This window comes from Anabas testudineus, chromosome 18, assembly GCF_900324465.2.
Source record: "Anabas testudineus chromosome 18, fAnaTes1.2, whole genome shotgun sequence".
NCBI lineage: Eukaryota > Metazoa > Chordata > Actinopteri > Anabantiformes > Anabantidae > Anabas > Anabas testudineus.
The window spans coordinates 13,307,523-13,449,308 of NC_046627.1; the positions used below are offsets into that span (position 1 = coordinate 13,307,523).

At 38.5% G+C, this 141,786-nt stretch overlaps 11 protein-coding genes and 2 pseudogenes across 14 annotated transcripts in view; 9 read left to right on the plus strand and 4 right to left on the minus strand.

The window, feature by feature from the left end:
- Positions 1-10,091: 10,091 nt before the first annotated feature.
- On the minus strand, positions 10,092-20,359 carry LOC113151541. 2 transcript variants are annotated; one of them, XM_026344464.1, is made up of 12 exons: positions 20,057-20,359; positions 17,844-17,926; positions 17,330-17,430; positions 17,120-17,242; positions 16,919-17,030; positions 14,258-14,315; positions 13,624-13,670; positions 12,144-12,328; positions 11,817-11,900; positions 11,365-11,615; positions 10,737-10,841; positions 10,092-10,658 (listed from the first exon to the last, which is right to left on the minus strand). In XM_026344464.1, the coding sequence occupies exons 2-12, from the start codon at positions 17,920-17,922 to the stop codon at positions 10,628-10,630; spliced, it is 1,176 nt and encodes a 391-aa protein (XP_026200249.1). In that variant the 5' UTR covers positions 17,923-17,926; positions 20,057-20,359; the 3' UTR covers positions 10,092-10,627. The 2 variants fall into 2 exon arrangements, with proteins under 2 accessions (XP_026200249.1, XP_026200248.1); XM_026344463.1 differs by lacking the exon at positions 20,057-20,359 and adding an exon at positions 19,292-19,419.
- A 9,137-nt stretch (positions 20,360-29,496) lies between these two features.
- On the minus strand, positions 29,497-38,832 carry slc10a7 (solute carrier family 10 member 7). The gene is made up of 12 exons (XM_026344462.1): positions 38,553-38,832; positions 36,451-36,533; positions 36,200-36,336; positions 35,292-35,367; positions 35,127-35,165; positions 34,936-34,971; positions 34,738-34,821; positions 34,487-34,652; positions 33,753-33,804; positions 33,387-33,460; positions 32,580-32,725; positions 29,497-31,889 (listed from the first exon to the last, which is right to left on the minus strand). Exons 1-12 carry the CDS (start codon positions 38,650-38,652, stop codon positions 31,857-31,859), a joined length of 1,026 nt encoding a protein of 341 aa, XP_026200247.1. The 5' UTR covers positions 38,653-38,832; the 3' UTR covers positions 29,497-31,856.
- A 267-nt stretch (positions 38,833-39,099) lies between these two features.
- On the minus strand, positions 39,100-47,112 carry ttc29 (tetratricopeptide repeat domain 29). Of its 2 annotated transcripts, XM_026344492.1 has the most exons (14): positions 47,078-47,112; positions 45,371-45,521; positions 44,634-44,693; positions 44,422-44,513; positions 44,130-44,204; positions 43,425-43,484; positions 42,820-42,983; positions 42,402-42,578; positions 41,993-42,205; positions 41,681-41,766; positions 41,321-41,412; positions 40,982-41,105; positions 40,711-40,800; positions 39,100-40,150 (listed from the first exon to the last, which is right to left on the minus strand). In XM_026344492.1, the coding sequence occupies exons 4-14, from the start codon at positions 44,511-44,513 to the stop codon at positions 39,947-39,949; spliced, it is 1,377 nt and encodes a 458-aa protein (XP_026200277.1). In that variant the 5' UTR covers positions 44,634-44,693; positions 45,371-45,521; positions 47,078-47,112; the 3' UTR covers positions 39,100-39,946. The 2 variants fall into 2 exon arrangements, with proteins under 2 accessions (XP_026200277.1, XP_033182686.1); XM_033326795.1 differs by lacking the exons at positions 45,371-45,521; positions 47,078-47,112 and adding an exon at positions 44,925-45,012.
- Positions 47,113-49,159: 2,047 nt separating this feature from the next.
- Positions 49,160-54,982, plus strand: LOC113151581 (endothelin receptor type B-like). 2 transcript variants are annotated; one of them, XM_026344493.1, is made up of 8 exons: positions 49,160-49,334; positions 49,944-50,634; positions 50,948-51,075; positions 51,231-51,429; positions 51,854-52,006; positions 52,121-52,254; positions 52,349-52,457; positions 54,245-54,982. In XM_026344493.1, exons 2-8 carry the CDS (start codon positions 50,197-50,199, stop codon positions 54,341-54,343), a joined length of 1,260 nt encoding a protein of 419 aa, XP_026200278.1. In that variant the 5' UTR covers positions 49,160-49,334; positions 49,944-50,196; the 3' UTR covers positions 54,344-54,982. The 2 variants fall into 2 exon arrangements, with proteins under 2 accessions (XP_026200278.1, XP_026200279.1); XM_026344494.1 differs by having other exon boundaries at positions 54,289-54,982.
- Positions 54,983-57,942: 2,960 nt separating this feature from the next.
- LOC113151474 (transmembrane protein 184C-like) lies at positions 57,943-63,093 on the plus strand. Its single transcript, XM_026344381.1, has 12 exons — positions 57,943-58,204; positions 59,285-59,467; positions 59,649-59,779; positions 59,861-59,897; positions 60,211-60,416; positions 60,515-60,589; positions 60,798-60,891; positions 61,057-61,169; positions 61,246-61,345; positions 61,882-61,959; positions 62,244-62,337; positions 62,493-63,093. Exons 2-12 carry the CDS (start codon positions 59,351-59,353, stop codon positions 62,765-62,767), a joined length of 1,320 nt encoding a protein of 439 aa, XP_026200166.1. The 5' UTR covers positions 57,943-58,204; positions 59,285-59,350; the 3' UTR covers positions 62,768-63,093.
- A 4,046-nt stretch (positions 63,094-67,139) lies between these two features.
- LOC113151579 lies at positions 67,140-71,567 on the minus strand. Its single transcript, XM_026344491.1, has 4 exons — positions 70,004-71,567; positions 69,185-69,239; positions 69,053-69,081; positions 67,140-68,944 (listed from the first exon to the last, which is right to left on the minus strand). Exons 1-4 carry the CDS (start codon positions 70,020-70,022, stop codon positions 67,491-67,493), a joined length of 1,557 nt encoding a protein of 518 aa, XP_026200276.1. The 5' UTR covers positions 70,023-71,567; the 3' UTR covers positions 67,140-67,490.
- Positions 71,568-73,068: 1,501 nt separating this feature from the next.
- LOC113151518 (protein NLRC3-like) lies at positions 73,069-80,226 on the plus strand. Its single transcript, XM_026344443.1, has 9 exons — positions 73,069-73,167; positions 74,094-74,204; positions 74,490-74,589; positions 75,397-75,599; positions 75,848-77,636; positions 77,738-77,911; positions 78,013-78,186; positions 79,042-79,088; positions 79,367-80,226. The coding sequence occupies exons 3-9, from the start codon at positions 74,549-74,551 to the stop codon at positions 79,897-79,899; spliced, it is 2,961 nt and encodes a 986-aa protein (XP_026200228.1). The 5' UTR covers positions 73,069-73,167; positions 74,094-74,204; positions 74,490-74,548; the 3' UTR covers positions 79,900-80,226.
- A 3,656-nt stretch (positions 80,227-83,882) lies between these two features.
- LOC113151494 lies at positions 83,883-91,732 on the plus strand (annotated as a pseudogene).
- Positions 91,733-97,060: 5,328 nt separating this feature from the next.
- LOC113151605 (protein NLRC3-like) lies at positions 97,061-105,182 on the plus strand. Its single transcript, XM_026344517.1, has 7 exons — positions 97,061-97,141; positions 98,137-98,192; positions 98,289-98,648; positions 98,737-98,848; positions 102,633-102,710; positions 103,024-103,128; positions 103,265-105,182. The coding sequence occupies exons 2-7, from the start codon at positions 98,144-98,146 to the stop codon at positions 104,976-104,978; spliced, it is 2,418 nt and encodes an 805-aa protein (XP_026200302.1). The 5' UTR covers positions 97,061-97,141; positions 98,137-98,143; the 3' UTR covers positions 104,979-105,182.
- Positions 105,183-108,132: 2,950 nt separating this feature from the next.
- LOC113151606 (E3 ubiquitin-protein ligase PRT1-like) lies at positions 108,133-111,531 on the plus strand. Its single transcript, XM_026344518.1, has 5 exons — positions 108,133-108,253; positions 110,119-110,194; positions 110,535-110,639; positions 111,191-111,378; positions 111,518-111,531. Exons 2-5 carry the CDS (start codon positions 110,127-110,129, stop codon positions 111,529-111,531), a joined length of 375 nt encoding a protein of 124 aa, XP_026200303.1. The 5' UTR covers positions 108,133-108,253; positions 110,119-110,126.
- Positions 111,532-111,802: 271 nt separating this feature from the next.
- Positions 111,803-113,916, plus strand: LOC113151607 (annotated as a pseudogene).
- Positions 113,917-118,103: 4,187 nt separating this feature from the next.
- LOC113151519 (NACHT, LRR and PYD domains-containing protein 3-like) lies at positions 118,104-128,440 on the plus strand. Its single transcript, XM_026344444.1, has 8 exons — positions 118,104-118,667; positions 118,957-119,052; positions 119,369-119,556; positions 120,018-121,806; positions 122,251-122,424; positions 122,556-122,729; positions 122,902-122,948; positions 123,151-128,440. Exons 1-8 carry the CDS (start codon positions 118,597-118,599, stop codon positions 123,675-123,677), a joined length of 3,066 nt encoding a protein of 1,021 aa, XP_026200229.1. The 5' UTR covers positions 118,104-118,596; the 3' UTR covers positions 123,678-128,440.
- Positions 128,441-132,139: 3,699 nt separating this feature from the next.
- The window catches only part of LOC113151495 (serine/threonine-protein kinase DCLK2-like), an 18,014-nt gene continuing 8,367 nt past the window's right edge, over positions 132,140-141,786 (plus strand). The window contains exons 1-8 of the mRNA XM_026344406.1: positions 132,140-132,411; positions 132,963-134,142; positions 136,593-136,981; positions 140,015-140,141; positions 140,353-140,484; positions 140,905-140,993; positions 141,276-141,348; positions 141,628-141,733. Coding sequence (XP_026200191.1) covers positions 133,710-134,142; positions 136,593-136,981; positions 140,015-140,141; positions 140,353-140,484; positions 140,905-140,993; positions 141,276-141,348; positions 141,628-141,733 — 1,349 coding nt within the window. The 5' untranslated portion in view covers positions 132,140-132,411; positions 132,963-133,709. The remainder of the gene's footprint in view (positions 132,412-132,962; positions 134,143-136,592; positions 136,982-140,014; positions 140,142-140,352; positions 140,485-140,904; positions 140,994-141,275; positions 141,349-141,627; positions 141,734-141,786) is intronic.

Below are 141,786 nucleotides of genomic sequence, written 5' to 3' on the forward strand. Positions count from 1 at the left end.
AGTTTGACATCTTAAAAGAATAAGGCTGAATGTGTTTAAATGTGGTTTCTGAAGGTTACATTTTTTTAATGCCACACACAATACTTTTTAACTTCTGTTTGACCATTGCACCAGCAAAAGTAAGAAACAATTATTTACAGTTAGATCACATTTTCCCAAACATTACTAATGATGTAATTCATTAAAAGTAATACCTAAGTAAGTGCCAGAAGAAAACAGTGAAGAAAACAGAAAAGAACAAATGAGAAGAGATCAAGAGGCCCCGGGGATGAACCATGAATCTCCTCAGAACTTGAAACATGATCCAACGAAATACAAGAAAAAGCAATAATCAAAAAAACACACAAGACACAAGGACAATGACCATAATCTAGGCACAAAACAGAAAAGAAGATAAAAAGAATAGAAAAGGAACATCAACAGCTTCTTTTTTTATTTGGTTAAGCTTAGTGAACTTAGTGTTAGTTAAGTTATTTTGGTTTTCCACATCTGCCTACCATGACACATGAGGAAAACTGGCAGCATTTGGTTTTAACAAAAGGAAAGTGATGATGATGGTGACATTTATTCTTTTAAGATCCTAAAGCTTAATATAAGCCTCAGACTAAGACTGCTAATCATGATTTCTTTTTAAATAAATCAGGCTATTTAGAAATTGCTTAAAAATTTGTTGGTTAGCATACTTGTAGCTGGATCAGCAGTGTGAGAAAGTGTTTGTGTGTGTTACCTGAGAGCTGGTGCAACAATGTGGAGGCCAGGTTCACTGACATGTCCTGCCACAGCACGGCTCTGAGGCACTGGTCAGCCATCTTGGCTCCAGAAGCGAACTGGTCTTCCATCTTGGCTCCAAAGACGAGCTGCTCCTCTGTCTTTGCTCTGGAAAAACCTTGATCCACAATCTTGGTACCAGGAAGAGGCCATTCTTCTGTCTTGGCTCCAGAGAGAAACTTGTTGCCCACTTTTGCTCTAGAGAAAGGCCGCTCTGCAATTTTTGCTTTAAAGAGAAGCTGGTCTTCCATTTTGGCTCCAGAGTGAAGCTGGTCTGCCACGTTGGCCTCAGAGACGCCACGATCTTCCATTTTCACTCTAATCTGAAACTTGTTGGCTCCACAAATCACACTATCACCTGACTTAAAGCCTGCCTGACAGCCTCCAGTAAAAAAATTGTCTTCTATTTTAAAGCCAAGGAGACGCTGATCTGCCATTTTGGCTCCAGGGTGCAGCTGCTCGGCCATCTTGTTGCCTCTGAAAGTCTGGTCTTCAGTCTTCACAGGGAAAATGTGGTAGCTGGAGATCTTTGGAGTAGATGTGATCATTTCCTTTGTGATTGGTCGGTCGTGGATTCGGTCGGAGACGACAACTGTGTCAACTTCCACTGGCTCTTCTTCTTCTTTGACCCTCACCCCATGACAGTTCACCCCCTGACGCTCTGTGATGGGTGGAAAACCTGTCAGTGTGTCGGCAGTAATCCGTAAATGAAACGTGCTGAAATTATGAGTCAGTGATACTGATTTATGTAATACAGCTTAGAGGAACACTGTATTAAATAAACTTAACATTAACTTAACAGGTGACTATATTATTAGTATTTTTTATTCCAACTTAAACAACCAGGTGTGGTCAGAGCTATATTAACACACAAGCACACACAGCTGTACCTGCCAGTTTTCTCAGCAGATCTGAAGCCAGTGTGTCTGCAGCGGCGTTACCATCAGGTGTGTGCGTGAGGGACGGCGGCTCAGGACTTGCCCCAGGACCGTCCGGCGAGAGAGCGAGGCCGGGCTCATCCTGTTGCCCCCCACGCACCTCCAGCAATGCCTCGCGCCGCTGAGGCTCTGCTTCCGCTTGGCTCCCAGGATGCACCTGGGCCTTCTGGGTGGCCTCTGAAGACAAAGAGAAACAAACGGAGCTGGGCGAGTGTGATGTGATTCAACTGTAAGTAGATTACAGCAGAGTTCATGTTACAGCCTCATAACTGAGTACTACAGTACTACAGTATAGGTCTTTATGCTACGTAGCCACCTAAATGTTACTCCCATGTCATGAGCGTCTCATAGTAAAACCAGCGGCAATAACTGCTGCTTTAACAGCAAGGCAACAACATTGAGCAAACTGTGCTGAGTTGGGAGATGTTTATAACATTTTAACGTTATAAACACAGGATTCTCTACCATCTCTACCATCCTTATCCAGTTCAACCTAAGGTTGTTGGGTGGGGTAGAAAGGCTTTGTGCTTCCCAGTCAAGATCATCAAAACAGGGAGAAGCATTTCTTTCTGGTGCTCCATTAGTGTCCACATACTTTTAGCTATTTACAATAATATGTAGAAGTGTACATATACTAGTAAATTAGTGTTCAACAGCCACATATAGTGTACAGATGATAATGATAGAGTATATTGATTCATTAGAATAAACACTAAGAGCAGAGTGACAAATTGAGTTATTTGAATTAACATTTTCTTGATTATTAACCTAATTATCAACCCATCAATTGTTTGATATCTAACAGAAAAAGCCTCATAGGTTTCCTATAGCCAAAATAATGCATGAAATGTCTTGTTTTGTGGAACATGCTAGCTAGTATTGAATTTACAGTAACCTGAAATCATCAAATTTTTTGGCATTTTAACTTAAGAATTACCCTAAAAGATAAATCAATAGTTAAATCTTATCTTTCAATCGACCTATCAGATGCGTGTTGAAGCTCTAAATCATAGAGAACCCAAAAAAAGTAGCAAGTCATCACATTAGAGATGTTGGATCTTGAGAAATGCTTCTCATCATTACAGCACTAATAAGGTTCTATACAGATTGTTTGTTGTATACTAATACAGCATGTGTATATGTCAGGAGCAACTGTGTGCACGTATACATACAGTATCATCAAGTGATGCCTGTTTTTCCTTCTTTTAATAAATATTTGTGACTTTCCATCCAACAAAAGAAGACAGTTGAAGCTGTGTGTGTTTTACCTGACAGCCTGATGAGGAGGTCAGACGCCATCTTGGTACTGACATCAGGGCTGAACAGAGAGGTGGCTGCGGGGAAGGGACTCGAACCTGCGGCGTGCGTGTCGGACACACTCAGCGAGAGAGCATCGTCAGTGGTGTGTGTCTTAGTGTGTGTGTTTGCGGGGTGTGTGTGTCGTTTGGCTGCATCAGACGGAGGCTGCAACACACTCGACCCACGCTTCATTTTCCAGTGTGTGTGTGTTTGTAAAAAAAAAAAAACAAAAAAAAAAGGAGGGAGTCAAAACTCAGAAGAGAAGAGTGCAAGAGAGAAGGAAGAGGAGGAAGAAGAGGAGGAGGAAGGCAGAGTTGCTAAAATAAGACGACTGTGTTTTTTAACATATGGAAGTGAGGAGAGCATGATAGAGAAAAAAACAAGGGGAGACCGAGGTAAAGAAGGGAAAACGAGGGAGGATTTACTGTTCAGGCTGAGCTGCTGCTGCTGGCTCTCATTGACCTGGAAGAGGGAGAGAGAGAGAGAGATGGGTCGAGGGAGAGGAGGTGAAAGAGGAGAAAGGAAGACGGATTGAGAAGAGGAGGAGAGAGAAAAAGACGAGCAGCGAGGACGAAAGGCGAGACAGGGCAGAAGAGGATGGAGATGGAAAGAGCGAGGAAGGGAGGGATAAAGGGATAGAGACAAGAAGAAAAGGAATATGAACAAAGTGAATCTGTGAATAAATAAATTATTGAATGGATAAGACCCAATAATAAGGGGATAAATCACTCCCATTATCGCCATGGTAACGGACCCTGCTGTGTCGTCTCCTGCCCTGACCTTCCCACGACAAACAATCAGCAATTATGATCAATAATCATCAATAACCACTTCCACCTGCCCTCAGCTATTAGTCCTGATCACTTCTTGCCCTTGCAGTGGAAAAAAAAGGAACCTTAACACATTAGCCTTGATTTGTACTATAAAGAATAAAAAAAAAAAAAATCCTGTTACATAATAAATAATAGCCCCAAGCTAGGTAAAAAATAAAGCAAAAAAAAAAAAAAAATGTAATTAATGGTATTTAATATTCTATTTGAGAATAAATACACCCCACTGCTGCATTTACATCAAGCATGCATGAAATAATAAATACAAATGTGATTGTAAACATTTTTGCAGGTTGGGGCTATAGAATATAAAAACCTTTTCACATTTTTGTCTCATATTGTTACTTTAGAACAACAAAATTTAATAAAATTATTAATTACACAAAGGGACGACTATAAGAGGTGCAAACATGAGTCACTTAATCAATAGGTTGGTGACTTTTAAGCAAAGATAGCTCTTCAAATGTTAGAATCGGATGTTTTTTTGGTCATAGCTACATGTCGTGCAGTAGTATGTTTGAATTGACATGTGAAGACCTCACCTTGGTGTGTTAGAAACTAGAACAGGTACTGGTTGAACCAAATGATAAGGTGAGAAAATAATATAATAAAAAAATAGAATAATCATATGGAAAACATTGTAATAATTTAAAAAAATCATTAAAAACTACATGTGAAAGAAAACCAATAAATTATAAACAGACCACCCTCATAAAAAATAATTATTCAAATGAACAAATATAATTAAAATGTAAAATATAAATACATGTAAATATAAAACAATATTTTGTGCGACTGGACTGAAATAAAATAAAATAAATAAAACCAACAACCTATCCATCCTCGGTTCACTGGTCGACCCCGTTTCCTTCAGCCTCCCGTCTCGGTCTCTAGGCGACGCAGTCCGGGATTCTGCTGCCGCCGCATCCCGGGAGGAGAACCGAGAATCACCCCCAGCCCCGTCACCCCTCTCCCCGGTGTCGGTCGGTGGGTGTCAAAGCCCCCGGAGCCCCGCCGTTAGCCAGTCATCCCCCCCCCCCCCCCCCCCACCTCCCGCAACATGGCTGAACAGGCAGACCCCGCCACACCGAGTCACAAAGTCAGTCCCCGGTGCGGGATGGCGGTGGGGATGTGGCCCCGCTGAAGCACCGACGTTCAACCGGAGTATTTTCTTTGTTACCAGTAACCGGGGCAGGTGTCAGGAGCCCGGCCATCACCACCCCCCCACCACCGCCGCCTCCCCGCCTCCCCGCAACATGGCTGAACGGTTCCCCGACCTCGCAGGACCTCAAAAGTCCTTTTCACGGGTCAGTTAGCGTCGATAACGGGACACCGCTAGCGCTAAATCCGCTAAGGAGCGGACGAACGACTCTCATCTCCCCGCGGTGACTTACCGGTACTAGGGGGCGCAGGTGGCGGCGGCGGCGGTGGTGGTGGTGGTGGTGGTGGTGCAGTCCGGGGCACAGCCTATATATAGACTATAGATTTCCTCCATGGTTCAGTCCCTCCTTCATGACACCGTCCCCGCAGTTTCTCCTCGGTGACGGTGTGAAAGTAAAAAACTAAAATGAAGACGGTGAGGAGATGAACCGTGTCTCCTCCGATGACGGGTCGGTCACCGAGCAGGGCAGATGGAGGTTTCCGCCTCCCCCTCTCTCTCCTCTCTCTCTCCCCTCTCTCTCTCCTCTCTGAGGGAGAAACAGACTGAAAACCTGTAACACTGGAGGAAATCTGCTCCTGCTGCTGTTTTAATCAGATAGAAAGTTTCAGACCTCGGTGGGACCAGCATCAGGACCCTCTTTGGGGCCCACAGAACATTTGGGATGATGGGACCTAATGTGACTGACTGTATGTTCTGAGCTCGTCCCTTCAGGTTCTGTCTCTGGGCACGAAAAGCAAAGGTTGTGTTGTGTATTCGGTGCTGGTGGACACACATGTGGGTAATCATACAGATGAATGGGCCCCATGACCTGGAAGAATACTACTACTACTACTACTACTACTACTAGTACTACTACTACTACTGTGATTGGATTTTAGATGACGAACTATTAGAGTAACACGTTTTACAACACTCATGTATCAGCAATAAAAGCATTTGTACAAGTAGTAGTACAGGTACTACTGAAAAAGAAATGGTACTGGTACAAGTTCCACTACTACAGAAGAACACAACCATAGTAGATGCAGTATTATTGGTATAGTTGTATAGTAATGGTATAGCTGCAGAAGTACTGACAGTGTTGAAGGAGTAGCAGGAAGTATGAACTGTATGAACTCTATGTGCAGCTGAGGATCCTATAGGAATGAAATAGTTAAACATAATAATTTGTAGAATTTGCAGTACATGTACTACATGAATGAATTCAGCTGTAGCGAAAGTAGTCGGAGCACTGCAGTAGTAGTAGTAGTAGTAGTAGTAGCAGTCATGGTAGTATTAGAAAAAGGAGCTGTATGCTCAGTAGTGGTAATATAATTGTAGTAGTAGAAGAAGTATTGGTGGTAGTTTATTCGACAAGTAGTAATAATAATAGTAATAGCAGTAAGTGTAACAGTATTAGTATTTATAGAAACAGTACTAGTACTGTATATATATATATATATATATATATATATATATATATATATATTTCAGCTTTAGTACCCTGTGGAAGCTTTGTAATAGTCGTTATAGTATTTATACGTACTATAAATATTGGTTAAATACTGCATTTCAAGTCAAATCTAATCTAGTACTAGTCATAGACACAGTTCTAGTAGTAGCAGTAATGATAATAGTAGGGTTTGGTAGGATTACAGTTGTAGTAAAGGTCATGGAAGCCTTACAGTACTTACAGTAGTACTATAATGTTAGTAGCAGTTGGTGTAAAAGTTAAAAAGCAGTGTTAATAGAAGTAGTAATAGTGCAGTATTAGTGAGTATTTTGGTCAGAGCTGACAAGCTGTTACAGCCAGTACAAATACACATATAAATAATAGTAATTATATTAATAGTCTAATAGCAGTCAGCAGTGGAAAACTCTTTTACTGAAGTAAAAAAATACAGCATGTTCCAAATTCAAGGTGTTACTACAAAGTACAAAAGTAATAGTTGGCAAAATATATAAAAAGTACCAAAGGTACCAATGACTACCAAAAGTACTCATTCTTTCCAGAAAACGTTTTTATAATGATCTTGTCCGATGAATCCAGTGGAGTAAAAACATCATAAAATGGAAATACACAAGTAAAGTACCTCAGAACTGTACTCACTTAAGTACAGTGCTTGACTAAAAGTTACTGGTCGCAGTACAGGATTGCAGTAGTACTAAAAGTCGTGGTAATAGTCGTAAAGTAGCAGCAGTAGAAGTAAGTGAGGGTGCAGTGTCCAGTTTCCGCCTGCAGGGGGAGACAGATGTTGCTGATGTTTGTTTGTATCTCTGTCATCGTCAAAACTGTGTGTGTGTGACGTTGACCTGAGATATCAACAAAAACACACATAAACAAAACATTTCACTCACTCTTTTATTGTTCAAGTTAAAAAAATAAACTTGACAGGATGATTCATTTATACTCCACTTTGACAGTAACAAAGTCTTGTATTATAGGTAATAACACAGTAAGAGATTGGTAATTGTAGGAAGCGCCAAGTTTAGTGCTGCACGAAAGAAGATTTCAACTGTCACACATACAACGCCTTACAGGAGCTTCAGCTAGTATTAACACCCCTTCACTATGTGTACAGTACTGACTGCTTTGTAAATTTAGCAGTAAAAAACACTGCACAAAACGTTTTTTAGGGTAAAATGTCAGTAAAGTGCTGTAAAATCATGACATGATAAAAATGTAAATAGAAAAACAAAGAAGCATTATTTACAGTAATATTTCTTACACTACTGTTAATTCTAAAGTAGGAATATGTTAAATTATATATTTTCATTTATTTCTATGTGTAATCTATAGATTACTGTGTTTTTTAACCGGCAGCATGGTGGTGTAGTTATTTGTACTCACAGCAAAAAAAAAGACCCTGGTTCGAATTCACAGGACGACAGAGTGACTTTCTGTGGGAAATTTGCATGTTCTCTCCAGGTACTCTGTCTTTTTTTTAACTTCTTCATTCCTTCAAAAACATGCATGTTATGTTAATTGATGACTCTAACCTGCCCTTTGGCTGTGACTGTCAAATGTTGTCTGTCTTAATTGGCGCAGCAGCCTGTCCTCTCGCACGATATCAGCTGAGATAGGCCCCTGAACTCCTGTGACCCTGCATGGATAGATGTTTTTTTTTAATTCAGAAAAACTGTAATACAAAAAGCAGCTTAGCTTAGCTTAACTTAGGTTTAAATTACATAAAATATTCTTTACATACACTAATCTTGGTACAGTGATGTGTTGAGAGCAGGAAAAATTTGTATATCTTAGGTATATTCTGACAGAAAAAGTAGTTAAAGGAAAGTAAATTAAATGGTTTTAACATTGTGGCTGATCAGTCTATGTGTGTGTATTTTTATATTCTCCCTGATAAAAGAACTCATGCATGAGTGTTGCTAATAGCCAGAGAAATTTAAAACATCTGAGAATCGTCTTCATTGTAGAGAACATAGAACATGACAAAAACATTGTCAGATTGACAGATTAAGTGTTAGGTGTTCAAGCTTCAATTTAATTTGAGGCTATTTACACATAAGTTGAAATCGTATCGCATGGCTAGTAGACAGTAGTAGTCTTTTGCTCATTTGTTATATAGCTGGCTGAGCTGCTTTTCAGGTTGTGTTGCGTTATGTGGGTTGGCACAGTGAGGGGAAAGGTGTGGCAGCGGGGAATTTGTTCAGTGTGTTAGTTACAGATGAGAACACTCTAAAAAAGAGCAAAACTTTTGTCTTTGCCTGCTATGTTTCCCATCTAAACAATTAGGGGAAGAATGTAGTGAAGACAGGGTTATAACAAGTCTTTTACAGTTTTATGTACAATAGGTAATGATAAAAATTACGTAAAATATTCTTTACATACACTACTCTTGGTACAGTGATGTGTTGGAAGCAGGAAAACTAGGTATATATTAAAAATATTCTCACAGAAAAAGTGGTTAAACGAAAGACAATTAGATGATTTTGAATATTGTGGCTGATCAATGTATGTGTGTGTGTATTTTTACACTGAATGGACAGATTAATTTATAGTTAGAGCCAAAAATATAGGACATTGATAAAAGGTTATTTTTTCTGCGTGTCAAAACACATTGACACACACTGAAAGAAAATGATGATTTACTAATATGTAAGTTTTGTGTTCAAGTTTTAATTTTATTTGAGGCTATTTACGCATAAGTTGACATTGTATTTACATGTCTGCCTAATGGACAGTTGAGTGCATTTCAGGTCATGTTATTGTGTTGCGTTGGCACAGTGAGGGGAAAGGTGTGGCAGCATGGATGGATTTTTTAATGTTGGAATGTTTTCAATGTGTTGGTTATAGAAAGATCACTCTAAAAAAGAGGAAACTCTTGTCTTTGCCTGCTATACAGTTGCTGGTCACATAATTAGAATATCATCAAAAAGTTGATTAATTCACTAATTCTGTTCAAAAAGTGAAACTTGTATATTATATTCATGTATTACACACAAACTCATATATTTCAAGGGTTTATTTCTTTTAATTTTGATGATTAGAACTGACAACTAATGAAAAACCTAAATTCGGTATCTCAGAAAATTAGAATATTACTTAAGATCAATACAAAGAGACTTGGCACCTGCACACAGTGCCAAATGTACCAGTACTTAGTTTAAGGACCATGGTTTTCCTGTTCTGAAATGATCTTTAAAAGATTTCTAAAGATCCTTTCTTTGTATTGGTCTTAAGTAATATTCTAATTTTAATCTAACTTTTTGATGATATTCTAATTATATGAGCATCTAAATACACTTAGGCACGAGTTGCCTATGGCTTGGTGCTATGTTAAAATGAGGGGAAGAATGTACTGAAGACAGGACTATAACAAGGCTTTTACAGTTAAATAGTGTTCTTTGGTATCTTTTATTGATTTTGAATGACATTCAACGTACAATAAGCAACAACTGCATGTAAATCTTACAGAAAAAAATGTTTAATAGCAGCATAGTCATGCCAGTTCAACAGAAAAGAAAAGTGAGATTTACCAGTTTAAAATGTTTTTTTTTTGGGAAATTTACTACAGATTTAAAATGTTTTTTACAGACAACCACAGCTGACATTTTTTTCTGTAAAAACTACAGATTTTTTTTACAGTGTAGTAATACTACCTTCAAAGGTAGTAACATTTACATCTTGTGTTATAATGTATTAATTGTTGTTTATATTTTATTTAATTTACAAAAATCTATTTCCAACAACCTTTCCTAAAATGTAATGTAAACTTAAATCTGTGATTTGTTAATTCACTTGACTCTTTATTTTCTTTATTCTTTAAGTGCATTTAGCTGATACTTATGCACATCTGTTTACCTCAGTAACATTTGTAATGAAAGGCTTTAACTTGGAACAAAGCTCTACAAATAAGCTGATCATTTCTTGCAAATGGTCGGCATAATTTCGCCTCATGGGTCACAGTATTCACAAAATAGGAATGTCCAAAGAAGTCTAATCTAATTCACTACACATGTAAAAGAGAGGCACTGTAACAATGATCAAATATTTTTGTTCTGTTGGACAGTCCAGTGTTCATATTTGTTGCTCATGAAACTAGACTTAAGGTCTGACTTCTTAAAATAAGTTAAACTGAACGAATTGTGGGTTGTACCCCTTCAGTTACCCCGGCTGTGCTTCCTCCTTTTCACAGTCTTTCATCCTCAGCGTCACAGGTTCTGCAGCAGAAAGACACATTTTAAAAGATGCTCATTGACCAGAGACAGACAAAAATAAAGAGACTGGTGTGTTCTTACATGGCCTTGTAAAAAGTCTTCTGACTGATCATGTGTGCTCTGAAGATGTTGATGGCTTTAAACACATCCATCTCATTCTGGTGTTCAACAATCACTTTTTTGTACCTGTCAAAAACACACAATTTAATAAAGCAAAAACAGGAAACTTCACCTAATGTTTCTAAACTACTTCCTGACAAGAAATGCATTTTGATTATGATGAGTTTCAGTAATGCACATGAATGCATCAGCAATAATAATCTGAAAAGCACTAATAATCAGGACAATATACTTTAACTACCAACAATAGCTGTTTATTTACTACTAGTTTAAACACAAACATGCTGTATTTATATGTACTTAATTTTAATGTATTAATCTGTGTAACTTAAATAACTGTATTTATCTATTTATTTTTTATTTTATTTTATTTATTAATTAAGTTATCCTTTGGTGTAATGTCTGTTAAACAGTCTATTATTAATTATTATTAATTTACTGTAATTTGAGACACAGATAAGCTGCAATATCCTCATCTGAGAAGCTGCCGACAATAATTGATTAATTAATTTACATTTTTACGAATATTTTAGCAGTAACTTTTTTTGCAGTGCAGTTCTGTATACGTCTATGTAAAATCTTAATGTACCTGTGTGTCCAGACCATCTCCTTCATACTGTCTTCATTCCACATCTGGTAGAGGGTTTTGACTACAAACCCTGACACAAGCTGGGTTCTAGGTCTGAGCTTGTGGGGGAGCAGATTCCTAGCAAGGAAGTTACGGAGGGAGGCTCGAGCTGACAGAGCCACCACCCAGTAGACCGGTTCCTCCAAAACCACATCATGAAATGCCTGGAGGGAGAAATGGAGCCACTCTGGCAGAGGCGAAGTGAGAAGGCTCTGGACAAGGAGATAATGATTTCTTTTACAGCCATATTCATTACACACAGATGTTTATCACACATGAGAAACTGATCAGGTTCTGAGTTTGTGTAGCTTGTTTTTACATGACTCACGATTAGCGTGTACTGACAACTGATTATTATAGGTATGAACAGTGATCAGAAATACCCCGTCAACATGGGAGCCTGTGTGTCTCACCTGGTTTCTGCTGCTGTAGTGTTTAAGTGTGTCCAGCAGCAGTGATCTCATGTCATCTGCTTTGTACAGATGGCTAATCAGTACCTGAGGGAGGAAAACAATGTCTGTTCATCACAAACCAGTCACACCAGTTCACCGTTCATCACGCAACAAAATCACATTTACAGCACACACACACACACGCAGATGTACTGATACTGACAACTCAAGTTGATACATGTAGGTCTGCACAAAAACTGCACTTTTAAATAACGATTTCTGATTTGCATAGCCTTAACACTCGTCAGTGTGCAAGTCTGCAACTGTGCAAAAGTGATGACATCTTACCTGCAGCGTACTGCTGACTCTGTGCAGATAGAGTGCCTCGTGCTGAATGAAGCTGGTGTAGCACTTCTCAGTCAGACGGCTGGTCCCCAGCTCTCGGAGGAAGGGGGACGAGTGGAGAATCTCCTCAGCTAACATATCACTGTTACTCCACACAACGTCAAACAAACTCACATTGGCAAAGATGCCTGCAGAAGGAAAGACAAACAAATTATAACAACAAATGTGTGATGGTGATATGAAACATTTTAGGTTGACATTTGTAATTTTGAGTGAAACATCTGAACATCGATAGAATGATTGGAAAATATGGTACTATAAGGTCTTTAAGATAAGATGGAGCCTGATTATTAAGTGCTTTATAAGTGAGGAGAAGAACTTTAAATTCAATTCTGGATTATACAGGGAGCCAATGGAGAGAAGCTAATGTAGGAGAAATATGATCTCTCTTGCTAATTCCAGTCAGAACTCTGGCTGCAGCATTTTGGATTAACTGGAGGCTTTTTAAGGAGTTATTGGGACATCCCATTAATAATGAATTACAATAGTCCAGTCTGGAAGTAACAAATGTATGGACTAGTTTTTTAGCATCCTGATCAAAGATCAGGATTTTTCGGACCAAACAAAATAACCCCTGTCTTGTCTGGATTTAGGAGAAAGAAATTGGAGGACATCCAGGCCTTTATATCTTTTAAGCATGCGTGAAGTTTGATTAATTGATTAGTTGCTTCTGGTTTCATAGATAAATATAGATAAATCTAGCTGGGTACATATAAAAAGTGTATAGGAGGACATATTTAGAGTAAAAAAGAATTGGTTGGAACCCTGTAACTCTGTAGCTAATTTTTGTGTGCATGGAAGACTCATCGTTAGTACGTACAAACTGGAATCTATCTGACAGATACAAACCAAAACCAGCCCAGTGCTGTTCCTTTAACCCCAATGACATGTTTCAGTCTGTGTAATAAAATGATCTAACCAGTCCATTGTCTGATGGCAATAAAAGATTGTCAGTGAACTTTACCAGTGCTATTTCTGTACTATGATGTACTCCAAGTGCTAACTGGAAATCTTTATACAGGTTAATACTGCGCAGTTTTTAGGCTGTATAATGAAAGTCTACCTCAGCCAAGTTCAAGAACTGAAGAGAGATACAGGCTGCCTGCCCTTAAAACATTTATCAGTCAGTGCCCACATGACAGACAATTTTGCTTTCTATAAGCTTCTGATTAACTGAGGAATAACTTTTAATATCTAATTATCCCCAGTTCAGTTATTGGAGGGCCTAAAATGACTGTACTCCAGTGACTAAAGTGACTGTAATATCGCCTTTAGGGAAGTTGATGCTTTTTGAATGGGAGTCATTTGAAATCTGAACTTTGGGGAACCAACATCTAGCGGCAGTTGGCAGCAACTGAAATTAAGATACTTCCAAGTTTAAAATTTATAAAATGGTTATCAACCATACTGTAACAACTCTCACCTGGCTGAAATGCTTTCATGCTGCTGGGGACAACAGTGATACTGGGGCTGGAGATAGGAGATGAGACAAAAGACAGATTACAAACGAACACTTGTTAAATGGTGGTTGTTTGAGAATGTTTTGGGAAGCAGATAAGGTCACATCAGGACATTACATTTAATTTGCATACATTTGCATTTGTAGTCTAGAGACAAGCGGCTCCTTTAGGTTAGTAATGACCTGCTAACCAAAGTGAGAGAAGTATCTTGACTTGTTGAGAATGAAATGGACTACGTGATCATCAAGGTGGAGTGTCGAAGCTGTCCTGGTTTACTGAACAGGAAAGCAAAGCTTCCCCATTTTACCAGCCAACATTATGCTCATGAGCTTTGGCAGTGAAAAAAAAGAATTGGGTAACATAACGAAAATGTCACATTGTAAGATTTTAGATTTAAGACTCTTTGTTTCACTGAAAGGTACAACGGCTCATAGGTGCAAAAAACAAACACAAAAAACACTGTGGTGGAAAGGGACGCCAGGGCTAACTTTCTAACCCTGTTGCAACTGTGACCTGCCTGCAGAAAATGGATAGATGGATAGATTTGCATTTTAACACGTTCATTAGATAATACTTGTTTTTGTACTTTTAGCTTACCTGGCGGAGCAGATGTAGAACCTGAGCTCCTCACAGGAGGTGCTGTGCAGTTCTCCACCTAAACACAAACACACACAGCAGTCTGTTTACACCTTATTTTATGATTCTATCCATCCATTAGCAACCAAAAGTTACTAAACATCTATATATATATATATATATATATATATATATATATATATATATATATATATATATATATATATACTCTGTATATATAATGCAGATTTGTTTAGAACAATGTGTCAGTCTCAAAGTATGATTGAGGTTAGTGTGATGGGACTGAATTATGCCTCAGTTCATGGTCTAATTATTTTTCAGTTTGGTGAGTTTTGACAGGGGTGTGTCTGCTATAATTAATGTGCTGGTAGTGCCCAATCTCCTCCCATACAGTATGTTACAAAACAGAAAGTTATTTTTAAGTTTGAGTGGTTGATGTTGTAAAAAGCACCCAATTAAACTGTCAGTTCCTTGCGGCTGAGTCTGTATAGGGGAAATTGGAAGTTAATGGTCAAGAAAGTATAGCAGTTCTTAAGCAGCCTTATGTGTGAGAGGTTTAGGTATTATAATGTACATTTCTGATTTGTATGTTTGTATATATGTAAAAAGCACCCAGATAAGCTGTCAGTTGCTTGCAGATCAGTCTGTGTAGGCCAAATTGGAAGTAATGAGTCCAAATCAGGATGGAAAAAATACCTTCAGCAGATAGCTTGGCTGACATGTCATGATTACAAATTTCATCTATTTCTTGTTGATATAAATGCACATACCACATCAGCAAGTCTTATTCCTTTCGAAGTTGCTGAAGATAAGTCTGTTCAGTTGAACAACCTGTGATATTTTTGTTCACATCTATGTCTAAACAACTGCACAACAGTATTTCACCTGTGCTGGGTAGCTCAGCTCTGCAGGTTAAAGTCATGTAGTTTATTGTCCGGAAAGCAAATATTTGCCAGCATGACGGTGGGGATGCCAGGTCTTGTGGAGATAGCATCTACCTTAGTGTTGCTGCTTCCTTTCTCTTTCTAGGTTGTAGGCTGGTTTTTGTATTGCTGACAACATGCAGTAACACATTATAACACAGAGAAATGTAGGTTCTAAACTAGCATGTATGCAGCATTACACAGTCATAAGGTTGCTGCATCCTAACATGCTGCCGCCCTGGGAAATATGCAGGTAATTGTCTTTCATAACTGCTATTAATATGTTACTCATGACTGGAAATGTCATCTCAATTATGACTTTTCATCTGTGGGTCTGGTGGCTCAATGAGTAGATCATTGGCCTGAGATACAGAAGATTCGGGGTTCAAACCCTGTCACAGACACCAGGTGTGTCCTAGAGCAAGACACTCCACACTAGCTCCCTGGGCGCTGTATGTAGCTGCCCACTGCTCCCCCCATATGACATATGATAAATAAAGGTGTCTTCTTCTTCTTTTTGTGTTTTGAAGAGACAATCCATTCTTCAAGGCATCTTAGAGGTGGATTGTGGTAACAATAGACACTCACAGCTTTACATTCCTCCTGTCAAATGGATGAGTGACCTTAGCAGAAGTCCTTTGAAAAACAGGTTGCTAGTCTTTACGGGATCTACCAGTAAAGACTAGTATATAATAAATACAAATACAAAGGACTAGTTTGTCTGTAAAGAACGTGTGTACATGCAGAACAATGCTCTGATTAATAGTTAGTGATGAATATTTTAGGTCATCATCAGTTCTTAATTATGAACTGATGAAGAACTACTTGTTTTTTTAATTTACATTCAGTTAACTCAGTGGCTCAAAGTACAGTGACTGCCGTAGGTGGGATGATTTCTTTTCTTTCTGGATTGTATTGAATCTTATGATAATGACAGCACTTTTGAACTGTACCTTGCTTTTTCTCATCAATTGAAGCCAGTCAAACTGGAACCTCTTTGATCTGTTCTTGGCTTTGTAAACCCTTCAAAAGATTTTCAAATTTGTATTGCACTAATACAGTAGTGTTTTATATATATAGTATTATTATATGTCTATAAACAGACAAGTGTATTGTTGCTTTGAAATAAAGAGAGACGTTCACACTGTGGGCCAAAGTTCTTCCATGTTCTGGTCTGATCCACTGCTGCAGGATAAACTTGCTTGACATTATTGTTGCCCAAAGTGCAAGTTCAATAAAAAAGTAATTCACTTAATTTTTCCACTATCACTCTGCATGTTTTCAGCTTAGAAATATTGTATTCAGTGACAGTTGAACAGTTGACCCACAGTTTTGAAGGTACGTTTCTAATTTACTACAGGGTTTCAGACTGCCAAAAAAGAACTCTGAAAGCAAGAGAGGCGGGGGGGAATATAGAATACTATTTTCTATTCTATTTTCTCTATTTATAAATAAAATATAAATTTGTATGTATTAAAATGTGTGATATTTTTAGTATTTAAGATTGTTTTTCTAATAAGGGTAACTTATTCCATTCTATTTGTTATTAGAAGTTTTTGTTTGTGTAAAAGATAATAAAAGATAAGTTAATTATTATTATAAAATTATAAATTATAAATAACTTTTTTGCATATATTTCACATTATTAGTATTGTTTTTTTCATTGAAAACTAAATATCAAATCAAATAATTACTACTGTATATTAACTGTAATTATTCCTGATTTGTTTCCTCTTACTTTTTGGTTCCATTTCCATGCAGACCCTGGCTTCCCTGGTCTTTCCCAGCCTGTTATGGGTCCAGTCACTGATGCTGAGGGGGGACTCATCGCTCCAAAACCAAGAGCCATCCTGCAAAGAGAAAAACAGAAAGATAGAGACATGAGTGTGTTCAAAGTTTGTCCTCCATTACACGAGCACACTATAAAAACCCCACTCACCTTTCGTTCCTGATAGCCTCCCAGCCACACAGAAGTGTTTGTGTTTGTGAGCCGACGCAGGAACTGAACCTCCTCCAGCGTGTGAAGCGACACAAGGTTACTACCAGTCTGAGAGCACAAAGACTAAAACACACACATACATGTTAACCATAATAATAAACCTGTGTCATATTCTTATCATGCATTAAAATGTGTTTATTGTGAATTTACTTTTGCATCGCTCCAGGAGCTCCAAACAGGGTAGAAAGCGAAGCATCTCTGACCAAACAGAAGCCACCCTGGAGAGCATGATGAGGGTGTTTCTACTCCCACTGACACATTCAGACATAAATAATAAAACACATAGAGTCACTGAGGTGTATTTGTTATGACTTATTCCTTCACTGTAAAGAAGAAGAAGAATATAGTCATCATTATTACAATATCGACTATTGATGGTTGACCGACATAAACTAAGCTGAAGTGATGAGTCTCCTGCACAATAATTAATAAAATAATCATAGTTTTTTATTTATAATTATAATAATTGATTTAATCTTTAAATTTGGCCAATTCTGATTTTGGCACTGTGGCCTTTTCCATCCATGAGCCTATTCTGGCTCTGCCCATAGTACTACATGTTAGTACAAGACTTACATTTTTTCTCGAGACCAATTAAAAAATTCTTTTTTTACATGTGGGTTGTGCCCAAGAACAACCCAGCAATCTCTCTCCTTACTCTTACCTGAAGAGTACGGTAAGGCGAAAGTCTCAGGAGTCAGGAGGACGGTTACGAGAAGAGGAACCAGTGCACACGCCATCATCAACCTGTAACACATTACGCTTTTATAGTGTGTTTTGAAGGTGTGGACGCAGAAAGACTAGCAACCAAAAATTAATCAGCAACTGCTTAAATATAAAAACACCAACACGACACAAACTGCACCAAAAATACATCAGTGGAAGGAATAAAGTTAGAAAATGTATGAAATGGAAATAACAAACCACAGGATTTTGAATGTAGTTGACATTTTAAATTAAGATGGAAGAAATCTCATGTGAGAAGGTTTTTGATCACTAAGTCTTATTATTATCATTTCCTTATCATTTAATTTGTTTCCTGTAAAGGTTGGGACGGGTACGGTTGATATTTTATATTATGTTATAAATGTAATTGACTTCTATGTTTGACACTGTTATGTGTAATAAAATCCAAGTCCTTGAGTGTATGCAGTATATTACAGGAGGATAAAGAAACAGCAGAGAGATATGTATTTCCTTTTCTATACCTCTTTCATAATCAGCGTCACAGTGAGTCAATCAAAACTTTCCGAATGATTTCACAATCAAAACCGAGAAATTGGAGTTTACAGATTTCTGACAGGTGTCTCGGTTCCGGGAACTGAGACGCCACCCAGAAAATCCAGAAAATCCACTTTTAGATGGTAGTAACTTTTCATAAAAAAGGGATATTACAAAATGTAAAAATATATCACTGGAAACTGCATAAATCAGAGAAAGAGATGTAAAAGAAAAGGATGTCAGGTTTGTCCGGGTTAATTAACACCACAGAATATTTCTTCCTGTTTTAAAATCTATTGTTACGACTCTTGAATTAAATGTCTAAGGTGTATTTCATTTCAAAAATTATAATATTTTTGGTCTTTTGTGTGAATTATAAACTTGACAAATGAAAACATTTTTGTAATATTTAGCCAAGTTTGCTCCTAAAAAAACTGTAATAGCACACACAGGGAAAAGCAGAAGAGCAACAATCAATGATTTTTCAAATATCATATTTATGTTTTTACTTTATTCAATTATTAAATTCAATCATTTTGAATCAGTTTCAGATATAATAGTGTATAAAGCATATTAAATGTATTTACTATTGTCGACACGAGTTACACAAATACACACAGTATAATACTACTATCAGCGGTACACAGTACAATAATAATACATGTTCATTACACAGTAGCCTAATCTATGTTAAGCTCATTTCTATCTTCTATCTTATAATTCTATCACCTCATAGTGTCCAGCTCTGTTATTTTAGCCTTAAGTCGATAAGCTACCTCTTTTATAAAATAGCAGCTGTTTAATAAATGATCTATTTCTCTATAAAAAGTTTACAACCTGAAACATCACCAGCATGAATCCATTAAAATCAGGAGCAAAGGGAAAACCTACCTGTTCTCCATTTCTGCTACTCATCAACTGAACTTTGCTCTGTGCATGTATTACAAAATCCTTTTCTCGTAAAACTGGAGATAAGTTGTAACTGTCAACACCAAGCAGAGGCGGAGGAAAAGGATCTGGTAATACTTGTTATACAGAATTACAAGCACAATCAGGTTGTGGAAATACTGGTCTGCCCAAGTGGAAGCTAATTACTATGCCCTTACTTCACAGTACTTGATTTACTTGAAATTTTGGGTGAACATTTTACATAATTCATAAAATTTAGTAAAAGAGCCTGCATTGTCTGCTTACAAGACATCATATAAGTTACTCGTCTCTTATGCTGACTTCTATGAAAAAATATGGGTAGAAACACTGTTAAATAAAAACAACAAGCAATCATCCACTTAAACTAACCCTGAGCAAATATCAAAAAAACTAGTAAGCACTATATATATACTGTATACATACTGCAAGAGATTCATTCTATCTACAAGGATTTAAATAAGGTTACATAAAAATAATTTAACTCTCTCTGTCTGATAGAAGCAGTGTTAGGAGTGTGGGAAATGACCTCAATTGGTTCAGACAAGTTGGCTGGAAGCTGCTCTGACAAACAAACATCAGACATTCAAGCACTTTCTTTGTGACACTGGGATTTGGAGGGGTGATATCAGTGAGATACACGTTAAAATAAAAAAAGATAAGCTCTGCAGTGTCTCAGCTGCAGACACGCTGATAGATGCTGTTAAATACACAAAAGATGAGTCTTACTGTGGTTCCACAAGGTGCTGGATAACAAGAGGCCAAGTCAGAACCCGCAGAAGTCGATATCAGTCAGAGACATCTACCTGAGGTTGGTCTAAAGAAACAAAAAAACAAACAAAAAAAACACACACACACACAAAAAAAAAACAAAAAAACAAAAAAAACAAACAAAAAAAAAACACACAAACAAACAAACAAACAAAAAAACAAAACCCACGACAAGTGAATTCAAAGCGGTGACAACGGGGATGGAGAAAAGTTGGTGCAGCTCGAAACCGACTCCCAAACAATGTGGCAGCTGCAGCAACTAAAGTAAAAACTGGTTTGACAGTGCCAGTAAATGACTCGTGGAGACGCAGCAGCCGGTAGAAAAATATAAAGAAACGCCGTGGATCAGGTGTCCGAGCTGTCACATTGTGCACCCGAGTGCGCAGGCGCGAGTCGCGAGTCGCGCAGCAGCCTCTTGCAGTTATTGTGACGTCTTTTCTTGAGTTTATTTTCTTATTTATATATGTTTTCCGTGTAGATAAGTAACTAGTTTGGGAAATTAAGTTATACCCTATCGTGCTGTCCGAGATTTTGTGTTGCGTTTGGATTCATACTTTTAGCAGCTGCTCCATCACCACAGAGCCAGCTCCTCTGTTTACATCTGGAATTACAGCTGGTCGTACTGAGGACGTGAAGGATCTAAGTTAGTCCGGAGAAGATTTAAGCCGCATCTCCCCTCTCCGATTAAGGGCAGTGTGAGATCACTGGACGATAAGATGAACGAAGGGACAGCTCTGGTGAGGAAGGAGAACAGTCTGATGTGTTTTACAGAGACATGGCTGTATGATGGTATTGTAGACTCGATGGGAGGGAGTCCTAACTCCTTTCAATCCTGGACAATCCCTCCCACCCACTGCACAGTGTGTTGGCTGGACAGAGGAGCACGTTCAGCCAAAGACTGATTAACATTAAGTTCTCCACAGAACAACACAGGAGGTCCTTTCTACCTGTAGCCATAAAACTGTACATCTCCTCCCCCTATGTAAAGTGTGGGGGAACTGACACTCATGCCACCCTGGACTATAATTATTGACCCATGTTCATTCATCCCATATTCTGTACATATACTGAGTTTGCTGTATTGATGTTATTATGTATTTATGTTGGTGTTGGATCTTTCCTGGTTGTGGTTCCCTTTCTTTTTGTCTGTGTTGAGAACAACTGTAATGAGGCAAAACAATTTCCCTCTGGAATTAATAAAGTTTTTGAATCTTGAATTTTAATTTAATTTAATTTGTTTTATTAGCAAATCTAAACAATTTACGATGTTAAGATAAAATGGAGTTAACACTGATTGGCTTTAACTGGATTTGCCCACATAAATACAACTATGACAAAAATTGTTCAAACAGTTCATAGTGTAGTTCTACTGTATAAACAGGTGCTGGTCATATAATTAGAATATCATCAAAAAGTTGATTTATTTCGCTAATTCTGTTCAAAAAGTGAAACTTGTATAATATATTCATGCTTTACACACAGACTCATATAGTTCAAGTGTTTTTTATTTTATTTTGATGATTAGAACTGACAACTAATGAAAAACCCAAATTCAGTATCTCAGAAAATTAGAATATTACTTAAGACCAATACAAAGAAAGGATCTTTAGAAATCTTGGCCAACTGAAAAGTATGTACGTGAAAAGTATGAGCATGTACAGCACTCAATATTTAGTTGGGGCTCCTTTTGCCTGAATTACCCCAGCAATGTGGCGTGGCACTGCTCAGGTGTTATGGGAGCCCAGGTTGTTCTGATAGTGGCCTTCAGCTCTTCTGCATTGTTGGGTCTGGCATATCACATCTTCCTCTTCACAATAACCGACAGATTTTCTAAGGGGTTAAGGTCAGGCGAGTTGTAAACCCTTGAAATATATGAGTCTATGTGTAATGCATGAATATAATATACAAGTTTCACTTTTTGAACAGAATTAGTGAAATAAATCAACTTTTTGTTGTAATTATATGACCAGCACCTGTATATATATATATATTTTTAATATAGTAATTTCTGCTAAATGTCATTAATGTTCATACTTTAACATGAGTTAATATCAAGTGTTGGTTACACTCATTAGTTAATGGGAAAAATGACACCAACCCTCACTTACAACTACATTTACTACATATCTTGTCATGATTTAATCACAGGTGCAGGTGATTTTTAAGTAGACCCAGTCAGACCGCAGCTTTCAACAGTATTTATTGAAACTAACTGCTTGCTGCACTGTGACTGACATTCAGGGAGTGAGATGGGAATGAGGGCGGAGAAGAAAAGAGATAAAAAGAAATGGGAGATCCTGGAGGGAGGTGGCTACAGCTGGTGTACATCCTGTTAGTGTGTATGTGTGGTGGTGTCCTAATCCTATAGAGAAGAAAAGAGTGTCACCTCTCTTTCTGCAGTTTAACATGCAAAACTGGACACCACCATGCCAGCAGATTATTAGCTTTAATTATCTTGCCCTGTTAGTATTGTAATGTTGTATTGCGCTGTTTTAAGTGTTTTATGTTAAATAATGTGCAGCATATAACTGTTCTAATAGTTGTAGTAGTAGTTGTGCTGTTTGTGCCCCCTACAGATAATAAACATTATACACTTTTACACTGCTGTTGACTCGTCTTCTGAACAGCGGTACATGCTCTTTGTTCCCCATTGAGATGTGTTTCCCCTTACATTAACACACCAGTTTGCTGGATTATCCATTAAACAGCCACTCACTTATTTTTGTTATTGTCTGTAAAATATTTAACTATATATATAAACTTGTGTCTCAGATTTATACAAATTAGTAGCTGACTTGATGTTTGTTTTACTAATGCTAATGCTGAGTGTGATGTCAACATATTTGTAGCAGACAAATATGATGTGTACATAATGCCTAATTTATATGTACACACATGTTGGCTTCCATATTAACGCAGACTGTACACATAAGGGAGTAATGTTATTTTTTTTTTTACTCTTTTAATATAAAAAAATGTGTTCTAAGTATAAAGTACTCAGGGACACAACCAGGAGCTTTACATATCCTGCTTATGTGCCCCCTCCTTCTCCCATATCCTGGACCCTCAACCCCCCCAAACAAACTCACACACGCTGCTCTCTGCTGGGATTCAAACACACTCAAGAACTAAATTGCGAGACCATGAGGCAGTTCTTCACAAACTGAAGACGAAATACAAGCATTAGGGTGCTGACATTTTCAAGACTTCCTAAAGCGTACTGCTGCACAAGGTAAGGATGCTCATACAGAAAATTAATTCATCCAACCTCCTGACTCTTCCTGCCACTGCACTGAAGTTGTTCATTAATTAATAATAATTGTTTATTTAGCATTTAATTCATATTAAGGTTGTTAAAATTACAAAGAAAACACCAACATAGTGACAGAAAATGTGAAGATAAGAAATTCAATGACTCAGGGTAAGGATGTCTCTTTTACTGTTTGTATTTGGTGTTGAACCAGCATTTTCCTGTCTCTAATGCTTTATATGGCATCTTACATTTGTATGAATTAACACCATCATGTACTGTATGAATAACTATTATTATTTCAATGTTTTCATGATGCATTTTCACTACGAGAAACATGAATGTAAACAGTTGGGCTGACGTTGGGTCAAACAGGCCAAGATTGTTATAGGAAGTCTGGTAATACTTTATTATTGTTACTAAATCCCATGAAAAGAGCAAAAGCAACAATTTATAAATCATAAAATCTAGCGCACCCTGTTATATTTATATAGAGTTCCATTGTTATTAAAAACTATTAGGTGCTGCACAAAGACTTGGATTTCAGTTCATTGCAGTTAAGGGATCCAGGAGTTTTGTTTCATGTGAAGTTCAGCACTGGTAAACACTAATGATGACTGGTGAACTTTGCGTAAACAAACATAAGAGAGTGCAGGATGAAGGCTCAACCTAAGTAAACCATTTAGTCTTGCTTGACAACTGTTTGCTTAAACTACAGTAGTTAGCAGCTTAAGGAAGCCATTGTGTCTTTTTCAAGGCGTGTCTGTTTGATATATACCTAACTACAAAAAAAACAAATACACCTAGAGATGAGTTCAATGGACAGGATTAGAGAGTACTGAGAGACACTGAAACACGTTGCTGTTTTATGTCTATCCATGAGATTTATTGTCAAAATGGATGTGATATAAATGCAGTGTGTGTTGGTCAAATTGAGACCTTTTTCACGTAACTACTGAATTATGGCACAAACCTTTATCCCAGTCAGCACACAGCCTTGAAAAAAGAAAAAAAAAAATCAACCAACCTATGTCCTTCATCCTCAGGCTTTTTAAAATCAGCCCTTCATGTATTCAGACTAGTTTTGCTAGTTAATAGAAACTTGCAGAAATTGCTTTCGCTGCCTCCCACTGGTTTTATTGAATTGCAATATAAAATGTGTTTTCTTCTCTTCACATATGTAGAGATGCAGTCTACCTTTCTTCGTTTCGGGATATGGTTGATCATATTCTCGCTGATTCCGTCCACCACGTCGTTTTCCCTCGGTGCGAATGATGCCTCCTGTCAGGAAATGATTCCCGGCCACATTCGTGCTCAACCTCAATATCCACAGCACAGCCACATCACCCTGCGGACATCGGCTTCTTCTTACTTGCCCGGACAGTTGATCACAGGTAGTAATTAAAAATTATTTAATTCACTGACTAGTGAACTCACCAAATAACTTTATTAACTGATTTGAACAATGTTGCAGTTCATGGTCAAACCCCTAAAGACTCAGGGTTTCCCATTAAACCTTACTGTGAATTATGATGATAAACTAAATTAATGTATCTTCATTTATCCTCAGTCACTGTTCGAAGCTCTCGGGACTTCATGGGTTTCTTGCTTCAGGCACGTAGTGCAGGCGGTGCCTGGGACAGGGCTAGACCTAGGCTCACTGTCAAAGCCAGAACTGGTATTGGAGCTGTGGCTAGACCTACAAGAATGGGCCAGATGCTGGTAGGTGGTTCCTGGAACCTAACTCCACCCGGCACCCACACACTGCGCTGCCTCTCGGAGGGGGACACCCTCACACACTCTGATAAACAGCTGAAGAGAAACCTCTCATTTGTATGGAGGGCTCCCGATACACCCGTGGGAGACATACAGTTCTAGTAAGTATGATGTGTGAGGAAAGATTAGATTAGAAGTTTCTGTCTTCAAGTTTTACTTTAAAACCATCTTCAGGAGGAAGCATGGGTGACAAAGACATGGCAGCTAATAAATACTAGTTGTAGAGCTGAATACTGTTGACTATGCTGTCTCCTGAAAATGGTTTAAAGTAAAACTAAAAACTAGTACCTGCCACCATACCACTGTCCTTTTTACAATATCCTTACTCTCAAATGTTATAACAGTTGAACTCCTAGTGAGTATGATTCTTGCCAAAGAAGACATTTAGTGTTTATTGCTTCCATGGGTTTTAACAAAATTGTGTCATTTTCATTAAATAATGTATAAACTTCTTTGTCATTACAGCATCACAGTGGTGCAGTCCTACTTCGTGTACTGGGCAGGCATTGAGTCTGCTGTGGTGCGTGATGCAAGTCGTAGTCTTTGGAGTGAGAGTAACAACACGGAAGCAGATAGTGGGAAGACAAATTTTGCAGTACAGGAAGATGAAGTCACAGTCCTTCCAGGTAAATAAGCACAGACTGAGGAAAAAATACAAACCAACCACAAATCCTCACATTAGAACTAACATCTCTTCTCTCACATTGTTACCTCACAGCTTTTAGAGTCCATAGACCATCAAACAACCAGACAGATGGCCCTGCTACTACCCGAGGACCTCCTAAAAAAATAAGCAGTGCAACACAAATCTACGAATCTTTGGTAACACCAACAGAAGTTACTCATCCAGTGATGGACATGAACAGATCCACGACTCTGGCATCCCTTGGAGTCGAACACCTTTCAAACCAGGTGGTCAGTGAACATAGCAGTTCCAAGACTTTAGGACCTCTTCAAGATATTACCAAAGGCAGTGAGACTGACATCAGTGGAACGTCAGAACACCTCTCAGCTATGATGGAAGAACCAGACATGTACAGAGCGACCCCTGTTACTCACACCAAGGACCACAACAGCTCTCTATTCTCATCAAACCATCCACCTTCCTCCTTAACTGATGATACAGAGATGGAAGCCACTACCACTTTATTGCCAAACATCACAGTGCAAAATATGTCCACTCCACATTCCCTGCTATACGTCATTAATTCATTCTTCCCTTTGAAATATGGTAATGTGGAAAGAAAAGATCCAAACATAAACTTCCAGAATTCAAAACTGCACACTACATCAAATTCCCACACCAACACAGCTCTACCTTCAACCATCCACAGCTTAGCCAATACAAACCCTTCAAGATCAACATCTCACAATCCAAGACACCTGGACCAAACTAGTTCAGTAAAATTTGAGACACAGTCCACTAGTAGCCTAACCAAGTCTCAAAGTAGTATAATAAAAAAGACTCTGCCACATATTCCTCACCACAACCATTTGCTTCAGTCTCAAACCTCTTCACCTAGGCCTTTCTTTAATATTCAAACTGCTCCATCCAAGCCCTTTCTGCAGACGTATGCAAGTCATACCATTCACTTCTCCCAGGCATCTACACCCAAAGCATTTTCCCTGACCTCTTTACTAAACACCATTCTCTCATCCAAATCTCCTACCCCTCAGTCCTTCCACAATTCCCGCACCACTACAGTCCGTAGACTTTCCCTTGAGCAGACTCCCTCCCACTATGAGTTTGAAAGAGATTTACCTAAACCTCAGCCTGAGAGCAGCCAATTTGAAACCCAAACTAGGCCAAAGCAAACCAGTCCAATTTATCCTCAGCTTCAAACAACTGCACCCCTGAGCAGCCCATATCAATCAGAACCTCTCAGCAGCTTTCCTGAAGCACTGCCTCTGACTAAACCTTCAGTAACCCCTGGATTGTCCAGCCCTGTACTCTTCACATTAACAAAAGCAGAGGGCTTCAGACCAGATGAGGGTAAAGTGGTAAAAGGTCTTGAGCCTCCAGAAAAGATTAAAGCTATAAACTCAATCTCTGCCTTTGTTTCCTTAACTACTCCTTACCCTTATTTTTCTGGATCCACCCAGCAATCAGCTCTTCAGTCCTCATCCTCTACTACCCCTAATAGTTTGCTAGCTTCATCTCTTGCTCGCCGTAGGTCTACAGTACCTCATACCTCTCCAGGTTCAACTGTGCATCCATTGCTAAGGTCGATGTTTTTCACCAGTTCCATTTCTTCCTCCACAAAGAATCAGCTCAAAACAGCTCCAGCCTTTTCGTTTCCTCCTTCTCCTTCTCCAATATCCATTCCTCCTCATTTTCCCTCAGTTCAACCGTCCTCCTCTTCCCCTGTGCCATCCTTGTTAGCCCTCTTTGAACAATCCCTTTTCAAATTCCTCTAACTATACGTCACCAACTGCCTTGTTTTCCTCAGTCCCTTCATCTGCTTCTACCTCATCTCCCTTTACCTCCTCCAAGTCCATCACAGGTTCAATATTCTCCTTGCCCTCTTCCTCCTCCATTGCCTCAAGTTCTTCCATTTCTTCTGCTACTTCTCCCCCTTCACCTCCTCCTTCATCCCCTTCCACCTCTAACTCTACCCCTACACCTTTCTTCTTACTTGATTCGTCATCTTCCTCTTCCTCTTCTTCTTCTATGTTAGTCCATTCTACCACCCCTCACCCAGGACCCTCACCAGCTCCTCGTCGCTCTTTCTACAACCCCCTTGTGTCCTCTTTGTCACCTAGACCTTTGCAGATACTCACTGGAGGTCAAAAGTTGATAATCCAGAACCACATGGTCTCATCTAATCCTAGGCCAGAGCCCAACCCCATCACACCAACACCAGTTCACCCAAACCCCCAACCCCATCCAAACCTGAACCCAGACTTTAAACAAAATTTTGGAAACGAATTGAAACCAAACACTAATACTAAACCCAAACATCCCTCCAATCCCCCTGGAACTCCAGACAAGAAAGGGAAGTATCCAGACATTGTCCCCAGACACAGTGACTGGGAACTGGGCATGCTGCTGGGCTGCTCAGCTGGTCTAGGTATGGTGCTGGTGGTTGGGGTTAGATACATGTACCGTCAGGCCTGTGGCAAACAGACAGAGATGACACTGAATGACAGAGAAAGAGAGTATGGGAGAGGTGAGAGAGGGCTGATACATGTCCAGGAGTGTGGAGATTTGGTCAGAGTCCGTAGAATCAGAGAGAACAGTTTTGTGCTTCTGGCAGAATATGACATATTGGCATCACCTGGAGACTGAAATACAGGAAACACACAAAGGTAAGGGTGGAAAGCTAGATAGCCAAAGTTCTACATAGCAATATCTTTCTAGAAATCAGAGCTGCTGTAAGGGCAGAAGTATTAATACAACCAAAATGAAATTGCTATTACAACCCATAACAGACAAATATATCTGCTTGTAAAGATTTCTGCCTCCAACATGTTTAGAGAATTAAATCTGTTTTATTATATATTATAGTAGAAAATTATAGACAGGTTGACACTTGTTTTGTTTTTAAAGATGCTGCATGAGACTAGTGGCAGGAGAGCAGCAAGCTTTGTTCTATGACTGTGGGATTTTTTAAGTAAGATTTTGTGCCACTGAGGTTGTGCATGTGTATGAAATTCAATCGCAAACTGCTAATCAGTAATATTAAGAATTAATACTTATCCCCATGTAAAAATAAAGTATATTTTAAGTATAATACACTGTCTATTTCTATTTTGTTGCTCGTTATGGTAGTTGCTTATAATTTCAAATCCCTTGGGTTCGCTTTTGTGTTAGTAGTGGTACCAGGCTCTTAAGGTAAGTTGACAGAAACAAACAAATGAAACAAAACAAAACAACCCAACAGGTAATACTCAACTTAATTAAGCAAGCTGAACCTAAACTTTATCCAACCTAATAGTTAGATCAACTTAAAATATTAAATAATAAAAGATGATTTAACTAACTATTAATAGAGTTAGGTTTAACTTATTTTATAACTTGTTTTTTTTTAGTCTACATCAGTGTATTTTAATATCACCTAATCAAAATGATGTGCCTGATGTGTAAAATAATAATAATACATCTAAAGAAATACCTATTTGACACCTATTCAACACATATCACTGCATCAACTATATGCACATTATCATAAATTATAGACACAGCTGACTCTTTTGACTTATGGTTCACAGCTAAATTCAGCTAAAAACAAAACAACCAAACAAAATAACAAACATGATACTCATTATTAAATACTTAAAACTATTTTCCAAATGCTTACGCTTTTTGGGATACCTTAAAAGAAAACTTACCTTTACCTTCAGGAGTAAAAAATGATTTTAACCAAATGTATTTCCTTAGAATTGTTTTTATTAACAAGTAAGAACAGAGCCATACACACCCCACTCACTATCTTTCATCCTAATATGTGGTAGAGGCAGAACAATCCCACGGTAAACAAACAGATACTGACTGTAAACTCATCTGTTACTGGATGACCAAGAAAATGTGTGCTGTGAAGGTTTCAACATTCTCCAAGGTAACTGTACCTGACTTCGTATTGGAGACAAGTTGTTAGAGAAGCTGCTAATTCTGTCTATAAGTCAACTCAAAATTCATTAGTTAGTTTTTTTCTCAAGCAAGCTCTTTTCGTAAAGAAATAGGCTTTTGCTTCTTTTGTGCACTAAGCAGGTCGGCAGTATCCTTTCGGCAGAAAGGACAATAACATAAGAAGGTTCTTGGAAATTCTGATTACATTCAGTTACAGGATTGTTTCTTCTAAGGCCAAAGTTCTTAAATTAATTTCTTTCTCCAGTAGCGACACCTTGCCACGGCAGTATGGTTAAGTCCAGACTTTTTGATCAAAAATACAATGAATATTGGACTTACATTCATGAAGCGGATATAAAAACAACTCCAAATTAATGATTATGTTGCGCATAACGTCTGGGTGTCAACATTTGTAAACAAAGTGACCATAAAATTCATTTTGTAGTGAAATCTGACATTTCCTTACAAAAAGTGTCATTGAAAGTAAACGTAAACAACGCGGCCATAGATACTGGGCTAAAACTGTCGCACAAAGTAGACAAGAGACAAATTACTGCCCCAGTTATGTGTCCCAACAAACTAAACTTGACGTATATGTGATAGGAAGCCAGAGAGGGATCATGTGCTTCAAACTACACTAGCTCCCACTGGTTAGTTAAACTGCTACTGGCTAGTAGACTGAGTAAGGAAACGGTGATAATGTTAAAATGACAGCTTAAATTAGAACCAGAAACATATTGGCTGGGGGTTTGGTAAGGTGTACCATATTCTAACATGAAAGCCCTTGAAGATTTTACTAAGAAGGAACTAGGGAAACACAAGTTCATGTACACGTACAAGATGGATTTTGCCTTCATAGAATGATTAATGAATAACTTATATAACCACTGCATAAGTGCCCATGTCAGTTTGGTCCACAGACTTAACGCCACAAAGCCGCTAGAGTTGTCTATAAATACTATACTTCTCAGTCTATTCTTACCAAGATCAAAGTCTTTCATAAATGTCAAGTGTTGCAGGTTGGTTGTGATGATGGTACATTCCCTATTGCTCCGTTTAATATGCGGTTCTAACAAGTGCTGTGGTTCCAGACCTCCAAAATGTTGCCTATATTTCTTATCTTTTGAATAAAACTAGGTTAGAGTACCAGCCCATAAACATCTCTTAAGACATTTTCAAGAGATTAAATTCTTTTAAGTTGATCTAAAGATTTCAGTTGGTGGAATTTAGGAAAGACCAAATTATATGGACTAGATCACTTACTTAAATATAGAATAGGGTATCGTCTACATAGACCTTCCTTTTTCAAAATATTTTAACCAGTTGTAGCCATTTCAAACATTTTCTGCTCTTTACCGTGTTGGAAAGCAACTGCTTGAAAGGGGCACTGACCACAAATGTTTGAAACGTGCCTCCTTACTGTTCCAAGTTAAAAATCTTAGCTACATAGTTGATCAGAATCTGAGGTTTACAGAAAATGACGGCAACAGAAATGTGTGAATATTGCAATAAAACTGAATATAAATAGATTCAGGAAAGATGAAAATGCTTTGCTTGTTAAAATAGACTTTCTATCTCAGGTTCAATATTTGAATCAATCATTAATGAAAGCACAATGCCCTCAGAAGTGTCACCACACGACTGCTTTTGGTCAGATTTCAAAGCACTGTGATTATTATACAGTATATTAAATGTTCTAATGCAGCATTAGTTGGTTTCAATCAAGGACGTAAATGTAACAAATGTCCACATTTTCTGGCAGTGACAGGTAGCAGAAAAATAAGAATAGAAAAATGTAGAAAATAACAAAACAAACAAACAAAAAAAACAGTGGTCCCAGTAACTTCACCCTTCATGTTCCTTCCAGCAGGTGCTGTTTCATACAAACACTGTCACAGAAAAAAGTCCTTCTGGTGCAAGAATATATTTGGGTATTCCATATAAAAATAAAACTTACTTTTCCTCCTTTTTAAATATAAAAGAATGTCTGGAATAAGAAACAGGAGTTTTTCATTGTCGAAGATCTGGAGGCAATTGAGGCAACCACGCTGAGGTCTCTGTTGATTGGTTGTAATAAGGCACATACGACTGCGGTCGCAGTCTTCATCCGCTTGAGTTTGCTTTGCATCACAGTACAAACATCATCACTTAGTTTATTATCATCAGATGGGCTGAAGAGCTGAAAGCTTCACTGCCTGAACAGAGAGAAGAAACATAAAGGTGTCAAGAGAGAGATTTAAGAGGATGAGTTGTGAAATGTAAGAATTTTCAAAGCAAGTTTGGTCTGGGAATCCACCACCTCCACCAGCAGTGTAGTGAAACTTAAAATGTCCCACAACACCTATTCACTCACTTAAACCCGGTGATATCTATTCACTGAAAACATTATCACACCCACCACCACCAACCCAGTACCAAAACCTAAACCCAACTGGTGCTAGATCCAAGTGTAACTGCTATATTTGCAGCAGTGAGTCCAGCAGGAGAGTTTTGCAGGTTGTTTTTTTGACAGCAGATGGAGCTGTAGCTTTCAGAGCAAAAATGAGCAGGAAGAGGTAAAATAGGAGTTTAATAATACAAAACACAGAGGATCCTGCTGAAGACACTGTCACAGGTCAGCAGTTCTGACTGTGAGAGAAAAACATCTAGAGTAGGCGTATTTATAGTTAAAATAATGAAGCTGTTTTGGCATCAGTTCTCTACTCACTCAGGGCAGAACTGTTGGAACGCTGCCCTATTTCAACAACAGACTAGGCTGTAGGAGAGGAGACGAGGTGAAGAGGTTAACTCTACTTCAGGGGTTTAACGTTTTAATTCAGCCTCGTACTCAGGCTGTGTGCTTTGACTCGTTGCCCCAAAGTGAGCGTGAACGAGAGTTTGTGTACCTTCTGCCGACTGGTCATCCAGCTGCGGATGGTGGGCACGAGGACGGAGCCGAGCAGGATCTGAGCTGGATGGTAGATCAACAGAGGGACCGAGATGAGGGAGAGATGCTCGTAGCCCTCGAACACAATCTTCAACATGGGAATACCTGAAAAGAGACATGAGATACAGACAGAATTAAGGAAGATGTTCAGTGTGTTTTTCTATTTCCTTTGCTTACTGCTTCTCCCTCCATCCACCTTCAACTGTAGCCAGAGTAGAAACAAAAGAAAACTACTGGCTCATTAGTCTGAATTCACCCATCAAAACAGTGCCACCCAATATGACCGTAATTATTATTATTACTGTAGAAAAGGTCCCACTGAGCCTATTTCTACTATCATTCACATAATTATATCTAATTCCTATTAGTTTAACAGGTTTCTGTAACTTTTGTGTTAATTTTAATGGAAACAAGGCTGCTGAAAAACACTGGAGGAGTTACCCTTTATTACACTTTATTATTTGTTTTTTTTGTGTTAAAAATGTCCAATTGAACAATATTTAAACTGGAAAATGTTAAGTTTAACTTTATAACAGAACTGACACGGTTTCTGTGTGTTTAAGTGTTTTGATTGTTAAAACTAGATTTACTTGTAATGTAATGACACTTTTTTTTTTTTAACAATACTTAAATATGCTATTTTAATTTAATATCCAAAACGGGAGCTTACGTGCTTCTATTTATGTGCAGGCAAAAATAAGGAATTTCATGTATGAATTGTAAAAATTTTGTCACAATTAAAAATCCCAACTTTGTGTGCGTATACCCAGAGTCAGTGATTTGTGTGTAGAGCAGAACATGATGGCGACAGTGTCTGCAGGGCTGAATCCTGAGCCCGACCTGCAGAGGTAAGAAGAACAGAAATGAATAAATTATTAAATTAAATATGTATTTGTATGAATGTACGTCTCTATGACAGACAGACATATTTTTACTACTTAATTTGATAATGAGACACTATCTTGTGTTTCTTCTTTCTTCTGCACAACAGCTGCTTTTCTAATCATTTGACTTTTGCTGGTTAAAAAACTAAATGATCTCATCAATAATGGACATATAAATAAATTCTGGTGTAGTAACTGACATAATGCATGATTTCTAAAGAGGAGTAGAGGAGGAAGAGGATTCTCACCTGGTAGAAAAGGCAAACGTCAGCAGCATGAAGCTGAGCTGGATGGAGAAAACTGCAGAGAGAGAAAGATTCACTTTAATATTTAGCTATAATCAAGAGTATAAAACTAAAACTTAAGATGATGATAAAGTGTTTTAATTTAGTTTTACCTACAGTAGCAGAGACAACAAACATATCAATTAATAACACTTTTACATTTTTCTTTTTCTTTAAAGCTGATTTTGGAATTTTATAGTCTTTACTTTTGCTGTACTGTTGTTTTTGTTGTTTTAATACTGTATTTCTTTCCCCTTGTGTGGTCAGTGATTTACTATATTAATTGTAACACTACATTTTGCATATCTGTCAAAATCTGTGAAACCAGGACCTGGTTTAGCTTGTTCGTCTGCACCATAGACACATCAGGGAGACACACAGTTGTACTGGGTGATATGGTCTTTGTAAAAAATATGGGCATAATAGTTCATCTGTTTGTCTTAGTGCACATGCTTTATCTTAAGAAAGTAACATGGTGTATAGAAGGAGATGTATTAGCCAGTCTGATGAGCTGCATTCAGGGACAGCACAGAGTGTAGGTCATTTGTGTTTTGTTAGCTCCAAACAAACTAAATGATGCTCGGACTTCAAGAGACTGTTAAAGTCAGACAGCAGCACTCTACTATAAAGAGGAATGAGCCATGTCAGGTTCCACACACACACACACACACACACACACACACACACACTATACTGACTAATGAGGACGACCAGCAGCAGACTGGTGGGGTCCAGCTCGATGTTGGGGTTACTGAAGGTGTCACAGAAGGTGGTGTAGATGATCATGAGGAGGACGGCGCTGCTGATGGTGCCAAACGGAGGCTTTCTCCGCTCCAGACACTCCCTGAGGAAACCACGACACACCTGCACAGACGCCAGGAATTTAAAACTCTGCAAAAGCAATTGACAGGATGCGTGTAGACACACAAACACACACAGACAATCGTACCTGACCCACGATCAGAGGCACCACAACTGTCATGAAGAGCTGAGAGAAGATGGAGGAGAAGGGAACAGAGGATGAAGAGCCCAGCTGGAGGAGGAGAAGAAGAAGCACGACACAAATTAACACACACTGTAAAGACACTTAAGTCACATTGTTTACACAGCATGTGTGTGTGTGTGTGGAGGACGAACATGCACTTACAAACAGCAGCAGCAGGAGTGGAGTCACTACGATTCCCTGTTGAACAGAAAGACACCATTACAGCTCCGACTCCCCACAGAACTCACGCCGATGTTTAATTACTGTCGTGCTCATTTAAAGGAACATTCCAGCTTAATTAATTTCTTAACACACAAGTCTGACTTCAACTTCAAATCAAACCAACGTCTTACCAGGAAGCTTCCAAACGCTGAGTTGAAGATGGCGGCAGCCTAGAAGCACGAACATACAGAGTCAGTCACCATGACAACAACAGGCCGCTCATTAGTTTTCAATATAACCCCGTGTGTCAAACACTGGAGGACAATGACTTGCTGACGTGTGTGTGTGAGTGTCACCTCGTTGCCTCCGACAGCCTTGGTGAGAATAACAGCAGAGGAGACTGGAGGAGGCATGCAGCTCACCGTCTGTAACCTAGGCAACCAACCACAGGACGAAGGACAACAATAAGCATCATTTTACTTCCACTGCTTCCTTCACAATAAAAGCCTTCTGGATTTTTTTTTCCTAACAGCCCTCAGCTGCTGTAGATGAGTTTACATCCAAACTTGCCAAATGCAAGTGTGAGAAATTAGATCATTACGAATGTACATCAGGCAGTATATGAATAATTGCATTAGCAAAGTTTATACAGAAAGAAGGAGATAGTTATTGATAATAATAATAATTTATTTGAGGAATTGGAAAAGTAATTTCAATTTTTGTACCTAAACAGTAAAAAGTAAACGACAGGAACAAAAAAGTGCTTTAGTGGCTTCAAGAGTTAAATATCAGATATGTGTCACAGTGATGATGTTACGACCAATCAAAAAATAAATTGACCCTTCCTGCGGACAACTGGCGGCGATGCAGCTTCAAAGATTGTTATAAAATATACAGTATGATTCCCCCAACACCCCAATGCCCAATCGTACCACTAGCATTGTAGCTTATTACAGCTAATTAAATCTAATTGATTAATAGATTTTCAGTTAATTCATGAACAGTTTTGATTTGAGGAGGAAACTGAACCAGCACAAGAAGGCTGTTCAACACACACACACACACACACACACACACACACACACACACGCACGCACGCACGCACACACGCACTGCATGGGGCCTGCAGTAGCAGTGAATGTGGGTCTTTGTGTCCACACACAGTTCATCCTTCAGGTACAGTGAGGCAGGGACTCCATCAATGAAGGACGGCATTCACACACACAAACCTGTACACACACACACACACACACACACACCCTACCCTTTGAGCAGCCATTGGTCGAGGGCGGTCAGCGAGAGCACTTGGAGCAGCAGCCAAATGGCCAGAGGGAAGAATATCAGCGTGAACGACTGCACGAACAGGTGGAGCCGAACGTGAAGCAGCGCACTGGTCAACTCCTACAGACAGAGAATAAAACATGTAGAACTCTCACTTTAAAATGTCACCTGAATGCATCATTGGAGAATTCTACTGCTGATTACATGACAGAGAGGATACCATCGTTTCTTTACCTCTGTTTTCAGCGACAGGCCACTGTTGAAGAAAATGAGTGAGACGGCAACGTACGTTATGGTGATCTCTGGCTTCAATGGGCCTGAGAGAGAGGAGACGTAACAATTAGACAGGCACGTAGAAGCCTTAGGTTAACTAATTAATAATCGCCCTCTCAACCTTAATAATCCCAGCAGAGTCTTAGCCGTGTGTTTCTTATTACTGATCCCTCAGTTCCACAAGGTACAAGGAAGTAATAGATTTCAGCACAACATGGGTTATTTCAGTACTTGTATATGTACTTAAGGGAAGAGTCAGAGGACACACCTTCTCCATCAACAGTTTTCCTTTATTTTTATTATTTTTAACATTTTAAATTAATGAAGGTTTCCAAACTATGGCAGAACAAATATGCAATGATATAGTAAACCAAAAAGTGTTCCTCAGAGTTGCCACATTTTGCTGCGATCACAGCTTTTCACAATCTTTTTATTCTCGATCACAATTTTCCCACAACCTTGAAGGAGTTTCCAGAGGTGTGGAGTTCTTGTTGACTGATCTTCCTTCAGTCTTGAGTCCAACTCATCCTAAAAACATATAGCTGGATTATGGACATTTAGCTCTCACGTAACCTAGAGGTGTGTTTGGGGACATTGTCCTGATGGAAAACTAATGATGGCATGTTGCTGGCATGCTGGTTAAACGTGCCCTCAGCTTCGACCAAGTCAGCAGTAAAGCTCCCCCGACGCCGTCACAGCTCCTCCTCCATGCTTCACAGTGTGAACCTCACATTGAGCTCAACCTCTTTACATCTAACAAAGACAGAGGTGGACAGTGGTTGTAACCAAAAATCTCCAGTTTGGACTCATCAGACCAAAGACCAGCTCTCCACTGATCTAATGTCCAAGTAATGGTTTCTTTGCCACCTTTCGGTGAAGACCAGACTCCCGTACTCTCCTCTGAACAGTGGATGTTGAAATATGTCGGCTACTTGAATTCTGCGGGCTCTAATCTGAGGTGATGAAAATCGTTGGTTTCTGAGATGGGCATTTCTAATAAACGTATCCTCTGCAGCTGAGGAGACACAGTTTTATCATAGTGTTTGATAGTTTTGGCGACTGGACTTGGGGATCTATTCAAAGTCCTTCAGATTTTCCAGCTTGTCGCTCATTTCCTGAAGTGATGAAGGAACATTTCCTCCTTCCTCTTTAAATAGTTTCATGGATCAGTAAAGTAGTTATCGTAGCACTAATTGACTCTGTAGCCACACTTAACAAGACAACTGATGTTCTAAAGCACATGTACAATGTTGAATACAAGTTTTAGGTAAATGAAGCTCTTGCTCTGTGACTGTAGTCTTGGTTTTGTGTATTTGGATGAGAGCCAGACCGTGTGGTGTGTGTTGACATTACTGCTGCTGAATGCAACGTGTCACTACAGCACCAGGTAGGGAGGACAGACACACACACACACACACACACACACACACACACACACACACACACACACACACACACACACACACACACACACACACACAGGAACCCTTGTGAGGAGGAAGCTACGAGCTAGTCCCATATGACCACTAGCGAAATTCTATTTAGAAAACCTTGAAATTTAGAGCTGGCTTTCTTTAAAACCAAAAAACCCACAAGTTCTGTAATTAATTTAGATGGTACCATAGTCAATACTATTTAAAATTTAATTCCGCACACATATCGTACACAAGATAACATACATCTATGTAGAAATGTACATTTTTATATAGATTGCATAGACTGTATCCGTCTTGGCGCAACTGAGTTAACCAAAGTCTAAAAGTTATATTTTGTAAATATTAATAAAATGTCTACAGACCAACAGTGATGCCGATTTTTTCAGGGTCTTCTTATAGTTCATTTAAAGTCTAAAATCTTCCCCTGTTGCATTGTGTATGACCGTGAGCGAATAGTTAAATAAAAAATGTAGGAAACTCTTTCCAAGTCTGGCTCTTACATGAAAACATAAGTACGTGACAGTGCATTTAACACGGGTTCTGGTTCCTGTTGACACTCGTTTTCACATTCGGATGTTTCTTGGGACTGTAGTGAACTTCAGATTAACAAGTGATCGACCCCCTCACCTCCTTTGACACCGACGCTGGGCTGCAGTTTGGCCGATAAGATGACCAGTACTATCCCGATGATGAACCACTCCTTCCGGATCCTCGCCAGGAGGCCCATGTTTCAGCCCTGGGGTTCTCCGGATCACCCCGCCGGACCGGTACCCCCGTCACACCACCCGGAGCCGACTTTGACAACTCTTCAGCTTCTTGTGAGGAGGTTTTTTTCTGGGAAAACACAAGAACAACCGGAGCTTGTTCCGGACACGTGTGCCTCATCACGGCCGTAAAGACTGAAGGAGAGGCGCAGCGGATTTTCTTTTTACCGTAATACAGATAAAACCAGGTACAATACATGAATATGTTACTGTTTAGTAAACATAATAGTAATATTAGAATATAAAATGTTTTCTTCCTCAAAAACCAACCAGACCAACAAGGAGATCATAAATTCTATTTTATATATATTATTTTATTTAAATATATGCTGTAGAATAGCACATAGCAATATAATATAATATCATGTTAGGATGGTGAATTAAAATCATTATATCATGAGAACATTACCCTTACATTTTAGTGGACATCACTGACTTTTCATCTTTTCTTTTTTTCACCACTCAGTTTAGGTTGCTATAAATATTTCCTAAAATGTTCTATCTACACCTTTAACATGACTCTTAACCGATTTGATAAAGTTTTCGTAAGAGGACCTTCATCTTCCTCTTCCTCATTTTCTTTTTTCTGCTACACAAACATATGAAGCACTGATGTACAGCTGGAGGCCCTGTTTTCTTTTGTTTGTCCACATGGATTGTAACATGTTGTCATCTACTGTGATGACTGTATCTGTTTATTAGAAAACTGGAGCTGTCATCTGGTGGACAGAGCGCTTAATGCTCATTTTTCCCATTTGTAGCTATCATACTGCATCTATTTACAAGTTGTTGCATTTACAGTATGTCTACATAACAGATCATGTGATCACACTAATTTCAGCTAATAAAAGTCAGAGAATCCCCACCATCTACAAGTTTTTTTTTCTCTGAGTACCATGAATGTACAATTTTTAATGGTAAACTATCAAATAGTTGTTGAAAACATTGTGCAGTGGCATTTCTTTTGTGTCTGCTCAGTTTTAGTCTGCAGATTAGAGGAGATTAGCTCTGGCTGCATTTGGGATTAGGTAAAGCTCCTCTTAGAAGTTTCATATGTCTTTTATGTGCTTATTTGCCAATTTAGAGATTATATCAAACAAATATACAGTATGCGATATGTGTATGAAACATCTTTTTTAATGTTTGCATACTGTAAAATGCTACTCCATGCTAGTGAGAACAGTGTTTGGTGGAGTTTCTCCACATGTCCTGCACCAAACAGTCCATTTTTAGGAATGAATGAGGATCTAATGGTCTTTAATAGTTTCCTCCAGTATCATTATCCAGTAGGGAGTAACTCCCAGCTGCAGCAGCATCATCTGTAGAGTCTGTACTGAGGTCTTGATGTTTTCTGGTCTCCTTCCAGGCCGCGAGTCGTCCCAGGGAAGTGGGCGTGGCTGCCTCCACGTCAGCGCTGTACTTTCTGATCATGGAGTGAGCACGAGCACTGGCCACCAGCACCTGACAGAGAACAGATGTTCACAGACTGTTTATATGAGGAGACGGTGATGTTTGTTGTGGTTTAGATGCCTGATAAACTCTGGCTTTGGAAGAGGAGTGTGGATTTTTCTGTCACCACCTTGATTTTAATGTTGCTTATAAATCTCATCACAAAGTCCATTAGCAGTTGTTCTGGAGCTTTCAGTCATTTCACATGATGTTCTTAAATGTAAGTAAGTTTATAAGTTTGCTCAAAGTGTTAAATCAACTTCATGCTTCCAGCTTGCACTTAAACTAGATATCAGTGTTTTGAGAACTCAGATTTTTCTGTTTTATCCAGGGATGAGCTGCAAATTGGGTCCAGCTTGATGCTCTCTACGTGTTACATCAGCTAGACTGGGTATATTTATGCTACAGTGTTCATCTGAGTCTTTGCTCAATGACAGTTTTATAAACATTCAGATACATAATGCGATAACTATGAGTTGGAAATTTGAATGTTGTAGTTGATCTCTAACAACTATGAACTGTAGGATGATGTGAAGAGACACATACTGATGTGACATTTAAAAATAATGCACCTGTGCTTTCTGCAGCAGAGCTACGTCTCCCATGCGACAGGCAACGTCATAACCCTGCAGGAAGCACTCACAGGCTCTTTTAAAGTGATGCTACACACAGAGACAGAGGGAGATTATTTATACAATAAAGGAACAGAAACAGAACTGTTCCCTGAGAAAACAGGATGTTCCCTCATGTTCATCTCTCAACACTAAAATGCTGATAAATGTTCATCAAGGTGAATAAAACTTTCTTTGTGTGTGTGTGTGTGTGTCTTTGTGTGCACCATACCAAGTTGAAGTAAATATTGCCCAAACACAAACAGGCGTCAACCAGGTTGTACTGCAGTCCGTTGCTGCGGGAAATATCGGCTAACTCCTCCAGACAATGTAGTGTCCCATCTATATTTCCCTCACTGCAAAACAAACACACTGTGAAGAGCCTCACAGAACCACGAAACCATTACTGAACCCTTAAATCTAGACCTAACTCTAAAATAAACCTTACATCTAAAAGGTATCACCTTCTAAAGGTACTAAGGCAGAATTGTTTTCACTATTTAGCACATGTTTAAATAAAACAAAGATCACAAAAAATACTGAACAATAGCTTCAGTGTGTGGGTGTGTACCACTCAAGAGACTTTGCCATAGCCTTGTAGGCCTTCCCCAGTCCGTCTGCATCCTGCAGGGTCCCACAAATTTGCATGGAAGTGTTGAAGAACTGGACAAACAAGGATGCACAAACTCAGGCAATTTTGATGTGTGGTCACAATATATTTTTAAATCTTACATTGGTAGATTCATTTTCTTAATCCACTAATGTGAATGTGTGCCAGAAGTGTCTGAAAGCAGTCCACAACAAATTGGCAGCCCTATTTCAGCTGCTTTAGGAAATAACTGAATTAATTAAAAAATGAATCTGCATATTTCTGAATAGATAACAAAATAAATTCTAATAAAAAACCTTCATCACACACACAGTCAGGTACCTTTTTGGCCGTGTCATGGTCTCCTGTGCACTGATAGGCCAGTCCAAGTCGATAGGCAGCCTCCCCTTCTATCTGTTTGTCTTCAGCTGAAACAGACACAAGTAGCTACACAGTTTTCCAGGTGGCCACTATACTTTACATTCACTCTGCTACAATGGGCAAATAAAAGCAGAAAGAGCCATATAATATTTGTATTACGCTATAATTAATGTTACACTGATCCATTCTGTAATTTTGTTTTATACTATCCTTTGAGAACATCCTCTTCAGCATATATTCATAAACAAACACATACAGACTGCTTCCACTCACACTCTGCAGCCATGATGTGGCCCTTGTGGAGCAGTGTCAGGGCCATGTTGTAGTTGGAGGCAGCCAGTGGAGCGTCAGCAAGCCGGCTGTAGATCCTCCACAGCGCCTGCCGGGCACGGAGCCTCAGTGGCCGACCAGCTGAATCAAGCCAGCCTCCATCCTCTGCGTGTATGAGACAGGCGTCGGCCTGCTGCCTCGCCTGCTCCAGATCTCCTGCAGGGTCGAGGGACCACAGCAGATACTGTTGTTACCGTTGTTTTACCACTGTCATGCCTGTATTCATACTTCTAGTAGAGTTACAGACACTTCCACCATTACCTGCTGCATCAGGTAATGGTGGAAAAACAACTTCATCTGTGTTTGTAATTTATACTTAATTACTTTATGCATGTGTTTGTGTGCTGTTTACCTCGCTGCAGGTAGAGCTCAGCCAAGCAGACCTGGGCCTCGGTGGCCGGTCTCGAGGAGCCTCCTTGCTCTCTGTCTGCACAGCTGTGGTAGAAGTGCAAACGCAGCAACAGGTCCTCTGGAGCCGAAAAGTACAGGCCCAAAAGCAGACGCTGCTCACACACCAGTGACCAGGAACCTGCACATACACAACACACAAACAGAAGAACAACAACTGTGAGGGCAAACCTGCTGGGATCCAGTGTGTGTCATCTTTTATTAGTGTACACACTTCTTTGTGTTACCAATTACCAATTACCACCAGAAATTAGCTTCCATTCAAAATACTATGTGTTTCCAGATTTACTGTTTACAGTATGTATTTAAATGCAGCACTAGACAAAGACAGAAATTAAATTTAATTGTGTGCGTGTCTGTACCAGTCCTTTCGGCTTGTTCAGCCTTGCACAGGTGCAGCCTGATGGCCTCCAGTTTTTCCTGTTGTTCTTCCAGAGGAGTCTGAAGCCTGAGAACTGAACCTGGTTCGGCTGATGCTCTTCGATCCTGATCAGAACGCAGCAGAGAGAAGAGCTCTGAGAACGACCTGAGAGAGAAGAGATAAAGACATAGGAAGAGAAACAAAGTGTTTAGGAAGCTAATAAACTATTAGCTTAGTTATTGTGTGTTGTAGATTTAGATTTAAATTGATTTAATCACATTCTTGCCCATCAAGTTGAAATTAATAATATTAATTATACTTTGATACCCACTGTGCCAAACTGAATTGACTGGACACGGTTTAGAAAGACATAGACCTCTGTATAAGACAATTAGGTAAAACAGCCTCACTAGTTTATGCAGCAACTGTGTGTGGTGACTCTTGTATGAAAGTAGAGAAAGTTATGATGAAAGAATGAAGCGCAGCCATGCATATAAACTTCTGTATCTCCTCATTTATCAACCTGTAAAAATCTGTATTATATAGAGTATACTTTACTACTAATTCAACAACACTACTATTCAGTGACAGAACAGGTGCAGATACCTGTGGTAACCTTCTCGTAGCATCTCCACACAGATGTTCTGCTTCAGACTGTTTCTGATCCTGGAGAGACAAAGAGAGAGATGTGAGAGGGGAAGAGTGTGTGAGCAGCAATATGTTGAAAAAGAGAGCCTGAAGGGAGAATGAAGTCAAGCAGGAACTATTGCAGCAGGTAAAAGTTAAAATAACGATCTCTGTCCTCAGCATGTTATTAATGTGTTTAGCAGCAGAGGGTGCAGTAATCCTCCATGTTAACATTTCCTTCAGCTGCAGTGTGTTCGCTTCTTTTTCAATAGGTCTTTATCATGTCTGTTCACTTTCAGGGACACTGACACCGACGCTGTTGAATGACACTGCTAAACTCCCAGGCTGTTTAAATAGTAGGGGAAGAGTACATTTTTAGGTTTCCACAAGCATGTGAAAAACATCATTAATAATCCACAGGAGGTTGCAGGAAGGGACGTGTTCTAAGTGGAAAAAAAAATAATGAAATGTGTTAATTCATTGTAGACTACAGCCTTAAAGCTGCAGTATGTGATATTTTTTAAAAATATTCTCTTACTAGAAGTAACTTCTTTATTGACGTGGGGTCCTGTCAAAGCAAAACTAAGAGCTAAGATTAAAAAGAACATGAGACTGTTCCTTGAAGAAATCAATCTGAATTTTCCGTGCTAACGTCTACCTGGTTGCCATGGAAATTAAACTCACTGTGCAATTTCTTCTTTGGAGAGGATCTGACCTGGTTTGTCTGGTACCAGTCCAGTTTGGAGAGACTCCTTCAGTCTACAAACCACACGTACACATAGATAAATGCTGTAACATCAACATACAGTTCATCACAGCTTTTTAAGCACTTTTACTGTGGTTGAGATTATGTTATTATTGCATGTTTTACTCATGATTGCAGTTACTGCATATTTAAATTACACCTTAGCAAAATGCTGATCTTACGAACAAAACCCTTCATTCACATCCTTTGAGTACGCCAACTGTACTCTACCTGTACTGAGGAGTTTTCCTCCATTTCTTGTTGTGACTGGTTATTTCTGGTAGAAAGGTCGCCGTGCGCCGCCTTGTTACGGATGCATTCATCTGTAAATTTATATAGAAGAAGTAAAACTATTAACAAACTATACCCATTATACTGATAAATATGCACAACACAGTCTGTCATTTGATGACAGATTGATTTGATTTATTGATGTGTCTTACTGTTTGCTGTAGAAACAAGCCTTCTGCTCCAGTAGGATGATCTAAGTTCCTTAAAAACACCTGTAAGGCAACAGGTAAACAGTAAAAGTGGCAACACAGGTTCCTGCTAAAGCAATACAACTATCTAACATGTTTTTTTATACTACTACTACTACTAATACCATTATTTAGTGTTCTGATGTATGTAGGTCTATGTTGTGCTGACTGTCACAGACCTCAGCATCAGTTTCCCTTAAATAATAGCTAAGCTGCGATGTTTATAAAACCCAGGGGGTCGTGTAAAACACGTACACTTTGTCTTAAAGTATTTCCAGATTCCTTCGAGGCGCCTGTAACGATCTGGATGATGAACAATTCAGTTCACAGCTTTTTACACGAGTTTTAACTTGATTCTGTTCCGCATCACAACAAAGATGGCGCCCCCCATAGTAATAAACAAACAACAAAAAAAAAAAACAGTCGCAACTTAGAGAACAGGTGAATAAAAGCGTTATTGTGTTGTGGATGAAATACTCAGCTCATCCAGATGGTTAGAAGAATTATTAAATAATCACCAGAGCAACTTTAATTGTGTTTTTGACCGGTTTTTATGACTAACAGTCGAGTTGCAGCGACTTTCTACGTCACCCGAAAGTAACATATATTATTTAAATACATAATTCAACTATAGAAACAACACTTTGCTCTCTTTAAAGACGGAAACACACACAGATTAACAGAAATATTAACGAACATACCTAAAGATGAAAACACAACTTTCTCTTCGCCGCCGTCGAGTTGGCGTCACCATGGTAACGCCGGACGGGCCGCATTCCAACACTGCCGCTGAACTCCTCATCGTCTGGGGCCTGGTTCCATTCAGAAATCACTAAACCTTGTTGTTATCGCCTCCTCACCAAAAAATAAAATAAAAAATAAAAAGGATGTGCCCTGAGCTTATTCAAGTACAGTACAAGTACCACAGAGTTGTAATTTAGTACATTGTACTTGATGTAAATGTAGTTGGTTACAATTTCTTTGATTATTTGCTTTAATGTTACAGTGACAACACTGCCAATGAGTTCAGCTAATTAAAAAAGTTTTTTGTGTTAGTAAAAAGCAGTTCGCATGTTGAATGTTATTGGATAGAGACTTTTCCATTTGACCTCACCACAGCCTGGATGGAAAAGCCTGTGTGCGATTGGCTTGACTTTGTAGTGGTAGATACGCTTCTTCTCTTCAAAGGGGTTCTAATAAAGTTCACGTTCAGGGTGGAAATCAGCAGCAGCTGAGACACAGAGGCTGTTTCCTGTCTGTCTGTGTTACATGTTCACTAAGTATCTGGGTTTGATTTGCTGTGAAATGACACTCTTTGACTTTGGGCCATTTGTTGTAGTTCTAATTAGCTTCAAGCATAATTTGTTCATTAACCAGGATTACGTTTGAAGAAAAGTGAGAATGAAATAGTGTTTTTCCACGATACTTCCACTGCAAAGGGACTAATAAAACAACACGGTTGGTGGTCTGATGACAACTACTTTATAGTAAATTAGTTTCTGCTTCAAATGAACAGAAAGCCAATGCATATTTTTTCATGTTGACAGTAAAATCAGGGAATGGTGAAATAAAATTTGTGTCTTCTTATTTTTCACTATCGCTTCCTTTGTTCCATTATGTTCTAATGCAGTTTGGCCACAAGCAACAGTATAATACTATGTACCAGTAATAAACTGATGTAAACAATACAAATGGCTTAAAGATTAAAAACAAAGACTTTGCAAAAGTTTTGTTTTCCCAAGGGCTCCAAGCCATGTGTGTGTCAGGATGTTGTATGTCTTTGTGTGAGTGTCCTTCCATGGCTGCGTGGACAAATTTTCAGCTCCGAACCATAGTTGGCCATTTCTGCATTTGTGAAGTTTTATTGGTCGGTCCAGTGATTCAAGGGTTAAGATTTAGTTTAAAGATTAGGGTTTGGGTTGGGTTTCAGTGCTTACTGTTGTGGTTAAAGTAAGGGGCAACATTAAAAAGACCAACATGTGTGTCCGTATGAGTGCACATATCAGTGATGCCATTATCTGCCTGCATGGTTGAAGTCACGTAGTGCCTTCATCTGTTTATCTCTGTGTTTACTGAAGTAAACACACACATCAACAACACACACACTGACGGAAAGCACATTTCCACGACACTCACTCACTAAGATAACAGAGAGTTCAATGTAAAACCAAATTTAGCTCTGACATTCGGTTAATGCCGACTTTTTGTGGCCAAAGGTCAGACATATTTCAACTGAGCCGAAGTCAGTCTGGGAGAAAGTCAGAGGTGCCAGAGACATATCTTTGTCCAAATGCATCAATAGATAAAGCAGATAGACAGATGTCTAGCTGGTTTTGGCCAAATTATATAGGAATTTAGGCATCAGCCCCCAATTTTACAAGCTCGCTAAAGCAATAAGATAAACTTACATCATGGTAAATTAAATTGTCAGTTTTGACACCTGATCTTCCAGTGGTGCTCAGTTGGATGTAGGTCAAGTGACTGACTTGGAATTGGAGAAAGTTCCTCTTCTTTGCCTTTAAAAAAGTCGCAGGTCGCTTCATGTCAGTGTTCATCAGCTCTGTGAAGCACCGTCTAGTGAGTCTTGAAGCAGTTGATCTTCGACACTTCAGATTTTGTCATTTATGTTTTTGTTTCGTTTTTTTTTTAACACTCTAGCAACTTTTGACATCTTACATCTTGTTATAAATGTTCTCCGGGGAAGTGTTCTCTCGATTGTTGACCTTGTCTCAGATTGTTGACTCTTTGAGGGTGTTCTTGATCGGGTCAACTGTCGTGAAATGAGTTCTTCTTCTGCACCAGGGAAACAATTCATCTATTATTCCTGATTGGGCAACACTTGTTTTTAATGTCTTTGATCTGTGCTTCATTTCACTTCATTGAGGTGGTCTACAGAGACAACATTACGAAACTGTATCACTGTCTAAATACGTATAGACCTGAACCTGGATAGAAAGATAAATGAACATCTGTAGGTTTGGTTCCCACTAACACACGTGTGTTACAGATGTGTAAACAACGTGTACCACATGTGCTGTTGCTACGAACATGTTCCATTCAGGAATAACACAGACTGCGTGTCAGGGACACATGTTTAAACCTCTGCAGGGTCTGGGCAGATTGTGGACAGTGATCACAAAAGAAAACAATCGTGAATCTTAGAGAAAATCTCTGGCATCAGTTTGAAGTTTAACACCCAGGGATTTTCCATATAGCTTCGAATAATGTCCTTATTTTTCCTATTAGTAGAAAATGGCAAATAACATTGACTCAGAACAAAAGATCATAGAGTTTTCCATGTGGGGTCATTAAAGACCCCAAATTCAAACCTGCTGTACCCGTATTTTGAAAGGACTAATGTAAAAAATGACATGAAATAATCAACTCTCAGCATCAAAGCACTTTAGCATCACTCAGCTCATTGTTGCAACTTTACTGTTTTGATGTACTCAACATACTTTTCACATGGTACACTGTACCACTGCACCAAACAGCCGACAGGCAAAGTCAGCAATTCGGCAAAAAACGATGGACTCAATAGAACATCTTTTGTTTGAACCGATTTTACCCTCAGAAGTTGTTTAAGACCAAATCAGAATTAAAACTAGAGTGAATCATTGGACTTACATCGACACTAACACTAACTTCAAATGAATGATAATGTTAGTCCATAACAGCTGGATCTTAGTTACACTGTAGTTTACATCTACATCTAAATCTAGCTACATTTGCAAACCCTGGTCATACCAGACCAAGTAAGGCTGTAGTAGCCAAATGCCTGAGGCTACTGAGCTGAACAGTGGTGTCCTTTATTGTTTATGATTTTTTTTAAAAATATCCTTGGGAATTCATTTTAGACCTTAATTCACAAGTTACATGGCCTCAGTATACGTTCTGCAAGAATTAAACATTTAAATAATAATCATATGGGAAAGATTTTAATGACATAATGATTTTCAGACTGTCTGTTTTCTGCACCCTAGTGTAGCCAAAATAGGCAACTATTGGGCTCATATTGAAAATAATCTTCCTTATATGTGCAGTACTGTGTTACTTTGGTGGCTGGGATGAAAGATGCAACTGCATTAAACTGAATGAAAGAAATTCCCTGTTAAAGTCTTAAAGTAAGGAAAACTCTTTCAGAGATTAACAATAAACTCTGTAATAAACTGACTGGAGTTTGGCTTCTCTTGGGTTTAAAAACCCAATAAAGTAACATTTGTTGTTCAAAGTTAACAGTAATAAAGTTTACTGCCTTCATTTCCACAATGTTGTTTTATCAACTAAAACTGATTTGGTTTCAATTACAGTAAGTGTATGTGCATAATAAAAGTTGAGAGCCGCTTGATGTTGGAGTGTTAACGAGATGTTTTTCACTGTATCTGAAAGACGAGAAGGAGAGGGGGACAAGAGAGGAGAGGGAGTGACGAGGGGCAACGAAAGCAGCGGAGGAAAGAGGAGAAAGATAAAGAACTGGACAGAGGAGGGAACAAGAGGAGAAAGGGGAGGACAGGAAAGTGAGGAGAGAGAGAGAAAGAGTAAAAACTGAGCTCCATCCTCAAGTGACTTCAGTAGTATGTCTTGACTTAGCAGCTCAAACTGCTAAACTCCTTTTTTTTAATGGATGTAATTTAACCTACCAAAAGAGACAGAAAACACAAACAGGTGAGTCTTTTAAATTTTTTTCTCTAGATGAAGAGTTTGTTACAGCTCTCTTCATAATGTTCCGGTCATGTTTAATATTTTCAACACTGAAACACATACACTTTAAGATCTGGCAATGAGGTTCTGTTTCTCTCACTGAAATGAGTCAATTTATATTTGAATTTTTCCATAACACAGTATAGTTCTTAAATGTTTGGTTTTACAACACAATTAAATGTGGAGGAGCTATAAAGACTTCATGTTTCAGTGACCTGCTGTAAATAAAACTATAAAAAGTCTATCTGAGGAATCATGTTTTTGTAGTAGATGTTAGGGATTGCACGTTTACCATAAAAAGATTAATGTTGTTCTTTCTAATTCATTTAAAAAATAAATATAAATGGTTTATAATTACATTGACAATAAAACACTTTAAGTTAAATTCCAGTTCTCAAAATTAACATTGAGAAAATTGCAGTGGTTTATTTAAAGCTGCTATAATTCATATTTTTCACCAGACTCTGCAGTTCTTACCTGTACAGAACATTTTATCATCTTTCAGCTGATTGTTTTGATTTTCCGAGTTTTATGATGATCCTTAGTTTCTTTTGTTTTCTTTCTGTTCTCTAGATTCATCAGAGATCTGCCTTGAGAACCCTTTAGCACCCGTAGAACTCGCTCCAACACTGATTCTAGAATCACAGCAGTTGTCCTGGACGTGCACTCTGGAACACGTTCTGTAATAAGAACTAGAATAACAGTTTGTTCTAGACTCAAAAGCAGGTTCTAGAATCCGTCCGGAAGCAGCAGTTCTGTGAACACTGTACGCTCCAAAGTCTCAAGACCTTCAGTGGTTGAGAAATTGAATTCAGCAGGCTCCAGGATGGTCTTCGGGGTCAGATCGGAGCATTTAGCAAATGGTTCCCGACTGGGTTCCAGGGTTCCCCACATGTCCTGGATGTTTATGGTGTTGCTGGTTGTTGGATGTCTGGGGTTTTCCACTCCTGTTGGCTGTCACCGAAACTTCACATCTGAATCTTTTCCACACTCGTCTTCCTCCAACTCCTCTCAGGAGGTTCACATGCGGCAGGTGCCGCTCCCCACCTGTGAGAAGGACACATCAATAAAAACAGCCTTCAAGTACATCAACACAGTGATGTCCTGTGTGATCTTTGCTGTGGGCATCATTGGAAATGCCACTCTGCTGAGGATCATCTACTTAAATAAAAGCATGAGAAATGGCCCCAATGCTCTGATAGCCAGTCTGGCCCTTGGAGACCTGATATACATTGCCATTGACATACCTATCAATCTCTACAAGGTACAGAACTTTAGTGTGTTCATTCCTCACTAATATTTATTTCATAATTGATGAACTTGCTGTAGTTTTACCTCACAGCACGAGTAGGGTTTACAAAAGCAGGAGAACACATAGGATACAAAACACCTCGTTATGTGTGTGCGATACATCTCAGTCAGGGGCTTGAGTGTCACAGTGATAACAGCACTAAAATATCCTCACAGACAGAGATAACACACCACGGACCCCCACTCACACCCCGACACTGACAGAAATACACGGACACCGTGATATTATGTTCCTGTTCATGTGGGTGGTTTTTCTGTGTGTGTAGCTTCTGGCGGGGCAGTGGCCATTTGCTGACACGATGTTCGGTCTGTTCCTCTGTAAGCTGTTCCCCTTCCTGCAGAAAGCTTCAGTTGGCATCACCGTGCTCAACTTGTGTGTTCTGAGTGTGGACAGGTATCACACACGCACCTGTATTTACCTCTGAGAGGTCTTACTACATTCAAACTAACTTTCACCTTTAAAACTATAGTACACGTCTAAACCCATCGTTTTATTTGTCCGTACCAATCAACTGCATTACATTTAAAACTGTAACATCTTGTGCTCAGGTATCGTGCCGTGGCATCCTGGTCACGAGTGCAGGGTACAGGTGTTCCCACTATAACGGCGGTGGAGATCGTGGTGATCTGGGTGCTGTCAGCGGTGCTGGCTGTGCCAGAGGCCATCGGCTTCAACATGGTCACCTTTGAGTACAAGAACATGACCATGTCAACTTGCATGCTGCAGCCCAAGACGCCCTTCATGACTGTAAGTATATGTACTGTATCAGTGCAGTGCATCAACTTAAATTCAGTTTTATTTATTAATAGATTCTAATAATTTAATATTTAAGTGGGATCTTATCTTGACCCAAGTTCAAGATAAATGGTCTCTGTGAGAAAAATAAATGGATGATGAGTTCCTGGTTATGTTTCCTGACTGGATTGAACAAACGCCAGCCCTGGCACTTAAACCAAATCAGTCTTTGACATAGTCTTTTAAAACCTGCAATCAGTTATCTGTATATAATGCTATATTCCAGTTTCCTGAAATTAGTATCAGAATCTGAGTGTATTTGAATTTTTGTGAAGTAGCTAATGCTCTAAAATAATATTATGGTTCTTTAATGGTAGAAAAATCTATGGTATGTTAAGGTTCAAATTTTAGGCAGATTTGTGTTTTTGTGTTCCAGTTCTACCGGGATGCAAAGGACTGGTGGTTATTTGGTTTCTACTTCTGCGTTCCTCTGGCCTGTTCTGCTTTTTTCTACGGCCTGATGACCTGCGAGATGCTCAGGCATCAGAAAGGAAGTCTGAGGATTTCCCTGAGTGAGCATCTTAAACAGGTATGTCGTATAACACATACACACATATACTATATATGGACGACAACTGTCATTTTTGATGATAATCAAAGACGAGGTGAAAGGAAACTGAAAGAAAAATATTTTCCTTCACAGCGTAGAGAAGTAGCTAAAGCTGTGTTCTGCCTGGTGTTGATCTTTGCTCTGTGCTGGTTTCCGCTGCATTTGAGTCGTCTGCTGAAGAGGACGATCTACAAATCACATGACGTGCACCGCTGTGAACTCTTAAAGTATGTGAAGAAGCAATAAGAGACCAAGTCATTATTGTATATTTTGGCTTCCCTGGTGCAGTTAGAGTCACATGCTCTTTTTCTGCTGTTGCAGTTTCCTATTGGTGTTCGACTACTTCAGCTTAAACATGGCAACGATCAACTCCTGCATCAATCCCATAATCCTCTACTTCGTCTCTAAGAAGTTCAAAAGCTGCTTCAAGGTACAGTAAAAGCACCGATTCATTGTTTTTTTTTTTTTGTAGCTTGGCGTGTGTGTGTTTCGGTGCAGGGGAAACAGTTGTAAAGCTCTTGCCTGAGTCAATGTGATCTCACAACACAGTCACAGGGTCATGAGACAAAGATAACACAAGAGTGAAAGTATCAGATGTTTTGGGATATCTTGAGAACAGATAGTGATGAGTGGAAAGGGGACATTTAAACATAGAAAGGTCATGAACTATGATAACAGAGTTGTGGGAAGTGAGTAGTGACATGTTGGTTTAAAGGGGCACTCCATTGACTTTACACATAAAGGCCAGTTTCTAGTCATGAGGAGTAGGTCTGCATGTCAAAACAGTTGTACTGTATTAAATCAGATCCATTTCCTGTTCACTTATATGAATGGTTTAAACAACATTTTAGCCAGACAAAAAGTATGCAAATAACCCATGGTAACCACAGGTACAGTGAACAGAACAGAGCTCACAATATCGCGACCCCCGTCCCCCAACACGCAACAAGGTGTGTTTTAACTTCACATTCTCAATAAGGTTTTGCTTTGGCTGTAACGTAATGTAAACAAACAGCTGAAGTGAACCAGCTTGTTCTTATGTAAGAACCCAAACAGCGACAATAACTAGACATTTATAGCAGAAAGTGTGTTTAAGTGTATTGATGTTGCTATTGAGTTTCATTTTGGGAAATGCAGAGCCCAGTGGATATGGAGCTTGATATATACTTATTAGTGACTGAGCCTGTGTTCAAGACAACCTCGAATTGAAAATGTTGAAAAATGACATCCCACTTGATGACACATCCATCTGTAACTCTCACAGGGCAACTTGGATTCAAAGCAAAGCTGATGCACTGACATGTGGCAACACCCACTTAAATTGGTTTGAATCTCAAAGTGATAACTATTTACTGAGGCTGTACACTACTGTTCAAATGTTTCTTATAGTTTGGGGTCACACGGTACCAGCTCATCTCAACTTAACGCTACCGTACTTGCTTTTGGTACCAGGTATTTTGTTTTCCACAATTCCCACATAAAGTACCTTTCAATGTAGCTGACCGTCACAGCAATGCACCGTGAAACTGCCATGATGCTGTCTTCAATGGGAGACACACAGAAACAAGAAGTAAATGCTGTTTTTGATTCTCAGTATGGGTCCATTTGTCACAGCAAAGAAGTAAATCAAGAGACTCAATGCAGCCAAACAGTTCTATGTTGACTATGATTCTTTATACTATGGTGTCACCTTTTGGTGTGATCTCTGCTCAATCGGGCCCTCAATGGAGGTTATATAAAAAAAAAACAGGTACTGTCCACAACTTTATCCCTAAGGAAAAAACAAAAAAGGTTGAGTTGACTTGGTACCATGCCGTGGAAAAACACAACTAGAAATGTTTTCAGCTGTGTTACTATAATTGCAAAAGGGTTTTCTAATGATCATGAACTTTTGAATAGTAGTGTTTTACGAAACGTCTTTTGAGAAGACTATTGTGTGTAATATTTTGACTTCCTTTTTTAGTGTGTAACCTTCTGTGTTTCAATCAACGAGTTAAAGCCCTGTTGGAATTGCAATTATACAGATGCTGCCATGATGAAACAGAAGAGTTTCTTAGGGTTGTCTATTTTGATTGTATTTTGCGCCATAAAATGCTTTGAGTTTAGAAATGTGGATGTTCACCTTAGACGTCAGTATTATATTAAATCACTGGAGTACCCCTTTAGACAAACTCACATTCACTCTCTCTGTCTCTCTTTCTTTCTCTCTTGCTCCAGTCCTGTCTATGCTGTTGGTGTTATTCTGGCTCTCTCTCTAACAGCATGCAGCCTCTCCATCATGGGACGAGTCTGCAATACAAGCACACTGAGCACTAAAGGAGAGAGCGAGAGACTTCATGTGCAACAAACTATCAGCAACTCAACAATGCAACCAGATGATGAAGAAGAATGTTCAATGCTCGAACACAGAGAGTGAGAGTTTTTGTTGCATTCAACGAAATAGAAGAAGAAGATGGGGAGTGTATAAACAAAATATGACAAAAGTATGCAAACATTACAGCAAAAGGTATCTGATCGCTCCACAAATTATGGGCATTAAACTACAACCTCCACTCTTCCGGGACAACTTTCCAGACTTTAAATCCTTGCTAAAGGGATTTGCTTCCATTCAGCCACAAGAGGATTTAGTGAGGTCCATACCTGATGATAAGTGGTAAGACCTGCCTCACAGTTTCAGTGGGTTTCCATTCATCCCAAAGAGATTGGATGGGGTCAAAGTCAGGGTTCTGTGCTATTCAGTCACGTTACTTCACACTAAATTGGGGAAACGATTCAAATATAGGGCTCTGCATTGCAACAACAAAGGAAGAACACCACAATCTGTGTTTATGATTTTCTTTCAGAGGAAATAACAGGAACTTGAGCCCCAAGCAAAGTCTGAAACAGAGGTCTCCGCATACTTTTGGCCACACAGCGTGTTTGTGTGTTTGATATGGCAGATAACCATAAATTGATTTTATGAATCTATTTATAATATTACTATTCAGTTCTAAATATTGTTTTGTATTATATTCTGAATTGTATTACATTACATTAATCACTGTATATACACACACACACATACACGCACGCACACACACACACACACACACACACACACACACACACACACACACACACACACACACACACACACACACACATTTTTTAATCAATAAATTTATATTCTCAAAGATCTGTTTTGGTTTGCATGTGTTTGTATGTGTGGTTAATATCCTTTCTGATCCATACAAAAACCCCTCCAAAGCCATCATAAATCTGTTGGCCCCTTGGCAGTTGACACCATTCTCTAGCCCCAGCCTGCACTGCCTGTCCAAGGAAAAAGTCACCAACTGGATTAAACTAAATAAATAGGAAGTTATTTAACTTTAACTCGTATAGTGAGTAGCTTCTCATTTCTTAAACAACCATGACAGAAGACATGTGGTCGTGGAAAAGATGTTAATCTGTTTTAGAACGGTCAAACTATTGTCATGCATCAAGCAAAGAAAACGTCTAAGGAGATTGATGAAACTACTAAAACTGGGTTAAGAACTGTCCAATGGAAGAAGGTCATGTGGAGCATCAGGGAAAGAAGAGAGGTGGGAGAAGTTATGCACCCATCATGCCTAGTACTCTACTACTAGTCTACTTTACATGCCTGTGGGGGCAGTGCTATGATCTGGGGTTGCTGCAGTTGGTCTGGTCTAGTTTCAGCAACGTTATGTGTTCAAAGAATGAGGTCAGCTGACTTCCTGAACTTTTTTTTTGGATGGACAGTGTATCTGCCCTAACGAAACTTCTTTCTACCCTTACCCAAAAAAGAGTACTTAGTTTGCAGAATGAGCCAGCCTCAGATCTTATTCATATACTATATCTGCTTAGGCCATGCTTCTGTAGTTGGCCCCACTGGCTTGAGTGGCAGCTTTATTTACATAAACAAAACCCATTTAGTAGTCTAACCATTATCCCTCTTATGTAGCTTTGCCAGTGCTAATAATAAGTACAAAGTAAAAGTCTTACCAACACGAGATGGCACTGAAAAATAAATTGTGTATAAGTGTACACAACTCTACAAGGTCATTAGGTGGGCACCCTCTCAATAACTGGCACTTTGTGGAGTTAGGTCCACAACAACACATGCAGGAACAGCGTGTCCTAGAAAGTCACCACCATTAACACAACTTTCCAGCTTGACAACATATCAAACAAACCAGTCAATCCTCTTCTGCTACTAGCCAAGCAACTAGGCCACACAACAAGCTAGTCTGCATTCATGCTAACATGCTCGAGAGTATGCAACCTGATCCACAAAACTGTTTCCCTCCAGCCAAACAACTTCTGCAAGCTCATATTAGCAGCCTGCATCCACCCTAGTTTGATTATCCATCACACAAAACAGAGGAGCTTCTTCTACTAACTTAAATAAGCAGCTAGGCCAAACTTCAAGCTAACCAGCATGTCATGCTAGCCTGGCTGTGCCACCAAACATTTTCAGTATTGGTAACAAGTCACTAACTAATCTTACTAGACATAGTCAACCAGTTGACAGCTTCCTGAATTCCCTCCAGCGGTTCACTTCACTTACCCATCTTTACCCAAATCACACACTTTTCTTCTAATCCACAGCCATTCACTGTCCACCATGTTCCCACTTTGGCTCTGCCCTTTTATAACTAACTTAATTAGCAGTGACAACTGAGTTACAAAGCAAATTAAACAGAAGTATTACATTGAATATTATTATTTTTCAATACTCACAAGGAGCAGAGGCACCGGGCCACCACCTCAAATGTGATGTTATATTGACATATTGTCTGTTAAAATGAATATTTTGCTTGTTGGAGTGTTGCCAAACTATGTACAACATACAGGCCCCAGCAACAAAGCCCCTACAGCCATTCTCCACTATAGGATCCAAGCATTTCACTCATGTTTCTCTACCTCTGCTGTCACCTCCGGTATTTTTGCTTTTTTCTCATATGCCCTTTCTGCTGTGTACCTCCCCTGAAACTGCCAGTTCTACAAAACACACAACCCGCTGTAGATCTGGTCTTAGATCAGTATTTAGTTTTCCCCTGAGGATATATGACCAGACTTCTTATTTACCAGTTCCTTCCTGCTTCACTGCTGTTTCACCCTCAAACACAAAAACTAAAACTCAGCCGTACACAGTAGGTGCTTCTACGTCCTCTCACTAACTGATCCATATTTTCCATAAAATACTATGTGAAGTAAAACTACAGAAGAACATGAAAAATCAGAATCAGCATTATTATTATTTTTGATTTATAGCTTTCACAAAGTATATCATTTTCTGCTATTGGTTTATTAAACACATGTTTTTGTTCAAAAATCAGAGTAAATAGGTTCATAAAAAAATTCAATTGCATTGTTTTTTTCATGCCTAGAGAGGAATAAAAACACCAAGGAAGAAAATCTTGACTGGGGTTTTTATGATTCATGAATTAAAGGGTTAAAAGCCCCTGTATGGTTTGTTTACATATCTTAGATTGTCTGGTGTGTACAAGAAACACACTCTGAAAGGGCTAAAAAACAATTAATGCTCTAAATTTGATGACAATAGAAATTATCTGAACCCATTTAAGAGAATCAAATGACAAATGAGAGGCTGCTGTAAATGACAGATATTTTAATTTAATCTGATAAACACTGTAGAACTGTTGCGTATGTGATCACATTGGGGTGGGGATGGGACTGTGCCGCCCCCTGCTGGTCCCGCCCCTGCTGCATTTTTCTTTACACTGGGAAATAACGCTTGAAGAAAATCAAAACAGAACAAACAGCAAGCAAACCATGTGGATTCAAACAGTGGATTCCTTAAATTACCATAATTGAATTTGGACATGAAAGCGCTGTTTGTCTGTGTCAAACACGTGACTGATGGAGAGAGAGGGAGGCGGTGACGTGGGGCGTAAACACTGGAAACAGGAGCATCAAACACGGACAGCTGCTGCAGACACAATCCGGAGGGGTGTGTGACCGGCCTGCACGGACGGATTACCGGATCGATGCCATCGATCTGGCCGATGATCGGCCGGTGATCGGATCAGACGGAGCAGCCGAGCGTCAGCGTGCGGTCGGGCGGAGGAGAGATGCTGTTGCCTGGTAACAGAAACAGGACAGAGGAGGAAAACAGGCCAACATCACTGTGAATAAACATCTTCAGCCTCGACGGTACAAACCTCCCTTATAATTCAGGGTTAACATTTATCGCGTTTTATTAGCTGATAACACGTTTTTACTGTGTAGCGGATAAAAAGATTGAACAGTTTGACAAAAACACGCTGTAATGCTCGGTTTGACCTCGCTACACTTGATGCTAATTATAATTTCGAGGCATTAAACAAATATTTGATGGCAGTTCGTGCTTATACAATGAATATTCAGTACTGTAAAATGAGAAATACTGCAGCTACCTCACGGTGTATATGTGCACTGTGTCATGATCAGTGAGTACATTTACACAAATACAACACTTAAGCACAGTTTTTGACGTATTTGCACTGTACTTGAAAATACTTCGGTTTCATGATACTTAACTCCATCTTCACCAGCTGCAACATTAAAGTAGACAATAAAGCATCAATAGTCATAACACAATAGTATAATATTTGATGTTATGTACAGTATATGTATATAATTCTGAAAATGAGCAACTCTGCACAATGAGTACCTTTGCTTTTAATTATGCGATGCATTCTAGTATATTTAGTATTTAAGTAAATTAAGCAGGTTATACTTATTATTAAGGTTACTACATTAATAATATTGTATACTGTACTTCTTCTGCGTTTAAAGAAAAAAACAAGTATGTCTTTTGCTACTGCTTGTGATAAAAACAGTAATTTACAATGATGTTGTACAGAATGGGAACTGTTTTTCAAATGTGTTCTCACATTATATGAGTCCTGCTGCCACTGCAGTTATATTATTCACAATACTCAGTTTATTTGAATAGAAATGCAACAAATCAACAGGTTTTGTTGCCTGATTGCTGTAACCTCTTTTTTCACTCTGACATATGTCAGATAATTGTAATTTAATTAATCGAAACAAAACGTAAACATTGATTTAATATTTTATGACTTTAATAAAGACCTGAACACGTTTGAATCATACAAACTGCATCTTCTATTTGTGATATTTGAACTTTTAACTACATCCTAAGTTAATATTCAAAACTCTGGACAGAAGCTGTATACAACCAAACCAAAACAATCTCATCTTCGCCTTTCTCGTTTCATGTTTCTGCAGTCCGCCTCAGTGTGGCCTGTGGTTTAGGATGCGCCTTTAGTTGATGCTGAGGGTGAAGCAGCCATCATGCCATGTACGTGTGCAGAGTGGAGGAGGTGGATCCGCCCCCTGGTTCTGGTCCTTTACGCTCTTCTGCTGGTGGCCGTAGTGCCGCTGTGCATCTGGGAACTGCAGAAAGACAAGGTACCACTCCTCCCTTATCACCTCCACCCAAACAGACTGCCCCTTAACCAAATTTGGATGTTCAGGTGTCGAAGAGCTATTCTGTGGAATAGTAACAATCATGTTTTGGTTGTTTAATACTACAAGGTAAAATATTTGTTGTGAAAAATAACCGCAAATCGTTCCTGGTCCCTCTGTCCAGGTTGGCACTCACAGCAAAGCCTGGTTCATAGCTGGCGTTTTCGTCTTTCTGACAATCCCAATTTCACTGTGGGGGATCCTGCAGCATATGGTGCACTACACCCAGCCCGAGCTGCAGAAACCGATCATCAGGTGACTACACACACTCTGCATAAGCGCCTTGAAGGATTTGTTTATAGTGATTTTATGACAAACTCTGTCTTTCTTCACCAGAATACTGTGGATGGTGCCGATCTACAGTTTGGACAGCGTGAGTCACAATCACAGACATTTACAAACATGCAGCAATCTGTCCTTATTATTTCACTATGTTGCCATGGTAACATGGCTTAATTGGAGACGTTGGGACAGTTGTCACAAGACCAGACATCCAGTTACACACACATACACTTCTGTGTTTTTATAACTGTGTGAGGCTGGTACTCCAGGGTAACTTACTTGTTCTTTCCTTCTTCTTCTACTGCATAATCTTGGCATTAGTATCTCTTAACTTAATCTTTTTTCAGATATACTTAAAAAAATCTTTGCTGTACTACTACATACATCTCCCTCCTCTCATCCAGTGGCTCGCCTTGCGGTATCCCAGCCTGGCCATCTACGTGGACACTTGCCGGGAGTGTTACGAGGCCTACGTCATCTACAACTTCCTGGTGTTCCTGCTAAACTTCCTCAGTAACCAATACCCCAGCCTGGTGCTAATGCTGGAGGTCCAGCAGCAGCAGCCACACCTGCCCCCACTCTGCTGCTGCCCGCCATGGCCTATGGGAGAGTAAGATAAACACATACTGTGTAATGTCAGTGCTATAGAATAGGATTAAAAGATGGACATGAATGACGTTAAGCTGTTCTTCTCTCTTTCTCTGATAGGGTGCTGCTGTTCAGGTGTAAGCTGGGAGTTCTCCAGTACACTGTAGTCAGACCCGTAACCACGGTGATAGCACTGTAGGTTTCCTACTGTAACCGTGATGTTACTGTTGTTGTACTGTACACGTAACTGCTGCTACATAACCATGATAACAATCATATCATATGACCTCTCCAAAGTTAAATACCAGTGGCCTTTTGCTGTAAAGGTTAAAAGTTAGCTAGGATTTGGTTCATGACTGTTGAAATCCTGTTGCCAAATGTGTGAAGTGGTCTATGTCTGCAGGATCTGTCAGCTATGTGGAGTTTATGATGAAGCCAACTTCAGCTTCAGAAATGCCTGGTCCTACCTGGTCATAATCAACAACATATCTCAGTTGGTAAAGACGCGTCACAGACCCACACATGCCCGTGCTACATATACTGAACAATAGCTTGAGTGAAACTTTTGTTCCTGACTCTAGCATTTTGTATCATTCATAGGGAACAGATACTGTATGTTAAGCTGCCATTGGCATTGAATATATGTGCCTTTATCTTTTCAGTTTGCCATGTATTGTCTGGTGTTGCTGTACCGAGCTTTAAAAGAGGAGCTGACTCCAATCAGGCCTGTGGGAAAGTTCCTCTGTGTCAAACTGGTTGTCTTTGTCTCCTTTTGGTAAGGATGGAAGAATGAATGGAAAGAGGGAGAAAATATAGAGGGACACTGTACTGATGCACTTTTCTATTTGCAGGCAGGCTGTTTTAATAGCATTCCTAGTGAAGGTTGGTGTGATCTCTGACAAACACACCTGGGACTGGGACAGTGTGGAAGCTGTGGCTACCGGACTGCAGGTAAACACTGATTAATTTTACCGCTTTCTAGTGGAAAAAGGAGAGAGAAAACAACAGCAGGCAACCAAAACCAAAAACAACAACAAGCAGGAAAACCAGATGATCCAAAATGTAGCAGCACGTGTCATTTATGATCAGCCAAAAAGACACGGTACACCACTTTTGAGATCTCTGCACTGGCTTCATGTAGCTGCTGCATGAGGTTTAAAGCCCTGACCCTAACCTACAAAGTGGTCAACTCAACTGCAACTCATCTTACTTACTCATTTATTTTCACATTTCCTTGCACTTAAATCTTATATAAAAAAAAATCTTTTACTTACACCTCATGAAGAGGCAACCAATCTTCCTAGAGCATTTTACTTTTAAGTTTCTTCTTGGCTTAGATATTTTGACTTATTATTTAGATTATTTATATATTTTACCTCACTTGTAAGTCTCCTTGGAAAAAAATCCTGCTAAATGACTAACTGTAAATGTAAATGTTGTTTATCTTAATTTGGTTTCATGACCGGTTGGTGTTTTTTTATCTACAGGACTTCATCATCTGCATAGAAATGTTCCTGGCTGCTATTGCTCACCACTACACCTTTACTTACAAGCCCTATGTACAGGTGAAAAATCTATCTTTTGGAAGTAAACAGATAGACAGACAGTGATAAATGATAAATGATGAGAATAGTGAACACAAGTGAGGTGAAAGTTCATGGAAGCAAGGAGAAAATGTGATGACATCTGGTGGCTAGAGGGTAAAAGACAGTTTCCCTCCCACATGGGCCTGAAAAAGTGAAGATGCAGGCAGAGACAGATGGACTGAGGCAGGAATCATGACAGTCAACGAGTCAGTCTGTCAACTCCGTCCTTCTTTAGTTTTTTTTGTGTGTGTCCCACTGTGCAGGAAGCAGAGGAGGGCTCTTGTTTTGACAGCTTTTTGGCCATGTGGGATTTCTCTGATATTAGAGCTGATGTCACAGAGCAGGTCCGCCATGCTGGTGAGTGTCTGAGTTAATTTAATCATGATTAAATATGGAAATATATCACTGTAAGTCTGTTAAATTAATCAATAATAATAATTGTGGACAGACAATTAGTTTATTTCAGAATTAAAAAAATTTTTTTTTGTATCCATAATTATCTTTGCCCTCAGGTCGTACATTCCTGGGTCGTCCCAACAAGATGTATTTCGGTGCATCAGCTCGACCTGAACACACCGAGCACACTGGGCTCCTCACAGCGACCTCTCAGGACCCCGTCGTGGTGGCAGCCACATCTATGCCCTCGTCCCCTTCATCAGCTGGGCGATACCAAGGCCTCGGCCACACCCCTGCCTCTCACTCTATCTCCGCTCCTGCAGGCTTTACCTCCTCCTCCTGGGAGGACGACAGCGACAACTCACCTCCTCGGTTGGGTGATGCCCAATAACAGGGAGACACCACTATGGGCACACAGCCAGGTTTGGGACTTGTCCTCTTGACTAATGTGCTATATGGCAACAGATATGAACAATAAACATCCGTATTAAAGCCAGAATAAAAATATAAACTAACCAATTCATGGGTGGATTTTATCAAGACTAAGCAAAAAGAAGCAGGAAGACTTTGTACTCTGTTATGAAAAAGCCATTTTAGTGAAAAAGCCTTGGTACCATTATAAAATATTAACTCAATTTTATGGCTGTTAGAAATCTGTATTTGTTAAATGATGTCACTTTTATAAATGTATATAAAAGGAAAGGTGATTTGATTACAGAGAGGAGCAGGGTGTTCTCTACATTTTACAGTCCCAAGGTGATGAAGTATCCTTGAGGTGGGTTTAACTATTTGTTAAAATTCACAATAAATCAACATGATATACTAAATCACAAGAACTTGGTTGCACAGTTTAAAGTGTATTTCTCAACAAGTCAAACAAAGTTTTAAAAAAAAAATAGATATGGATGAAGAATATGACCCCAGCTCCGGACTATGAAGCGACATGTTTTGATTGTATTTTTGAATTTATGCTTTGCCGTCCAGATAAGGGGAAGGAACTGAGACACTGAGATACGTTTTGTTTAAAGAGTCAACATGCTTACATGCTCATGATGACAATGCTAACCTGTTGGTGCTAAGACGTTAAAACTATAAAGAGGATAGGAATGTCAGTTTTGCAGCAAACATATATATTTTTTACTTTATGGCAGTGCTAGATTCACCAAAGTTATTACAGTTAATACAAACATGCTGAGAGACATGAATATAGTAAAGTTGGTAATTAACCCAGTAGTTATTGGAACATTTCAGTCTGTACTAAAGTGAAGAACCAACCAACAGCACCAAATAGCACGTTTACCATTAGTTTATCAAATTCTGAGCTTCTTTCAAGCATCCTCTAATTATTTGCAGGAACAGCACATGTGTAAATAATAACATAGACGATTGCTGAATTATTTAGCTGCTTCAGGGCCTTGGTGATGTTTAGACCTTATAGCTGTCACAGTCAGTGTGTTTACATGCACTAACCAGGTTACAGTTGATTTTGTCCAGTAAGCCAAGTTTCTTAACTGTTCATAATCAGAGTTGGTAGATTTGTCTAATTAGCTGTCTAATTAGGTTTTTTACAAGCGCGCATGTGCATGACACAAGGAAATTACTAAACCCTGCAGCATTAAAAAAGTGGCTTTTCTAATTTTCACTTCAACAAAATATGTAATTTGCCCAAACATTTACATGTTTTGAATTTTTGGTTCTTGGAGGTTGAGCATCCACACACTTTTTAATTAATCAAAAATACTGCTGAAGACTCATCCACTTGTTTATCTTCCTAGTTTGACATTTAAGTGCTGATGGTGACAAAATATTATCTGTGATATTATCTCTTACAATCTAAACTGAAAGCTACCAACATTTATTACTACATAACATTTAATTTTAAATATATTTACAACTGCGCTGGATTAGCAGCTATTTCCAATTACATAGAAATCACAGAATGAAGCACAGACTCCTGTTGCAGAAACACCTGACGTCACCTGAGCTGCTGTTTCTCATTTATCTATGTTGTTCATGACATCATTGAAACTGAAAGTAAAAATCACAGGTTCTTACAAAATGTTACATGATGTTTTGATGAATTAAAACATAATAATGTGTTAGGTTTGTTTGGTTTTGTCTTCAACCCTCTGCCTTCACATTTGAACATTTTGTACTTTATAGCACAAACAATGCTTTAAAGAAAAGAACAGGATGTACCTACATAAGTACAGTTATTTAACCATGAACAGGGTGAGTCGTTACCTTTAAACAGGTATTTATTTGTGTAAGCTCAGTTAGGCAAAAGATATAATGTAGATTTGATAAACATGCATGGAAAATGCTCATAAATGCAGGTGAAGTTAAACCACATAAGAGCTTTGGAAATGATTATACATAACAACACCCAATACAGCTTCAGGTTCTGCCACATATAGTGTTTGTACACAAACAAAAGCAGCAGTTTGACATAGATACCAGCAGGAACCACAACTACACCCAGACCTATGAACAATCCTGATAGTCCACTGTAGGAACACTCTCTTGTAAATAAGAGAAGCCAAAGCTAAGGACAATACGCTTTGTTGGACATGGTGAATGTGATCGGTTAGCACTATATATTAAACAGTTTTGTTCAGATACGCATTCAAACTCACCAGAGGAGAAATAGGAGGGTCCCCGACCTTTGCTAACACACACAAAAAAGCAGTCTATTAAATATGATGTTATATATTGAACAAAACAAAATACAGTTTTTTTGTATGGAGTTTGGTTGCTGAACTTCAACTGTTCAACTGTTGACGCTTGATAGTCCAGGAATGGAACAAGTCTGCCTGCAATTAACTAACTGGACTCCACATTAACTTAAAGACATTAACTGTTATATTGGACTCCCTGCTGCCTACATAGCATGTAATCACCCATATGAGGATGGGTTCCCTGTTGAGTCTGGTTCCTCTCAAGGTTTCTTCCTGTTGCCTTCTCAGGGAGTTTTTTTTGCCACCGTCGCCCTCGGCTTGCTCATCAGGGACAATCAGATTATTATGATTCATACACATTCACTGTTCATGTACTGTTCTCTGGTTGTGTAAAGCTGCTTTGTGACAATGTCAATTGTAAAAAGCGCTCTACAAATAAAATTGAATTGAATTGAATTGAATTGATCCTGTAACAGTGGCCATCAGACATTTCACCTTGCCTGAAAAGACAATGAAGAGTTAATGGAGGAGAAATATTTACATAGTTATCAACCTCTTGTGTCAAATTCCAGGTTGGAAAAAGCCCAACATAAACCACAGATTTGTCAAACCACTTTAATAATCATAGAGGGAAACTGCTTTGTCACAACAAAGAACCACACTAAAACAAATACCTACACTGTGTGAAATTAACACAAATATTAAACTAACAGCAACATTCGTGCAGTCATACAGTTATGCAATTACTGTTAAGTAACCAAACCCGTTCTGTAGGCCAATTGCGAAGAAGTGTGTCAAATAAATAATGTAAAAATAGATTAAAACAGAAAGCAAACTCCCCAGTGTTATAGCCGATCATGGTTTGTGGAGCAGCTCACAGAAATATCCTCCCACCTTTTACTCCTTGGTCTTTTTAGAGGCTGTGATGATGTTCAAAGGTGTAAAAATACAATAAACATCTCTTTCCTTATGCAGTTCGTAGCCGGAACGGAGCGTCTTCTAGTTTAGATAGCATAAAAATTACTGCCCAAGTAAAACAGCTCCCTGAGAGTAGTTTGGTTAATTTTTGTACATACCAGCATCATGAGTATGTATCATTAGTTACTATTAATCACTTTTTAAAACTGTGCAATACAACTGACCCATGGAACAATTGCTTGTTTGTGTACATATTGTTATTCTTAGGTTTCTTTTTTTTTTCATTTAAGATTGTATATACTGTATTTTGATATTCTTTTTTGCCATACAACACATATTCTCTACTGCTGTAACATTGAAATTTCCCCACTGTGGGACAAATATAGGTTTATCTTATTTTATGGGACATGGCCAAAATGCAGAAGCCAGAGGCAGAATGAAACAGGTTGAGGATCAGGTTGAAGTCAAAGAGCAGGTCCTGGCTGTTAGCTAGACAACATATTAGTTGACAGGGAAAGTGGTTGCCAAGTCTTCTATGAACTATCTGAAGAGGAGAATGTGGAAGTGCCAGCTCATCTACTGCAAAGGAATTAGAACCAAAAAACAAGTGATCAAGTGGGTGAGAACGAGTCAAGTGACATGGTGAAAAGTGAATCTGGAGGCAAAGTCTAAGTGAATTTGGAGCGGGAACAGCAGGAGGCAAGAAGGGAAAAACTGAGAGAGAAAACGTGACAAAATGCACCACAGTTCGGTAACAGAGAAAAAGAACAAAAACATAATCACAGAATAAATGTTCAGACTTTAACTGGAACTCTAAGGACTCCCTCAAATAGCCACAGACGTTATCATCCAAAGCTTATCATCGTCTCCTCACTGCAGTCAGTACAAAGGTTTTGCAAAACAAAACAGTCACCTTAGTTCAGACGTTTAAACAGGTGAAGCTGCAGAATTTATTCTGTAGATAGTGAAGATGATTTATTGTCATTTAACGTACAACTGCACAGCATCACTTATGTTACTAAGAATCATTATGAGACATGATTCATCTTAGTGTTTGTTGACGGTGACGGCGTGTGACTTTGACAATGTGTTACAACAAGCCCTAAACAAAACTGGAGTGTCAGCTTTCTGTCATTGGTAACATCACTCAGGCATGTTTAACTAAGATAAATGTCCCATAAGTATTTATTTCAAAGACAAGTACAGGAAGTAACACAGATTGGGTTGTTCCCATAGAGAGGTGTGGTTGACACAATCCTACACAAACAGGACAAATTAAAACGAGCTCATCTTCTCATGAATAGTGTGTACAAGTGATGAAATGGCATTTGAAATGAAATCAATATGGTAAATAAGTCACTCTATAATAATGTCCCTCAGAAATAAAAATAATGAACTTTATTTTCTGATTCCCCGGGTCAAAGAAAAAACAATGTTTTGCTGCAGTTACAATAACGTGAACATTAATATATTAATAACTGTGCTGCATAGAGGAGATAAAAATGAAACAGGAATTTATTAGTTTTTGCTCACTGTATGCAACAAAAGCACAACCCAATGTAAAAATGGAAACATAGTAAGAGGGATTAACTCAAATGACCCAGGCTCATTGGTGCAGGTGAAGTTAAACCATATGAAAAGAAATATGAATATTATCAAAAATAAAATCAACTTAACGTTCAGCCATGTGCAGCGTCTGTACACGAACAAAAGCAGCAGTTTAACATAGAGTCCAGCAGGAACCAGAGCTGCACACAGACCCATGAACACCCCTGACAGTCCACTGTGGGAACATGAGGACAGAAGAGCTCCTGTAGCTGCCCCCACTATCACCCCCAACCTTCCTACCAGTCCATAGTGGTCTACTTCTTGTCCATAGTGATCGGTTGCTGCCCCCGCTGCAGAAAGACATACCCCTACTGCACCTGCCACCCCTATCAGAGCACCTAGAGTCGGACCTGGACCGAGCACAGGCAGAGACACCTTTACAGCAGCTAGGACAGCTGCACCCAAACCTGCAGCACCAGCACAGATTTTATCTGGATCACCTTTTTGCCAAGAAGCAAACAGTGACATTCCTATAACAACGGTAAACAGCTGACAGGTTAAAAGTCCAACAAAGATGCCTTCATGTACAGAACTGATCGTGTTTGTTGATGCTGGAGACTGTGAGGCAACAATGGGCAGGTTCGCTATGTTGAATATTTCAGTTACAATCAACATGAGTGGCACAGGCGTAGTGGTTAGCTGGATGTCAAATGTGTTTTTGAGTCGATATAAACCACAGATAGTTGGAATTAGAGCAACTAAAAGAATCAACTTTGTCTTAAAAAATAAAGCAATAAAAATCATGGTGTACGTTGCTCCTGGTGTCAAAATCAAGATTGTAAATGGAATCAAATGTGACTTTGACAACTGAAAGAAATTATACACTAAGTTCAACAGTAATAAGTTGACAAAACTCAAAGCTATGAAATACATTGAAGCATGTATCCACGTTAAAAAATCCAATTTGAAAACAAGCGACAGAAGGTATTCGAGAGTCAGACCCAGAACAGATCCAGATACAGTGACACCCATGAAACACACAGTCCCAGCCAGAACCACCACCTTCCCCATCACTGCCTTACTGTATCTTTTAATCACCAGTGAATACACCGACACTCCAGTGGAGACTCCTACAGCGAGTGACAGTGTGGAGGAAACAATACCAAAGACCTCGGCCAGCACAGAGACACCAAAATTAATCTGACGATCATTACAGGTTCTGTGGGATATGTTGTGTCCTGTTGCTGATTCAACGTGGCGACCTTTGACTGTAATGTGGTTTTCTAACTTTTCCATGAGCAGCTTGTTTTCATCCAGAAGCTCCAGAGACTGAAGCACAACGACTGCCATCGCTCCCAGCAGCAGACCTCCTACAGCTCCTGACAGCAGCCCAATGAGGAGGGTGGAAATAAGTGAAGCCAAACCTGAGGACGTATGGACAGATCTCAGTGGACAGGGTGTAATCGGTTGTGTCTTACTATGTATTTCACTGTTTTGTTCAATAAAAGAAACAGATACAAATGAAAACTCACCAGAGAAACAGGACAGAAGCCTTGGACCTCTGTATAACATAAAAAAATTTTACATATGTTTTTCACGCATTCATTAACAATTAAAACACAGTTTATTATTTATTTTGTTTGGTTGCTATGTTAAATATTCACCTGTTGATCCCGCTGCTTTCCACTGTAACAGATGGCACCAGACATTTCACGTCACCTGAAAAAAAGGTGATAAGACATTGATAAGATTTATCAACCTCTAATGAAACAATCAAGGCTGTTAATTTACACTAATATCAACATTTTGACAGAGTATTAGGACCAGATTTGGATTGTTTGGGTTTTCAAGATTGAAGTTGAACTTTCCAGAAAAAAGATGAAATTTCGAGATTAAAATTAAATTTTTGAGAATGAATCAAACCAATAACTTTAACACACAGTGTCGGCAAAATTCCTTATATACATGAACTGGTTTTAGTAACAAGGGTATTATTTGTATTTTAGCTCATAAACACAGTGTTGTAATAAGAATTAGTACTTTGCCGATGAGTAAATCTGTTCAAAAAATATTTTGAGCTAACAGACTAATAATACTAAAACCAGTTCTGAAGAGCAATATATCTAGTTCATGTACACAAGGCATTTTGCCTATGCTCTGACTTCAATCTCAATATGAAAGAAAAAACAAACAATCAAAAAGTATCTATATAGAAATATATAATACTGTTAACTATGTAAATTCATCATGACTAAATACAGAGAAGAGTTTGAAATGATTCATGTAAAAAACATATTGGAAATATGATAGGAGACTGTTTATTTATTTACTTTTTCTCTTTGGTATTAAACAGTTCAGAATTATAAGCATGTAAAAAAAAAAAAAACACTGCCCCAGGCTAGCAAAATCTACATGACAGTCAAAGTTTATTTGAGGCAGAGACACAATTTTTTAATTTTTTTTTAAAGTTAAAGAAAACTCACCTGTGTCAGATGTATTCATGGTTTGTGAAGCAGCTCACAGATGCAGCTTTCCTAATAGATCTTCACACTTTTACTCTCTAATACTGTTCAGTTGTGGACAACACAAGGCTCTTTCTATTTGACAAATATGTTGTGAAACTAGTTGATTAAACCACGTCAAAGATCCTGTAAATTCCTCAGGCACGGCCACACCCTGGTTCCAGTTTGTAAATAATCAGCGTTATTGTTCAATTCGATTTTCTATCCTTACTTGCCCTTTGTCACTTCAAAGGACATAAAATAAACACATTAGGATATTTCTACTTCCATAAACTCAGTTTTCTGGAAACCTCTTGGCACCAGCACAGATTTATGCTCATAGCACTAAAACAAAACCAAAAAAGACAGTTCAGTGTCAGGTCCATCTTCTGGGTCTGAGAAGTCTGATTCTGATCAAGGTTTAACCAGCTGTCTGAATTGAAAGTTGCTGTGATCACTTTTGTCTGAGTGGAGTTTGTACTTGTCAAACATTGGGCTGTCCAAATAATAATTAGAACACACGAGTAAACATAACCACCAGCATAAATTTAATCAGACGTCAGTGGCCCCGACAGTTTGGAAGCAGAACACTGGGAACAGGATTTTCCTGTACTTGTAATGGTTTTAATTTACTGTATGAATTGTAGAAAAAGGTAAAGAAATGTTAAAGTATCTCTCAAAAGACTTGAAATAAAGCCAAGAATGAGTCGAATCTGAAAATGGAAATCATTGATTGAAAATCAGTTTTATCAAATTAATCAGCACCATCACACAAATGATGTAAAATCATCATCATCACCAGAACGTAAACATGTAGCATTAGAACATCAATGATTTCCCATTTTATAAAGCAAACAAACAGTGTTTTACATCGCTTATCCATATGTTCTATTAACAGAAGCGTTTTTAATTGTCGTTGTACTAAAGAGGAACTCAACTACTTTTATCTTATACCCAACAAGATACCCCATGCTATTTGCCAGTCAAATCGTTGATAGTCAATTTGCAAAGAAGAAGAAGAGAAAGCTCTCAAAATTTGAGTAAGCAAAAGTAGTTAACCTGCATATCTTTCAGGCCTGCAGCTTATCAATGTGTTTAACTTTAAGCAGAGTGCAATAGTCCCATATTAAAGAGCATTAAAAAAAGCTAAAAATAAAAAGAATTCAAATAACAAAAAGTTGTGCACATGAGTATAACTGCAAGACTGTTATAGTACAAAATATTCAAAACTTGAAGTGATTAGAGTAGCTCTTAATGGAAAAACATTCATACATAAAATATACATACATATAAAATATGATCATGTATTTTACCAAATGTTGAAAATATCAGTTCAGAAACACATAGGCTCAACATGTTATTAACCACTGGGAATAAGAAAAAAACAAATTACTGCAATATCTGCAGGTCGAAGGCAGACTTAGCGGCACGGTCAAGGTCTGAAGGTAGGTCAAGGTCCCAAGGCTCGATACAGTGCTGGAAAAAACAAAGGCTGGAGAGCAACAAGCGAGGAGACAGGAGTCGAGGATAATATGAAGGTTATTCAGGGACAGGGAGGGCACAAGTGAATTCAATTAAGATAATCAGGTGAAGGTGTACCCAGGAAGAACAGGATTCACGCAACCACACCCGGTGCCTTTGGCATTCAACACAGCAAAGTCAAAGAACCTCTTGGGTGCATGCCAATCACTACAAGGAAGTGCCAGAAGCACACATATAATTATTAACCACAACATGCACACAAACATAAATATTGAAGCTGTGTTGATTGACCCAGGCGGGGGTGTGAGCTGAGTGCTGTCCTCAGCTTCACTGGCAAATTACACAACACACACGCAAGATCCAGAGATAATGACTCTAAGTCAGTCAGTTCAACGTGTTCAGTAACCCGGCTGCATTCATGAACATACAAATTAACTACGAGTTACCTTTTTATCTCTTAGCTATTGATGTCTACGCTCCTATAATTAGTTGGTTCAAATAAAAGGTGTGTTTCGGTTTCTTAAAAACTGAATTGTTGATCTCTTGTCTCAAGTTCATTGTTTGATGTCAAATGTTTTCAGGCTACAGAAGAATTAAAGTAATTGACCTCGCTGTTCCAATACTTTTGGAGGGAGGGGTATCGATGGATGATTACGGAAACATGCATGGCAGCAGTCTGTACCAGATAATTGCGGTTTGTCACATGGTTCAATTTGTGCTTCTTACATGAACCTAACATCAATAGAATCATGATCATTGCTACAGTCCAACACATTTCAAGGTAGATGACGTTAAAGGACAGATTGTTGCACCTTCGTACCAGGAAATATTACTTGTTATGAATATCTTGCATTGCCAGCAGTCCCTCGGTCATGAGTTAAGAAAGGCTTGTAACTTATGGCATTGTCTTAGATCTGGATTGTTGACTGGAAAAATTAAAATCTCTCTGTGACTTGTTGCCTTATTTTAACTGTATGATTTCACAGGCATTAAAATATTTTACTTCACAGCATCTTCTTCTTCCCATGAATGAGTCACAGGGTTACAAACTCCCACTTGTATTCAGCAGTATATATGTTTGTTACAGACTCACTATCTTGTGCTTCACTCTTGGAACTGAGTCTGAAGACAAGATGGTGGATGCTGAGTTGGCGTTCACCATGTGGCCGAGCACGAATCTCCGAATGTGGTGGCGATTAAAGGAAAAGACAAAGTTGGAACAAAAAACAAAGGAGAAGCTCTGCAGAAAGGAAAAACACCCGGTGATCACTGGGAGTAGATTTTGAGGCCTGCTGTGGTGCTTTTTAGTTTCACTTCCCTTTCAGAGTTGCATAAAATTTGCATTGAGAATTTGCAAACATGCTGTTGAATGTGTTCTTCTCTCTGTCAGCTCAGTATTATTAGTCTGTTGAGGTTTATTCTGTAGTTTTATGTTTAAAAAATCATCACTAATCACTAAACTACATGAGAATCACAGAGAAAAACACAGAAGACCCCTGGTGGAAATACCTGACATCACAGGAGCAGCTGTTTCCCATTGGTCTGAATTGAAGAAGAATCGAAACCGAAAGTAAAAAGTAGAAACTGGGACTTTCCTGTGTTTGACATCAACCATAGGCTACTTAACCGCGACATGCAGGATTGAACCGTGTTTTGGGGTAAAAGTAAGTAGTTGATCATGTCCTTTTTTACTTTGTGTAAAGTGGAACACGCTGATAGGACTGTGTAGTAGTGTGTTTGTAGTAGCGTGTTTGTAGTAGCATGTTTGTAGTAGCATGTTTGTAGTAGCATGTTTGTAGTAGCATGTTTGTAGTAGTGTGTTTGTAGTAGTGTGTTTGTAGTAGTGTGTTTGTAGTAGCGTGTTTGTAGTAGTGTGTTTGTAGTAGTGTGTTTGTAGTAGTGTGTTTGTAGTAGTGTGTTTGTAGTAGTGTGTTTGCTCTTTGTGTTGTGTTTTTTTGCGCAGACGCCATTTGAAATCCGCAGCAAGTGAAACCACAGTCCCTGTGGTAGATGACACGCACCAAATAATTCCGTTTAACATTTCAGTATAACTGCATTTTTCTGCAAGGATGTATTACATCCATACACTGCGATATGAGCGCTGTGTGTTACGGTTTAGTCACCGTACAGGTCGGTGTTTACAAAGGGTGGATACCAGGAAATAAAGGGCAGCCATCGCGCACACGCACTACACAGTTTGGATTCTGGACTGACTCTCTCCATAGCAAAGAAAAATGATAGATATAGATAGTGGAAAGGCAAAATTATAAATATGCTGCAAATTGAAGACAATATTTAATGGATTATTAGACTATATTATATAAATTAATATTTGTTGTAAAGGATTTACAGCAGGTGTTGTTAAAGTGGCAACAATTAATAACTTATATTTATTTATTGATTGATTTTCACAAAATGTTCTTAGCTGTGTTTTTGTAATATTATTTATTTGTAGTTTTACATTATTTTTAGGAATACAACTGATAAACCACTTTGTGTTACTGTTATGAAGAACTATGTGTATTTTTTGAGGTTTTCAGTTACAAACTTCCTCTAAAGTTTGGTTTTGGCTCTGTTTTGTGGCTCCCAGTTGTGTTTCTTAAGTAGCAGAAGAAATGGCGGAGAAGAAGAAGACGAAGAAAAAGTGGACTGACTCTTCGTCCTCCACACATTCTCCTTTGATGAGTGATGAGCCAGCCAGGTAATGTTATAGCCTGTCATTAATAGGCAGCTGTGTGTCAGAAACAAAGAGAAAAACCCTTTAAAAAACTTAAAGCACAGTAAGTCCTAAAAGAAATTTCCATGTTTCAATTGAAAGCAAATGTACAGTGTCTTATTGTGTGTATTCCTACAATATATAACTCATACTGGTGTTAATATTAAATCCAAAGCATTATTGTGCATAGTTATATCTCTAGCATAGATGAAAATTCCTTGTTATCTTTTGTAGTTTCTAGACTTTAATATTAGTCTCTCCTCACAATAGTTTACATGAAGATCAGTCCATCACTGTGAGCTGCGTCTCGTTGAAGGAGTGATAGATCCATGGGCCAGCCCCTCAGTTTTGGGATTGAAAACAAACAAAGGTAAATTTAATGTATTTTATTGATAAAAAAATCTAATATATAGAGATAATCAAGGATTCACCTCATGGAATCTCTTAGAAGACGAACCTTTAAAATATTTTACTTTACCATTGTAATTTAGCTTTAGTAGCTCTTTAACAACATTTTTGTTTATTAATATGCACTGTTCATGCACATACAGAATTTACTGTATGTAATTGTTTGTTATGCCTAGTCCAAATAATTAGTAATAATTATAATTATAATTAGAGCTTCAAATGCAGGGCTGTGCATGACCGGGGGAAGAATATGTACATTAAAGATCTCTGTTAGTTCACAGAGCTCACTAAGAGGTTGATGCTAAATCATCTTTGGTTCAAATGTCCAACAGAATATCAACTATCATAAAACAAACATCACAAAATCTATTACAAAATATCAAACACTAGAACAAGTGAAAAAAAAAAAAGTTTTAGTCTCTTTTGTTTTTCCTTGCTGTACCTAAAATGTACCTAACTATAAACCCAAAACTGAAATTACACCAAACCTACCAACCTGTGACCATAAAACTGAAAACATGGTCTGTGTTACAATATAGCTTGTAGTTTTGTCATAATAACAGTTAGTCATAAATTCTAACCAAGAACACAGGTGTGAACTGTTTCTGCAGTTTAACATGTTAAGAATCCAACATAGACTTTTCTTTAAAGAAATTTAAGGAAAAACTTAATACGATGGTGAATGACGCCATTTGTTATTACTGGGGCTGCCTCAGACAATAAAACTACAAGGCAACAATATGACATTTCTTGATGATTAAATCTACAGCCAGCTGACTGGGGAGCAATCCAGCTGCTCGGTATGTAAGGAGCATTTGAGGGATACAGTCCAATTTAACTGTGGACACTGGTCTTGCAAACAGTGTACAGAGCAGGAGAAGTTTGATTCACCTGGAGGCTACCCCTGCCCAAAGTGTGGTAAAAAAGTCAGAAAAGATCCTGAACACCAGAGAGATGCAGGGGAAGATACTGGTAAGTTTAAATACTATACTACATATTTGTAAAAATATTTGTACTACTACTGCTACTACTGCAAAATATTATGTATTTATTAATTAGGGCAGGTAGACAAACAGGTAAAGAGTCACATTTCCTTACTATGACTATATGCAGTAACCCTTTTGAGGTATAAGGCTCCAAATTGTAGGGGATTTGTGCTTTTTGCATGATCTAGCTATTAATCACACAGCTATTTGAAATCATGCATTTTGCTTTTACAGGGGACAGCCATCTTTCAAAAGTAAAGAAGAATTTTAAAAAAGCAATGCAACAGAAACACAGTTTGACGTCTGAAGGTAATGGTGACCAACAGAGTTCACTGGACAGCATCTACACAGAACTTTACATAACCACTGAGGAGAGTGGAGGGCTGCATGCAGAACATGAGTTGACACGTGCTAAACCTAAATTAATAAAGAAACCATCTTCTCAACAAATAATCAACCTGGGTTACATCTTCAATTCTATGCCTGGTCAAGAGAAACTACACAGAACAGTCCTGACCAAAGGTGTTGCAGGCATTGGAAAATCATTTGCTGTGCAGAAATTTATTCTTGACTGGTCAGAGGAGGAAACAAACCAGGATATAGATTTTGTTTTCTGTCTCGCTTTCCGAGAGCTGAATTTGAGTAGAGGTGAGAAGAGTTTGCACCAGCTCCTGACTGAATTCCACCCTGTGCTGTGTGATCTGAAAGATTCAGAGAATTACATCAAAAGTAAAATTACAGTGATCCTGGATGGTCTGGATGAAAGCAGACTTCAACTGGACTTTAACAACAATAAAGTGGTAAAATCTGTCAGTGAAGTAACATCTGTGAGTAATCTCCTAGTGAACCTGATCCAGGGTAACCTTCTACCTGATGCTCACCTCTGGATAACATCCCGTCCAGCAGCATCCAGTCAGATTCCAGCAAAGTATGTTGACATGGTGACAGAGATCAGAGGGTTCAGTGACCCTCAAAAAGAGGAATACTTCAGGAGGAGATTCAGTCATGACTCGAGTCTTGCTGCCAGGATCATTTCACATGTTCAGTCTTCACAGAGTCTCCACATCATGTGCCAGATCCCGATCTTCTGCTGGATTTCTGCTGTATTATTTGAGGATGTCTTCAGGGGAGATGAAAAAGAGGACATCCCTCAAACTCTTACAGAGATGATGGCACATTTTGTCTTTGTCCAGACAAAACGCAAAAGCAGAAAATATGACAAGACGACAGAGGAAAACAAAAAGAAGCTTCTGCAGAGACACAGAGGATTTCTCCTGAAACTGGGCAAACTTGCATTCGTTCATCTGCAGAAGAACAACCTCATCTTCTATGACGAAGACCTGGAAGACTGTGGCATCAACATAAAAGAAGCATCAATCTACTCTGGATTTTGCAACTCAGTTTTTAGGGAAGAAGAAATCTTTTCCCAGAAAAAGGTCTTCTTCTTTGTGCACCTGACTGTACAGGAGTTCTTTGCAGCTCTTTTTGTTTTTGACTGTTTCACAAACAACAACATAAAGGAGCTCAGTGACTTCCTCAATCTGAAGAACAAAGAACAAACTTTACTTGATCTTCTCAAGATGACAGTTGACAAAGTGATAGAGAGGAAGAATGGCCACCTGGACTTCTTTTTGAGATTCCTTCTTGGTCTTATGGTTGAACCCAACCGAAGAGTCCTTCATGGTCTGCTGACATCTCCAGACCAAAGCCAAGATACAGACAAGAAAATCCTGACTTACCTCAAATCCATCAGAAGAAAAACCCTCTCTCCAGACAGTTGCATCAATCTCTTCCAAACAATGGTTGAGATGAGAGACCACAAGGTCAAAGATGAGATTCAAGAATATCTCAAACTGTCAGATCGTTCTAAAACAGAGCTGACTCCCCTGCACTGCTCTGCACTGGCCTACATGCTGCAGGTATCAAAGGATGATTTGGAGGAGTTGGACTTGAAGAGTTACAACACATCAGATGAAGGCAGAAGGAGACTGATACCGGCTGTCAGGATCAGCAGAACGGCCATGTAGGTTTACTTCCCTATGTGTAAAATCATGAGGTCTCAACACATGTAGAAGGAGTTTTTTCTATATAAGCACCACTTATAACCTAATTCTCCACCGCTAGACTAGCAGACTGTAAAGTGACTCCAGAGTGGGTTGAAAACCTGATCCTTGGTCTCAAGTACCCCTACTCACGTATAAGAGATCTGGACCTGAGCAACAACGACTTGAAGGATTCAGGAATTAAGCTGCTCAGTGATGGACTTTCAAATCAATGCTGCAGACTGTCGAAACTGAGGTAAATATTTATATGAAGGATAACATGCATGCTGCAAGTCATTTTTGCTAATTCTAAAACCTGCATGCTGATAACAAATGCTGTAAAACACTGTTTTTCAGGTTGTCAGGTTGTCAGGTCACAGAGACAGGTTGTGCTCATCTGGCTTCAGCTCTGAAGTCCAACCCCTCCCATCTTGTGGAGTTGGACCTGAGCTACAACAATCCAGGAGAATCAGGGAAGAAGATGCTCACTGAGCTGAAGGATGATCCACAATATAAACTCAGCAAACTCAAGTAAATATAATCATATCTCTGCTTAGTGTGACAGTTCTAAATGCTGTCTTCGAAAAGGTCAGTGAAGTGGCTCTGCACCTGCTCCTTAATGTAGTCGGGGTGTTGACCAGAGATATTTGTTAAACCAGCCAGTTAGCGCAATGCACTGTTATTGAAGTTCATCTTAAAATATCCGTTGAGCTCATTTTTCTTCCTTGTGTTTGCTGTAGAAAAAACTAATTTCACTTGCAGTTCTCACCAACCATAAAGTACCAGCAGATGTTTTTCTGCTGCCCAAGGTACTTTCCATTAAAGTGAAAAACAGGTCTACCAGGTTTATATTTATAAATCAGCTATGGTAAGAAAGAGCATCCTGCCACATGTAAAACTAAATTTGGAGCCATAAGAGATTAACTTAAGAGTTGCACTGTGCACTGGCTTTAAAGGCAATATCAACATTAAACAACTTTCTACAGAGATGCAGTAAACATTTGGATTCAAGTCAAGAAAGTGGAAAATACCCAATTGTTGGACTGAGTTATAACACAGTGTATTCAGACATACATTAAGGCATTACAGGCACCAGCATTTGGGGAACATACCACAAATTTATAGTGGACAGTCTTTGTACTTCTCATAACAAAGGTTCTGAGAGCAAGGTGGTGTCAGTCAGAGAGATTTGAACCCTACCATCTTAAGGTAACACTTGCAGATTGTCAAATATATTTATTCAAGCCAATAACTAAAATGTGTTGGTGTAAAAAGGAAATTGTTTGACAATTTGTAAGTGATGCTGGAGATTTGATCATTGAAGTATGTTATTTTGTTTTGTGCCAGAAAGATCCGCTCTGTTCTGAACCCTTGTTTTCTTCACAGTGTGGAACATGGTGGAAGTAATCGGATGATACCTGGATTCAAGAAATGTAAGTGTCCATGTGAATCTTGGACATCCATCCATTATCTTAACTGCTTGAACTCTTAAGGGTCTCGGGTGTGCTGGATGAGCTCGACATTGGATGACCTGTACAGTGTATAAATGATGAAAAATTAAAAAATGATGTATTAGCACTTCATAACACCATATCCATGAGTAATGTATGTAACAGAAGCATGCTACTGTACATTTTATAGAAATAGTAAATATTGGCTATTCTTCTTCCAGGAGGATTGTATATTAAATAAAATGTTTTTTTATCTTCAGATTCGTGTGAGCTCACTTTGGACCCAAATACAGCCCACAACACCCTCCTCCTCTCTGAAGGGAACAGAAAGGTAACATGGGTGGAACAGCAGCAGTCTTATCCTCCTCACCCAGAAAGGTTTGACCAGGTTCAGCAGGTGCTGTGTGAACAGGGTCTGGATGGATGTTGCTACTTGGAGCTTGACCTGTTAGAGCCCTTCAACATTGGGTTAACGTACAAAACCATTGGAAGGAAAGGGGATGGTAACGACTGCAAGCTGGGACACAATGACAAGTCCTGGAGTCTGACTTGCTCAGATGATGGTTGTTATGTTGTACATAGTGGTGAGAAGGTCAGTGTAGCTTCTCTCTGCTCACGATCCAGTCGTATCGGAGTGTATCTGGACTATCCAGCTGGCACGTTGTCCTTCTACAGAGTTTCCTCTGACAGTCGGACTCGCCTTCATACCTTCAAAACAACATTCAGTGATCCCCTCTATCCTGCTATTCAGATTTTCCCTCATACTTCTGTATTATTTTGCCAGCTAACATAAGCGAACATCAATTCCTCTAACACAAGCAGTAAAGGATGTGTGCATTTGGAGAATAACAACATCTCACGTGCAAGCAAAGTAGCAATGAATTGGACTTTTCTGTATTTTGTAGAAATCTATACTTGTGTCATTTTAGGCAAAAAGCACATGGGATTAATTACTGTCTGAAGGATGTTCATAGGTCCCTAAAAAACTTCAAAAAAAAACATGCTGGATGGTTAGATGCAGATTGGAATATTGATCACATCACAACTTAGAGAATCTGTATTTATTTATAATAAAAAACAGATATTTGCATATTTTTTTATAACTAAACTATTCTAAACTAAACTATATATATATATATATATATATATATATATATATATATATATATATATATATATATATATATATATATTATTAACTATTATTAACTTTATTATTTATTATTAACTATAATTATTTTGTCTAACACTGTAATATTTTTTTTATAAAAGCTGCCACATAGAACCACATTCAGTTTTTTAGTTTCAAGGTTTTTTTGACCTACTGCTGCTTTACAGGTACTTTTTTCTTGAGATTTAGAAGCAAAAGTGTTCTTTTAAAACTAATTATTGTAGAAAGTCTGTTAAGAAATGTTAATGTCAATCACAGATAACAGTACAACAAAATTCTTAAATACAATTGAAAATCATAAAACAAATATTTAAAGTATTTTTAAGTTAAACAAAGTACCATTGTTCTGTACAATTTAATATCTACAGTGTATTTGTGAAAGAAATGACATTTACAGAAAGTTCAAAACATGCCCTTATCATTCTTAATATCAAGCCTACACCCTTGGCCCAACTCCAGAACCTGCTGTTTCCATTTTTCTAGTTCAATTCATCTATATGATGAATACAAAGCCACCAATTTAGAACAGGGCAACACAGTGGAAATACTTTATATTAGGATTATTACTTTAGAAATGACAGATATTCAAGAAGACTATAACTGAGATCAAGCATCGTCCAGGTTTCACCAACAACCAGGACCAGAGCCTCTGGCTAGTCTAGTCTACCAGTCATGGGATTGAGGGTTTGATTGGGTGGCTGTGGAGCAGTTGTCTGTCAATGATAGGATTGGGGGTTCTATTACCAGCTGCCATGTCACATGCCAAAGTGTCCTTGGGCAAGATACTTAACCCCAAGTTGCCCCCGGTGACTTAGATCAGCTGCATAGCAGTAAAGCACTTTGAGAACCAGTTAGATAGAAAAGCATTATATAAGTGCGGACCATAAACCATTATGCTACTCTTTTGTTGTTTTGTTGAATTGTGCTCGGGAAAGACACTGAACCCTAAGTTGCCCCCAGTGTGTCAGGTCAGCTGCATGGCATCTACGTCTAGATCTATTGTAAATAGGTGAGTTTTCCAGTTTATAATAATAATATTCCATAGCTGTAGAAGAAAGATTGGTATATTACAATATGTAAATGTGTCATGTTATCTTAGTACAGGGATTAACATGTTTTTTTTTCTAGTTAAGTTGGTGACTGTATGTTTTATTATCTTCCACAATAACTTCTACACCTTGTGCTTAGCTTGGCCTAGCATGAGGGTGGAGCAGATACATCATTTTCAATCAATGACAATAATCTAATCCTGCAAACTGTCTGTATACACTATTAAAGATAAATATTAGCTCAACAGCTTTAGTTGAAACACATTTACCAGTGTTGTTCAGTTGTATTAATAGTACAAGCAGCATCATGTATTACAAAATGTGTGTTTGTTTCCTGAGATTTGTAATTTTGTCGTTAGTATCCAGAGGACAAATCTTGATATTTTCTGTAGTGTTTTATGACCAAATACGAGAAAACCCATCCCATTTCCATTATCCTGAGCTGCTCTCTGGGCGTAGTGACTTTCAACAAATGTTAGCGTGCTAACATGCAAAGAAAAAAGACAGTAAACATTAAACCTGCTGTATATCTACATGTATTTGCATGTAGCCATTTTATTGTATTAGCATGAATTAAAGAGTGCTTTTAATGACTAATCATGTAGATTATAGACAATGTTACAATAGTTCCATCATGTTAAGCATCTTTTAAAACAGCAAATACTAGAGTTACATTTTTAAGTGTACACGTGTGAATTATTTATGTACATTAGCGTGTATACACGTTTGAGTTTGCTGTGCACGTTTCACGTTTGTGTGTTTTACTACCTGCTGATGTCACTGTATAAGTTCACAACAAGCATTTCCTTATGTTAAAGAATGTGTTTCGCTACTATTCCAGTTATTTTGTACGTGAACAGCCATAACAAGCGGAACCAGATACCCGAAACATGTCATGTTTAATTGTTGTATTTCTTATTTTGCATTTTTGTTAAAACATGGGAAAAAGAACCATATACAGTATTACTTTAGATGAAGAAAGAGGGTAATTTGAGGGCAAAACAATATATCCCATGTTTAACAACATCAAACAGACCGTGAATTTTCTTATTGGTTTCTATCTATCTGTCTCATCTCTTGAAGAGATGTAATTTGACCAATTTGTGTGCCTTATGTTATATCATATGTAATTTGGACACTTTATTCTATGTTTGTTCTTTTCTGTATTTAATAAAGCATCAGCAAATGGAGGTAGACAGTGTGTTTGTTCAACACTTATGTTCTGGTAAAAAATCCTTGAGCAACAACAAACCAGGTTTATTGTTCAAAACTGGATGTGAACTGTTGTCAGGCTTGAATAATAATAAAACATTTGACATCAACATCAAGCACATCCACAACAACATGAACATTTATTTCTGATGGCAAATCTCAGAATTCACCGTTTGAAAGTCTGATCTAAAAGAACAATTTATCTAAACAGCTAATCAAGTCTCAGATTCGTCTCAAGAAATAATTCAAACCTGGTTCCTTTTCTTTTCTGACCTTTTAGAAAACGATAAAAGCGACTGACAAGACTGCTAGTTTGCTCAACTCCTGCCAAATATTCTACTTTAACGTTATAAGCTCTTAACAACAATTTGTGATTTGAATAATTTGTTTATTTAGTAGTTTCAGCTAAATAAAGCTGAAGTTTATTTGCAGTGGCAGCAAAGAAAATACTTTTCCACAACATTTTCCAGGTCCCTTTTTGGGTTCCTGGCTCGACATGACATGAGAATCTGCATTGCAGGCCCCAGAAAACCTCTGAAAACTATATGATACCTGATAAAGTGGCCAGTGAGTGTTCATGAGAATCACTGACTGAAAAACACATTTCATATTTCAGATGCAGATAAACTGATATCATCCAATTTTATGTCGTCACCAGTAAGAGTTGTTGATAACTACGGGTTCACCTCAGTTCCCTCAATTGATCGTTCCTTGATCCTCAGTCCTCGCTTGCACCAGAAGTTCTCCGTCTACCAGCATGCACTATTAAACCCTTACATTTCAGATCTCTGCACTGACTTCCTGTAGCTGCTGCATCAGGTTCAAAACCCTGACTCCTGTGTACAAAGTGGTCAAATCAACAGCACCAGCTTAACGCCCTCATCCTGGTCTACAATCCCTCAACATCCTGTGGTCCCCTCACCTTATCTCAGCAGCTTTGTGGTGATGGGGAAACGATCTACTCACCTCTAAACACTCCTCACTCCCAATTAAAAAAAAACGTCCTGAAAACATAATTTTTTCAAACCTTTCTTTACACTTAAATCTTTATTTTAAAAATCTAATCATGCACTTTCATCTATACAAATACAGACATCTTCCCATAATACTTTACTTTAATGTTTATCCTCTTTGCATTGGGTATTTTGCCTTCAGTGTTGCCTTAGATGTGCTTTCTGATTTGCTATGTATTCTAATCCAACACAGACCGGCTTCAACTGCGTTTCCTCGGTTCCTCTCTCCTCACATCGTTTCCTTGCATCTCTCCATGTATGTTTAGTGAGAGGGACCAAGACGCAAAGACGCAAGTGAGGGATTTTCGGTTCCACCCCTTGATGACAGCGCTTCACAGTCTGGGAAGAATCGAAACTTAAGAGGAAAAAATGGCGATCTGACGTCCGTGTCTTTATTCTTCACGCGACGTTGATTGTATTTGTCAGGAAACAACAAAGCAAAGCGTTTTTGAAACACAGGTAGGAAGCTGCGTATCCCGTCCGTATCCGACTGTGGTTTGTTGTCGTGCGTAATAGGAGTCAGACAGATTTTACCACTGTGTTACCATGTAAACGTTTGACCTCACGTTGAAATGTCAGTTTTCCATAAAAAACATGAATGGAACAAGTTTTGCATTATTGATAATCCATCAATAATGAATTGAAAAAAATAATTTTTGCAGCAGTTGCAGCGCTGCAGACATTGGTCTTTCTAGTTGGAGGTTTGTTGGGGTCATTGTAAGAGATTTCACCCCACTCTTCCTGAAGATGAACACTTCTATTCTCCCTTCTTCTTACTGAAGGGTTCAGATCTGGTGCTGGTCAATTCATCATAGACGGAATATGAGCCACTGCTTCTTTCCTAAACAGTTCTTGCATTGTTTGGGGCTGTGCTTTGATAATTATTGTGCTATAGGACAAATTTAGTTCCAGTCAAGCACCATCCAAAGAGTATGCCAATGGCTTTGCAAGTTTATGGGACAGTGTTACTTCCTCTAGATCTATTTTACCACAGAGCCTACAAATCTCCATTTTTAGCACCTTCAGCACAGCCCCTGTCCATCACTGTGACTCAACCATGTTATTAACACTGTTGTTCTGCTTTGCTTCCTATTTGTGCTGCCACCTGTAGGCGTGTTTCAATTGCGGTACAAGTAATGGCTGAGAAAAAAAAGAGAAAGCGGATGATGAGCTCATCATCCAGCTATTCTACTTTGACTTCTCATTGGCCAGCTGGCTGCAGTGAACTCACAATCAGGTAATGCAGTTATACAATAGGTCACACACGTATGTATTTGTACATACAGTGTAGACCTTTGTAACAAAAAAAGAAGCACATGGTAAGGTACCAGTTTCTTTTATGCAGTATATTAATGTCACCTTATAATAGTTCACAGATGAATGAAGCTGAGTCCAAGATTCTCAGCTGTGCCTCTATGAAGAGCGAAGCATCCATGATCCATCCCATCACTTTTGGCCATGAAAAGAAAAAGAGGTAATACAACTTCGTCCTGTTGATGAAAAATCTTAAGTGTAACAGGTTAGTTTAAAGACGTTTATGTGCGTGAAATGACAGAACAGACATTCCCTCATATCTGTTCTGCAGTATAAACAACATATCATAAATTACAGTAACATTAAACAAGGTTTCGTCACATGCAGAAGCTGGAATGCCTTAAAAGACAATATACAAATTAAAATTAATTTAGCTTTATTAGCTTTTCTAATGTTTTACAACCATGTTTGGGCCATTTGATTTTTAATATATACTGGGATGATGCACACAATGCTTTTTAGTTTAGTAAGCTCTTTACTGTTCTTAAACTGGGGCGCACACAGTCTTGCATTGGTTTGATTGATCGGGGGAAGAAGGTCCATACACTGTATGTTCATATTTGGCTGCATATATGTGTTTGATTTAATCTTAAAGTACATGATTTGTGTTTTTTGATTCTTGGTTAAGTGAAAAAGCTCTCAGCAATTTCTCTATAAAGAGCATCTAAAATAATACTAAGGCTGGTTCATTAAAGATTCCATAACCATAAACTACAACTCATAATATCTAAAACTGTTCACATACAAAGATTAGAATCTTTTGTGTTCCTGTGTTTACTTGTGTTGACTAGATTTGTTCTTTCCTCGGTTTGTGTTTAATATGCGTCACACCTTCAGACCAAAAGGCTTCATGCCACAAGGCAAAAATTTGTTAAATAGATATTAAACCAGATATCACTGAAACCACCAGGCAACAATAATGTGATCTTTGTTGCTCTTTCATTCTACAGTCAGCTGACCGGGGAGCAGTCCAGCTGCTCGGTATGTAAGGAGCATTTGAGGGATACAGTCCAATTTAACTGTGGACACTGGTCTTGCAAACAGTGTACAGAGCAGAAGAGGTTTGATTCACCTGGAGGCTACCCCTGCCCAAAGTGTGGAAAGAAAATTAGAGAAGATCCTGAACACCAGATAGCTGCAGAGGAAGATACTGGTAAGTTTAAATACTTAAAACTACATATTTGCTACTTCTACTGCTAAAAAGTATGTATTTATTATATAGGACAGTTAGACAAACAGGTAAAGCATCACATTTCCTGACTATGACTATATGCTGCTGAGTTATCAGGTTCCAAATTGCATTCATACTTAATAAGAAGACTAGTCACAAAGTCACATCAAAATCTAAGTTTTGTGTTTGTGTTTTTTTTTTTCCATGATATCATTATTAATCATACAGCTATTTGAAATCATGCATTTTGTTTTTGTAGGGAACAGCCGTCTTTCAAAAGTAAAGAAGAATTTAAAAAAAGCAATGCAGCAGAAACACAGTTTGACATCTGAAGGTAATGGTGACCAACAGAGCTCCCTGGACAGCATCTACACAGAACTTTACATAACCAGTGACGAGGGTGGAGGGTGGCATGCAGAACATGAGTTCAGACACCTTGAAAGTAAATGGATGATGTCATCTTTGAAAAACTTAATCAACTTCAGCAACATTTTGAGATCTGAGCCTGGCCAAGAGAAACCACACAGAACAGTCCTGACCAAAGGTGTTGCAGGAATTGGAAAATCATTTGCTGTGCAGAAATTTATTCTTGACTGGTCAGAAGAGAAAGCAAACCAGGATATAGATTTTGTTTTCTGTCTTTCTTTCCGAGAGCTGAATTTGAGTAGAGGTGAGAAGAGTTTGCACCAGCTCCTGACTGAATTCCACCCTGTGCTGTGTGATCTGAAAGATTCAGAGAATTATATCAAAAGTAAAATTACAGTGATCCTGGATGGTCTGGATGAAAGCAGACTTCAACTGGACTTTGACAACAAAAAAGTGTTAAAATCTGTCAGTGAAGTAACATCTGTGAGTAATCTCCTAGTGAACCTGATCCAGGGTAATCTTCTACCTGATGCTCACCTCTGGATAACAACCCGTCCAGCAGCATCCAGTCAGATTCCAGCAAAGTACCACGACATGGTGTCAGAGATCAGAGGGTTCAGTGACCTTCAAAAAGAGGAATACTTCAAGAGGAGATTCAGTCATGACTTGAGTCTTGCTGCCAGGATCATTTCACATGTTCAGTCTTCACAGAGTCTCCACATCATGTGCCAGATCCCGATCTTCTGCTGGATTTCTGCTGTATTATTTGAGGAAGTCTTCAGAGGAGATGAAAAAGAGGACATCCCTCAAACTCTTACAGAGATGATGGCACATTTTGTCTTTGTCCAGACAAAACGCAGAAGCAGAAAATATGACAAGACGACAGAAGAAAACAAAGAGAAACCTCTGAAGACATACAGAGGATTTTTCCTGAAACTGGGCAAACTTGCATTTGTTCATCTGCAGAAGAACAACCTCATCTTCTATGAGACAGACCTGGAAGACTGTGGCATCGACATAAAAGAAGCATCAATCTACTCTGGATTTTGCAACGCAGTTCTCAAGGAAGAAGAAATCTTTTCCCAGAAAAAGGTCTTCTTCTTTGTGCACCTGACTGTACAGGAGTTCTTTGCAGCTCTTTTTGTTTTTGACTGTTTGACAAACAACAACACAACAGATCTCAGAGACTTCCTCAATCTGAAAAACGAAGAACAAACTTTACTTGATCTTCTCAAGATGACAGTCGACAAAGTGATAGAGAGGGAGAATGGCCACCTGGACTTCTTTTTGAGATTCCTTCTTGGTCTTATGGTTGAACCCAACCGAAGAGTCCTTCATGGTCTGCTGACATCTCCAGACCAAAGCCAAGATACAGACAAGAAAATCCTGACTTACCTCAAATCTATTCGAAGAAAAACTCTCTCTCCAGACAATTTCATAAACCTCTTCCAAGCAATGGTTGAGATGAGAGACCATAAGGTCAAAGATGAGATTCAAGAATATCTCAAACTGTCAGATCGTTCTAAAACAGAGCTGACTCCCCTGCACTGCTCTGCACTGGCCTACATGCTGCAGGTATCAAAGGATGATTTGGAGGTGTTGGACTTGAAGAGTTACAACGCATCAAACGAAGGCAGAAGGAGGCTGATACCAGCTGTGAGGATCAGCAGAAAGGCCATGTAGGTTTACTTCCCTATGTGTAAAATCATGAGGTCTCAACATTTGTAGTAGGAGTTTTTTGTATATGAACACGTCTTATAACTTAATTATCCACCCGTAGACTAGCAGACTGCAAAGTGACTGCAGAGTGGGTTGAAAACCTGATCCTTGGTCTCAAGTACCCCTACTCACGTATAAGAGATCTGGACCTGAGTAACAACGACCTGAAGGATTCAGGAATTAAGCTGCTCAGTGATGGACTCTCGAATCAATGCTGCAGACTGTCGACACTGAGGTAAATATTTATATGAAGGTTAAGACTCATATGATGTAAATCGTTGGCCAAGTATTGTTGCTAATTCTAAATCCTGTATGCTAATATACTAACATGTTTTCTCAGGTGGTCAGGTTGTCTGGTCACAGAGACAGGTTGTGCTCATCTGGCTTCAGCTCTGAAGTCCAACCCCTCCCATCTGGTGGAGCTGGACCTGAGATACAACAATCCAGGAGAATCAGGAAAGAAGCTCCTCTTTACGCTGAAGGATGATCCACAATACAAACTCAGCATACTCAAGTAAATATAATCATTGTTCTGTTCAATGAGACAGTTCTCTGAACTTCTTCTAGTGTGTTATAATCTTGCTTTACTAGTTTCCCACTTTTCCACTGACCTGATGACAGTCATCCTGAAAATACACTGCTCAAAACAATTAAACAAACACATCACATCTTAGTGGGGAAAATCATACTCGATATCTCTATCTATGGGTAATGTGTTAGGAATGAAAGGTTCCTCATCGTTTGATAGAATTGAAAATTATCAACCGACAGTGGACTGATTTCAAAGAGATAAAGTGAAATCAATGTGATTCCAACAACATCAACGCAGCTGAAACTAATTAACAACCCATCTGCTACCTACTAGTTTCTTATTTCAAATAACATCTGACAAAGCTTCAATCTCACCCTTGGAGCATCTGGAAGGTTTCAACATAATGGATGAGATAGTTAGACCACTTGTGAGTGTAGAGTGTCAGATTTTCTTTGTTACTGAATTACTTCTACAAACCTATGATGAAATGCATTTTATTGCCAACTATGGTACTAGATTGTAGGAAATCGTTATTAGTGATCACAATATTTAGATTCAAGTCAGGACTGAAAAGTGTCATATGTTATTATACTAAGCATATACTGTCAGTTGTGTGGCACAAACAATAAATACAAACCATAGATGCATTACATGATAATTGTTGGTACTTATGGTGACCAAGGTTCAAAGGACACTATAATTAACATTTATTTTTGTCCTGAAAGTGTCTGAATATTTTAACCCCTTTCTTCTCCACAGTGGTCAACATGGTGGACATCAGCAGATGATACCAGGACTCAGGAAATGTAGGTATCAGTAGAAATCCTCAACAGTTTACCAAATGGTGTGGATACTAAGTAGAAACAATAGAGTACAATACACAAATAACAACCACAACCAGTAGAGTTCTGAAAGCAGCAATGTTCCTAAAACCTCCTTTATAGATCACAAGCTGTGTACTTAAGGGTCTTTGCTCATGAAATAAAAGGTTTTCTTGTCTCTAGATGCCTGTGAGCTCACTTTGGACCCCAACACAGCACATAAGACCCTCGCTCTTTCTGAGGGAAACAGAAAGGTGACCTGGGTGGAACAGCAGCAGTCTTATCCTCCCCTCCTCATCCAGAAAGGTTTGATCAGTGCCAGCAGGTGCTGTGTGAACAGGGTCTGGATGGACGCTGCTACTTTGAGCTTGAGGCGCTAAGACCCTTCAACATTGGGTTAACGTACAAAACCATTAGAAGGAAAGGTGAATGGTAACGACTGCAAGCTGGGACACAATGACAAGTCCTGGAGTCTGACTTGCTCAGATGATGGTTGGTATGTTGTACATGGTGGTGAGAAGGTCAGTGTAGCTTCTCTCTGCTCGCGATCTGGTCGGATTGGAGTGTATCTGGACTGGCCGGCTGGCACGTTGTCCTTCTACAGAGTTTCCTCTGACAGTCGGACTTATCTTCATACCTTCAAGACAACATTCAGTGATCTCCTCTATCCTGCTGTTGAGGTTTACCCTCATTCTTCTGTAATATTTATAACCAAACATGGACTGTGTGATGGCCTTGGGCCACATTAGTATTTGGGGCTTAAAAAACAGGTCCCTGATGCCCTAAAAATGGGACTTTACCAAAGGCCTTACCAACACCCAATCAGCCACTGCCATAAAATAGTTCTAAAAGTTTCACACCACATCTTTAGGACATCCTGACTGTCCTGCCACCTCCTAAAACATGTTACAGTAGAAGTGGGTAGAAACATATTAATAATAAAAGAACTGTAACTGACCTGTCACGCCAACAACATTTGATGTATTTATTGTGTGAAAGCCTTGTGGTTTTCCTTAAAGCTGCATTTTAATTAACAAATACTTTATTTTATAAGGATCTTTTTTAAATCCAGATCTCCTTAATTTAATATATTGACTCTTTTGCTGATCAAACATATACAGAAAAGCCTATGTTTCCTCTTCCATATGCTGTGGTCAGAAAATTCCAGCTTTTTAGCATAAAATGTTATAATAAAAGTGGAACTTAGTCACAAACTGAGAGAGAGGAGGAAACAGAGTTTGTGGTTTCCCTGTAGATTTATTGCTTGTGTCCAAATATAATGTATTGTGTGTAAGTATACCATTCTTAGAGCTTTAGACACCATTTGTTTAAAAGGACAAAATGTTTTCACTTTTCTTTGGAGAAATATATGTTTACTACATTCACACTGTGCTCATGTTTCCACTCAAATGCCTGAAGACAAATGAGCAGCACTATTCACTTTAGAGGAAAGACGTTAACACTGTGGACTCACATTAGAGCTACTATTCTCTTCTCACTGTAAGTAAGATTTGCTTATTTAAGTAAAATCTGTTTTTCTTTTTGTGTTTTGTTTTTTTGGAATTTTTATATGTCTTTATTTCATTATTGTGAAAATGAATAAGATTTGAAATTGACAACAATATATAGATTTTATCATGTTTTAAAAATAAATACCCAGTTTTATTTAAGCATTATATCATTTTTGTGTTTTAAAATTGCCATGACATTGTTTACACATGAAAAAGTGTGGATGTATTTTCACACATTTACAAACCTGTTGTAAAAAAAACATTAATATTAAGGTTAAAACTATGTGTCTTCAAAAGTGAAACTTAGAGATAAGATTAATAAATACCGAATCAATAATATTTACACATGAAGTACTAGTGTAAATACTTAATTATTTACAATATCTTAGAAGAAAGAAATACCACAAAAGCGTATTCCTTAAATAGTTTATTATTAAATTGAATTAAATCTAGGGATAAATATCTGTTCAAGTTGTGAAATGTTAAAAGTTAAACTTTGCTTATATTTAGTATACTTTTTCACATTACTTTCTAACATAAAATCTAAACTGACTCGTCATGTGAGCCTCATGTGATCTACAAAAGTTAAAGACTTCACTTAATGAAGTGACTTCTTCATTTCTTACAGTACTTTCAGCACAGATCATATGTGGTACAGTATGTAGAGCTACATGTACTTTTAGTGTTCTCTTTGGGGTGATGTATTTGTTATTTGTAGCTGTATTTATTTTTATTTTCACAGATCCACATTAAATCCAGTATGTTGCATTCAGTGATAAAGTCCTTCAAGATTCACTTCGGTTTGCTTTTCTTCTTTATTCTCATACGGACCTTTGGAGGTAATTTCACACAAAACAATTTACTGTTATAAAGTATTGACAGTTTTAACCACTTTCAAATAGTTCAAACCTTGGACAAAATGTTCTTTGATTTACAACTCTACACATTTCTTGAGAAAATTCAGTTTCTTAGACTGTTAAGATAATTTTTAACAATAAGAATTGTTAAGAAATGTTTTTTGTACCAAATAATAGAAAAATAAAGTATAACTGGAAATAAAATGTATTTCATTTCATTCTCAATATTGTTTTAATAATTATGTCATTTATGCCTGAATTGAAACACATGTATCAAAGAGAGTTAATATTTGCAGGTAATATCTATTTTCATTTTATTTATTATAACTGTGCTGCCGTTTTGCCTTTTTTAGTTTTTGTTGAAGTGCAGTCAGAGTTGATTTGCTCACATCAACCAATCATAGCAGCGGTTGGTGACGACGTCATTCTTCCGTGTCACCTTGAACTTGCCCTCAGTGCTGGTTTGATGACAGTGGAGTGGGCCAAACCTGGTCTGCATCCAAAGTATGTGCAAGTTCACCAAGATGGACGACTGTTGTATGAGGTTCAAAATCCCTCCTATCATTACCGCACAAGATTGTTTGTGGATGAGCTGATGAGTGGAAACGTCTCACTGAAGCTCTACAAAGTGAAACCATCTGATGAAGGGAAATACTGGTGTTTACTTCCCTTAGTAGAGAAGGAAGCTTTGATCACACTCATTGTTAGTAAGTAAGGCACGACACCAACTGAGATAACTCAGTGGCATTTAATTTTAACCAAGAGACAATTGTGTCTAATCTAATAATCCTCTCGTCACCAGGTTCTATCTCCACACCTGTCATAGAGGTTATTTCAAATACTAGTGGAAGACTGGTTATACAGTGTGAGTCTAAAGGCTGGTATCCAGAGCCTGAGCTGTTGTGGCTGGACGCTGAGGGAAAGATCCTCTCTGCTGGACCTACAGAGACAGTCAGAGGTCCTGATGACCTCTATACTGTCAGCAGCAGAGTGACTGTGGAGAAGAGACACAGCAACAACATCACCTGTAGAGTCCAACAGAAGAAGAGCAACCAAACCAGAGAGACACAGATCTATATATCAGGTTAAAATTATTATGACCACATTGGTTTAAAACAGCTGAGGTCTATTTAAATGAAAAGATAATGCTACTCTGTGTTGTATCTTGTCAGATGGTTTCCTTGTGGTCCAGTCCTCTCCTGATCGATTTTGGTCCATCATTATGAACGCGTGTTACAAAGCTCTGTGTTTTTCCTTACTTCTCTTGTTAGGACAGCGGACGAGTAAGTGACAAATTGATCTTCATAATTACTGTAGCGACTAAAGCTTTAAAACATTATATGTCACTAAGTTTAAAATTTAATGTTAAACATTTACTGCAGTGTGGGAATGTTAACAGACAAAACCTAGAACTAATCTACTTCATATTAGAGTGAAGTACTTAAATATTACCTATAAAATAATTACACAGCATAATTTTCTGTTGTGATTTGCTAAGTTTAGCTCATTTTCTGTTTTATAACATTACAAACCTTTTTTCTTTTCTGTTGGTTCACAGACATCAGGAGGATTAGTTATACTATGGTGCAGAATCTAAAACAATTCTGTCAAAGACAAAGACGAGGATAATGCAGAGAGTTGGAGTTATCCAGACCAGAGGAACAAACAAAGAACCTGGAGAACCAGAGAGCAACTGGAGAAGCCACTGAAGATAAACATAAAGACGAGGAGATGAAAAAACAGAGTTAAACAAATAAGCCACAAACAGCCGCAAGAAACAAACGTTCCACACCAATGAGATTATGAATTTACTCATAACAGATCACATCATCCAGTTGGTAGCAGAGCTCATTTATATCCTCTAGGTTGGTTTCACTTCACAGCTGGCTCAGATAGACTCCATAGGTATGCGCCACTGCAACGGCAGAACTCTTTAAATAAGAAAACAAGTAAATACAGACTCATGTTGGCTTGTGTACGGTGGCCCTTTAGGACAAAGTAAATCAAAAAACATCTACAAAAGTAAAGGTACAAACATTAAGGAAACACACTGTGTACTCCGTCAGGAGAGAGTCCCAATGAATTCTGAACCTTGAACAACATGAGTTGGAGTGATGAAGATAACAAGAACAAAATATGAAATAAATACTTCGAAGCTTTCTCTGAAGATCAATTCTCTCGTTGGTCACGTGCTTCAGTTGTTCTTTCAGCTGATCTTGTTCTTCAGTCAGATTCCTGGAGCTGCTCTGTAACTGGACCAACTCCATTTCCAGCTTTGAGCTGTCTTTGGTGTCTGTGTTTGGAGCAGAAACAAGAAGCAAACAAACGCCATTAACCACAAGACACCTAGTACAGGTAGGGGGACGCCTCAACATGGAGCCAGGAGGAACGAGAATTGAACCACGAAATGATATTTTCTTTGTAATATTTTTTAATATATAACCCATTTTCAACCAGCGCCCTTTATTAACCAGCCGTCCCTCAAACAGAACAGCAGGTCAATTCAATCAAAACATCAGAATTCCTCCCTTTATATAAAATTCTAGAAATTAAACAACAGAGAAGAGACATTTGTATCAAATGACCCACAACTTTAAATTATTTTTAAACTTATGACTAAACATGTGACAGATTCTTCTTGTAACTTGTATTGTGTGAGACAGATTTTCCACCAACACGTCATAGTGTCTCACCTCTAATCACCTGTTCTCTGGGCTTTTTAACTCTCTACGTTCAGTTCTCCAGCTTGTCGGTGCACAAAACATACCCAGACCTGGCTGCTGCTTCTGACTGAAATAAGTACTGAGTTGTGGACTGTTTGCTCTGTGGAGTTTGGACATTGTATCAAGTTGGATCAAAGACCTGGATTTTGGATTGTGGACAGAAGAGGAGACTGATTTATGTTTGGTGAACTCACTCCTGTAATTAAAACTTGTTCCATCTTGTACTGACCCTCTCTGTATGTTGAAGTTCTGCATGTGCTCCACTGGTCTCTGGACTACTTTAGGACTCTGAATTTTGGGTCATTTGATACTAAATGTGCAAAGTTCTATTATTTAATGTTTTGTAAATACAATTCAAAGCTGAAATGTTAAACTTTCATCTCGTATCCAAACCTAAAGAGTTGGCTGCTGTATATTGTTGCTTGATATTTCTTATCAGAGTCTGTTTCCTCCTCTGTAAGAGTTTTAAAATCCGCTTCAACTGTTCTTATCTGACAAGACAGACTTAACAAAGAAATTGTGGAACAAAACCACTTTAATCATGCAATACATGTCACATTTAGTATGAGGGGTGTGTTGGGAAATAAGCTGATTTGTACATACGTCCCTGTGAAATCCTCTGAAACATCATGTGAAACATCATCAACAGTCTTCACATACAAACAGGTGAAGTCGCTCAAAGCACTTATTCACATTAAGCTTGTACCTGTCATCTTTCTGGTTTTAATCAAATGGTTCATTCAAACAGTAAATATGTTTTAGGAACTATTGGAAAAGTAGAGAGACAATTTAAAATGACTCACAGAGAATCAGACGCAGGGAAACGTTGAGAGCAACTTGTGTGATACACAGGAGTCCAAAACTCACAGCAACCAGTTTGAACAGGTTTCTGTCTGTGGGTAAAAATCCCGGACAGCTCAGTTTACACGGACACAGTTAGATCATATTAGACATGTAGCAGAGTGGTGAGATACTTAAATGATCATTAATTAAACCACATGCATGACTGCTGATTGGATCTAGCTGTGGTTGAATGTTATTTCTTATTAACTAGTTCAAATGAATGTGCATCAGGAGTCCTACTTATTGACCTTTTATTAACATGAGGAGTGCTAATGATGGAAACTTCATGGTGCTGAATACATAATAATCATCATGTAGACGACAAATTCAAACATGTACAGTGACTGAAAACTCACCAGTTAAGTTCATTTATATTAAACCAAATGTGTTAAAATGATAAATTTCCATTTGTACATTTACATTTTAAAACTGTCTCTTTATTCTCAGTCATCTTTCTGCTGTCAACTAATCAATAAATCAATAAAGTATTTGAATTTTCTGTCTCACCAGACGCTGCAGCAGATGTTTCACCATCTTCGTCTGAGCGACTCTTCGCCATAGTTCATCAGCTGGAGTTTGACAAAAGAGCACAGCAGGAACCAGAGTTCCTTCTTAGGTCGTTCTGTCTCAGCAGATAAACTTTTGATCGACCTTATTTTTCTTTAGTGACGTCACATGACCTGAACCATGACTGTGACTTAACAACATAGTGACACCAAACTTCTCTTTTTACTTGTAACAGCTGTTTGTTACTAAACTCAAAGCAAAGTGTGAACTGAATAACTGAGTGTGGCCACATCCCCATAAAGGCTACAGGACATACTGTACAGTATATTCAGAACTTCCTTCAACAATAATAACCATGACAAACCATCACCTCCGCCTGTAGAAACCATACTGTCTGTTACAGTATTAACTGAAGGAATATATTTGGTCTCAGTGTAAATTACCTTCTGGGTGAAATTAAACCTTAACATTGAAAACATAAATAATAAATGAAGCAAAAATAAATAACTGGATTTAAAATATTTTAATTGGGGTTACAATGCGTTATTAATGAGCCCGTTAAGGGTCACGGCTGCAGTTGTTCTGATCCTGATGGTCCACATTAGTTCATATGGTTAAAAACTATAAGAATCAGCTGGATGTGTTGTTCACTGTAGCTGCAGGTGATCACTCTGTCTAACTCTGTTGAGTTTATTCACACTGAGCTAATTCAATAAGGACAACTGGACCCTCTGACCCGCTTCTTTCCATTGGTGTCCATACCTCATCTCGGCCGACATGTTGGATCGGGGGATCCACGCTCTTTAATGAATATATGGAAATAAAAACTGAGGTTAATCCACAATTAAAACGTTCATTATTCGCTGCAGATGGGTTAGTTAAAAAGGCCAGAAATAGATTCTCGACATAGGATTTGGTTACATTTAAAATAATTAATCCAAATACGTATTTTTGTAGGTTGTGACTCTAATATATTGTAATATGTGAGGTTAACGATTGTTGATAGTTGATGTTCACAAAATTATTATTTTAAATAGTTAAATTATTTACGTCAAAAACGTAAATAAGCATCTAAATGAATCCTGCAGAGCAGCCACTTATTTATCTTATTTTATCTGTTACTGTTTAACTTTATTAATGTGCTGACTCAGCAGCAGAGGAGGAGGAGGATCTATTCACCGAACTTATCTTTTTCCTCCACGTTGCTCGTTTCTGCAGACAAAAAGGTAATTTGGCTCAAAAATGTACCGAGTGTTCCTGCTGTGTCGTTTCTGTTTCAGCCTGTTATCTTTACATCAGCTGTTAGAAGTTCACTGTTTCCTGTGGTTTGTTACTTCTGTTTTTTTAGGACAGAGTCCGAGTTTCTAACACAACTTTCACATCCACAGATTTACCTGCTGCAGCCGAAATAGTCTCTAAAACTGCAGTTTCAGAGTGTTTGACCTCATGATCCCTCGGTTCTGTTTGTGGCAACGTGTGTTTCTAATTGTCTGTTTTTGCTGTGCCTGTTATTGTGATTGTTCCATATCCACGGTGTGTGTCTGGGTCACAGACCTCCAGGTCTCTGTCCCAACCTGTTTTAGATCAGATAACTGTGCAATTCAACTAGATTGACTCAGATCTGTAGTTCCTCAAGTATTTTTGTACTTTGTGCCACGTTTTCTACCAGAATTTAGTATTTTTCCTTCAGTTATTTGAAAACTTGATAAGTTACTTTGCAGATTCACATTAATAGTGTAATTTACAACATAAATAATACATTAGGATGCAGGTAAAACACATTTAGACATGTATTTATGAGTATGATTTTCTTTTTCCTTTTTAAAACAATAAATCCTCATAGCTGTAAATGTGTCAACGTGAACCGAGAGATGATTTTTAAAACTATTGTCTCTGAGCCAGATGTTAGAATGAACCAATAAAACACACAGTAAAAATACAAATGATGACAGGATCGAGTAAAAGTAAACACGTGGACATGAGTGTCATCTGCTGTCAAATGAACAGTAAAATGAAGGGAAGATGCAACGTTTGAATAAAAAGACAAAAATTTCTCTGTTGTTTATTAAACTCTGGCTCCACCTTCTGACAGAAATGTGAACACTGCAGTGTTTGCTTATGTCATTAGTCAGAGAGTCTTTGGTTCAGTTGTGGTATTTATTATGTGTCCAAATATCCTGAATATAATGATCTGACTCTTCACCTCTGTCTCCTCTCACAGGGAGAAGATGATCTTCAGGATCCTGCTGCTCATCAACCTGATCTCATGTGTCTCTGGTTAGTTCACATCTTCACTTTATTCTCCAGCAACTCAACAATTATTAATAGTTCAATAATTCAAGTTGTCACTTTGTGTCTGTGTCTCCTCAACAGGAACATTTGTAGTGAATGTGACACAGACCTCCTATCAGGCAGAGGAGAACCACAACATCACACTGGAGTGGACGTTCACTGTCAGACCTGACAGATCCCCCTCCTTCATTTTTATCTATTGTGAGCTGATAACCGATCACAGTGTCTTAGTCCTGTATTCTCTACATAACGGTATTGAGGTCCCAGAATCTCAGCATCAACAGTTTTCAGGAAGAGTCCAGTTTGACAAAGACGTCCTCAGTGAAGGACGAATCAGACTCCAACTGTCCAGACTCAGGACTAATGACTCAGGACTGTACCTGTGTAAAGTCAGAACTATTGATGGGTGGAGCTCTGAAAGGTGTCGACTCAACGTCACTGGTGAGTTGATTCAGTGAAACTTTATTAACATATCAGCAGCTTATTTGATGAATAAGAACTTGAACTTAGATGTTTGGTGTCTTTACAGCAGCGTGGCCCAAAGCTGAGACAGACCCTGACGGACAAAACACAACACGTTGGGGAAGATTCGGCCTCTACTGTGGACTGGTACTGACAGCAGCTCCAGCACTGTCTGTTTGGTACTTTTCATTTATTCCATGTCTGTTGAGAAAATATTCTTCCATCCACAAGCACTCTGCTAGTTACGGCGACATGGACACTGTTGGCATAGCTAAGAGTTTATTTACTGTCTTTGTCCTGGGAGGGATTTTAGAAAACCTCCAGATCTGCCCACCAGGAACTTTAGACGAGATTCTGCGTGCTCACACTGTTGCACTTATGTGGAATCTCATTTTCATTTTAGTACTTTTGAAAGTTTAAGACCTGGTTTTGGGATGGAGGTTCATTTAGATCTAGTTCAGGGTGAGAGTTTGGAGTTAGGTACTGAGTTACTGTATAATGATTACATTATAAAGGACGATGTATTATGTCAATGAGTTTCCTCACAACTATACAAAGACGAGTGCATGTGATTTGTGGATAAATAGGAAATGGGAGAGCAGGTAATAAATCCCACTGAAGTGATGATTTGAGTCAGGATGCTGAAGCTTAGACGTGGTTTCAGTTAACTTTACTCACAGGATTTTGGGAAACAGGAACAGTGTTTACCCACATTAGAAGAATGACGGTAACTGAGCACAGAAATAGTTCAACTTGATCATTGTAAGTGTAGCTGATGGATTTGATAAAGGAAACTGTCTTTACTCTGTCCACTATGTTGAGAGGACATGTTGTCAAACTCTGTTACTACATGGGAGATGTGTTGAATTAACACTGGTCTACCTCATTTATCATGTTTTTAATTTCTCCTTTTGTTTCTTTGCGATTCATTTCATCATAAAATGTGTCATTAATATTAGTAATATTATTACTAGAGGCTGTAATGAAGTTTTCAGGTACTGTTCTGTTCTTTATTGTACAAAGACTTAAACCTATTAAAAAAATAAAGATAAGCCAGTAGATTGTGTTTATTGGACTTTAGTTTGTCCTGTTTATTTTAGGTTTGTGGGTTTATTGAAATCATCATAATTATTTCTTACCACCGGCTGCTGTTATGTGTTTCACCTGTGGACGGATTAAATCAACACAGATGGAGAAACAATTAGCACTTGACCCACATGTGACACCAGTCAGCATTAGTGTGTGTTTCTGTTCGTCTCCGTCTTCTTCTCTCAGTGTCTTTTATCTGATGTGACTATTATCACTTCTTATTAAGTCTCTGTCCCAGGGGTCCATCAAGGCACAGATCATTTTTACACAAATATGAGACTTGTCTTTATTACATCGGTCGGTGTTTGAGAGTCCCAGGTCCAATAGATCAAGGTCTGACCACTAGATACTTGTGAATAAGTTCTCCTCCAAAGTCTGGTTCCAGGAGGAAGTCCTGGTTTCCCTAATGTGGCTAAAGTGATGTAGCTTTGAGACTCTTCCTCTTGGGGGACTTCCGCAGGGTGCCAGACTACACACAAACATCCCCCACACTAAAGTGGTGATCCTGGGAGAGGAACAATGAATCAGAACCTGAGTCATGAAAGACAGGAACCGTGATCATTTGAACTGCATCCTGAACCAAGCAGAGATCCACCCAAGCGTGGACTTCATGCACATGTAGGAGCCTGTTAGGAGTTTAAACTGATTATACTGTGAACATTGGTGCCATGTAGTCACTTGTAGTCAGAGAGAAGTTTAGGAAGAATAAAGGATCAGTGAGGTGAACATTAGTTTTCTCTCAACTGGACAAAACAACCAAAGAACAGAGGAGTTATAGAGGAGATATATAGTTTAATATATATTTTATGATAAGAAGGAACTGGGAGTTTTTTCTTCATTTTTTTTTTATATAACAGTAAGTCGTTGATGTTCCACCTCCTGCAGAGTGAGACAATAGTGAGGCTGCTGAACAAACAGGAAAGTAGATTTTAGCACAAAGAAAGTTTTTCTACTTTATATTTTAGACCATGTTTTTTTTTTTTAACAAAGCATGAATTAGTTTTTTTCACATTTCTGCAGCTTTTCTTTCTTTCTTTCTTTCTCTCTTTCTTTTGCTGGTGAACATCCAGTATCATTAAACAGTTTTTAAACAGTCAAACCATTTATTTGCATCATTTTCCGGAAAACAGAAATCCCTCTCTTGAATTTAGAGACAAAAGGTGCAAAACAAAAACACGTGTCAGTGGAAAGGAGTCGATATAGATCAGCTTCATTTATTTAATCGTGTTCTTGTTCAGTTTTTGATCTTAAACTTTGAGGCATCAGCGGAGAAAAAGTTTCTAATAACTCAGCAGCGCTTGTTTAAAGCAGTGAGATCTACGTTTATGTTTATTTATTATTTTACATTAGAGATAAATGGCTCTTTATTCTCTGTTTTCTTTACCCTGATCAAATCTACGAGATATCGGTCTTCAGGTTGTATCAATAAATTTTATTTCTTTATGTAAAGATTTAAATAATTAAAATTAATTTGGTTTCTTTTTCGTGTTTTTACGGTAAAAGAGTTTTACCAGTGTAAAACAAGGAATGAAATGACATTTTTTTCCTTTTTTCCGATTTTGAATGAAATAGTAATTTTCCATTAAAGAAATAAACTTTGACATCGACAGAGACAGAAACGTCAGCACAGCGATTCAGACTGCGCAGGCGCAGAGTGCAGCAGGGTCACTTATTACTAGTAAAATGGAAGAAAAGAATTAAATTTCGTGCTTCTACCGTTTTTGGCACTAAGCTTAGTTTAACCGTACAAACTAATGGTGACAGTAGAAAGAGTTCAGCTTGATTGCAGCTTTTTGTTTATTCTCGTCTGATAAACTTCCTGCAGTATCGTTTCCTTTGTGTTTATTATATTGAAGCTGTCCAGTGAAGGTGAGTCCATGGATTTGTTATTGTTTATTCAATATTTACATTTATATGTAGTGGTTTCTGGTAATTGCTGTTCTAGTCTTTTGTTGATTCCTCACTTTGAATGTTTAACAGGTTTCTTTTTAATACAAATTCACAGTGTATCTAATTCCAAATGAACAAATTACCTGTTAATTATTAACTAATCCACTCAGATGATGTTTTACTTAACTTCAATAATTGAAGCTCAACAGAAAATTGATCATCAGCAAGACAATAAAACATCAATGAAGCATTGTTGATAGTAGAAGAAAGTCAATGTGTAAAATGGTTGATTCAGAGTGGACAGTTCATGTAAAGAAGCCAACTAACATCCCTGAGTTGAAGCTGTTCTGTAGGAGAAATAGGTTAAAATCCCTCCAAGTAGAAAAGAAGAGCTGCTTTACTCGTATAATCACAGTTAAAAACTCAAAAAATCTGAGCAATGGTTGTCTGCAGGAGACTTTACGACCAACTATCAAATGCAGCCCTTTGTGTCATTCTAAAGAGATGTGGAACCAAAAGCATGACTGAGGCAGACTGGAGTAACTAATATCTCTTTAATATGAGGTTCGTAGCGAAATCCAAACAAAAAAATCAAACACCACTAACAGGCAGGAAAATAATGATACATACAGTCCATAGAAACAAACTCGGAGAAAGTCCTTCGAGGATACAAGATGATCAGGTTCAGATAGGAGCAGGATCCCTGAGGAGAAATGATGGACTGACAGGGAAGTGGTGAAGTGGAGCTGTGTAAGTAGTGGTGGAGCAGAGATAATGACACTGACGACATACCTGAAGTGGTGAGGGGACAACTGGTGAGAAAACAGAAATAAAAAAAGGACAAAGGAAAATTGTGCAGAAAACTGTAACACTCTGTGATAGACCAAACCAAATCAGATAAAATATGAAACAAAAAAAAACCAAACTGAGCATCATGAAAATTGTCTTTTTTCTTCCCATTACTCTGTTGTGTTTCTCTACTAGTAGCAACAAAATGGAGGAGAAAAAAAACAAAAAGACATTGACAGAAAAGTCCTCAGAGTCTTGTGAGCCGTCAACCAGGTGATATTTAGCTAATCAGAGATAATCAGTGATGTCATGACCCTTCGACACCCATCTGCTCACCTGTGTCCTCTTCCTTTGCAGCAGATACACTGGTGCATTAAATAAAACTCATATCATAGAGTGGGCACTGATGTGTTTTTTGTTTGTTTGTACTTTTACCTGCATTATTCTTAATTTGTAGTTTTTTTGTGTTACATTTCTTTAAAATGTAACTCAGACAACATTTGAGAATGGATGTACAATAAATATTATTTGCATGCAAATTAATTCATTATAATGGATCAGTGGAAAAAAAAATTTCTTCACATAGTTCACAAATGAGTGAAGCTGAGTCCAAAGGTCTCAGCTGTGTTTCTATGAAGAGTGACAGATCCAAGTATCAGCCACCCCACTTCATAGCAGAGACGTTAAAATGGTGAGACTGAACTTTGTACTGTGCACTTCAAGTGTATACATTTACTAGGTGTTCTAGGTGTACAGTTGGATTAGCAGAGTATTTAACCCCCAAAAATAAATTTTATTATTATTATAATATTATTATCCCTGTACAGTCAGGTGAGTGAGGAGAGGAGCCACTGTTCAGTGCATGAAGAGGATTTGAAAGATCCAGTCCTTTTCATGTGTGGAAAGAAAAATCTTAAAAAGGCCATGCAGGAGAAATTTAGTTTGAAATCAGAAGGTAACAGTGACAAAGAAAGCTCCATGAAAAGCATATTTACTGCTCTGTTCATCACAAATAGAGAGAGTGAGGGGCCACACGAAGAACATCCACTGCGACACATTGACCGTAAATTGAAGAAGCAACATTCAAACAATGACTCGGTCAGCCTCAGTGATATCTTCAAATCTTTGCCTGGCCAAGAGAAACCACACAGAACAGTCCTGACCAAAGGTGTTGCAGGCATTGGAAAATCATTTGCTGTGCAGAAATTTATTCTTGACTGGTCAGAGGAGGAAGCAAACCAGGATATAGATTTTGTTTTCTGTCTTTCTTTCCGAGAGCTGAATTTGAGTAGAGGTGAGAAGAGTTTGCACCAGCTCCTGACTGAATTCCACCCTGTGCTGTGTGATCTGAAAGATTCAGAGAATTATATCAAAAGTCAAATTACAGTGATCCTGGATGGTCTGGACGAAAGCAGACTTCAACTGGACTTTGACGACAATAAAGTGTTAAAATCTGTCAGTGAAGTAACATCTCTGAGTAATCTCCTAGTGAACCTGATCCAGGGTAACCTTCTACCTGATGCTCACCTCTGGATAACATCCCGTCCAACAGCATCCAGTCAGATTCCAGCAAAGTATGTCGACATGGTGACAGAGATCAGAGGGTTTAGTGACCTTCAAAAACAAGAATACTTCAGGAGGAGACTCAGTCATGACTTGAGTCTTGCTGCCAGGATCGTTTCACATGTTCAGTCTTCACAGAGTCTCCACATCATGTGCCAGATCCCGATCTTCTGCTGGATTTCTGCTGTATTATTTGAGGAAGTGTTCAGAGGAGATGAAAAAGAGGACATCCCTCAAACTCTTACAGAGATGATGGCACATTTTGTCTTTGTCCAGACAAAACGCAGAAGCAGAAAATATGACAAGACGACAGAGGAAAACAAAGAGAAACCTCTGAAGACATACAGAGAATTCCTTCTGAAACTGGGCAAACTTGCATTCGTTCATCTGCAGAAGAACAACCTCATCTTCTATGAGACAGACCTGGAAGACTGTGGCATCGACATAAAAGAAGCATCAATCTACTCTGGATTTTGTGACACAGTTCTTAGGGAAGAAGAAATCTTTTCCCAGAAAAAGGTCTTCTTCTTTGTGCACCTGACTGTACAGGAGTTCTTTGCAGCTCTTTTTGTTTTTGACTGTTTCACAAACAACAACATAAAGGAGCTCGGTGACTTCCTCAATCTGAAGGACAAAGAACAAACTTTACTTGATCTTCTCAAGATGACAGTTGACAAAGTGATAGAGAGGAAGAATGGCCACCTGGACTTCTTTTTGAGATTCCTTCTTGGTCTTGTGGTTGAACCCAACCGAAGAGTCCTTCATGGTCTGCTGACATCTCCAGACCAAAGCCAAGATACAGACAAGAAAATCCTGACTTACCTCAAATCTATCCAAAGAAAGATCCTCCCTCCAGACAGTTGCATCAATCTCTTTCAAACAATGGTTGAGATGAGAGACGATAAGGTCAAAACTGAGACTCAAGAATATCTCAAACTGTCAGATCGTTCTAAAACAGAGCTGACTCCTCTGACCTGAAGAGTTACAACACATCAGACGAAGGCAGAAGGAGCCTGATACCAGCTGTGATGGTTAATGTACAAAATTATTGAAAGGAAAAGAGTCTGAGTCTGATTTGGTCAGACGATGGTTATGTTCTGCACGGTCAGTGAAGCTTTCCTCTCCTTACGGGCAGCTAATGTGGCTACATTCAACAAGCTAATCCACTAAACAAACAAGACAAAATACTTATGACTTCAAACCTTGAATGAGGCCCAGGTATGTGAACTGCATTATGATTAGTAACCAACAACCCAAATGTTCCATTTGATCAAGTAATTACTGATTCAATCTTATTTCAAGTGTGTTGGCATTAAACTCTACATACATTTCCTTATAATTACAAAGCTCAAACAGGTTTGCCAATCAATCACTAAAAATCCTTTATTTGTGTTTGTGTATCAGAATAATTAAACAATTATACAGTATAATTATAAGCTAAGACTGTAATGATCCCTGCAGGGAAAATCACAAAGTACCCAGCAGAATATAACATAGTTCAAAATGTTGTAGTGTATGATTGTCAAACAACATGTGGGGCAGCTGAATGAGCTCCCCATTATCAGCTGCTATATTAAATTGAAGGACACAATAATGCATCTGCACTTATTCCCATGAATGTAATATTCAGTAATGTTTAAAAGCTGAAATTTGCCGTTCTGCATAACAGATATTTTGCATGATTTATACCTTAATTCACTTTGGATGAAAGCTTTGCCAAATGACTAAATGTAAATTGAACACTAATGTAAACACATTGTGTTATCTGAATTTTTTCTCTACTTAAAACATGTTACAGTGGAAGTGGGTAGAAACTTTTTCAGGTGTTCTTCACAGTCTGACACAGTGAGTTTGTGAATTTATGCAGAAATAATAACAGAACTGTAACTGACCTGTTACCGTTCTGTTACCTAAATACTTTATTTTTATTTTCCAGAATGATCTTTTTTAAATCCAGATGTCCTTAATCCAGTTCATTGACTTATTTGCTGATCAAACATATACAGTAAAGTTAATGTTTCCTCTACCATAAGCTCCACTTACATATGTTGTGGTCAGAAAATTCAGGCCCTTCAGTTTAAAGTGTCATAATAAAAGAGGAACTCCTCACAGAGAGAGGAGGAGCCAGTTTTATGTTCATGGTTTTCCTGTAGATTTTATGTTTATGTGCAAATATAATTTATTGTGTAAATACTTCATAACATGCTAAGAGCTTCAGACACTATTTGACAAAATGTTTTCACTTTACTTTGCAGAAATATATGTTTACTACATTCACACTGTGCTCGTGTTTCCACTCAAATGTCTGAAGGTAAATGAGCCGTAACTAGAGTAAATACGTTAACACTATGGACTCAAATTAGAGTCACTATTCTTCTCACTGTAAGTAAGATTTATTATAGGTGACTATGTTAAAAGAGCGACATAGAGCTGTCGTTAATATACACAGATGGATTTGATCAGCTTTACTTTGAAAGGATTTGTCCTTGTTTATTGCATGTGAAATGTGAACTACATGAAAGCACTTCTATCTCATTTACCTCATGGAAAGTAGAACATTAGTATCTATATTCTATGAATTGTACTAAACTTAGATTTCAGGTTCACATCAGTTCTGTAAGATACAAAAACATGAAACTGTAATTGCACATGTAGCCACATAAACCTTTTACACATAGACAATTTTGTTGTCGTACATTAATATTTAAGCTATTTACTGTGTCATATTGATTGTTAGGTTGTGTTAATCGTGCTATTAAAAATAAAGAGCTGTTTATTGAACTTTAGTTTGTCTTGTTTATTTTAGATTTGTGGGTTTATTGAAACCATCAGACTCGTTGAATTGTGTCTGACGACCTGCTGCTGTTATGTGTTTCACCTGTGGACTGATTAAATAAACACATACGGAGAAACAATCAGCACTTGACCCACATATGACCCCAGTCAGTATCAGTGTGTGCTGATGTTCATGTTCGTCTTCTATTGTCTTTTATCTGATGTGACTATTAACATTTTTTAATAAGTCTCTGTCCCAGGGTTTCATCAATGCACGGATCATTTTAATGTTTTAATGAGACAATAGTGAGACTGTTTTGCTGGCAAACATTCAATTTTGTTAAACAGTCAAAACGTTTTATCGTATTCATCAAAATAATATTTGCATAATATTTGCATAAATTCACAGAAGCCAGAAAAAAATTTCTTTGTGTAATTAAACACGTGGCTGTAACAGTTTATTATATACTGAAGCTGTCGAGTGTGGATTTATTATTATTTATTCAATATCTATGTTTATATGTACATAAACTTTTCAATACAAATCCACAGTGCATCTATTTCAAATGAACAAATTACCTGTTAATTATTTACTGATCCACTCAGTTAGATGATTAGATTATATTTTACCTACTGTACCTCAATGATATATGAACAATTCTCCCCTTACAAAGTATAAATGTATCCTGCAAAAAAAAACGTTTATCCACAGTAAAAGGAAGAATATAATCCACAGGATTATCCAGTAGGCTTCTATTTATGACCCCAATCAGTATCAGTGTGTGTTGATGTTCATCTTTGTCTTCGTCTCTTAGTGTCTTTTAACTGATGTGACTATTATAACTTCATATTAAGTCTCTGTCTCAGGAGTTCATCGAGGCACAGCTCATTTTAATGTTTTATTTTTTCCACTTTCATAAAAAAACAGGGGCCAACAGATCAAGGTCTGACCACCAGGTACTTGTCAATAAGTTCTCCTTCAAAGTCTGGTTCCAGGAGGAGGTCCTGGTTTCCCTAATGTGGCCAAAGTGATGTAGCTTTGAGACTCCGTGACTCATTCTTTGTCCGATCTCTCTCTGCTTTGATCACTTTCTCTTGGGAGACTTCAGCAGGACGTCAGACCACAAACAAACCTCCTCCACACTAAAGTGGTGATTCTGGTAGAGGCACAATGAATCAGAACCTGAGTCATGAAGACAGGAAACATGATAATTTGAACTAGATCCTGAACCAAGCAGAAAATCCACATAAGTGATGACTTCCTGCATCATAAGGAGCCTGTTACCCACAGACTGATTATACTGTGAACATTGGTCCCATGTAGACACTCCCACCAAGAGGAGTTCAGGAAGAAAGAATAAAGGATCAGTGAGGTGAACACTTGTTTTCTCTCATCTGGACAAAACGACCAAATTTTACATCGTTTTTTATGATAAGAAGAAACTGGGACAAGACTTTTCCTCTTTTTTGATATAACAGTAAGTCGTTGATGTTCCACCACGTGCAGAGTGAGACAATAGTGAGACAAACAGGAAACTAGAATTTAGCACAAAGAAAGTTTTTCTACTTTATATTTTAAACCATGTTTCTTTATAGCAACGCATGAACCAGCGACTCCTTGTTTATTTCACATTTCTGCAGCTTTTCTCTTTTTTTAGGCTGTTTAATGATAGTCTCTTTCTTTCTTTCTTTTGCTGGCAAACATCCAGTGTCGTTAAACCGACTTTAAACAGTTTAATCGTTTTATCGCATTCATCAAAATAATATTTGCATAAATTTCCAGAAGTCACTTTCGTGAACTTAGAGACAAAAGGTGCGAAACAAAGACGCATGTGTTAGTGGAAAGCAGTCGATATAGACCAGCTTTGTTTATTTAATCATATGTTAGATCCTTTAGTCTTGTTCAGGTTTTTCAGCTTTGGGGCATCAGCGGAGAGAAAGTTTCTAATAACTCAGGAGCGCTTTGTTTAAAGCAGTAATATCTACATTTATGTTCATTGATTCTTTTACATTGAAGATAAATGGCTCTTTATTCTCTGTTTTATTTAACTTGATCAAAACTAAGAAATATCGGTCTTCAGGTTATAGTAGCACAACCTACAGTTTATATTTATATTTATGATTTAAATGCCATCAAATTCATTTGGTGTCTTTTCTGTGTTTTCACAGTAAAACTTGAGCTTTTCTAAGTTTTACCAGTGTAAAACAATGAATGAAATCTGATGCTCTACAGCACTTTTTTTTTTTTTGTTCATTGCGCGACTTTCAATGAAACTCGTCATTTTTCCATTGAAGAAAGAAACACGTGGTTTCTCATGGACAGAAGAAGAAACAGCAGCAGTGTCACTTATTACTAGTAAAGTGGGAGAAAAGAATTCAGTTCGTGCTTCTAACGTTTTGTTCACTAAGCCTAGTTTAACCGTACAAAGTAATGTTGACAGTAGAAACTGTTCAGCTTGATTGCAGATTTTTGTTTACTGTCGTCTGATAAACGTGCTGGAGTGTCGTTTTCTTTGTGTTTATAAAAACGCGGCTGTAACAGTTTATTATATTGAAGCTGTCCAGCGTAGGTGACTCTATGGATTTATTATTTATTATTTAGTATTTACGTTTATATGTACATTAGTGGTTACTGGTAACTGCTGTTCTAGTCTTTTGTTGCTTCCTCACTTTGAATTTTTGACAGGTTTCTTTTCATTACAAATCCACAGTACCTCTAATTCAAATGAACATTATTATTATTAATTACTGACTGATTACTGACTGATTCACTCAGTTATATGATTAGATTATGCTTTTCTTTAACTTCAAGGATATATGAACAATCCTCCTCCTCCAAAGTATAACTGTATCCTGCAAAAGAAAGTTTTTCCACAAAATGGGGAATATAATCCACAGGATTATCCAGTAACCTTCAATGGCCTAAAACAAACTTGTCCATAATGTAAAAGTTAAGATCAAACAGGCTGTTTTGAGCCAAACTAAATGAGAGGCAAGATACACATTGCCGACTCAGCTTTTTACATCATTCTCCTCCATCACAAAACAATGAGACGCACTTCATCTTTAATAACTGAAGCTCAACAGAAAGTGGATCATCAGCAAGACAAAACATCAATAAAGCATTGTTTAAAGTAGAAGAAAGTCAATGTTCAGAATGGTTGATTCATAGCGGACAGTTCATAAGGAAGCCGACTAACATCCCTGAGTTGAAGCTGTTCTGTAGGAGAGCCAGCAAATTTGTTAGAACAGAAACCAAATTAGAAAAAATATAAAACATAAAACAAACTTAGCATCATGAAAATTATCTTGAGACATTTTTTTCTGTGTTTCTCCACTGTAGCAACAAAAATGGACAAGAAGAAAAAGAGGAAGAGATTGACAGAAAAGTCCTCAGAGTCTTCTGAGCCGTCAACCAGGTATTATTTAGCTAATCAGAGATAATCAGTGATGTCATGACCCTTCTCCACCCATCCTCCTGTGTCCTCAAAGGACACAGGTGGATGAGGTGGACACTGTGTCCTCATCCAACTAATATCATACAGTAGACACTGATGTGTTTTTTGTTTATTTGTACACTTACTTTCATAATTTATAATTTGTATTATTTAGAAGGTTTTGTGTTGTTTATCTGACTGGGACAAAACAAAACTACTGTATGTTTATCAGCAACAATGGGTGTACGAATGAATATGTGTAGCATGCAAATTAATTATTTTAATTACATTAATCAGTGGATACAACTAATTCTTCACATAGTTCACAAATGAGTGAAGCGGAGTCCAAAGGAATCAGCTGTGTTTCTATGAAGAGTGACAGTTCCAAGTTTCAGCCAGTTAACTTCAGAGCAGAGACGTTAAAATGGTGAGACTGAACTTTGTACTCAGCACTTGAAATGTATACATTTACTAGATGTTCTTAGTTCATGAATAAATGATTGTAAAGTTTGTGATTGAATGATTTTAAAGGTCTGTACCTATTAAAACATTTCTTATTAGTTTTTAGAATAACTATTATTGAAAAGTCTGGATGAAAATGATCAATGATTCATGATGAGACAAAAAAAATCATGAAACATTTTGATGCGATGCATCGATGTGTTCTGACACCTGTCAATCATGACCAGCACCAGATGTTTCAGCAGTCTGTGCTACAGTAGCTCCTCAGTGGAATCAGGCTAGACGGGCTACTCTTGGCTCCAAGTACATCTATGAGTCTTGGGCGCCTATGAACCTGTTGCTGGTACCGATTGTCCTTCCTCGGACAACTTTTGTTAGGTACTGACTAGTGCAAAAAGGGAACCACCACAAAACCTCTGACCACTGACTGTTCACATGCGGTTACTATGTTGTATAGTTGGATTAGCAGAGTTTTTAGCCTTGAGAAAACTGTTCAACAACTTTCTCCCTGTACAGTGAGGTGAGTGAGGAGAGGAGCCACTGTTCAGTGTGTAAAGAGGATTTGAAGGATCCAGTCCTTTTCATGTGTGGACACCAGTCCTGCAAACAGTGTGTCAGCTTCTACTGGGACCAGAACGATCCACCAGTCGACCACCTCTGCCACGATTGTGAAGTAAATTCACCGAATAATACAGAAAACAGAGGTAAGTTGAACTACAGTACTTCTTTAAAAAATATGACGCAGTAACTGCTACTGACTCCAACTAAAATCCTGATCACAGAAGCTCGTAAAATGGTAAGAATAGAGGTTGAAATGACCATAATCACTGATTTTGCTTACAGAGTCAGAAAAGTGAAGCCTCTTCCAGTAAATCCAAACAAACAATTTAAGATCAACGGCAAATCTGTTGATCACAGGGGAATTTTTTTCTTTCTAGTTCGGCTACAACTCAGTGAAGGAAAATAATACTGACAGTTGTCTTTTAATGTTGTCTAGCAGGTTCTGTTAGTGTTGTATGTGACAGTAAAATGTCTGATTAGCTGATTCCAGGTTCCATTCAAAGTCATCTAGGGAAACAACAACTGCAATTCTTGGAAGGAAACATTCGGGTCCAACCGTTTCAGTGAAAAATAACACTTTGTTCCATTACAGGAGATGTCATCGTTCTGAAAACAAAGAAGAATCTTAAAAAGGCCATGCAGGAGAAATTTAGTTTGACATCAGAAGGCAACGGTGACAAAGAAAGCTCCCTGAAAAGCATTTTTACTGCTCTGTTCATCACAAATAGAGAGAGTGAGGGGCCACACGAAGAACATCCACTGCGACACATTGAGCGTAAATTGAAGAAGCAACAATTGAACAATGACTCAGTCAGCCTCAGCGATATTTTCAAATCTTTGCCTGGCCAAGAGACACCACACAGAACAGTCCTGACCAAAGGTGTTGCAGGCATTGGAAAATCATTTGCTGTGCAGAAATTTATCCTTGACTGGTCAGAGGAGGAAACAAACCAGGACATTGATTTTGTTTTCTGTCTTTCTTTCCGAGAGCTGAATTTGAGTAGAGGTGAGAAGAGTTTGCACCAGCTCCTGACTGAATTCCACCCTGTTCTGTGTGATCTGAAAGATTCAGAGAATTATATCAAAAGTAAAATGATAGTGATCCTGGATGGTCTGGATGAAAGCAGACTTCAATTGGACTTCGATGACAATAAAGTGGTAAAATCTGTCAATGAAGTAACATCTGTGAGTAATCTCCTAGTGAACCTGATCCAGGGTAACCTTCTACCTGATGCTCACCTCTGGATAACATCCCGTCCAGCAGCATCCAGTCAGATTCCAGCAAAGTATGTCGACATGGTGACAGAGATCAGAGGGTTCAGTGACCTTCAAAAAGAGGAATACTTCAGGAGGAGATTCAGTCATGACTTGAGTCTTGCTGCCAGGATCGTTTCACATGTTCAGTCTTCACAGAGTCTCCACATCATGTGCCAGATCCCGATCTTCTGCTGGATTTCTGCTGTATTATTTGAGGAAGTGTTCAGAGGAGATGAAAAAGAGGACATCCCTCAAACTCTTACAGAGATGATGGCACATTTTGTCTTTGTCCAGACAAAACGCAGAAGCAGAAAATATGACAAGACGACAGAAGAAAACAAAGAGAAACCTCTGAAGACATACAGAGAATTTCTTCTGAAACTCGGTAAACTTGCATTTGTTCATCTGCAGAAGAACAATCTCATCTTCTATGAGGAAGACCTGGAAGACTGTGGCATCAACATAAAAGAAGCATCAATCTACTCTGGATTTTGCAACGCAGTTCTTAGGGAAGAAGAAATCTTTTCCCAGAAAAAGGTCTTCTTCTTTGTGCACCTGACTGTACAGGAGTTCTTTGCAGCTCTTTTTGTTTTTGACTGTTTCACAAACAACAACACAACAGATCTCACTGACTTCCTCAATCTGAAGGACAAAGAACAAACTTTACTTGATCTTCTCAAGATGACAGTTGACAAAGTGATAGAGAGGAAGAATGGTTATCTGGACTTCTTTTTGAGATTCCTTCTTGGTCTTATGGTTGAACCCAACCGAAGAGTCCTTCATGGTCTGCTGACATCACCAGACCAAAGCCAAGATACAGATAAGAAAATCTTGATCTACCTCAAATCCATTCGAAGAAAAACCCTCTCTCTAGACAGTTGCATAAATCTCTTCCAAGCAATGGTTGAGATGAGAGACGATAAGGTCAAAACTGAGACTCAAGAGTATCTCAAACTGTCAGATTGTTCTAAAACAGAGCTGACTCCCCCGACCTGAAGAGTTACAACACATCAGACGAAGGCAGAAGGAGCCTGATACCAGCTGTGAGGGTTAATGTACAAAATTATTGGAAGGAAAAGAGTCTGAGTCTGATTTGGTCAGACGATGGTTATGTTCTACACGGTCAGTGAAGCTTTCCTCTGCTTACGGGCAGCTAATATGGCTACATTCAACAAGCTAACCCTCTAAACAAACAAGACAAAATACTTAGTGTTTCTACAACACAACACAACACAACACTTACACACTTATGACTTCAAACTTTGAATGAGGCCCAGGTATGTGAACTCCCTTATGATTAGTAACCAACGACCCAAATGCTCCAGTTGATCAAGTAATTACTGATTCAATCTTATTTCAAGTGTGTTGGCATTAAACTCTACATACATTTCCTTATAATTACAAAGCTCAAAAAGGTTTGCCAATAAATCACTAAAAATCCTTCATTTGTGTTTGTGTATCAGAATAATTAAACAATTATACAGTATAATTATAAGCTAAAACTGTAATGATCCCTGGTGGGAAAATCACAAAGTACCCAGCAGAATATAACATAGTTCAAAATGTTGTAGTGTATGATTGTCAAACAACATGTGGGGCAGCTAAATGAGCTCCCCATTATCAGCTGCTATATTAAATTGCAGGACACAATAATGCATCTGCACTTATTCCCATGAATGTAATATTCAGTAATGTTTAAAAGCTGAAATTTGCCATTCTGCATAACAGATATTTTGCATGATTTATACCTTAATTCACTTTGGATGAAAGCTTTGCCAAATGACTAAATGTAAATTGAACACTAATGTAAACACATTGTGTTATCTGAATTTTTTCTCTACTTAAAACATGTTACAGTGGAAGTGGGTAGAAACATTTTTAACTGTTCTTCACAGTCTGACACAGTCAGTTTGTGAATTTATGCAGAAATAATAACAGAACTGTAACTGACCTGTTACAGTTCTGTTACCTAAATACTTTATTTTTATTTTCCAGAATGATCTTTTTTAAATCCAGATCTCCTTAATCCAGTCTATTGACTCTTTTGTTGATCAGACATAAACAATAAAGTTAATGTTTTCTTCTTCCATAAGCTCCACTTACATATGTTGTGGTCAGAAAATACAGGCTCTTTAGTTTAAAGTGTCATAATAAAAGAGGAACTCCTCACAGAGAGAGGAGGAGACAGTTTTATGTTTGTGGTTTTCCTGTAGATTTTATGTTTATGTGCAAATATAATTTATTGTGTAAATACTTTATAACATGCTAAGAGCTTCAGACACTATTTGACAAAATGTCACTTTACTTTGCAGAAATATATGTTTACTACATTCACACTGTGCTCGTGTTTCCACTCAAATGTCTGAAGGTAAATGAGCCGTAACTAGAGTAAATACGTTAACACTATGGACTCAAATTAGAGTCACTGTTCTTCACACTGTAAGTAAGAGGTGACTATGTTAAAAGAACCATAGAGCTGTCGTTAATATACACAGATGGATTTGATCAGCTTTACTTTGAAAGGATTTGTCCTTGTTTATTGCATGTGAAATGTAAACTACATGAAAGCACTTCTACCTCATTTACCTCATGGAAAGTAGAACATTAGTATCTATATTCTATGAATTGTACTAAACTTAGATTTCAGGTTCACATCTGTTCTGCACGATACAAAAACATGAAACTGTAATTGCACATGTAGCCACATAAACCTTTTACACATAGACAATTTTGATGTTGTACATTAATATTTAAGCTATTCACTGTGTCATATTGATTGTTAGGTTGTGTTAATGGTGCTATTAAAAATAAAGAGCTGTTTATTGAACTTTAGTTTGTCTTGTTTATTTTAGATTTGTGGGTTTATTGAAACGATCAGACTTGTTGAATTGTGTCTGACGACCTGCTGCTGTTATGTGTTTCGCCTGTGGACGGATTAAATAAACACATACGGAGAAACAACCAGCACTTGACCCACATATGACCCCAGTCAGTATCAGTGTGTGCTGATGTTCATGTTCGTCTTCTATTGTCTTTTATCTGATGTGACTATTAACATTTTTTAATAAGTCTCTGTCCCAGGGTTTCATCAATGCACGGATCTTTTTAATATTTTAATGAGACAATAGTGAGACTGTTTTGCTGGCAAACATTCAATTTTGTTAAACAGTCAAAACGTTTTATCGTATTCATCAAAATAATATTTGCATAATATTTGCATAAATTCACAGAAGCCAGAAAAAAATTTCTTTGTGTAATTAAACACGTGGCTGTAACAGTTTATTATATACTGAAGCTGTCGAGTGTGGATTTATTATTATTTATTCAATATCTATGTTTATATCTACATAAACTTTTCAATACAAATCCACAGTGCATCTATTTCAAATGAACAAATTACCTGTTAATTATTTACTGATCCACTCAGTTAGATGATTAGATTATACTTTACCCACCTCAATGATATATGAACAATTCTCCCCTTACAAAGTATAAATGTATCCTGCAAAAAAAAGTTTATCCACAGTAAAAGGAAGAATATAATCCACAGGATTATCCAGTAGGCTTCTATTTATGACCCCAGTCAGTATCAGTGTTTGTTGATGTTCGTCTTCGTCTTCGTCTCTTAGTGTCTTTTAACTGATGTGACTATTATCACTTCATAATAAGTCTCTGTCCCAGGAGTTCATCGAGGCACAGATCATTTTAAAGTTTTATTTTTTCCACTTTAATAAAATTCCAGGTCCAATAGATCAAGGTCTGACCACTAGATACTTGTCAATAAGTTCTCCTTCAAAGTTTGGTTCCAGGAGGAGGTCCTGGTTTCCCTAATGTGGCCAAAGTGATGTTGCTTTAAGACTCTGTGACTCGTTCTTTGTCCGATCTCTCTGCTTTGATCACTTTCTCTTGGGAGACTTCAGCAGGACTTCAGACCACAAACAAACCTCCACCACACTAAAGTGGTGATTCTGTGAGGGGTACAAGGAATCAGAACCTGAGTCATGAAGACGGGAAACACGATCATTTGAAGTGGATCCTAAACCAACCACAGATCCACATAAGTGATGACTTCATGCATCATAAGGAGCCTGTTACCCACAGATTATACTGTGTTCATTGGTCACAACTAGTCACTCCCACCAAAAGAGGTTCAGAAAGAAAGAATAAAGGATCAGTGAGGTGAACACTTATTTTCTTTCAACTGGGCAAAACGACCAAACAAAGACAAGAGGATATAATTTTATGTATTTTATAAGAAGAAACTGGGACAAGACTTTTCCTCTTTTTTGATATAACAGTAAGTTGTTTATGTTCCACGTGCAGAGTGAGACAATAGTGAGACAAACAGGAAACTAGATTTTAGCACAAAGAAACTTTTTCTCCTTTATATTTAGATCATGTTTCTATTTAACAAAGCATGAACGAGAGACTCGTTGTTCTTTTTTTACTTGGCTGTTTAATTACACTCTTTCTTTCTTTCTTTCTTTTGCTGGCAAACATCCAGTGTCGTTAAACGGTCGTTAAACAGTCAACCCGTTTTATCGCATTCATCTAAACTATATTTGCATAAATTCACCGATGCCAGAAATCACTCTCTTAAATTTAGAGACAAAAGGTGCAAAACAAAAACACGTGTCAGTGGAAAGGAGTTGATATAGACCAGCTTCATTTATTTAATCGTGTGATTGATCTTGAACTTTGAGGCATCAGCGGAGAGAAAGTTTCTAATAACTCAATAGCGCTTGTTTAAAACAGTGAGATCTACATTTATGTTCATTTATTCTTTTACAATGGAGATAAATGGCTCTTTATTCTCTGTTTTATTTAACCTGATCAAATCTAAGAAATATTGGTCTTCAGGTTGTAGTAGCATAACATACTGTTTATGATTTAAATAGTTTATTTTCTGTGTTTTTACAGTAAAATGTGAGTTCCATTGAAGAAAGAAACTGATAGAGACATAGAAACAGTTGCGGTCAGACTGCGCAGGCGCAGAGTGCAGCAGGGTTTCTTATTACTTACATTACATTTGTGCTTCTACCGTTTTTGTCACATAGTCTAGTTTAACCGTGCAAAGTAATGTTGACAGTAGAAACTGTTCAGCTTGATTGCAGATTTTTGTTTACTATCGTTAAACAAACCCGCTGAGGTATTATTTTCTTTGTGTATAAAATAATACGGGTTATTATATTGAAGCTGTCCAGTAAAGGTGAGTCTATGGATTTAAATATTATTAATTTAATATTTACGTTTTGTGTAGGCCTACATATGTAGTGGTTTCTGGTAATTGCTTTTTTAGTCTTTTGTTGCTTCCTCACTTTGAATTTTTGACAGGTTTCTTTTTTATTACAAATCCACAGTGTATCTATTTCAAATGAAAAAATTACTGACTGATTCACTCAGTTAGATGATTAGATGATGCTTTTCTTTAGCTTCAAGGATATATGAACAATCCTCCTCTTCCATAGTATAAATCTATCCTGCAAAGGAAAGTTTTCCACAAAACGAAGAATATATTCCACAGGATTATCCAGTACACTTCACTGGCCTAAAACAAACTTGTCCATAATGTAAAGGTTACGATCAAACAGGCTGTATTGAACTAAACTAAATGCGAGGCAACATACACAATGCTGACTCAGCTTTTTTACATCAGTCTCCTTTATCACAAAACCACGAGGCGCACTTCATCTTTAATAACTGAAGCTCAACAGAAAATGGATCATCAGCAAAACAATAAAACATCAGTGAAACCTTGTTTAAAATGGTTGATTCAAAGATGAAAGTTCATGTAAGGAAGCCAACCAACATCTCTGAGTTGAAGCTGTTCTGTAGGAGAAATAGGTTAAAATCCTTCCAAGAAGAGCTGCTTAACTCTCACAACCACAGCTAAAAACTCAAAACATCTGAACAATGTCTGTCTTCAGGAGACTTTATGACCAGTTATCAAATGCAGCCCTCTGTGGAAGATTCTTACAAATATCTCTATTCACTGAGCCTGTAAATTTGTTAGAATTACACAAATTAGATAAAATATATACATAAAACAAACTGAGCATCATGAAAATTATCTTGAGACGTTTTTCTCTACTGTAGCAACGAAAATGGACAAGAAGAAGAAAAACAGGAAGAGATCGACTGAAAAGTCCTCAGAGTCTTGTGAGCCATCAACCAGGTATTATTTAGCTAATCATAGATAATCTGTGATGTCATGACCCTTCCCCATCTATCTGCTCATCTGTGTCGTCTTACAGCAATTAAACTGCTGCATTAAATGAAACCAGTATCATACAGTGTGTTTTCTCTTACTTTCATGGTTCTTAATTTTTTGTACATTTCAATAATATGTAACTGGGACAAAACTTGTTTCTCAACATTTGAGAATAGATGTACAATGAATATGCTTGGCATGCACATTAATTCTTTCTAATTGATCAGTGGATAAAACAATCTTCTTGACATAGTTCACAAATAAGTGAAGCTGAGACCAAAAGTACCAGCTGTGTTTCTATGAAGAGTGACGGATCCAAGTATGAGCCACCCGTCTTCAGAGCAGAAAAGTAAGACTGAACTTTGTATTCTGCACTCAGATCTATACATTTACTAGATGTTCTTTGTTCATGAATCAATATTCAATGATCAGTCTTTTGTTAGTGCAAACAAGGAACCACCACAAAACCTCTGACCCAGTCATCCATCCATCACTAACTGATCTTTGTCAAAGTTGCTCAGATCTTTACAATTGGAATTGTTTCTTCCTTCTTCCAACTCATTAACTGCCTGTTCACAGACTGCCTAATATGTCCCACAAAATCATGTTTAGTATGTATGTATTTAGCCTTGAAAAAACTATTTAACAAGTTTATCCCTGTACAGTGAGGTGAGTGAGGAGAGGAGCCACTGTTCAGTGTGTAAAGAGGATTTGAAGGATCCAGTTCTTTTCATGTGTGGACACCAGTCCTGCAAACAGTGTGTCAGCTTGTACTGGAACCAGAAGGATCCACCAGTCGATCACCCCTGTCACAAGTGTAAAGTACATTTACAGAATAATACAGAAAACACAGGTAAGTTGAACTACAGTACTTCTTTAAAAACAACAGACTCCAACTAAAATCCTGATCACAGAAGCTCTTAAAATGGTGAAAACTAGAGGCAAAAATAACAGTAATCACTGATTTTGCTTACGAGTCAATTTACACTTCCCTCCAGATGTATTGGAAAAGTGAAGCCTCTTCTAGTAAATCCAAACAAACAATTTAAGATCAACGGCAAATCTGTTGACCACAGCAGAATTTTTTTTCCTTTCTGGTTCGGCTACACCTTAGTGAGTGAAAAGGATACTGACAGTTGTCTTTTAATGTTGTCTAGCAGGTTCTGTTAGTGTTGTATGTCACAATAAAATGTCTGATTAGCTGATTCAAGGTTGCATTTAAAGTCATCTAAGGTAAAAACAACTGTGATTCTTGGAAGAAAACATTCAGGTTCAACCGTTTCAGTGAAATACAAAACTTTTGTTCCATTACAGGTGATGTCATCAATCTGAAAACAAAGAAGAATCTTAAAAAGGCCATGCAGGAGAAATTTAGTTTGACATCAGAAGGCAACGGTGACCAAGAAAGCTCCCTGAAAAGCATTTTCACAGCTTTGTTCATCACAAATAGAGAGAGTGAGGGGCCACACGAAGAACATCCACTGCGACACATTGAGCGTAAATTGAAGAAGCAACAATCTTACGATGACTCAGTCAGCCTCAGTGATATTTTCAAATCTTTGCCAGGCCAAGAGAAACCACACAGAACAGTCCTGACCAAAGGTGTTGCAGGCATTGGAAAATCATTTGCTGTGCAGAAATTTATCCTTGACTGGTCAGAGGAGGAAACAAACCAGGATATAGATTTTGTTTTCTGTCTCGCTTTCCGAGAGCTGAATTTGAGTAGAGGTGAGAAGAGTTTGCACCAGCTCCTGACTGAATTCCACCCTGTGCTGTGTGATCTGAAAGATTCAGAGAATTATATCAAAAGTAAAATGATAGTGATCCTGGATGGTCTGGATGAAAGCAGACTTCAACTGGACTTTGACAAGAATAAAGTGGTAAAATCTGTCAGTGAAGTAACATCTGTGAGTAATCTCCTAGTGAACCTGATCCAGGGTAACCTTCTACCTGATGCTCACCTCTGGATAACATCCCGTCCAGCAGCATCCAGTCAGATTCCAGCAAAGTACGTCGACATGGTGACAGAGATCAGAGGGTTCAGTGACCTTCAAAAAGAGGAATACTTCAGGAGGAGATTCAGTCATGACTCGAGTCTTGCTGCCAGGATCATTTCACATGTTCAGTCTTCACAGAGTCTCCACATCATGTGCCAGATCCCGATCTTCTGCTGGATTTCTGCTGTATTATTTGAGGAAGTGTTCAGAGGAGATGAAAAAGATGACATCCCTCAAACTCTTACAGAGATGATGGCACATTTTGTCTTTGTCCAGACAAAACGCAGAAGCAGAAAATATGACAAGACGACAGAAGAAAACAAAGAGAAACCTCTGAAGACATACAGAGAATTTCTCCTAAAACTTGGCAAACTTGCATTTGTTCATCTGCAGAAGAACAACCTCATCTTCTATGAGGAAGACCTGGAAGACTGTGGCATCGACATAAATGAAGCATCGATCTACTCTGGATTTTGCAACGCAGTTCTTAGGGAAGAAAAAATCTTTTCCCAGAAAAAGGTCTTCTTCTTTGTGCACCTGACTGTACAGGAGTTCTTTGCAGCTCTTTTTGTTTTTGACTGTTTGACATACAACAACACAACAGATCTCAGTGACTTCCTCAATCTGAAGAACAAAGAACGCACTTTACTTGCTCTTCTCAAGATGACAGTTGACAAAGTGATAGAGAGGAAGAATGGCCACCTGGACTTCTTTTTGAGATTCCTTCTTGGTCTTATGGTTGAACCCAACCGAAGAGTCCTTCATGGTCTGCTGACATCACCAGACCAAAGCCAAGATACAGACAAGAAAATCCTGACTTACCTCAAATCCATCAGAAGAAAAACTCTCTCTCCAGACAATTTCATAAACCTCTTCCAAGCAATGGTTGAGATGAGAGACCATAAGGTCAAAGATGAGATTCAAGAATATCTCAAACTGTCAGATCGTTCTAAAACAGAGCTGACTCCCCTGCACTGCTCTGCACTGGCCTACATGCTGCAGGTATCAAAGGATGATTTGGAGGTGTTGGACTTGAAGAGTTACAACACATCAGATGAAGGCAGAAGGAGACTGATACCAGCTGTTATGATCAGCAGAAAAGTCTTGTAAGTATATTTAAATGTAAAGCTTGTGGAAGAATTAAACAAATTGGTTTTAGTCATCAAAATGCACGTAAAGGCGAAAGTTTTGAAAACTGACAGCTTAAAGATGAGAATTATCTCATCTTTTTTATTGAGTATAAGGGTGCACATTTCTAGGTATTGCACCTATTCACACACCAGAAGTTTAAGATAGAAGTTAAAATCATTCTTCTTTCTCAGCTTAACTAAAATAAAATTAAATATAGATTGATTAAAATAGGCATAAATGTTATTGTGAAAAAGTTCCATAAATTATTGGATGCAGCCTCACCAGTTTCCAAATCAAAAGGACACGAGGGATTCTGACGCTGTTTGAAAAACCTACAATCTAAATTTATTTATGAATCTATCTTCATATCTATACTAAAAGCTTGTGTTTTTACACTGTAACTTCAACATCTCCTGTAGACTAGCAGACTGCAGAATGACCTCAGATTGGATTGAGTACTTGACCTTTGCTCTGAAGTTCTCCTACTCCGCTCTAAGAGTTCTGGACCTCAGCAACAGTGACCTGAAAGATTCAGGAGTAGAACAGCTTTGTTCTGGACTGTCAAACCAATGCTGCAGATTGGAGACACTCAGGTATTCACACAAATAGTTATTGGGCAGGAATTGTAACAGGTAAACAAGGTAAAATGCAAATAGTTTTAAGTCATTCAGAATACTCTATTTGTGTGTGCACCAATCACCGCTGAAGGCTGTGTTTTTGTCAGGTTGTCAGGTTGTCATGTCACAGAGACAGGCTGTAGGCATCTGGCCTCGGCTCTTAAGTCCAATCCCTCGCACCTGAAGGACTTGGACCTGAGCTACAACAATCCGGGAGTCTCAGGAGAGAAGCTGCTGACTGAGCTGAAGAATGATCCACAATACAAACTCAGCATACTCAAGTAAATTCATACTATATTAGTTTATTGACTTTCTTACTGAATTTGAAAAGATGTGTTGGTGGATTAAGGCTACAAATTCTACATCAATCCTCATAGAGTTTAACAACAATTACTACTTTAATTAGTACATATATAACAATTTTTATACCCAAGTACTGTGCTTTCTCCACAGCACTGATCATGGTGGAAGTCACAGAATGAAACCAGGCATCAAGAAATGTAAGTATCTTTTGTTATGTTGGGGCGAATTTTCCTAAGGGGATCAATAAAGTACGTTATTATTATCATTTTGTATGGAATAAAGAACAAGTATAATTTAAAAGTTGTTAATCTTCATTCTTAATGATATCTGCTCTTGCTAGCTCTGCAAAAACAGAAATGTTTAAATCAATGTTGCAATCAAGTATTTTCTTACCTTCAGATGGATGTGAGCTTACCTTGGACCCAAGAGCAACCCAAAAGAACATCCTACTATCTGAAAGGTACAGAAAGGTGACCTGGGTAGAAGAGGGGCAGCCACATTCCCAACAACAGACAGATCACTTCCCACAGGTGCTTTGTGAACAGGGTCTAGTTGGGCGCTGCTACTGGGAGGTTGAGGTGTTTGGATACTTAAGCATTGGGGTAAAATATCGAGACACAGAAAAGAACGTGAAAATGGACGATTTCAAGTTCGGACACAATGAGAGGTCTTGGAGTCTGGTGTGCTCCAGTGGTGATTTTCATGTTCAGCATAACAGTGAGAAAGTTTATGTTTCTTCACTTGGATGGAGATCTAGTCGGGTGGGTGTGTTTCTGGATTGGCCTGCTGGAACTCTGTCCTTCTACAGAGTGTCTTCTGACAGTCTGATCCACCTCCATACTTTCAAAGCAACCTTTACTGAGCCCCTCTATCCTGCTGCTGAACTTCACCCACAGTCTTCGGCATTATTTTGTAAGCCACGATAACTTTTACAAAGAAATATCAGTCACTGTACTGTTAAACACAAAATTATTAGCACATTTCATGAAGTGACACAAACCTCTTCATGGAAATGACCATAACGAAAACTGTTAGTGTTAGTATAATTCAATTGCTTCAAAAGAACAGAGAAAACATTTTCACTTAGTTTCATTAAGACATTTTACCAACGCGCTTAATTGAAAGAAGAAGAATAAACAAGGAAAATTTTAAATAAGAATTCCTGGATCTCTGCCAAGAGGACCTCTGGACTTAATGTTACAAAGAAAAACTTGAAAAGGCTGGAATCATTTTGGACTTCAAGGTCGTCATCCGAGAAAACTCCATTGAACACTTCAAAGCCAGACTGAAGTTTACTCATGAACATTTAAAACATGGGGATAAAGTCTGCCCTAATGCCTGATGAAACCAAACTTGAGATTGAGGCACATTCATGCTATTTTTGTTTGGTGAAGGAAGGAGAAGGCCTTCAACCCATCCCAGAGTTAAACATGGTGGTCAGGGGATAACGCATTCAGCAGCCTCACTGCCTAAAGATAGCTGTAAGCCGGCCTGGTGGTTCCTGTCCAAAAGGACCTGTGCCTTCTACTTGAGGGCAGTAGATGGAACAGGTGATATGCAGGTTGGTGGTTCCCTGCTGATTTAATCAACCGCTGGAGTGCCTGCTGTCCAGTCTTAGTGCAGCTGGAGAACAATACTTAGAATACTAAGAACACTAAGAACCCATAAGTCAGTACACTACCAATGGCACAATAGTAAATGTTCACCATGAGCTATTGAGGGATTTTGGCACTGTTCAGATTCCTCAAATAATAAAAATACATAAAAAAGCATACAGCCTTTCCTACAGCTCAAGCAGTGTTAATGATCTAGGACTCTCCATCATAGTAACACAAAGTCGAACTAAAGTTTTCAAGGAGTAGCCTTGTATAGGTATTTTTGTGCTTTACATGTCCCAGTGGTGTGTGAAGCACAGTAGCGACGGCGCCCTCTGTCAACCTGTTCTCCCTGTATGCAAATTTGTCATGGATCAAACACTGAATGTGTTTCATGACCACTCTTTCCAGGCAGTTGGCTAGAATGGAGGTGAGTGCCACAGGCTGTAACAGGCTGTCATTTGATTGTTTGGGTACAGGAACTACTATGGCTGTTTTGATGCAGGTGATGATGTGGACAGTAACATGTTGTAGCAATGTCTTTCAGCACCTTTCAGCACTCCATCTGGTGCAGCTGCTTTCTGTGGGTTGATGTTTTAAAAACCAGGTCTCACTTTGTGTGTGTTTACGGCTGTTGCCTAGGGGCTAGGGGAGGCAATAGTGGGTCTACATCGTCCCTGTCAAAACAGGAATTGTGCCCTTTCACACCTGCCTGAGATACACTGAGTTGTTTAATTTGGCTTCATTTCACCTTTTGGGTTTTCATTTTGCAGCTTTGATGCCTTTCCTCAAAGCAGTCCTGACTGTGCAGTAGGCATTAGTTCTCCCAGATCTAAATGCTACATCTTTTGATTTGGTGAAACATGGATTTGGTTCCACGAAGGAATATAGTCCACAAATAAATTGATGTAATTTAACACTGTTGTGATGTAGTCATCCAGTGACTCGTGTGCATGTCCTCGCTTCCAAATGACTCTCGGCTTGTGTGGTGGAAACAGTCCTGAAGCTCGGGGATAGCATCCTCTGGCCAAAAAACGGTCTGCATTTGAGCAGCATGATTTCCATATCTGAGCTATATGATCACTACCAATAGAAAATCCCCTGCTGGTCTTGTTACAAGAGTCAGCAGTCCTGTCAGCTGAGTAGGCAGTGCAGCCTGCTAGTTCCATCGCCGTATATGGAATGATGCTTTCCAGCCAAGTCTTGGTGAAAATCATGCTGCAACAGTTATGTAACACCCTCTGGGTTGTCAGTTGTAGACAAATTTCATTCATCTTGTTGTGGATTGATCAGGCATAAGAGAGAAAGATGGTAGGAAGATTTGGCTTGAACAGGTTAGCTTGTAGCCTAGGGTACAGACCCACCAGCTTGCCTCTCTTCTGCTTTCTCTCACAGTCTATGTTACAGCTTTGTTGTAGGAGCTCAAGTGGTTTCTTAAAAGAATATTATATTGACATGTGTAATGTAAAGTTATCTTCTACAAGTCTACCTTTAGGTCTCTACTGGGTCTGCCAGCAAGAGAATTATCTAAAGCAGTGGTGCCCAACATTTTTGGCGCCACAGACTGGTTTAATGTCAGACAATATTTTTACGGACCGGCTGTTAAGTTGTGGCGAATAAATGCAACAATGATACAACCGGCATAAATTGGATATTTTCTAAATATATAGGTGTTTTCAAACAAAATGTGATTTCTGCCGACAGTTGACAGAGGCATCAAGAGTGAGTCATAGACAGATGTGGAGGAGAGAATCCCGTAATTTCCCAAAAAAATCATTTTATTTATTATTAGATAATAAATAAAACGGAAATAATGTAAGTTATGTATTCTTTCTGTGTGGCCCGGTATAAATTGAACCACGGACCGGTGCTGGTCGGTGGCCCGGGGGTTGGGGACCACTGATCTAAAACATCTGAATGAACTGGAAAAATGTGCCATTAGAAATGGACTAAGATCCCTCAAGGGAAATGTGACAACCTAGTTAAGAACTTCCATAGGAGGTTGTCAGTTGAGATTCAAAAAGGTTACAAAATTATTCATGAACTATTTAACTATAAAATCACTATTAATTCAGGGGATAATAATTTCGACCTTGTCATTTTTATTTCACCTCAGTAAAGTATCTTAATCACACTTGGTGGAGATTTTGTTTTTCTTCTTTTAGAAGTAGCTATACTAAAAACACTTTTGTTTATGGTCATTTCGATGTTGAAGTTAAGGGTTTGTGTGATTTCATAAACGGGCTAATAATTTTGTGTTTACAAATCCACTATTTAGTATTGAATATGTGGGCATCCATTTCACATGATCTGAGTATAGGAGACCAGATCATATCTCATTGCAAGAAACCTTTAAAAACTGTTTTTATGTTGCCTTTGTTTGTTCAAAAGGACTAGAAAATATAGGAAGTGGTGCTAAATTACAGGGCTGCTTAAATATAGTTAAAAATGTTGTACCCGAAGTCAAAATAGGCAATGAAAAGATGGCTGTCATAGCAACAGGTTTAAATATGGGGCTATAGGAGACATCTCTCCAGAAAGACATTCATAATGATGCACGTATTATATCGAATAAAAAATGAAATGAAAATCACACCTGGCCAGTCCCAGCAAGTCAGTGTGTTGGCTTTGGAAAAGTCCCTTGATATTGGATGTCAGGAAGGTGGTTAGGGAGTTTTTGAAGTTATTTGATCATCCAGTGAAATGCTGCATTACACCTGGCAGGCATTAAGCTCTGCAGACCTTACTCAGTGTGGTAAGAAATATAGAGTTTATGACACAGTTTTGGCAATTTAGTGCAGAATAATTTTGTGTTGATTTTTTTAGTTTGTGTGGCAACTTCAGTGTTCTTAAATCATTTTTCTTTGGTTCACTTTTTACCTTTGGCAGCTAATCCTGAAAGTGCAGACTGAATGTCAGAAAACTTATTTTCATCAAATAAGTTAATGTTGCTCAGTGAAATCTACTTCTCTCAATAATTTTATTGATTATTATTTATTTATTGATTTATAACATTAACCCTGTGTGTTTAGCTAAAACCATAAAGAGCACACTGATGATCTAACTTGTTTCCATCCAAGTAAACTGATGCATGTCTGAAATTTGAATTTTTACACCAAATGCAGCATTAAACTCTTTGAAAGCTTGTCTGTCACAGAATCTGGATGACACAGCTCTCCCAATGAATAGATTGATGATTATGTTTTACAATATGTTTTTTGTACTTGTCCTTCGCATTGTGCTTGTGGAAATGCTCTTACTCCCACTATTATTCATAGCCGTGAGTTCTACTGTAGCTTTTTAACAATTTGATTTCACTAAGCGTTTAATCATTCAAGATTTTTTTCTGACCGCATTTGTTCCCTGAAGATGATGGTTTCCCACTATACTTCCAGTTTTCAATAATGCACTGGACAGTTCTTAACGCAGTTGAAAAATAATTATCCATGCAGTAATTATCCAATGGGAGGCTCTAACCTATTTGCTTAGTTAAATCCAGGTGGTGACTTTTTTTTTTTTTTTTGGATGGGCAGTGTACCATAAAAAGGTCTTTTAACTTCCTTTTTTATTAACTTTTCTGGAAGTGCAGCTGGTATAAGCTCATATTATTCCATTAAACCTTGTTGAGATAGTGTTTTAGCTTCTGAGGCTGCTTAATTTTACTTGGTATGATTTAGTTGCATTTGTTGTCGATAAGCCAGATATAGCATGTTGCATATAAAGTGTTGGCTGGTAGATTTCTAGCAAGCTGTTAGCTTTGATTTTACTGATTGTATGACTTGTTCTGTAGCCAGTAAACTGGTATCTGCGGATTTGTAAATATTTTTGTCACATAATTTTGCTGACATGTTTGACTCAGCAAATGGCTTGATGAGTGTTTTGCAGCTGTTGTTTTTTTGAACTTACTCACTAAGCAGCATGTTAACAGGGGAACATTATAAAAGCGTTCGTGGCTGTTAGTTTTTGTCAATGTTTAACAGAGACAATGTGGTAGTTTCACTGCTATAGCTGCTGGCTTGCTTCACAGTGTGTTTACATTAATTGGTGCTACAGTTTTACTACATTTTAGAAATTTTGTTTTGCTTTTTTAGATTTTAGAGGTATTTTTCATGTTTTGTTTGTGTATCTGTGGTTTTTTTAATAAATGCAAAATGCTGGAGTAAACAATGTGGGATGTTTTTATTTCAGAATTACTTTTGTTCGGAGGTATTGCACCAGCCAGTCAAGATTCATTACATGTTAAAGACTCCATCCAGGGACATTTAATGCAAATGACCCATCTACCTTGCACTGTGTCCTCCATGGCTGCTTTTCCAGGGAAACCAATGAAATCACTGCCTTTTAGGACGTGACAGCAAGAGGAAATTCAGCAGCATGTTTAAGCCTCAGACCTACATTCACACGAGGAGTCTGGCATTCACCAAAAAACAAATTTCAAGTGGTGAGTGTGATTAGTTCTTTGTTAGCTTAGTTGTTAGCTTGTCACTGGTGGTTTAGGTAGCCATCCTGTTAAAGGTTAGCAGCCTTCGCATTACAACATGTAGAATAATATGAATAAGACATTTCAAAAACTATTTTTACTTTATCACATTATTACAAAACTGACAAAAGAGATCTAAAGTGTTCATGTGTTTGCAGTGTTCGTTTCATAGTATGTCAGTTTCATCTCTCCCTGTTCCTGATCTTTCATCACAGCGACAGATCTTTTATCCTCATATAGCAACAACTTAATCAAAATCTTTAGAGAGTTTAAAAAAAAAATACTGCATGTGTTATTATAATGTTTGGTAAACCCCTATCCTTGTCTTGTCTGTACAGGAACATATGGAGCATAATGAATGCCCACCTGGTCATATTTGGATGAATGGTTCAGTGGTTTGGCTGACAGTAAAGGGTGGGGCAGTCTGGCCGCCTCGAGTCCCAGCTGCTGCCCCCCTACCCAACACTTCAAGGGCCAAGGGTGGGGTCTTTTATTAAGAAGCAAGCTCACATTTCTGGAAAAAGGAGTGAGAGAACAGGAGACAGCTGCCGGAAGAAACATTATATCACTGAGTACAGCTGGAATAATTCCAAACCAGAAAAAATACACTATATTTATATATTAACACACACAGGAAGTGCTTATATGCAAAGTGTGGGATTATATATTTCTAATAACAACACCACATTTAGACAAAGTGCTGTTTATGAAGAGTTTACAAGCTATTATTAATGATTTTATAATCATAGATGTTGCATTCAAACCACAGGGTTAATCCCCATGGCATCTGAATCTTTCTTTATAAAAAGTTCCAACCCATTCACTAATTATTGTCTTTCATATTTTTTCTTTATCTGTGATGAAAGAAAATGATAGAGAGATCTGTGATCTGGTATTAGAAAACACAAGGACACACAGATGCCTTAAAAATACAACTTGCTGTATTTTCATCAAATGAGTAGCTTGCACAACAGGCCAAGCGGCATCACCACAACGTTGTGCAATTTCCTTCCTTTAAAAAAAAAAAAAACAAAAAACTGTTAAAAAAGATTCAGGCCTAAAAAACAAATGTAAATGTTTGTGTGTGTGTGCATGCAACAGTGTTTGTATGTTTACTATATATTAAAGGAAAAGTTTAATATTTTAATGAAGACCCATTCATATTTCATAATGTTTTATAAATTATATTATAAAATCAGCTATACAGCAATTTAAAAATAGTCCTATACAAAAGCAGAGGTACTTGTAGCTCAGCACACATCCCTTGTTTTATCAGGTTTAACATTATTTATAACTATTGTGCAGTTTTTTATATTTATTATTCTGAAACTGGTTATTTTTTTGTACTTATACTACTTGTAAAGGTGAAACTTTGAGTATAGGATGTTAATTTAGAGTTCCTTTATTCCAAGGTTTTTTTTTCACAGTATTAGTTGAATAATATTATATATACATATATTATATATAATATATTGTTCATATAGATTCAGTTTAACGTGGGAAATTCGATTCTGACGGGTGAGTTTCTACATTACATCAAACCTTGTATTTTTATGTTGTGGTTACTTGTTTCTCATTGGTCGACATACACAGCTGATATTGGCTGTCACATTGTGGTAGCTCTTCACAAAACTGATTAACTTTAATAAAATAAAAACAACAGTAATTTTAGTATACTCTAACAACCATTCCCACTACAGCTTCATCAAATATTTATCTTGCTAACGGCTAAGAATTATTTATTACTTCAGCCATTACAGTAATTTGTCATAATTTATTAATTAGTTTCTTCTTGAGTGGACATCATTAGTTGATTAAAGCATAAAAACAAACATTTTTTGGTTCCAGCTTCACAAAATGTGAGTCTCTTTCTTTTCATGCAAATCTGTTAAATTTTACAAATTTGAAAATAATTACTTATTGTGTTAAGTAGTTTTAGTTCTTAATTATACTGCTACTCTGTTCTGTAAATGTTTGTTAAAGCTGTAGATATAGCAGTATATATAACAGTATCAGCTGGGGTCTAACGTACAAAGCAGAAGTAAAAAACAACTGTCACAGTTACTGGTATTATCACTGATGGGGTACTGAAGTGAAAGTACAGAAAAAGCCACTGAACCACTGTATAAAGTTACACGAGTGGAACAGATGTAAAAGCAGCATCATTCTGAGGAGTTGAAGTTATAATAGCTTAATCATTTTAAAGTTAAACTTTATATGTAATAATCATAGAATTTACATAAAATGCACATAGAAATGCAGATATTAATTAATGATAATAAAAATGTACATACTTCAATTACTGTTGTTTATTCTGGATTTTTGGAAACTTTGCTGTTTCATTAATGCTTTAAATCAACTGCTTCCTTATATTTACTTCTCCTTTTCTCTTCCTTTTTTATAGAGCATGCTTCCTCTTCCTCCATCTGCTTCACCTGCAGGTGGAGCCAGAAACCAGGAATTAGTATTGAGCACTGACGTGTGCTACACTCTCATATATTAACATAAAATATAAGATGTTTTTTTTTTTTTTTTTTTGGCAAATGTGGTTATTTAGGACTAAGCTGCTTAAGCTTGTTTTTACACATTAATACAACACTTCAGCAAAAAAAAAAAGACAAATGGAGATAGAGGTGCTCTTTTCTATTTTCTCTGTGATCATAAAATGTTTATGTTTAGTAAAATACAAACGTGTACAAATACCACATTCATACCAAGTAAAGTGCATTCAAAATTGTACTGAAGCAAAACTACATGTTAACAGGAAACATACTTAACATACTTAAGTGTTTGAACCATGTGACTGCATCATTATCATATTACTGCATATTAGAGTATGTTATTGCATTATTAATAAGAATGTATCAGTGCTATGTTGTTGTAGCTGTTTAGGGTGGAGCTACTTTGATCTATTTAATAAGCAGTTTAATGAGTCCAGTGATTTCCAACCAAGAGGTCAGGCCCCTCCAAAAGGTCACAAGCTAAATCTGAAGATTTGTGCAATGATTGATGAGAGGCAAATAAAAAAAAAACTGATTTCTTTTAAATTAATTTGAAATATTTATTAAATAAACGTTTAATGTGAATGTTTCTACGTTTGTGTAATGAGTGATCTGATTCTGTTTCCTGCTGCAACAGACAATAAAACCAAGTGAATCTGAATTTCAGAGGGAGCCAGACAAAAGGCAGGAAGGCGAGAGACGGTCGAGCGAGGTCGACAAAGACTAGAGAGAGAGAGAGAGAGAGAGAGGGAGAGGGAGAGGGAGGGGGGACGTGTCATCACGTACAGCCGCGGAGGAGCGAGGAGGGGAGGGGGGTTCAGCCGGTCTCGCCTCTCCCTGCTGCAGCGGCCATGCTGCTGTCCGCCGCCTGTCTCGCTGCATCCCGGTTCTCCTCCGGTGGAGCCTGACGCACGCCGCCGCATCCCTGAATCCCCGGTCAGCGGACCAGCCCGGACCGGGTCGCCTCAGCTGCAGCGGATCAGTCCGGCTGGAGCCGCCGGTTGTTCGGGAGCACACCGAGCACCGGGAGGGTGGAAGGAGGAGAAAGCCTCCATAGCAACAAACCGGTTTCACGGCATTATTGGTAGGTGCCTCCCTCCCAGTGTGTGTGTGTGTGTGTGTGTGTGTGTGTGTGTGAATGGCGCTGTCAGCACAGCTTAGCAGTGTTTGGGTGGATAGATGGATAAAGTCAATTCGCTTATCAGATAAAAAGCAAACAGCTCACAGGTTTTACAGTCAGTTCATCTGCATCCTCACAGTTTTTGGTTCAGATCAATTCGATCTGACCGGACATCAATCAACATCATCTCTCTGATCCTGCAGGAAATTCTTCATTTCACTAAAACATACGGTGACTGTTTCACATAAAAGCCTCTTGTGCATGTTTTATTTTGAATGTATTCACACTGTGCATGCAGAAGCTGCGTAAGCAGGTTCACTAATGATCTCCTAATGAAAGCCCACTCTGTGTAGCTCTCTTAATTAAGCAGAAGCCTGCGTTAGGTGTCCTCACGTCACTGATTTCAGGACAATTCCTGCTGCACCTGGACAGATAGGCTGAATGTACCATCTCAGGACGATAGAGATCTGTCTTGTCAGTAAACCATGTGATTGTCATCTCTTTTTTTTTGTCAGTGATGGAGGGGTGCTGAGGACACTGGGAGACAGAGTGTGAGCAGGACAGAAAGCCCCCCCCCCAAAACGAACAAACCGGGATTACTACAACTCAGCTGGACTCCCGGGACTCAGTGTGCTTGTACCAGGTCTTTGCAACAATGCAGTAGGTTTAAAGCCAGATTATTGAGGTTGAAGTTGGGTTATTGAGACAGCAGAAAGGTTATTAGGAGGACACGAGCAAATCAGTAAATTGAGAGTAGACAATCGCTGTGGTAAGGGGTGGATCTGATGGTTTGATCTGAATATAATCATTTAAATTTTCTTAAGGTGGAGGAAAATCCTTTGTATTAACTAATGCATGAACAAAATGCTTGAATTTTAGGATTCTTTTAGTAGATAAATGACAGTTTTGGGTTTTTAAATCAAATTTGGGTTGGATACCACTGGATGTACCAGATAGGTACTGGGAGCACATGTGTCTTCTCTTTGCTGGGATTATTTTTGTGCTGGAGAGACTTCAGTTAAACTGAACATACTTCAACCACGTTACCAAAAAAGTGTCAAGGTTTTATAACATCTGGACTATAAAGCATCTTGGAAGTATGCAGGTTGAACATTACTAGGATTGCAGCAGATTTTGACTACTGGGTCTAGGAAAAGCTCAGAACCACTTGAACCAGGATAAGAGTCACTGTTCCTTTACTGTTGGAGGATGAATCTTATGTAGTAAAGACTCTGTTGAACCCTACTGGACCATTTTTCACGATGTCTCTAAGTAAGACCCTCGAACTGGAGCATTTTGACGAACGAGACAAGGTTCGTCGAGGACGCTCTACCAGGCCCAAGAGAGATGACTCCACTGGCAGTGGTGGTGGAGGATCTGGCCCCAGCTCCAGGGGCAGTAGCCTGGTTCCCAGCCCGGCCCACAGTGCCAACTGCAGCTACTACCGGACCCGAACCCTGCAGGCGCTCACCTCAGAGAAACGGGCCAAAAAGGTCAGGTTCTACCGCAACGGGGACCGGTACTTCAAGGGTCTGGTGTATGCTGTTTCCAGCGATCGGTTCCGCTCTTACGACGCGCTGCTGATGGAGCTGACGCGCTCTTTGGCGGATAACCTGCATCTGCCACAAGGGGTGCGCTCGATCTACACTATAGATGGCAGCAAGAAGATCACGAGCATGGACGAGCTGGTGGAAGGTAACTCTCTTTGCTCAGTTTGGTTCTACTCACTAATTCTTCAACATTTTTGGAACCTGTGTGTGTGCAACATATTTCTGATTAGCATACAAAGTGCAGCAGAGCTGTTTATGGGAATGTCTGTCCTCTGCATAATAGCCAATTATCACTATGTCCTAATTGAGCTTTCGTCGTTAAACTTCTTCACTGTCTCCTTCCACTCTGTCCTTGTTGTAAAAAAACAAAACAAACCACTTCAATTATTTATTTCTGCTCACATTAAAAGCAGAATAATTAGTTCACAGTCAATACAATAACATCGTAAACACTAAATGGAGACCAAACCGTCCCACCTACCATCAGGTATCACCACAAAAATACATTTAGAGTTTAAATGATCGCATCCTGTGTTTTGTTCTGCTTTCAACAGAAAATTGTGCATTTCAAAATAATAATTACAAAAACTGATTATTGAGACTGAAACAACAAAACCTTTATTGTTTTTGCACTGGACTATCGGATAAACATTTGAGCGTTTGAAGAACCAACAAGCCAAAATGTACAGTATGAACGTGATAAAATCCACAGAAATCTTCCCCTTCACATTTCAAAGTGTAAACACTCACTGCCATGGAATAATATTTATTTAAAAGTCCAGTTTGTTTCCTCTTCCTCTCTTATCTAAAGCCATTTAGCCTGAAGCAGACCAGCGGCTCAGTGATATCACTTATCATCAATATTGATGTGTGACTGGTTGTAATGTACGCTAATGAGTTTTAGAGCCAGGAAACTGTTCAGCCAGAGATGTTGTGAAAGACAGATGCATCACTCTTGAGCACTTCGTAGAACTAACGACATAGGAGACTGTGATGGACTAAAGCTGCAAATCGAAAGTGGGAAACTCATTGTTAATGATCCTGCAGTCGAGCTGCATAAAGCTGGAACAGCACGGGTGCCTGGACTAGACTGTTTGTTTGGGTGGTTTTAAGCACCTAAAACATGCTTCAACCAACTTAAGTCAGACTGATGTGACTGAGTTTACAACACAAATGTGTGTTTTAAAATATTTGCTTTGTGGGCAGCTGTGACAGGATACCTGATCTTTAATTAGCAACCTCTAGGTCTTTCTTTAAAACCTTATTTGTGGCTTGTGAGTGTGCTCGTGGTCTCGGAGTGATGACTGTATGATTGCATGGGTGGGGTGATGCAGTATATTTCAACTAATAGTATGAAATTAACACATTTTTGGAAATGTTTGCTCAATTTAGTCAAGCTAAAGCGTATTTTCTGACCATATAACTGATTATAAGACAAATAGTTTCAGCACTAAATGACAAGTTGATGGACGCTTTTGGGAAACAGGTAAAAAAAAGCAAGTGTGGAGCTTATTGTCTGTCCTGATGTGGCACTGGTTAGTAATTTACCTCCATATTGGCACGGTGCTCTGCAGACTGACCAACAGACTGAAGGTTTTTTGTGTTTAGTCCATCTGGTATTTGAATAAAAAGCCAGAGCAGTCCTGCCCAGCTGGTTTGAATAGCAAAGTGAAAGTCAGCATGTGGAGAGACAAGGTCAAACACAGAACACCTGGAGAGAGAGGGAGGGAGAGAGAGAGACGTGTGGACATGTAGCAGGGATTACAAAGAGAGGGAGAAAGGTGAGCGTTTGAGGGATACAGAGGCCGACAGGTTTGTGTGTGGAAAAAGGGAGAGGAAGGTGTGCGTGTGTTGGAAAGATAGTGAGAGCTGCCTCGAGATATATGAAGGTGGAGGAGAGAGGCAGCACAAGGACGACCATTTTCAACCATATAAGGTAAAACGGGAGACTGCAGGCTACTGTACATGTGCGATAAGCTGGAGAGGCTCAGTATAACTTATTATTTTAACATAAAACTTCTAATAATAGAGCTGTAACTATTTAGTTGAATAAAATTTAAATGTGACTATTTTAATATTTCAATTGTTTTAATCATTTTAAGCAATATAGTGAAATATTTGAAACTCACTGAAGCTTCTCTGAACATTAAAAGAAAAAAGATATTAAAAGGCCGTCTTAAAATAACACAAGAGCTCGCTTTTACATTTTTTGTGTAATTAACTAGCTCTAAACATTTCTTTTATTTATGTATTTATTTCACTGTTTAGTTTTCCACCTCACGTCACCACCACAGAGTGAGAGACGACAGTGAATCTGACATCTGCTGTCACCTTTCTTTGATCATCTGCACACACAGGGCTTGTATTACCACACTTTGTGACATCAGTCATTCTCCAGCACTGGAGCTTTGACCCTGAACTCACCTTTTACAAAAGATACCGTCACTTTTTTTAGGCTTAAAAACCACAGTTACAAATATGAAAATCATATCACGTTGGTGTTTTTCACCACTAAGCTGTTTTTTTTTATAACTTTATAACAATTTGAATATAAAATTTCTAACTTTTCTTCCATCTCTCTCTCTCTCTGCTCAGGTGAGTGCTATGTGTGTGCCTCTAACGAGCCTTACCGAAAGGTCGACTACACCAAGATATCCATCCCAAGCTGGAAACCCGGGGCCAGTGCTGGAGCAGGAGCAGCAAACTCACCCCGGTCCACCACCGCGTCCACCGGCGTGTCGGCGAGCACGACCGCCAGCACCAAGGAGCGTCCTGAGGGTCGTGAGGGCAGAGAGAGCAAAGACTTCATCAAGCCCAAGCTGGTGACGGTGATCCGCAGCGGGGTGAAGCCCCGTAAGGCCGTGAGGATCCTGCTGAACAAGAAGACGGCTCACTCCTTCGATCAAGTGCTGGCTGACATCACCGAGGCCATCAAGCTGGACTCTGGAGCGGTGAAGAGGCTCTACACGCTAGATGGGAAACAGGTGAGATGATACTTGTTGAAACAGAGTGAAGTGAGTGTAATTTGGCCAAATAGTAAAAGGAAAAACTTATTTATCATGTGTAATATTAATATGTAGAGTTGGGGCAGTGAGTTTAGCCTCTGAGGCGTTTAAGATAAGGTACCTTTAGTTAAATCAGTGTCTGTTTAAAGCCTCAGAACTGCAACAGTCAGCTAGACTTAATTTTCCCCTTTGCCATGTGAAACACACCCTGAATATGCTCTGATCCTCTCTGAAAGTCTTTTGTGAGTTCGTATTGAGTTAAGGATTGTGGATTATCACACGTTCACTGGCGCGGTTATTTTTAAACACAGACACACAGACTTTGAAGTTGCAGATAAGAGTGTTGGCAGTGACACAATGACGGCGGAGAGCCGAAGAAAAGAGGAGACGTCAGAGAAGCCTGTGAAGGCGTCAGTGTGACTGACGGAGGGTTGTTGTAGAGAAAGCAGCTAAGATTTATACACTGTATAAAAATACAGATTATCCAGTAAGCACAAAACTGTGTTTACTCATTGTTGCTGCAGCATCAACCTTGAGAAAATAAAAGCAGTGGAAGCTGCCTTCAAAATAAAAGCATTCATTACAATAATTATTATTTCTGAAGGCAAATATTAAATTGTACAGTATACAGTACAGCACAGGTACAATATATTTATTTAAAGTTAAGCTTTAATAACATTTTGTTTTAATAAAATCTTCATGTGCAGCTAAATTGACAAATATTTATTATTTGTCTTGAACCTGTAGTTGTAGCCAACATTTAGCAAAATGACTGCTCTCAGGTTAAATCTTTGAATCTGCTTCATATCAACAGTTTGAGAAATTAGAGAGTGAAAAGGTTGCCAACTTGGGAAGAAAACTTATTTGGGAACTTGGACTTGACAGTTGCACTTTATATTTTTTTAGGGTTTAGAAACACTCAACATAATATGGTTTTAACTGATAGTGAAGATACATTATGAAACAGTAGCTGTTTACTATCAAGGTTTTACTTAAGTGTCTTTTCAGTGATGTTATACTCAACACATCTATGTTAAAACAGCAGCACAGAGACAGTTTGTCATTTTGAGGGCTTTTATTTTGAAGGCAGTGTATTGCAACAGCTTTTACTCTGTTTCCCTCAGACACTTTTCAGACTCAGTCAGTCTCAATGGAACAAGGCCAGTGTGTGTGTGCGCACGTTCTCCTTCATCCTTTCAGTTTGTGCAGCCGCTTCAAACAGCAGGACACAAACCCCATTAAACACACACACACACACACACACACACACACACACTAATACTGCAGTGTGGTTACCACAGCAACCAGGCGTCCAGTAGCAAACTCTCACCACACACACACACACACACACACACAGTGCAGTTCTTGAGGTGGAGTAAAAAGTAAAACAAAGAGGAAGTGATGGCGATGGGACGGAGGAGGTGAAGTGGAGGACAAAGGAAAGGAGGAAGGGAAAGAGGAGAAAAGGGTGAAACTGGGACGGAGAGGGAAGAAAAACGAAAGAGAGACGGAGGAAAAAAGAAGATGACTGAAGTAAAAAGGGAAGAAAGTGTCAAGTTCATGTGTAAATTATGCACAAATAAACAGTCGTGCAGCCAGTTCCTCCCTGCAGCACTCTCTCTCTCTCTCTTCCTCTATTTGTGAAAGGAGATGACATTTTAGCAAATCTGCTTATTTACTATGAGCAGAATACCACTTTCCTATCTGTTAGTACTGAATACATGCAGTACTGTGTTTAAAATGTAAAGTGATGATACTATGAACCATGCACAGACATTTTTTTTTAAGTACTTGACAGGTAAGTCAGATTAAGTGTTTGAATTGCAGAGGAGCCAGTGGGAGCTCAGCTGGCTGCCCTCGGCCTGCCATGACTCACAAGCTGCTTCCATGGGCTGTTTTGTGCACCAATGCGTAATTATTGTGCATGGATTTGGTGTCAGATCAGTGATTCTCGACAAGCATCTGGTGCAAACCTCAGTACGCTAAGATTAGCAGCCTGTCACACTAGAAACAGACCTACTATTCTCATGACGTGTTACGTTGCAGAGTGAATTCAGTTCCTATGAGCCGTCTTCCTGATGGTGTTTAGTGATAGATAATCTCTAATCAACACATTATACCTGGTTTCTTTAATTCACATAAAACTGTAACAGGTGTGAGAGCAATGACACACCAAGTCCACATCGAAGAACCAGAGACCGACTGTTGTCGCCTCATGTCTCTCTATACCAGCAGGTGGCAGTATTCTGTATTCGTCGTTCAGAAAAGGGACAGCAGAGGAAGATCCAGGACTGCCGACACATACACACTAAACAAAGCAGCACTTTGCAGCGTTTGCTCACTATTTTCACACCAGTTTTACTCACCGCAGACAGTTTATAGCTACTTCTATATGAGAATATGTCTGACAAGATGTAAATGGCACTGGGGTCTCTTCTCACGCAGTGATTCGCTAAGCTAAAGAGCCAATCAGAAAGGCCTCTCTCACATTTAATAAGCCGAATAGTCTGAAAAGGCAAAACCTAGAAATACTGCACATGGTAAATGGTTTGGACATGTGTAGTACTTGACAGTTAGTCTCTTTAAGACTGTTTTGTTGAATAAGGTGATTTATCACTGTGAGAACAAAAGCCCAGCAGAGAGGAACTGACCCACTAATGTTCAAAGTTTCTAGAACAACGTATTCTGCAAAGACATGAGGATGAATGTAGCTGTCACATTCTGGTTCCCACATCTCTGATGATCTCGCTTTTTTACCACCTCCCACATTTTGTGGACTCCGCTCTCTCTTTGCCTAAATCTGGGACATTTTGATCCTGCGATTTGTATTAAATCCCCCGGACAGTTCTTGGATAGCACAGAGTATGTGTTTGTGTGTCAGCGCTGGCAGCAGCAAACGTGATGAGACTACTCCCAGTTGTCGTCTGCTTAGTCACACACACACTGACATGTATGTCATCTCCAAACGTTTGATGAATCCATGTGTGTGTGTGTGTGTGTGTGTGTGTGTAGCTCACATGTCTGCAGGATTTTTTCGGAGACGACGATGTGTTTATGGCATGTGGGCCGGAGAAGTTTCGCTACGCTCAGGACGACTTTGTGCTGACACATTGCGGCAAAACGCAGGCTTTTGTTAACGGTGAGATACATTTTAATCATTTCAGGGCTGCTGCCATATTTTTAATTAGTTGTAAACTATTTATGTTTTATAGATTGAAGTCTTTTAAAATGAGCTCACAGTCAGACCTATAGACACCAGTGTTATCTCTTAAATGACTGAATTAAACTGCTGCTTCTCATGAATATTAATGTGATAACTGAACTATTTATTCTTCTTTGTTGTTGTGCAGAGTGTAAGGCCAAAGCATCTCGCTCAACTGCTCCTCAGAAAACTACAACACCCAAGACATCCAGCGGTTGTGGTTTCTCCTCCTCCAAAACACCACCCAAAGGCCCGTCCAGAACAAAGTCTCCTGGCCCAGGTGTGACCCAATGGAGAAAACCACACACAGATAAAGAGTGGCTGCTTAAAACACGTTTCTTTTCATTAAAGACAATGAATATTTATATTTTATATATATTTTTAGTGTCCAGGCTCTGGGGAACCAACTGTGAGCTGACCTAAATTCATACTGTAGCAGTATTTGGCTCTGTTTTGGGCCTATTGTCTGCACCTGAGTATGGTCCAAGAAGGTCTGTTAGTAAATCCTTCTTGGGATGGAAATCTTCGTCACAATCTGTGAACGAGTGTTTTGGACTTGAATCCACCTCTATGAGTTGTGTATCACAGACACTGCTAATGCACCTTTGTTGACACAGTTAGGAAAAACTCTACGTCACTTCAAAATGCTAATAACAAGACTACTGTGATTCATCGGATGGCTTCTTTTTCTTGCTTGTAGCCAATGAGGCCTCAGGATCGCAGTCAGCTGGGAAGTCGCCCCGGTCCGGTGCCTCGCCCACTAGTCCTGGGACTCGGCGCAGCCTAAAGGTCAGATTGATCGTTTGGGTTATGAACCAGAAAACTGTGTCTGATCATAGTGGGAGTAGTTAGTAGTTATTTTACTGTTATGTTGTTATTATCTAATGTATTCACGTCTCGTTATCACCTGACACCTGAGTCAGTTTCTGTCTCCTTTCCTCCTTTATCCTTTCTCTAAATCTTTCAGTCAGGTGTAATGTTGTTTCCATATTTATCTCTTTCTACTTTTTATCCTCACTCTCTCGTCTATTTTTATATCAATAATAAATCTTGTCTTAATGTTCTGTGCAGATGTCGCCTCGTCGCACCTCCTCCACAGACGTTAACGGAGAGGCTGAGCAGTCAGATGATCCCACTGTGGAAGGTGTGTATGATTTTATGTTTTTGTAGTTTTATGTCTACAATGTGTGTTTATCAAGGTGTTTGCTGAGAAGACGACCTGAAAATACCTAAAAAGTCTTTTACTCTGGATTTACTCTTTCAAAGACTTGAGCCTGTGGCATCAAAGTTTTGTCTCGGCTTTCACACTGAGGGTCCAAAGAGTGTTTCAAAGTCAACACACCGAGTAAAAACGGAAACTTCTGAAACAGAAAAGACCTAGTTAGCATCCTGAACTTAAAAATCCATGTTCTTCTCATCACAGTGAACGGAAATCGGTTGGTTTCTTCTTCGATCATCAACGAGAAGTACAAAGTCGGTAAAGTGATTGGAGATGGAAACTTTGCCGTAGTGAAGGAGTGTGTGGAGAGGTAAATATCTTCATAACATCCTGTCTGTGTGTGTGAGTCTTAGTCATCCGACT

What these genes read in the sequence shown, in the direction of transcription:
- LOC113151474 (XM_026344381.1), top strand. Translation starts at nt 59,351, where the DNA reads ATGCCATGTACGTGTGCAGAGTGGAGGAGGTGGATCCGCCCCCTGGTT. An exon ending in CGATCTACAGTTTGGACAGC is followed by an intron (nt 59,898 to 60,210) that starts GTGAGTCACAAT and finishes CCTCTCATCCAG; the next exon opens with TGGCTCGCCTTGCGGTATCC. An exon ending in CCGCCATGGCCTATGGGAGA is followed by an intron (nt 60,417 to 60,514) that starts GTAAGATAAACA and finishes TTTCTCTGATAG; the next exon opens with GGTGCTGCTGTTCAGGTGTA.
- LOC113151581 (XM_026344493.1), top strand. Translation starts at nt 50,197, where the DNA reads ATGGTCTTCGGGGTCAGATCGGAGCATTTAGCAAATGGTTCCCGACTG. An exon ending in CCAAGACGCCCTTCATGACT is followed by an intron (nt 51,430 to 51,853) that starts GTAAGTATATGT and finishes TTTGTGTTCCAG; the next exon opens with TTCTACCGGGATGCAAAGGA. An exon ending in CACCGCTGTGAACTCTTAAA is followed by an intron (nt 52,255 to 52,348) that starts GTATGTGAAGAA and finishes CTGCTGTTGCAG; the next exon opens with TTTCCTATTGGTGTTCGACT.
- slc10a7 (XM_026344462.1), bottom strand. Translation starts at nt 38,652, where the DNA reads ATGGGCCTCCTGGCGAGGATCCGGAAGGAGTGGTTCATCATCGGGATA. An exon ending in CACTCCTGCTGCTGCTGTTT is followed by an intron (nt 34,822 to 34,935) that starts GTAAGTGCATGT and finishes CTCCTCCTCCAG; the next exon opens with CTGGGCTCTTCATCCTCTGT. An exon ending in GCTGCTGGTCGTCCTCATTA is followed by an intron (nt 33,805 to 34,486) that starts GTCAGTATAGTG and finishes CTCTCTCTGCAG; the next exon opens with TTTTCTCCATCCAGCTCAGC.
- LOC113151605 (XM_026344517.1), top strand. Translation starts at nt 98,144, where the DNA reads ATGATCTTCAGGATCCTGCTGCTCATCAACCTGATCTCATGTGTCTCT. An exon ending in GCTCCAGCACTGTCTGTTTG is followed by an intron (nt 98,849 to 102,632) that starts GTACTTTTCATT and finishes TTTCTCTACTAG; the next exon opens with TAGCAACAAAATGGAGGAGA. An exon ending in TCTTGTGAGCCGTCAACCAG is followed by an intron (nt 102,711 to 103,023) that starts GTGATATTTAGC and finishes TTCTTCACATAG; the next exon opens with TTCACAAATGAGTGAAGCTG.
- LOC113151519 (XM_026344444.1), top strand. Translation starts at nt 118,597, where the DNA reads ATGGACAAGAAGAAGAAAAACAGGAAGAGATCGACTGAAAAGTCCTCA. An exon ending in TACAAACTCAGCATACTCAA is followed by an intron (nt 122,730 to 122,901) that starts GTAAATTCATAC and finishes CTTTCTCCACAG; the next exon opens with CACTGATCATGGTGGAAGTC. An exon ending in GAAACCAGGCATCAAGAAAT is followed by an intron (nt 122,949 to 123,150) that starts GTAAGTATCTTT and finishes TCTTACCTTCAG; the next exon opens with ATGGATGTGAGCTTACCTTG.
- LOC113151606 (XM_026344518.1), top strand. Translation starts at nt 110,127, where the DNA reads ATGGACAAGAAGAAAAAGAGGAAGAGATTGACAGAAAAGTCCTCAGAG. An exon ending in TCTTCTGAGCCGTCAACCAG is followed by an intron (nt 110,195 to 110,534) that starts GTATTATTTAGC and finishes TTCTTCACATAG; the next exon opens with TTCACAAATGAGTGAAGCGG. An exon ending in AGAGCAGAGACGTTAAAATG is followed by an intron (nt 110,640 to 111,190) that starts GTGAGACTGAAC and finishes CTCCCTGTACAG; the next exon opens with TGAGGTGAGTGAGGAGAGGA.
- LOC113151541 (XM_026344463.1), bottom strand. An exon ending in GAGGCTATCAGGAACGAAAG is followed by an intron (nt 17,031 to 17,119) that starts GTGAGTGGGGTT and finishes TTCTCTTTGCAG; the next exon opens with GATGGCTCTTGGTTTTGGAG. An exon ending in CATGGAAATGGAACCAAAAA is followed by an intron (nt 14,316 to 16,918) that starts GTAAGAGGAAAC and finishes GTTTGTGTTTAG; the next exon opens with GTGGAGAACTGCACAGCACC.
- LOC113151579 (XM_026344491.1), bottom strand. An exon ending in GAAAGCAGCGGGATCAACAG is followed by an intron (nt 69,082 to 69,184) that starts GTGAATATTTAA and finishes TATGTTATACAG; the next exon opens with AGGTCCAAGGCTTCTGTCCT. An exon ending in GCTTCTGTCCTGTTTCTCTG is followed by an intron (nt 68,945 to 69,052) that starts GTGAGTTTTCAT and finishes ATACGTCCTCAG; the next exon opens with GTTTGGCTTCACTTATTTCC.
- ttc29 (XM_026344492.1), bottom strand. Translation starts at nt 44,513, where the DNA reads ATGAATGCATCCGTAACAAGGCGGCGCACGGCGACCTTTCTACCAGAA. An exon ending in TGAACAAGCCGAAAGGACTG is followed by an intron (nt 42,579 to 42,819) that starts GTACAGACACGC and finishes GTGTATGTGCAG; the next exon opens with GTTCCTGGTCACTGGTGTGT. An exon ending in ACCATGACACGGCCAAAAAG is followed by an intron (nt 41,413 to 41,680) that starts GTACCTGACTGT and finishes TTGTTTGTCCAG; the next exon opens with TTCTTCAACACTTCCATGCA.
- LOC113151518 (XM_026344443.1), top strand. Translation starts at nt 74,549, where the DNA reads ATGGGCCAGCCCCTCAGTTTTGGGATTGAAAACAAACAAAG. An exon ending in GGGATTGAAAACAAACAAAG is followed by an intron (nt 74,590 to 75,396) that starts GTAAATTTAATG and finishes TTAAATCTACAG; the next exon opens with CCAGCTGACTGGGGAGCAAT. An exon ending in TATAAACTCAGCAAACTCAA is followed by an intron (nt 78,187 to 79,041) that starts GTAAATATAATC and finishes TTTTCTTCACAG; the next exon opens with TGTGGAACATGGTGGAAGTA.